The sequence below is a fragment of the Phyllostomus discolor genome, chromosome 4 (assembly GCF_004126475.2).
Source record: "Phyllostomus discolor isolate MPI-MPIP mPhyDis1 chromosome 4, mPhyDis1.pri.v3, whole genome shotgun sequence".
Lineage (NCBI taxonomy): Eukaryota > Metazoa > Chordata > Mammalia > Chiroptera > Phyllostomidae > Phyllostomus > Phyllostomus discolor.
The window spans coordinates 39,610,234-39,754,412 of NC_040906.2; the positions used below are offsets into that span (position 1 = coordinate 39,610,234).

The 144,179-nt window shown below is 38.1% G+C and overlaps 1 protein-coding gene across 2 annotated transcripts; it reads right to left on the reverse strand.

The window, feature by feature from the left end:
- Positions 1-1,426: 1,426 nt before the first annotated feature.
- Positions 1,427-86,129, reverse strand: ITGAV (integrin subunit alpha V). 2 transcript variants are annotated; one of them, XM_028508824.2, is made up of 30 exons: positions 85,725-86,129; positions 76,227-76,354; positions 57,363-57,454; positions 56,207-56,321; positions 51,218-51,279; positions 49,105-49,150; positions 46,290-46,415; positions 45,382-45,426; positions 44,265-44,308; positions 44,120-44,176; positions 42,151-42,203; positions 41,552-41,754; positions 37,486-37,677; positions 34,762-34,807; positions 33,157-33,264; positions 31,427-31,485; positions 29,792-29,946; positions 22,727-22,864; positions 18,039-18,106; positions 17,230-17,377; positions 16,607-16,699; positions 14,370-14,449; positions 13,939-14,019; positions 13,285-13,390; positions 12,508-12,666; positions 11,766-11,879; positions 6,306-6,419; positions 6,101-6,208; positions 5,351-5,473; positions 1,427-5,092 (listed from the first exon to the last, which is right to left on the reverse strand). In XM_028508824.2, the coding sequence occupies exons 1-30, from the start codon at positions 85,907-85,909 to the stop codon at positions 4,997-4,999; spliced, it is 3,144 nt and encodes a 1,047-aa protein (XP_028364625.1). In that variant the 5' UTR covers positions 85,910-86,129; the 3' UTR covers positions 1,427-4,996. The 2 variants fall into 2 exon arrangements, with proteins under 2 accessions (XP_028364625.1, XP_028364624.1); XM_028508823.2 differs by having other exon boundaries at positions 76,227-76,357.
- Between the last annotated feature and the right edge of the window lie 58,050 nt (positions 86,130-144,179).

The window sequence follows — 144,179 nt, forward strand, 5'->3', positions numbered from 1 at the left end:
CCACACATTTATGGTCAATTAATCTTTAGTAGCCACTGGAGATCAGAGATCCACAAGTTTCATGTGAATAGTGTAAAAGCAGAAATACTGCCAGTTTGGTACATAAACAGAGTACAAAAGAAAAAGCATGTTGGACCCACAAAATTTTACCAATACTCAGCTGCAAATGTGCTCTGTCAGGGGGAAAAAGATGCCTCAGTGTGGACCCATGAACCGCAGAGAATTATTCACAGAACTGTTTGACACCGAATGGAGTTTGCACAGCTAGATTTTAACACTGCTTGGGATCAGTGGCTTCTTCTTTTTTCCTTCTTTAAATCAGAACGTCTATGGTTATCATATGCCTTTCCCAGCATGTTATGTTGGGAGCAGGTAACTTGTTTCTTTAGTTTCACAGCTCCACATATGGGGAGGACCTGCACCACCCAGGACAGACCATAACCCAAGCCTTACCCATACCGAATGTAGATGATGAGACTGGGGACATTCCAATCAAGGAGGCAAGCCCCTTCTAACTTGGAGTTTCCAGCAGTGTGGCCATGGTGTGCATAGACAATGTTTTCTCTCATCATCCTGTTTGGAGCTCACTGAGCTGCCAAAATTGTAGGTTGCTATTTTTTATCAAATTTGGAAGCTTTTTGGCTTTCAATATTTTGACCCATTTCCTCTCTCCTCCCTAAGACTCCTTTTGTACCTAGTTAAATTGTCCTCTGGGTCATTAAGACTCTTTTTAAAAATTTATTGAAACTTCATTTTTATTACCAAGTGTATCATATATAACAAAGAGTGTATAGAACATATAGATTTAAAGAATCACTAAAAAAAATCTACATGCCCACAAGCTTGAGAATTTTATTGTATTCTGCCGTTACCATTTATCCCCCTTATACCCTCTTCCACCTCCACCCCCTCTAACCCATGACCCCTGCAATCACCACCCTATTGTCTGTGTCCATGAGACCTTTTCTTTTTTGCTCAATCCCTCCACCTCCACCCCAACCCCCAAACCAGAGCTGTCAGCCTGCCACTTTACCCTTTGTTAACAGCATGGATGCACCTGGAGAGTATTATGCTAAGTGAAATAAGCCAGTCAGTGAAAGACAAATACCTTATGATCTCACTCATATGTAGAATCTAACGAACGAACTTAACTAACAAGCAAGATAGAGACAGACTCATAGATTATTTTTTAATTCCTTCCTTCCTTCCCTCCCTCTCCTCTGTTCTTCAGTTTGGATGAATCCTATTGATCTGCTAAACACAGTTCTTTTGTGTGATGTTTTTTCAAATAACTAACACTTTTAAGAATTCAGACATTTAGAGAGGCGTTCATCTCACTGAGGTCATCCTTTTGGTGCATCATTGTTTGCTCATGTGAATTAAAAACAAAACAGTATCATAAGCAAGTATAGTCTCTACACAAAAGTGGCACCATATGCTCAAGTTTATTGTACAGTCACAAGTTACACTTTGGGTACTAAGAGAACATCGTACCAGTTTTCACAAATTCAAATTAAGTTAGCAAATGACATGTTTTAGAACACATTCATTTTATGTCTCACCCAATGTGGGTGATCAGAAGAGAAGCTAAATCAAGAAAGTCTATGTTACTTAGGTAGCGAGCTAAATTGATATACACAGTTTCTAAGTTACTTCAAGAGATTTCAAAGTGTTTCAAAACTAGTAGGGAACAGTTCATGTTCAGCCTGAAATAAAATGTAGAATGTACCTTTTAGGAGTAAATAACTTCATTTGTATATCCATAGTACAATAGAATCACTTCTTCCTGCTAACAAAATATTAATAAATCTCAATTTAGATTAAGCTTACTAAATGAATAATGGCTTGGAAATTATCTGGGTTTGGTAACATTGTTATATTGCACTTGAGAACAATGACAACAAAAATGAAAGATTTGGTACCTCTCCAATGAAATTCATTATATTTCAGAAACTACAATGAAATACAATCATTTATGCATGCTGCTCGTCCCCAGGTTCGTCATTGCAACCAGCCTGCTGACCAGTTCAAGGGACAACTCTCCAAAACACTGAGTACAAAGTCATTTCATTCACTGTTTTTGATCCTATATTCAGTTTTCAAATTTTACATTTTTTCTTATATACTAAACAACAACATAAACAAGCTATCCAAGAGCGCAAACAAGGTGGCACTGAGCCGGGCCATGGCCACACACAGGTGTTCCAAGACGGACTCGGTCTCTACCGTGTTTGGCACTACACTCTGCAACACAGGGATGTCCACCAACTTACACATTCTGCCTGCTGGTCGCATACACTCTACTTCTGCAGCATAAATCTCTCTCCGGGTCATGACTCACTATTGAAAGTCTTCCACAGCCCTCTTAAAGAAGCCAGGGCAGTCTCTTTTCCTAATACTTCAATTTTCTCTTTATATAAATATAAGAGTTAATGAGAATTTACTATTACTAAGTAGTTTCACAACACAGGTATAGTTGTGGCACTAACATTTGGATTGTTTTACACTTCAGAATTAAGAACTCATCAGAATTATAATAATAATTACTCAATCAGAATTATAATAATAATTAATTACAAAAGAAGGGTAAAAGAAAGAGAATGTAAGAAAGAATGTCTCTCACACAAATGTTTTTCACAATATCAATTCTCAAATAAATGCCTATATAAGAAATCAACAGTATCAATATTACCAATGTCAAATGCATTAAGTATTCTCTACCTCACTTCTGTATTTTTAAACTGAATTACATTTTAAGTATTTTATACTCAAAACAGATATTAATTTGCAATAAATCACACACTAGTATCTAAAATATTTGAAAGTTAAAAGTTTTTATAGGCTTATTTGTTTTGACATTTCAACCAAATATATTCACATGCTACTTTAGGGTTAAAAGAATCCAAACATTTTCCTCAAAGAGTAGGCTTTTAAAAGTATATTTCTACCATGTGATATTTTTAGAGATATAAATTTTTCATTAAAAACATATTATTGCCTAAGGCTACAATTCATAAAGGCAATTTAAAACATCCTGTTAAATTCCAATGAAAACATCCTATCTCCTATATAAGACTTTACCTTGAAATAAAGGCCATAACGGAATAGATTGTGCAATAGCAAACTTTTTTTGTGAGAGAGTAAATTTCTGTCCAACAAGAATTTTCAGGAATGACTGCCAGTCCATGGGAAAACAGGTAAGGTGGAAGTCATCATGGAATGACTTAGCAACTGTCTGGTGGGAGGCTTTAGGATACTTTCTTCTTAACAACATTTTATATTTAATGGTTATTGCATGTGACTATGATCTCTTAAGCTACTGAAAAAATCTATATTATAAAATCTTTTAATTTTGAAATTCACTAAAGCTAAATACAGGGTCTTGTCAAGGTTCTAACTTGTATAACTCACCTAATGTGCCTCTATTTTACTACAGCCACTTGTGCAGGGAATTATAACACAAGACGTGGCAAGATAAATTTCAACTATTTAAGGGAAATATTTATCATTGACTAATGAAGACAGCAGTTAAAAAACTATTAAACTCTCAATTTCTAATGTATAACATGATGTAATTGCACAAAAATAGCTGTAATTAATAATCATCCCTAGGCTTTGAAGGACTGCGAATAAGTCACATATTCCTCTAAAAACTCATCACCCTACAGACATATAAAAATACAATTTGCCACCTGTGCAGCTTTTATTAAAAAAGTTCTAGAAAAGTAATTTATGGTAATAAACCTAAGAAAGTTCTAAAAGTTTCCAATAAATTGAATTGCTTATAAAAGTACCTTTTAAAAGTTATTTTGATAGCTGAGACTGGTTTTACACATTACACTTTGCTCAGAATGAGGTAATATGCATGTATGTGATATTATGCTATTGCTACCTTAAAAAGTTCAATTCCAAGGATTTCTCATGGGGTGTAGGGGTTGGATGCAGATTCCTGAAGTTATAAGGATTCCTCATTGATCTTGACCTGTTCTCAGTAACAGTTTTGGAACTATATTTTTAAAAAAAACATATATAGGAAGAAAATAAATTAACCTCCACTAAGAACTCTTGCTCTAATCTGAAAACATAGTATTAATAAGCAACTCTATCAAAGAACTACACATGTAGTTTTTTAAAATTCAAATGCTTATGTTTTTGTATTGTAAATGGCTGGACTAATACAATAGAACAAATCTACTTTGGAAACGGATTTTCAACTCCACATGGCTTTAAGCATCATGATGTTTAGCTGAAATTAAGATATTACACAAAAAAGGCATTTCTGATTTAAGAACTCATTTTTAGTATAGGTTCACTTAAAGGATTTGGAATAAGCTTAAACTTAAATAATTAAAATGTAATAAAGGGGTTATGGATTAAATAAATAAAAATTTAATATCATGTACCCAAACATCATATTAAAACAAAATAACTATACCTATCTATTACAGGAAAAAGTTTTGGTGGGGTCAGTTTTTTTTTTAAGTTTGCCATATAGGTAATATTAAAATGCAAGTTCATGGAGCTATAAAGTCTTTAGTAACTTGAAAACTCAACTGTAGTGTGTTGTGTAGTAACATTAAGTACCTGTACAAAAGATGTGGGTGCTAAGGTCCAAGCATGAATTGCTTTAGAACAATAACAATAAAAACAACAACAAACAAAATCCAACATACAAACCAGAAACAGGAATTATAGGAGGTACTATTTTACACAAAGTGCTAATTCAGGCACTATCTGTCTTATATACATTAAAGAACTATCACTTCAAATTTTATTATGTAAATACCTAAAAACACAAGTCAGTGGATGTGTATTAAATGTAAGTCTGAACTAATTTATAAAGAAGAAGTTGACAGATGCTCTCCGTTTGTGGTCAATACCAAAGGGCACCGTCGGCAGTAAAGTCTTATAATTTCAGTCCTCACGAAGGAAACTGACATCTATGACGCTGGTAATTCTCATGGGCCAGGTTGTCACATAATTTAAAAAATCACAGTTAAGTTTCTGAGTTTCCTTCACCATTCTCATGAGGTTGAAGCTGTTCCCTTTCTTGTTCTTCTTGAGGTGGTCGAACACGTTTAAAAAAGCCCATCTGTCAGTTAAAGAAAAACTAATATTACTGCCTTATCAGCGAAGAATATTAAAGATACTCTATGTGATTATATTATCACCAAGAAAATGTCTTCCTTCAGATAATATGTAATGCTCACCATGCATCATCATCATCATCATCAAAGACCCCTTTTCTCCTTCCCTTCCTTCTTTTCAATTCTTCCTTCTTTCTTGCCCTCCCTTTCCCCTTTTGTCCTGCTTCCTCCTCCCTCCCTGTCCTCCTAAGTCTATTACTTACCCTGTGCATCACAAACACCAAAACAGCCAGTAACAACAATCCTGCTAGAACTGCTAAGATTATTACCCACACAGGCACGGGCATGGGTGCTGGCTGAATGCCCCAGGTGACATTAGTGGTAACCTGTTGCGGGAAAAGAAGGTTTTGCATTTTAAAAATAGTTCACTGACTTACTCAACAACTATCTGAATGCCTACTACTTTTTATTTTAGTGACATTTACATTATTTCCTTTTCCTGCATTTATTATTACATATCTGGCATTGATAGCAGATGCATACGCACACAAAACTCCCAACAACAGGTGAACTTCCAGTCACCTGTAAAGTATTTTCATATAGTTTAATCCAGTTTATGGAAAGTTATGGAAAGATATGAAAGTTTACTGGACCAAGATATGTTGGTCCAATTTTTAATCCTCAAGTTAAAGATCTTTAAAATGCCTCCACTTTTTGCAGTTAACTTCCAACTTTCTAACTTACTGAGAACTTTCCAAAAATTTCCCTCTGTAAAATTCAGTAAATATGAAGAATCTCTTACATAGGACAGGATGGTCAAATAAAAGCTCTACCTTTAATAATTCTGGGATGAGGGAGTAAAATAATATTAAATTACATTATAATACTGTCAAATGACTCAATTATTTTAAGTTATTAAAATAGTTAAATTGCCATTATTTAAAATAAATTAAAAGTTATCTATGACATTCAACTGAGCACATTTATTACATTTCCCCAAATCAATGACTTACTAATGTGGAGTTGAAGATATCCTCAATGGGAAGGTTCTTATAAGGAAACTCAATGACATTAAATGAAGCAGATGACTTCAGAGAGTATGAATGATTCTGGTTTTCCTTCTGTATGGAAGTAACAGTGAAATGATTTCCTAAATGCAAGACTTTGTTTCTTTGAAAAAAAGGATAAGTTCGCTAAGTGCTGCATCTGACCACTTACATTCATAAAGGTCTCGGTCCACAGCAGAGACTTCACATAAAGGATTGCGCTCTTCCCTCTGTCCAGTCGCCCAACCTGGCAGGTGATCTTCAAGCATTCGGCAATCCCACAACCCTGCCCAAACACGATATTTACTGACAAGAAAAGGTCATTCTGTCATCTCTTCAACATTTGAAAATCGGACATTTTACTCATTTCATGTGAAGGCCAAAGCAATGACCCAGATTCCTTTGCCTTGTAGGAATAATGTTTAAAATGAACAGGCTTATATTAAAGTCGGTGAATGATTTTTGTTAAAAATGAGTTGGTTTTAATGTAATTTGCTATAGAAGGGTAAGATTGATAATATTAAATGATTTATTTTTATGGCTAGAGCTCAACATTCTTCTAAGAATCTATGGTTAGATTCTCAACATTTTGGGCAAACTCAGAACATGGTGACTTTAGTAAGACATAAAAATCAGACCATGATATCCCTGTTAAAAAAAACAGTGAATCTTTAATAGTTATTTCATGTAAAAATCAAGTGGCATGCTGATGGTCTTTGCTATGTTCAGTCTTTTTATCAGTAACTTGAAGGCGGGCAGCCAAGGTTAACTAATATTCACATCTATGTGCTGGCTAAACCACATTAGATGTGTCACATGCATGCAGCTCCCAACAATGGCATCTAGTAAGTGGCACCTCCAGTTCGTGACCAGGAATAGAGAAGCAAGCTTTCTTGAGTTGATAAAGGGCACCTATGAAAAGTCTACAGCTAACATTACACTTAATGGTGAAAGAATGGATACTTTCCCCTTAAGACGAGGAACAAGACAAAGATGCCCACTGACACTTTTATTCAGCATTGTTCAAAAGGCTCTACCAGTACTATGAGGCAAGAAAAAAATTAAGTAAAAGGCATCCAGATTGGAAAGGAAAAAATGAAGCTATCTCTCTCCATGGGTGACAGGATCTTATTTATGTAAAACACTATAGAATCCACAATCAAACTATTAGAGCTAATAAACAAATACAGAAAATGTACAGAATACAAGATTAATATACACATGAATTTCTATAGCACTACAAAATCTGAAAATGAAATTAAACAATTAATTTAATTAAACTGAAATTAAGAAACCTATTTAAAATAGCATAAAAATAATAAAATATGTAAAGTAATTTAACCAAGGAAGCACAAGACCTATACACTGAACATCACAAAATACTTTTGAAAGAAATTAAAGGAGACATAAATTAACACGAAGACATTGCATGTTCAAGATCTGAAAGAGCTAAAATGACAATATTCCTAAATTGGCAGATCTAATAAAATCTTTGTCAAAAATCCAACTACCTTTTTTGTAGAAATGGACAAGCTGATCCAAAAATTCAAATGAATGTATATATGAATGTAAATTTATAAGGGACTCCGAATAACCAAAGCATCCTTGACAAAGAAGAAAATGTGGAGGGCACACACTCCGCAATTTCAAAACTTACTGAAGAGCTACAATATTCAAATGATTTGGCACTGGCATAAGGATACATGTGTAGATCAATAAAACAGAGCTGAGAGCCCAGAAATAAATCCATACGTTTATGGCCAATTCATTTTCAACAGGCTGCCAAGACCATTTAAGGGAGAGAGAGATGTCAACATAGGAACTAAAAGTATAAGACTTAGAAAACGTAGGTGTAAATCTTCAGGACCTTGGGTTCAGCAATGGTTTCTTAAATATGATAGCAAACGTACCAGCAACAAAGAAAGAAATAAGCTTGAGAAAAGAAATATGGACTTCTTCAAACTAAAAAAAATCTGCATCAAAGGATACAAAAAATTCACATCAAGAAAGTGAAAAGACAACTTACAGAATGAGAGAAAATATGTGCAATCATAGCTCTGAGGGAGGAGTACCCAGACTCTATAAAGTGTTACAACTCAACAATAAAAGGCAAACAAGTCCATTTTAAAATGAACCAAAGATCTAAATAGACATCTCTCAAAAGAAGATATACAAATGGAAAGATGCTTAGTATCATTAGTCATTAGGGAATACAAAGAAAACAATGAGATACTAGTTCACACTGATGAGCCTGACTGTAAGATAATATGTTTTTAAAAGTCAACAGCAAGTCATAGCAAGGATGGGGAGATACTGGAACTGTTTTACATTGCCAATTGGGAATGAAATGTTTTATGACCCAGAGACTCTACTTCTGGGAATGTACCTGAAGAAACCTGATACACTAATTCAAAAGAATATCTGCACCCCTGTGTTCACTGCCATGTTATTTACAATGGCCATGACTTGGAAGTACTCAAGTGCCCATCAGTAGAAGAATGGATAAAAGAACTATGGTACATTTATACAATGGAATACTATGCAGCAGAAGAAAGAAGGAGTTCCTACCCTTCAAAACAGCATGGATGGACCTGGAGAACATTATGCTCAGTGAAATAAGCCAGTCAGAGAAAGGCAGATAACAATATCTCACATGTGGAATCTAATGAACAAACTGATCTAACAAGCAAAATAGAGACAGACTCATAGAAAGCAAGGCTGACAGCTCTGGGTAAGGGTGGAATTTGGAGGGTTTCAGAAAAAAAAAGAAAAACAACTCACTGACACAGACAACAGTGTGGTGATTGTGGGGGGCAAAGGGGTGGGTGGAGATGATACAGGGTATGGGGGGATCAATGGTGATAGAAAAAATACAATAAAAATGAACTATTAAAAACAATTGAAGTAATAATACATTCTACAACACAGTGAACCTCAAAAACATCATGCTAAACCAAAGAAGCCAAACACAAAGGGACACATGCTACATGCTTTTATTTATACAGAATGTCCAGAATAGACCTATCCTTACAGACAGATAGCAGATTAGTAGTTGTCATGGGCTGGAGGAAGGGGGAAATGGGTAGTTTAATGGGTACAGCATTTCTTTTTGAAGTGATGAAATGTTTCAGAACTTGATAATGATGGTGGTTGCACAATGTGAATACACCAAAAATCACTAAATTGTACACTTTTGAAAAATGGTGACTTTTATGTTATGTAAGTTTTATCTCAATTTTTTCAAAGGTGTAATTCTGTAGGAGGATAAAGAGTACAGGGTCTAAAGGGAGGTGGGGGTAGAAAGTAATTTCTATTTCCCATGGGTTGGTCGGGTTAGCACAGGCCTGCTGTGCTCTGTCAGTTACAGACAGCAGAAGGAGATGGACAAGTGAGCCACAGAGGTACCTGGGCAAAGAGCAGTCCAGATAAATAGGAGAAAAATTTTTTAATCCTGGCAGTAGAAACATGCTTGGGGCTGTCTGTCCAAGGAAAGACAAGATATCAAAATGGGAGGAGCAGAGTAAGGAGAGGAAAGACAGGCCTAGGGCACAAGAGCCTCCATCACCTTGGGCTTAAAGGCTTTGCAGGTTCTGATGTTCTGAGATAGGCCCTGATGTGACCTACAGCTTCTGTGGATTGCTGTGGCTTCTGTGTGGCAAATAAACTGCAGTGGGGAAGAGGGCAAAATATGGACTCCAACTAGAGGTTGGGCAATAGTCTGAGTGAGAGAGGATGGTGACCTGTTAGGTTGTGGCTGTGGCAGAACTGGTGAAAGGGGTTCAATTCTGGATATTTTTAAAGTAGATATTGACAGAATTTGCTGATATACAGGATGTGAGGTTTAAGAGAAAGACAGGAGTCAAGCATGATGCCCAGGTTTTAAACAGAGAATGAACTTGATATTACTAAAATGTGGAACACTATAGAAAGAGCAGAGTTGGGAAAAGTCAAAGTTATGTTCTTAGAATTAAGTTTAAGATTCCTATTAAGAGGAATTCCAGTAGGAGGTTGAAAAATGGAGTCTGGCGTTCAATACAGAGGATCAGGCTGAAAATATAAATCAAAGTCATGCACACAGAGGCGGTATTTACAGCAAGAGTGCGTGAGATCATCGAGTACAGCACTCTGTGACAGAACCTTCAACAACGACAAGATCATCAGCACAGAGATACCTGCATTTCCAAAGTAGTGGCCACTGGCCACATGTGGCTACTGAACCCCTGAAATGTGGCTCGCGTCTATAATGCTGGACAGCACAGATCTAATGAATAAATGTAGGTAGTGCAGATAAGCAATGTAAGCCCTGGAATACTCTAAAGGCCTGGAAATGGAGATTAAGAAGTAACCTGTTGTGGTAGGCAGAGAACCAGAAGAGAATGGTGTTCTAGAAATGAATGAGGAGTGCTTCCTAAAGGAAGAGGTGATTTATTGTGCAGAATCACCAAGCAGTTGATCATCAGCAAAGAACTAAGAAGGACCATGGAATTTGCTAATGTGAAAGTAACTGGAGACTGCTAATGAAGATAAACACTCTACCAGATTCTCTGCTAGCAGAGGGTTTGCAGAACTATTAAGTTTCAAAAACTTAACTGATAAGCTACTTTATAACACTATTATCATTATATAGTCTAACTCAGTAAAAGTTAATCACATACATATGTGCACATATGTACCAGCAACAAATGATTGAAATAGACAAAATCCTAAGAATGCCAAAACGCCAATCAGAAAGAATATATGCACCTCTATGTTCATTGCAGCGTTATTTACAATAGCTGAGATCTGGAAACAGCTCAAGTCCATGAGTAGATGAGTGGATAGAAAAGCTGTGTTACATTTACATAATGGAATAGTACGTGGCTACTAAAAAGAAGGAACTCTTACCCTTTACAACAGCATGGATGGACCTAGAGAGCATTATGCTAAGTGAAAGAAGCCAGTCAGAGAAAGACAAATACCATATAGTCTCATTTAATGTGGAAACTAATGAACAAAATAAAGTGATGAACAAAATGGAACCAGAGGCATGGATACATGGAATAGACAGCAGACCTCAGAGGGGTGTGAGGTGGAAAGGACCAGATGAAAGAGGTCAGGAGATCAGCCAAAGAACAGAGAGGCACAGCACACACACACAGACAACAGTGTGATGGTAGCCAGAGGGACAGGGAGGCAGGGCCCGGTGCCAGTGAGCAAACGACAGGGAGGAACTGGGGGACATCTGTAACAGTGTCAACAATAAAAAAATAATAAAATGAAAAAAGTTAATCATAATGCAAATTATTCTTGTAATGTGTTTTTGTTGCGGTCTCCGGGATTTTCCTGCAGTATTGCACTGAAGTCTCAAAGATTAAGGTGAGACCAGGAGAGAGACTGACTGAAGGACTGCAGTCAGAACAAAAAGTTGGACCATAAAATATGTTTGTTACTGATTTACAAAGATAGATCATTTGAAGAAAATCTGGCATTAATTTGACTAGGAACAAGAAAAGTTAAGAGAACTGAATGGTATAAAAATATATATAGTTCTTTCAAGCACAGCTGTTGTTATTTTCGAAATGTACTTTGGCATCAGTTCTATCATCACATATTTTTAAATGTTTAAAGCGCTTGTTGTTGAAATGACACTTACCAAAGCGTGAACACCTCCTTCACCCTGGGTGAGATCCCGCTTAGTGACGAGATGGTTCCGGCCACCTTGCCCGGCAAGGGTGTCATTCTTCTCTGTTGTTTGTGAATTTGAAACCTAGGATTACATTAATAAACTAGTGGTAAATAATAACAGCAAACATTTTACATTGACATTTTCCCATAAACTGTTATAAGTAATTAAAACACAGTGACTGAAAATCTGATATAACAGAAAATCCACTACTTAATATGTATGGTAAAAAGCAGACAAAATAAATATGAGCCCTGAATATGGGAAAAAAGTTACCTACGCCTACCCATGATTTTTCTCCCCTTGCCCAGTCTAGGGGAGACACTGATAAAACATACTGAAAGAACCTGAAATTTCACAGGATACATCTGTGAGAAACGTCAATCATGAGTATGTATTTTTTGTTTTGTTTACTTAACTTTCTGTAGTCTAATCTGTGTAAGGTATGTGCTAGGATGGAGATGACTACATCCTCAAGTACACAGAATTCCACTGAACACCACAGAAACATACGGTTCACCAGGACTTCATAGGATCAACCCTTACTCATTACAGAAATAAACGATTTAATCCTCAGTGTACTGGTCACAAACTAAATGCAATATTTTTGCAGAATGGGTTTACGGATTAAAATACTTGTTTTATTTCATGCATTTCTTTTGTCAATATAGGGGGAAAATATCATAGTGAAGAGCTGCCATTACGCCATTACCTTAATTCTCAAAGGGTTGATCTCCACATCTGAAGTGCAGTTCATCGGCCCATCAATATCGTACTGCAGGATGTACAACAAGGTGCTATTGTTGTATTTGTAAGGCCACTCAAGATTTAGCATTGCCTTGCTGAATGAACTTGGACCGTTGTTTCTCAGCTAATGAGAAAAAGCAAATGTGAATCCTTTGGGCAAAAATCGATGTTATAATCCTTCCCCTAGATCAATTTCAGGGATCATTAGCAACAGTATTTGAAACAGCAGAGTTTCCATAGTCACTCTAACACGACAGCATGACTGTTACCAGGCAAAAGAGATCAAACTCAGTATGTGCCTCAAGCACAGGGCAGTCTGTGTTAGGGTGAAAATATAAATGAAAGAAGAAAATATGAAAAGTTATTGGTGAAAGATGGCATAGAAAGTTTTCTTCCCACGAAAACAAAACTTTGATGATCTGCTATAGGCATTTTCAGTTTTTAGTCAGAATGGCTAAATGTCCATGTGAAGATACACAATGACCTATTGCTTTTATTCAAGTAGAACTAGTTGATTTCAAACAACAATTTGTATGAACTGTTTTCTTTAACCTCTTGAAGTCACCTGTCTAATAAAAATGAACTTGCATATAGTAGGGGAAAAATTCAAAGATCTCTATGGTACACAAACTGTGCACAGTTTACATAAAAATTAAATAGATTTTTCTTTTAAAAGCAGCCTATCTGCTCCTCTCCTTGTTGGCTTCCCGCCAGGTAGCTGTTAAACCCAAGAACCGCAAACCTCATAGATGTGCTGAATAACTGGCCCAACGTCTTCTTCAGTCTCGGGGTTCTCCTTATGCTCCCAATTTGGAATCGGAAGAAAGATGTGATCAGGACTTGAGACTCTAAACAATGACCAAAGAAAACCTACCATGAATATCAAAACAGTACATACAGTCAGTTCATTTCCTAGAGTACCCTGTATCCAAATGAATAAAAGCTGAACTAATTAAAAAAAAAGCACCATATAGTTAAAAGAAAAAACCTACACATGTGTACACACAAACACTATTTATTAATAATCTATTGTAATAGGTGAAATGATGTCAATTTACATGAAAGTTCAACACACTTATTTTGCGCCTTCTGTTGCCATGTATGGTTTGTTTCCAGAAGATAACCAAATAAATGCTTGGGGCTTGGGACATACACCAAGCCCCATGTTCTGTAGAACATTCTTTCTACATGTAGCCCCATGCCCCATGGGACATGTTCTATAGAACATTCTTTCTACAGAATCTATTGCTCTACTAAAACCATCACATTAAACATGGAGTGCCCACTATGCAAAAGTAGCTAGGGGGCCCAGTAATTAATTTTAAAAAATAACTACTTTTTAAAGTCATTTATTTAAATCATGAGAAAGAGATAATCCCTGGATAATCATACTGACCCTCTTATCTCAACAGCAGCTAAAACAGCAAGGTCAACTCTGTAAGATACAACTGGGCTTACTTTGTCAAAAAGATTGGAGCTGAAAAAGAAAAAAAATATATTTAGGGATGAATTGAACATAATCATCAAAATTATACAGAGGCAAATGCAATAACACTAAAAAAAAGCAACAAAGAAATAAAAATAAATAAAATAACTATTTCCATTAGCATTTAACTCCAAGAAGATGGCCAAGTTTTATTTAACTTTAAGTTTTGTTTCATAAACTCAAAACTGACAAAATTATTCTTATGACATAAACAATGATTTAAAAATGGCATATCAAGTACTGAAATCTTAGCCAATTCTATTCCATTTTAAAATATATTGCATGACCTACTTACGGCAAATATTTCAAGTTATTATAAATGAAAAAGGCTGTGTTTATACCTCTGGATTTGTAAATCGAACTTCACAGAGGTGTCCATCTCCGACTGCTGGTGCACGCTGAAGCGGAGGCCCGCTAAGAGCTGAAGGAAGAGGAAAAGACGGTCGTGTTGGTTAAAACAGTGTCTAATTCGTGACATTTTGAATCCAATGTCCAAATAAAAAAGAATGTCCTAAACAGGGTTCTTCTGAGCTTACAATAAACTTAAAATATTCTAACAAAGATAACTGAATTGGATCTTTCTATCAAATCTCTCTTAAGATACCCATAATGGAGTCTATTTGACAGCAGATATTAATTATATCTCTATATAATATTCATTATCTTTCCAAAAAATGCAAAAGTAAGTGCCTGTAGATTCAGTAAACAACTGCACACAATGACTTGGTCACAGGAAGCCGACAACTGAACTTGTGTTACCGGAGCGGGGAGGAAGACGGCCGGTGTGTAAGAGTGGAAGAACATGACTAAAGAAGGCATACATAGGACCAGAACCAGGATTTCTCCCCATCGCTCACAACCCCATCAACACCAAGCATCCTAACTTCTGCAGGTGGAAAACTATTATTTTAAAGAGAACAACTGAGTTACAAGATAAGGGAAAGCAGGCTTTTGGGATCATATAAATAACACATGAAAAGGCATTTCTGGGGACTTCAAACTGCCTCCCACTTTACAGAGCCTGGAGCTGGCCGCTTGAAATAAACTGGAATCATCCATAATGAATGCGCTATGAGTGGAGAAGCTGGAGAGAATGAGAATATGAAAAATAAAAAGTATGTTCAACTCATTAATGAAACATCATGTTAAGTACATGTGGAAAAGTGCAATTCTAGGTCCTCTGCTCAAGTCCCATGACCTAAGAGCTCATACATCTAGAAGTAATGACTTTTAATGGAAAATATGCTTACAGAAAATATGGAGTATTTCATTTTGATTTGAAATGTATTTGATATGTAACACTGTAACTTTAAGGTGTAGAGCATGATTTGATACATTTACAAACTGTAATATGATGGCTTTTGCAGTGATAGCACCTCTATCATGGCACACAATTATCACTTCTTTTTTGTGTTGGCATAACTAAGATCTAGTCTCTCTGCGAGTGTGATGGTGGTAATACAGTATTACTATCTATATTCACAGTACCATGATGAGATCTCTAGGACTTACTACTAGTTGCAAGTTTGTATCCTTTCACTACATTTAGTAAGAGGAATGGAGTTTAAGAGTAAATATGGAATATTTAGCCCCATATTATCACAGATCTTCAAATTACCAATATCTAGGTTGACTGAAAAAAGTAACAAAATATACTGCCATTTTTCCTTGATACTGAGAATTCTGTGATGAATACAGAGTAGGGCAAAAGTAGGTTTACAGTTGTGAGTATGCAAAACACTGAGTTTATCCTTGTATTATTATTTATTATTGTATTTTCCATACAAATAAATGTAAACCTACTTTTGCCCCACCCTGTATTTTGTTGACTCTTTGGAGGATTGGGGAAGGGACCGTGGAGTGCTTCTCTCAAGCTCCTGGTACTAACTTCCCCCGGATCTGAAGGGAAGCCTGATTCACCGTGAGCTGCATGCATCTTGATCCTGTCCAGGACAACCATGAAGGTTTCAAGTTAATGAGAAATTCTATCTCACCTAAGAATGACAGTCTTGGCATTTGTCCAAGTAGCTCTGAATATTCATTAAGGCATTCGTTTAAAATAGCAAAGTTACCACTTTAGTCCTTAAACCACGTTTTCATCCATTTACCAAAATGAGGGGAGTGTGCAGACCAGTTTATTGAATACAGTGTAATAGCACAACCCATTATTTTAGCATTTTAGTCTCAACTAAACAAAACACTTCTAATCACTGCACTCTAAATTAAAACCAATTTAAAGTTACTATTTTAAAGTGTTTATTTAAAAAATTAGATGAACAAACCCACAGAAAAATATGCTGCTTTCTTTCCATCTAATTAAAATATCTTACTTCGCCCCCGCTGGTTTGGCTCAGTGGATTGAGCATCAGCCTGCAAACCAAAAGGTTGCTGGTTTGATTCCCAGTTGGGGCACACGCCTGGGTTGCAGACCAGGTCCCCAGTGGGGGTGTGTGAGAGGCAACTGGTCAGTATTTCTCTCACATCAATGTTTCTCTCCCTCTCTTTCTCCCTCCCTTCTCCCTCTCTAAAAATAGATAAATAAAATCTTAATAAAAATTAATAAAATAAAATGTCTTACTTGAGTTCCAGCCTTCATTGGGTTTCCAAGATCACATACCACCTGGCGGGTGTGGTTTTCTGTCTTAAATGCACAGGAAAGTCTTGCTAAGGCCTTTAACAGACAAAAATAGATTAAAAGAAAAATTAATTAATTACCAAAAAATTAAAAAAGCAGAAGCCATAAGACTAAAACGTTCCTAGACAATGTCATGCAGTTGGATATTTAAGTTTCTTGATTTACAAAGCAAATACATCTATTTGAGTAAATGGCAGGGTGAGGTAAGGTGGAAGCCAGAATTGTGTACAATTGCCACATATAAATGCAAAAGTATTTCTGAAAGATCCCTTAAGGATTCAGATACATAACCATATTATCTCTGACAAATAATTTGATGGACAGGCTTAGACACTTTATCTGTCTGACCTTTTTTCAGGCACTTAGCTAGCAATTTTAAAAACGTCATTATCAATGCATTATCCAAAGTATTAGGCTTGAAAGGACTTATGTAAGAGAGGCACTCTACTGTCTAGCAATTCAGCCTTAGGTAGAATGGCTAAGCTTGCTCTAAATAGGGGAGGAGTCTATTAATATTAATGAGACTTATGAGTGTGTTTCGATTTTTAAAGAGGCAGCTTGCTTACTTCACTATTGCGGACAACCCCGATGAAATCAGCCTGAGGTGGGATGGAGACAATGAGCTCAGCTTCATAGGCACCTTCTCCTTGGTTCTGAGCCTTAACAATCAATGTCAGAGGGTTGTCGTCCCCAACATAGATCTTCTTTTGATCTCTACAAGTGAATGCAAATCCAGTCAATGAGAAAAGGACTGCAGGGAGATAGCATGATTGTTCAAAGAAACGAGGTAAATACACAGACAACGCTGACATCAACAGCATCTCCAGATATTTCAAGACTGCTTCACAGCTCAACAGAAAACTGGGAACAGCACACTGAGTGCAAATGCAATGCTTCTCTAAGTGACAGAAAATGTGGGTGCCACTAGTACATCACTATCATTCATATCTATTACTAAAGCAATTTTATATTTCTTGGTATATAATTATTCTTTGACTTCTTCCAAAAAACTGAATTAATTATGTGTCATGATTCCCACAAAATTCATTATTATTTATACACTATATAAATGGTAATCAGATTCCTTTAGTTAGGAGTATATCAATAATGAAATGTACCTTTAAGAAGATATGTTACTTTGTTAACACTACTCAGTGAAGGATGGGCATAGGTCTGTCAACCTATGCAATTAATGAAAACATAGTATATATTTTTTAAAGCTCCGAGATTGATAGTTTTACTATTATAAAAAATCATGTATTATACTCTAACATAACTAATTCTCCTTAAGAAATACTATTACTTTGAGTACAAAAACAAGCTCTCCCATTTAAATTTCTTACTATACTGCTTATTATTTTGGAGCAAAACTTACCTGTCTACAGAAACTTCCAGTTTGGGTTTACAGATGTTGTCTTCACCACAATCAAGGAGAATATGAGCCTAGGAAAGAAAAGCAATTTATTTTTCCTACATGAAAAAAACACCAATACATGTCACACATGCTACATGTATCAAAATAGATGTGAAGCATGTGAATATACATATACACACAGGCATATATTTGTATAAATTCATCAACTTATTTGCATACCTAAGAGGAAAAGGAATCCTGCCCACTTAAACAGGTTAGTAAATAGTCATGGATGATAAGGAAGAAAACAATTCCTAGGACAGAACAGAATTAGCTGGAACCTTTCAGTTCTATCTCAAAGTAAGCTGTTATGACTCTGGAATGAAGTGTCATGTAGAAGAGAAAGTAACAGTCAAGAAATGAGGGTTTGGATGCTGCTAGCTAAGTTGTGTGATCCCAGGGAACACAAACTCCCTTAAGAGCTTCTCATCACAGACTACGCCTCTGCCAACATTGTGGAAATGTGGCTACAGAGTTTAACAGAAAAAGGAGTTGTGGATATTACAGCAATTCAGACACGCAAACGAAAGGGAACAGAAACCGGGCAAAATGAATCCAGCATATGCATGGCCACACAGAAAGAGATGAAGGAAAAAGATCTAGACTCACTCAAGTTAGCCTGTCCAGAAGAGGTACGGTAAGCAAAAACCAGAATTTCTCCTCTCAATCTGGTCATGAGAGTGTGCCAGCTGAGCAATGGGGAAAACCCAAAAGAGAGGAATAGTGGGAGGAAGCAGAAGAGGTTATGGGGAATTTGAAAGAATACAAAAATTAAGAGAAAAAAATGAAGTCATTTTTGGTTTGTCTACTGTTAACATCCACAGGGCTTCAGGTCCAAATGCTGACAGAAAGAGAGAAAAAGATTTAAAAAGGAAAGATAATGAAAGGCTTCCTTGAAAGAGAAAAAAAAATGACTATATGCTTCCAAGTTACTAACAAGGAATATACAGCTACCCAGAATAAAATTATATGATAGACAGTAAATGTTAACTTAATTGGGGATGTAACCCAGTAATACAAGGTCTGTCCAGAAGGTATCCAGCCCACGTAACATGCAAAAGAGAGACATTTATTGAAGAAGATACAAGGTACAAGAAACACTGTACATAGGAGAGTGATGCCTCAGTGCCCTTCAAAGTAGGCCCCTTGGGACTTCACACAGTTCTCCCAATCACCATCTGCTGCCCCGTCATATTTTCCATAATCTCATCAATGGTCTAAAATTTCTTCCTTCTCAAAAGTGATTTTAGTTTTGGGAAAAGCTAGAAGTCACAGGACACCAAATCTGCACTGTAGGGGGGCTGAGTCACCTCAGTGATTTGATGTTTCACCAAAAACTCAGTAAAAGATGTGATGCATAAGCTGCCAATCACCAGCTGCCCATAGCTGTGGTCTTCTGAATCATCTGAATCATTTCCACGGAGGAATGTTCAGGCTTAACACAAAATCTGATGCAGATGCACTCCTCAACTCGTTCAGTCATTTTGAATGTGATGGCCACACAGTACACTTGCTCACTCAATGGTGTCTACCACCCCCACTGACTAGAACAGTACAGTTGTGACTGTTCACTCATGCACACTCCAGTACACTCTCCTCAGCTGCCAGGTTACATCGATGTAGTGCAAACCGTTTTAGTTATATTAACAATGGCTGGACTTTTTCATACAGACCTCATATATGTAAGCTAATTCAGTAACCTAAATGTAAGCAGTTTCTGTGCACTTCAAGAAGAGGGGAAGGGGCAGAACCATTAGAAGAACTTTGTGGTGATTCTGTAAGTCATACCAAATATAATTACTGCTATATTTAGTTCAAAAATAAAGTGTGGATTTTGCAGATAATAAATTAACTATTAAGAACCTCAGAATTATGAGCATCTGAAGTTTGGAATAAGAAATACATATAAAATATTAATAAATTCTGATACAAGGATATTTGGCTATCAGTCTACACTGAAAAAAAAGGACTTGGCTGACATTGGTGCAGCTAAAGTATTAAAATATGCTATTAAGAAAGATAGTTTCAGAAATGGAAAAGTATAGGGCAATGTCTTCCATTTACAGAGAATTAAATCTCTACAGTCATATACTCAACATCTTGCAGAGAGTAAGAACTTAATACATTATTTGAATAAATACATGAAGGGCCCTGGCTGGTGTGGCTCAATGGGTTGGGTGCCAGCCTGCAAAACGAAGGGATGCTGGTTCGAGTCCCAGTCAGGGTACATGCCTGGGTTGTGGGCCAGGTCCCCAGTTAGGAACATGCAAGAGGCAACCACACATTGATGTTTCTCTCCCTCTCTTTCTCCCTCCCTTCCCCTCTCTTGAAATAAATAAATTAAATCTTTAAAAAAAATACATGCAGGATGAGAGAAAAAAGCTCATCTCTCTGCAGAAAGCACTAAACCTCTAACTCCAAAATATTAGGATGCAGAAAGCGAAACTCCAGAGCTGCCCTGTCCAGTACAGTAGCCACTAGTGAGTCACACGTGGCTTTTGACCACTTAAAATGTGCCCAGTGTGACTAAGAAATTAATTTTTAAACTTTACTTAATTTGCATTGATTTAAATTTAAATTAAAAACTGACACTTGATTCTGTTGCTAAAAATCTTTTAGTATCTTTAGAACAACTTGGGTATGTGAACCTACTTTTTCAACTGCAAATTATATGAATTCAAAATACAGAAAAAATGTTTGTGCTGAAGATTTAGCATCTGAATTTAGGTGTGCTATATGCATGTAATATATTCTGGACTTTGAAGATAGTAAAAAAGCTGTGTAAAGAATGTTAAATATTTCACTGATAATTGTTAATTCAATTACTTATTCAAATGATAATATTTTGGATAGTGTCATGGAATGTTTTGTGTTCCCTCAAACTTCATAGGTTGAAGTCCAGAATGTGACTTACATTTGGAGATATGGTCTTTAACAAGGTAATTAAGTTAAATCACATCACTGGGGTGGGACCTAATATGACTGGAGCTTTATGAGGAGATTGGGACACAGACAACCACATGGGGAAACCACCATATAAAGACACAGGGACAAGGTGACCATCTGCAAGCCATAGAGAGAGGCTTGGAAGGAACCAACCCTGCCAACACCTTGATCTTGGACTTCATGCCTCCAGAACTGTAAGAAAATTAATTTCTCTTGTTTAACCCACCCATTCTGTAGTCATTTTTTAGGACAGTCCTAGCAAACTAATACAGATACATCATTAATGTTAATTTTGCCAGTTTTCTACCTTATAAAAAATGTTGCTGCCCAGTCAATCTAAAATTACAAATGTGCTCATGTTATCCTTCTATTGGTCAGCAGGACTCTATAGAGAGCACAGTAAACAAGTTTGTAATGTGACCAGAGAAATAAAGGACCCGTTTTAAAAAGAAGTAAATATTAAGAATGGTGGGTGGGTAATTAACATAGAAATGAGAGTAAATAATAAAGATCCAAATGCAGAAGAAAAATGCTTAAAGATGAATAATGTTATTGTTAAAATAAATGAAGGACACAAAGAAAAAACATTCAAATAATAAAGAATCAGAGCAAGAGGAGGAAAAAAAGAAGCCAAATATTATTAAAGTTAGTATTTCTCTCAGAGGATTTCAAAAGTTAGCTTACTTACTCGATTACCTGGCTTCAAAACTATATTGATATTAAAGAGACTATTGATCTCAGTAGGCTGATCAAATGTAATGTTAACACTGATAAATAATTTTCAAAAATTCTAAAACTCTACGTAGAAAATAATTTGACCCAAAATCAAAACACATAATGTAAAAGTATGAGACAATTAACTTTTAAAAATGTATAAAACTGAATGCTAGACTCTAAAGGGCTCAGATATTCATTAAATTATTAATATTGTTGATCCACTAAAAATAAAAAATATAAAGAATATAATCTCAGACATGACTATGTTTAAAAGTTTTATATAAATGGGTAACAGAAAAGGCACATATATTCTGATTATTTGCAAAATAAAATATAAAATATATCGTTAAAATATACAAATCACAAAAGACTTGAAAATGTGTTTTAATTTGCCTTATACTTCTACCAAATGTAGTTTTCCCAGATTACACACAAAGAAGAGTGTTAGACAAAGAAATAACAATCAAAATTTGGCATAAAACATTCTATAAAAGAAAAAATGTTAATCTAAAAATATGAATGTGTAATAAGAGAAAGAAATAGGAAATACAATCGCAATATTTGAATACGTTTTTACATAAAATTTTCTAAAATATTATAATAGTTTTTATGAAATTTTTTATATTTGGTTTTATTAAAATAATTTATGTACTATACATATATATGTATTTTTGATTAAAATGTAAATTGAAAATAAGATATAAAACTTGTTTAGCAAAATAACAAACTACTAAAATACAATATAAATAAACTGGCATTTTGTTGTTTTCCTTGAATTATTTGACTGTTTTATGTGACTCCATCTTTCCACATCACTAACATCGAAGTGGCTTTAAATATCTCTAACCTGAAAGTCAAGATTTCTTCCCCACCAACTTCTTTGACTGAAATCCCAACATTATAAAAGCAATCTCTTGTGATATTTTAAAATATGAATTGCAACACCACAACAAAAATTAAAGTGTGAAAGTAATGATGAATTGTACCTGCCGGCTGACGTTGGCGGGAGTGAACTGGTTAAGGACGGGCTGCAAGCCTGTTGTGTCAGCAGCTGTTCTGTAATCCAACCGATACTCCATAAAAATAGTGATTGGAGTGAGTTTGTCTCTAAATTCAGATTCATCCTAGAAATGAAAAAGCTTCAAATTAATGACATCGACCTATGATATCAAACTCTCTGGAGAAACAGCTGTATTATTCATCTTGATCCAATACTACCAAAACTCTCTGTAAAACTACATACATAATAGAGTATCCAGAAAGATTATCATTATTCATTGAGAACATTTAATCAATTATTATTTTACAATGTAGTATTTGATTCACAGAAAAATATAGGGGGTATATAAATAAAAGGAACTGTCAAATGCACGCTCCGTATTGTAACTGGAACATTCCTGGTATCATTTAAGTTACCCATGTAGTCCTTTGTTTTCACCACTTGCCTTCCTTCTCTGACGTAACCACTAACCTGAATTTTAGGCTCACCATTCCCTTGCATGCTTTCAGCAGTTTTATTTCAGTGTTTATGTCTCTAAACAATGTGTTCATTAATTTGTTTTTCCTGTTTACTTTAAAATGAGATCATATATACTCTTGTGATTTGCTCCTGTCTGTTCAATACTCAAGATTCATCCATGCTGTTGCATGTAGCTGATGTTAAGTTTTACCATTGAGTAATACTTTATTACATAATAAATCTAAAATGTATTTGCCCATTCTCCTTCAAAGGTGTTTTGGATGGTTTGCTGCTCTTTGTTTTTGTTATTACAAAAAAAAATAAATGTAATGTTTTTTCTTCTACATAGCAACAAGTAGTTTGTCAGTCTATGCCACATTATTTTCCAAAGTCTTCAAAACAATAGCAGAAAACTGTACTTGAACAGCAAATAAAAAAATAAAAATGAATAAAAAAAAAAACAATTTACACTGCCATCAGCAATGTGTTAAGAATTCTCATTAATTCACATCTTCACCAATTGACAGGCATTGGCAGATTTTGTTTAAATATAAGATGGTGTTTCTTCATAATTATAACTTGAGGTACTTGTCCTGCTTAAATCATAAAGAGTTATTTAATCAAAAGCTTTTTCTACACTTAAGTAAGATGATCATGGTTTTTCTTATAAGTTACACTTCTGTATTGTTAAAGTTAACCCAACCTAGGATAAATCAAAGTTGGTTTTGTCTTTTTAATAAACTGTTAGAATGTAATCAGCTCAGTCATTTTGCATCTATGTCTTTGTGTAAGACTGGCATGAAATTTTGTTTCTTCTTTCATCTGTAGTTTTCAATAGCTAATTTTGTAGAATTTTTCCTTTAATTTTTTTCTTAATCTTTCAATTCAGATCAATAGCATTTAAGTCTATGTATTTGTCTTCACATTCTGGTAAACTTACATGACTGACATCCCACACTTTTTTTTCTTTTTTTAATATATATTGAGTTTATTGGGGTGATATTGGTTAATGAATCTATATAGCTTTCGGGTGTATAACTCGATAATATACCTGAATTCACTACCCCAAGTCAAGTCTCCTTCTGTCACCATTTATCCCCCCGTTACCCTCTTCTACCTCCACCCACTCCCTTTCTGTCTGGTAATCACCATACTGTTGTCTGTGTCTATCAGGTTTTTTCTTAATCTCTTCTTTCTCAACAAGCACCTCACTCCCTCCTCTCTGACAGCTGTCACTCTGTTCTCTGTATCTATGAGTCTGTTTCAGTAGTTTGTTATTTTATTCATTAAATTCCAAATTATGAGTGAAATCATATGGTACTTGTCTTTCTTTGACTGGCTTACTTCACTTAGTATAATACTCTCCAGGTGCATCCGCGCTGTTCCAAAAGATGAGATTTCTTTCTTTTTTATGGCTGTGTGGTATGCTAAGCTGTAAATTTACCACAGCTCTTCCATCCATCCATCTATGGATGGATACTTGGGCTATTCCAAATCTTAGCAATTATAAATAGTGCTGTAATAAACATAGGGGTGCATATATTCTTTTGAATTAGTGTTTCCAGTTCCTTTGAATATATTCCCAGAAGTAGAATCACTGGGTCATAAGGCAAGTCCATTTTTAATTTTTTGAGGTATCTCCATACTGCTTTTCACAGTAGCTGCACCAATTTACATTCCCATCAACAGTGCATGAGGGTTCCCCTTTCTCCACATCCTCGCCAGCACTTGCTGATTTATTAATGATAACCACTCTAACAGCTGTGAGGTGATACCTCATTGTGGTTTTAATTTGCATCTCTCTGATGATTAGTGATGTTGAGCATCGTTTCATGTATCTATTGGCCATCCATATATCCTATTTGGAGAAGTGTTTATTCATGTCCTTTGCTCATTTTTTAATTGGATTGTTTGTTTTTCAGGTGTTGAGTTGTATAAATTCTTTTTAAATTTCAGATATTAACCACTTACCAAATGTATCATTGACAAATATGTTCTCCTATTCATTGGGCTGTCTTTTCATTTTGTTCGTTTCCTTTGCTGTGCAAAACCTTCTTAGTTTGATGTAGTGCCATTTGTTTATTTTTCCCCTTGCTTGAGGAAATATGTCAAAATATATATATATGTATTATATATATACACACATACACACACACATAAATATACACATGCATACAATGTCCTAAATTGTACTGCCTATGTTTTCTTCTAGGATTTTTATGGTTTCAAGTCTAACATTTAAGCATTTAGTCCATTTTGAGTTTATTCTTGTGTATAGTGTAAGAAGGTGATCTAGTTTCATTTTTCTGTATGTATCTGCCCAATTTTCCCAACACCAATTATTGAATAGACTATTTTTATTCCATTACATTTGTAGCTTTTTTTGTCAAATATTAATAGATTATAAAGGTATAAATTCATTTCTGGGCTCTTTATTCTGTCCATTGATCTATGTTTGTTTTCATGATAGTAACATGCTGTTTTGATTCCTACGGCTTAGTTTTATATCAGGTAGTATGATTCCTCCAACTTTATTCTTCTTTCTCATCATTGCTGTTGCTCTTCAGGGTCTTTTGTCATTCCATGTAAATTTTTGGATTATTTTTTCTAGTTCTGTGAAATATTCCATTTTATCTTGATAGAAATTGCACTGAATCTATAGACTACTTTTGGTAGCATGGATTAACATTTTAATGATGTTAATTTGTCCTATCTATGAACATGATATACACTTCTCCTTATTTGTATCTTCTTCAATTACTTTCTTCAGTGTCATAAGTTTCTGAGTACAGGTCTTGTACATCTTCAGTTAAATTTATTACTAGTTTTTTTTGGGTGCAATTGTAAATGAGACTGTTTTCTTAGTTTTCATTCTGATAGTTTATTATTGGTATATAAAAATGCAACTAATTTCTGGACATGTATCCTTCTGCTATAAATTCATTGATCAGTTCTAGAAGTATGTGACAGAATCTTCAGGGTTCTCTAAATACAGTATCCTGCCTCCCTCAAATAATGAGAGTTATGATTCTTCCTTTCCAATTCAGATCCCTTTAGCCTCTTCTTGTCTGATCACTTTGGCCACATATCGCAGTATTATACTGAATAAAAGTGGTAAAAGCAGACATCCCAGTCTTGCCCTTGAAGATATTAAAGAAAACACTAGATACTTTTATGGTTTCTATGTCCTTTTCTGGGCTGTCATAGTTCTCACCGAATTCCTTGAACTCTATATCTGATAAATTGCTTGCCTCCATTTTTATTTAGCTTTTTTCTGGAGATTTCTCCTGTTCTTTATTTTGGGGAATGTTTCTTTGTCTCCCCACTTTGGCTGCCTCTTTGTGTTTGTTTCTATTTATTAGGTAGATCTGCTATGACTCCCAATCTTGGTAGGATCGCTTCACGTAGTAGGTGCCCTGTGGGACCCTATGGCAGGGACTCCTTGATCGCCTGTGCTGGGTGCTCCACAGATGTCCCTTGTAGGAGTTATGTGGGCCTTCCTGTTTTAATTGAGACTTGATTGCTACTGCCTCATTCGTGCCGGGGAACAACCCTCAAGCTAGCTAGCTCTGAGGATCAACCCTGACCACATGTACAAACTGCTGTGTGGGTGCTGACCACATGAAGCAGAATTTGCCTCAGCAGGTTCTGGTCCCTGCCTTTGGATATGCTGCTTGTGAAGCTGATTGAATACAGTTCTGATGTTGTGTAGCCACTACTGGTGTGTTGGTTCTGGAGTCTCTTGGGATGGACTCTAGTGCTGACCAATGTCAGACACTGCCTGTGACTGGCCCTGGGCAACCTGTTAGAAGCTACACATGGATCTGGTTTCTGGTTGCCTTTGCTGCACCTGGGTGTATGCACAAAGGACCAAGCTGCTTATCAAACCTGGGTTTAACAACACTGGGCCCAGGAGCAGGTCATCAAAAGTCCCAAGGCATCCTGAGATCCACCTCTGCCTCCCTTCATCTGCTGGCTGCCTATTAGGCTCAGTCACTGAAAGAGACCCTGGCAGCACTCGATTTGCATGAGGTAGGTTGTCAGTGAGTCAATAGGTAGAGGCAAGTGGTGTTCACCAAACTGATACAGGTTCGAACTTGCTAACATTGCTGAGTCTGACACCACTCAGCAAATGTCCTAGGATCTACCAAGTCCAACTGCCACCTGCTTGGTGTTTGCACACCTTTGTTGTGAGGTGGTGTGGCAGAAAGTCCTCAGAGTGAGTTCAGCAGAGTTTACCAGACCCAAACAGACCACGAGTTGCCTGTATGAAGGGAAGGCTCTGCACTAGGATGTTCGAGGGTAAAATGCCCCCTATCCTAGAGCCACACAACTCAGTCTGCCCAAGAGTCTTCCAGGAGACCCATCTCGGCAGAGTAGGGCCACTGGGAGTTGAGAGGCTGGGGCTAATCAATCTCCCATTGGGGAAGGTGCCGATCAGGCTTAGGAGAAGGCAGGGGGAGTGGCCCCCACCCCAGAGCCACAAAGCTGGTACAGCTTGTACCAGCTTCTGCCTAGAATTCAACAGGCTGGAGCCACCGGGAACTGGAAGGGTGGGGCCACCGGGAGTCAGGAGAGTGGGACTAGCAGATCTCCTGTGAGAGGAAGGCAGCAGTCTGTTCCATGGGAAAGGCGGGGGAAATGGTCCCCACCCCAAAGCCTCATCTCAGTCAATGAACCCCCCTGAGTCTGCCCAGACCTCTACACCCCTGTCCAGGTGGCTGACTCCTCAGCAGGGCACAAGCTCTGCAGGGCAGGACTACAGGAGTCCAGAGCATGGGGCTATTGCATTCCCCCAGGCTGATACCCTAAAGAAGGTATTGCTCCATGAAAGATAGATGATCTGTTGAGTGGGACAGTGACTCAGCTCAGGGATCCTGACCACTGTCCCTTCACCTCTCTCTGCAGAACCACAAACCCCAATCTCTACTCACACAACTCTATTCCATTCCACCTTCCCTCTGCCAGAGCCCAGGGCGAGTGGCTGAAACCAGTGTTTGTGTGTTCGTCCTTTAAGAGAGTGCATGAGGATTTTCACAGTCAGATGTAATGTGGGCTCCTTTCCCAGCTCTGGTGCTGTGGACTGGGAAGTCAGGCTTGGGGATGAGACTCCACACTTCTCAGGAGAAACCCCCGAGCTAAGATATCCCTCTAGAATCTCAGCTGCCTGTGAAAGCAGGACAACTCTTTTCACTCCTCCACCCTTCCTACCAGTGTTAATGTGGCTTCTTCTGTAAATCCTTGGTTTAAGATTTCTCGACTTGGGGTGGTGAACAAACACAACACAATATACAGGTGATGTATTACAGAAATGTACATCCTTATATATAATTTTATTAACCAATATCATCTCCAATAAACTCAATAAAAAAGAAAAAAGGGCTCTCTTTAGCTAATCTTCAGTTGGTTGTTCAGGTCGCTTGCTCTATACTTCAGTTGTAATCCCAGTTCAGTCCTGGGAAGAGGTGAGTGTAACATCCACCTACTCTGTGACCATTTTGGATCCCCAAACATTTTGATATCCAGTATTTTCATTATGGTTCACTCCCAAGTAAATTTCCATTATGATCTCTTCTTTGATCCATGTTATTTAAAATCACAGTTCCTACTTCCCAATGTATCTTTTTGTTATTGATTTCTAAAAATTGCACTGTGATCAAATAGCATATTTTCTATACCAACTTTTTGAAATTTGTTTAAACCTCATTATGACCTATAAATGATCAATTTTTATAGTCTCTAATTGCTAGATGCCAAGTTCCATGTAGGTCTGTTAAATCAAGCCTGTTAATGATGCATTCTTCTAAATCTTTCCTAATATTTTGGTCTTTTTTTTTAGAACTTTCATCATTTATTACTTTAAACATTTTACACAAATTTATATTCTATAACTGATAATTCTAACATCTCAAGCCTCTAATGTCTGTTCATTTTTCTAATAGCTTATATTTAGCTTTTTCTAAAAATAAATTTTACTTAACCTGCAGAAATCATTGGTGCCATACCAGAGTGTTACAGAGAGGCTCTGCATTTCATTTTGCCAAAGTCAAGTCACACCTTCACTCTTGAAACACTTTAGCCTCATGCAAGTGTGCAGACCTGAGGCAGAAGGCCTGGACCCCTGGCTGGCAGAAGGCCCCAGGCAAGTCCAAACCCCTGCACTGCTGTCCGCAGTTACTGCTCACCCTCTGCCCTGGCTCTACCCCACACCAGTAACCCTGGGGGACACATTTGCTTACAACTCACAAGTAAGGTTTAGCCAATGAAGTTTTTAAATTGGTTGGTCATTTGGGGGACCCTAGAAATTTCTTGTACTGTCTTGAGAGTACTGCAGTTTTTAAGAAATACATTTGTCATAATTTATTCAGTAGCATTATCATGGGAAGACTGTTTGAACTCTCTAGTCTACCAGGAATAGAAGTCCATCACTTAGGTTCGATATTTTAAAAAGCCACACTTCCTCAAGACTATTTTGATGTGCTTTCCTATTGATTTAATAACCCAAAATTTATAGAATGTGAAAATCATTTAGATACAAAGCAAAACCAGTAAGTAAAAAAACAATACAATGGAGCAGAGAAATAGCTCTTACCCGCAGATATGCTATCAGTTCCTCACACTGCATCCGGCCGCCCCGGGAAATGGTCATGTTCTTAGAGTGACCCGGGGACCTGTTATGGAGAAACAGTGCTCGTCGAATTGCTCCTTTTTGCTTGAGTTTATCCAAAAGAAGTTCCACCTGGAAATCTATACAAACCAAAGGATTTATAACCAACATAATCTGTATGGACACCTATCTGTCCTAGATATCATGAGTTTTCAGATAAACAGAGCTTTCTATTCCTGTATGTAATTGGCTCCTAATTCATTAAGCATATCTATACATCGTAGTGAGAACACAACCTATTAATTCTGAATAAATGTTTAATAATTAATTAATCCAACCGTCTCCAAAGTAATGTCAAATTAATTCAGACAACAGATAATGATGGTAGTAAAACATCTGCCAGATAAGAGGAGAAATTTCTCTTCTGTATTAAATTATTAAACTGAGAGTAGGAAGTTCAGAGCATGAAATATATGTAAATTGAGACGTTAGCCATTAATGCAAGTAGCACGACTCTTGATGATTGTGACTAAGAAATATTTACTAATATGCATGCATACCAATATATTAAACACAATGAATGAACAGCTACCATATCAAAGTGTGACATAACATGTCCCTGATGAAGCAAGTGGCCAAATACAGTTGTTTGGGTCTAGAATCACCTTAAAGTGAATGTGCTCCCAATAGTCTAAAGCGCAGTTGCTAGGCTTACTGCTTCTAAGATCCAGGTGTTTAAGTAGTTTCTTCCAAAGAGGTAAAGAGTGCAGATCCTTAAATTCACAAATCTTTCAAGTTTCTCTAAATGCTGAACTTCATGTCAAATTTGGGTGAAAACCCAATTATTTTGCTTCCAGTTCTGCTCCACCCACCCACACTGCCTTCCTTGCTGTTTCTCAAATACAGAAAGCATGCTCTTACCTCTGGCCTCTTGAAATTGCCATTTCCTCTACGTAAAATACTCCTCTAGACATCCCCTTAGCTCCTCCCTTTCCTTGCCACACTACGTGAACTTTCATGCAGCAACACACATACAAAAGATTCAGTCCTCTTCCCCTGCTACATTATTACACCTTAGTACTTGGCACTAACATACTGACAGTCTTGGCAACAATAACTTAACTCCCCACCTTGTTCTCAGGACCACATAAACCATACTTTGGAAATGAAGAGTCTGAACTTGCTATCTGGACTAAACTTAGTGCCAAAACTTTGTCTCCTCCTTCTCACTATTTCTAAACCATCTCTCGTCCATAGATTGCTGGGGACTTCTCCAAGACATAAAATATCAAGTTCTCAGTAGATCATCTACTTATAAACAATAATACTCATTTCCCTCAAGCTAATTTTTCTCACAACTTTGTAAACATATTTACAATTCAGTGGGCTGTTTTGTTCACAATGCCAACAAATAAATGTATTGTTTCTGAACTGGGTTAAGAGTTTCCAAGAAAGTAATTATGCTACAATATTAAATGGCTTTAAAAGTAAACAAGCAAATTAAATAAAAAAGCAATATTAACAACTATTTGAGTAACTACTCAAATATCCTAAAAACATTTTTAAGTGTTATGTATGCAGCATCTCCAAAATCACACAGTTCTTCCACAGAACACTTACTAAGTTTGGTGGGAAGTGCTCCTTTGCCATCTGCCTTTAAGCAGAACCTGACGTTAAAACTGTAGAAAATAAAAAATATGTATATACAAATTCTATAATTCAATTTAGATATTTTAAATACCACAAAAATCTCACATTTCTCATACAGTTTATTCTGTGAAACTTTATATCTTTCTCCATGTCTTAATGCTATATTTACAACATGAAACTATACAGAATAATCTAATTCATCTTTCAGTAACTTAAGCACACTTCCCTTCATAGGAAAGAACTTAAGCACACTTCCTTTGATGAGGGGAAAAACAAAAGAATTTCCAAACTTCCTCTTATAGAAGCTGTTCATTTCAATGAGGGAAATGACAGTCCAGATTTAAAATAATGTACCATTTAATAAAAAGCCCCACCAAAGGTTCCTTTAACCAGCAAACTCCTGTAGGACAGCATTTTTCCCAATTTACTAACAAGTGCCGGAATCAGTTTAATGGGTTGTGTCCAGCATAATAAAGAAAAGTAATTACATAAATAAAATTCACTTCAGGTATCAAGGCTGAGATTTCATGAAACTTTTCTTTCAATTATATACATGCATATACTGGATTATAATGCAAAATGTATTTTGTACTATGAGTCATCATAAAAAATATACAAAAGCTACTGCTTTAGTATATTGAAAGCCTTCAAATTATTAGCATAATTATAAGCCTATTATTAGCACCTTCACAGGGACTTGCTAGGGTGAGTGAAGGTAAGAAAGGCAGAAAATCTTAAAAGTCAAAAATCTTGAAAGCAACCTTAATACCAATGAGTAGAAATGAAAAGTAATATCACAGAATCTTTAATGCACTCAAATGAAATAAAATTTTGAAGACTGATTTTGATAACTATAATACTAATTCAAAACCAAAATCTGGAAAAATATTTTTTTCAATAGCTCTTTTGAAACAAAATTTTCTCAGCTTCCAGTCATTCTACTTTCATCTGTAAGTTCTCTATTTTTCTGCATGCCAGGAACTCGAATAATGTTTCCCAAAGTGGGTTATTCATGGTGATTAATAGTATACGAGTCAAGATTTTTCAGTTCTAAGGTTATATTTATTTTGACATGTAAGAGAAAGATACTTGTTTCTCCATTTTATTTTTAAATGTTTTAAAGCAAAACATAGGTCAATGTAAAGAAAAACATCTTAAGAAAATTATAAATACAGGTGGAATGAAAATATAGCAAAATCATACAATATAGCAAGCAGAGTAGCATAAAAATAATGGAGACCTGAAAAATACTGAACTATAGAAGAATTCACACATTAAATTTACAAAAAAAAAAACAACTTTTCCTTTAAAAACTAGTAAGGGAATAAGTAGATGACTGGTATATTAGAGCCAAATAATATTTTTCATACAGCTACTCACAGATACTAAATGTGAAAAGATCATACCTTTTAAAATGTAAAATATTCATGGGCTTTTTAGAGTTAAATATAAAATATAAATAAGTTCTGAGATCTTACTAGCTTTTCCTTCTTTCTGAATATATACAATGAGTATGTATCATTTCTAGAAATTTTACACTAGTTTTTAGCATATTTCTAAAGCTTTCTTCATATCTGCTTTGGAATGGTATTTCTGTAATTTAATCTACGACATAAAAACAGAGTACACCCATACTTCATTTTTAACTGTTTTTGTAATAACTGAATGAGTAATAACTATCATTAAACTAACACTCTTACCAGGAAACTTTCAGATCTGTTCCAGGCAGTGGGCAGGTTTTATTGTCTTGATTTAAAATGCTAGGGTACACTTCAAGGCCAGCATTTACAGTGATAACTGGTCTGGCTCTGTTAGAGAGAAAGAGAGAGAGTGTGTGTATGAAAGAGAGCGAGGGAGGAAAAGAAAGAGAGGGAGAAAAGGAGAAGGAAGGGGAAGGAGAGGGAAGAGGAAGGGGAAGGGAGGGAAGGGTAGAAGGAGGAAAGGAAAAGAAAGAGAGGAAATAAGGAAAGGAAAATTAAAAAGTTATTTTTAAAAAGTTACATTGATCTAGACATTTTAGGTTCACATTCACTGCACACGTAGTGCAATGTTTACTGAAGCATTGTTCAAAAAAAGCAAAAAAACAAAAAAAAACAACTTAAAATGACCAACTGTCCCAGTTTGCCCAGGACTGCCTGATTTTAGCACTGCAAGTCCTATGACCTGTTAAATTCCTCAGTTCCAAGCAAACTGGGACACTTAGTCAAATTATCTGTACTCTGTCCATCAAAGCAGAATGGTTAAATATGTCATGGGATGTGTATTCAATACAGTGCAATACAGCAGGGAAAGTAAGTGCCATAAATCCACGAATCCACCTGTGTCATTATGGACAATCTCGAAGATAGATACACGATATAATCGTGGTGTGACAGGGAAAAAACCCACAATGTACAAAGGACACACACACACACAATTTTTTAATGCACAGAACATTTCTACTAGGATATACTAATAAACTAGTAGCTAGTGTGACAAGAGATTTTTGTTGTGTGCCCTTTTACATTATTTGAATATTTACTATGTGTGTGTATTACTTTGTTAATGGCCATTTAAAAACTGAATTAAAAACTGAAACAATAAATTAATAGAATTTTCCAAAGTTCAATTGTACAAATTTAAAAATACACTAGGCTCAGGACAGTATGCCTGTCCAATCACAGTAAATCCTGGAATCTGTACGAAAACACGCCGTCCTGAGAGCCACAAGCTAGCTGACCCATCACCAACTCCGCTACACAGTTTCAACGTCAGTCTTCCTCCCAGGTGTGAACATGGCCCATAGGAGAGTAAACACTGAATCTACTTGGGATGCCAGATGATACTCTTGAGCATGAGCAATTGATGAACTAAAAAGAATAATTGGGTGTCTGTATAAAGCAGGGAAATATGGTTATGTGGATTTATACACTGCTTTAAAAATATTTATTTTGGAAGTCATTACATACTGCCTTTGCAGTCACAGAACGTGGTGGCACAAACACCAAGTTAATTTCTTATCTCTCAGAGGAAAACGTGAACTCCTGTAATTTTTTGAGAAATTTAATATGTAGAAGAATACCTCTAGACACAATTTCAAAAACAAAGAGGGCAATTCTAAATGCTTTTTAAATAAAAAATTACAACTTTCTCTACTTTGAGGTCTCCTTGTACAAATACTATTTTCCTGCAGTAAATCTTAAATCAAAAGAGCAAACTAATTTTACCATTACTTCCAGAAAATTAAACTAAAATTCAAATACTGGTACTTAACTATAAAACTTCCAAATAATTCACAATAGTACAGGATATGGAAACATGCTCACCTGTATAACACAGCTCTATCCACACCAAAAGCTCCTACAATTAAGTCTTAAAAGAGAGTAGAGAAAAATGTTAATAATGATGATTTTTTTTTAATTCACATACCAAGCCCTGGCTGGCATAGCTCAGTGGATTGAGCGCAGGCTGCGAACCAAAGCATCACAGGTTTGATTCCCAGTCAGGGCACATGCTTGGGTTGCAGGCCACGGCCCCCAGCAACCACACATTGATGTTTCTCTTCTCTCTCTCTCTCTCCCTTCCCTCTCTAAAAATAAATAAATAAGATCTTTAAAAAAATTCACATACCATCCTATAAAACTTTTAATAAATATAATTTCTAGACATAGTCTCAAAACTATCTTCATTAGGTTGTTTAAGATAACCTCTAAAAGGCTAAAAATTCTAAATAAGCTATCATCAATGGCAAACACTCACATAAAACTAGTATTTCATTTAGGTAGGCAAAAATCTTTTTCATGAATACTAAGTAAAAATCTGCAACAATGGGAAGTATAACCCCTAAACACATGTACACCAAAGGAAAAGTCCAGATTGATAGATACTTATGGATTTTACAATTTCATTGTAAAACTTTTTAAAATTTCTTCTCTACTTTATTTAAAAAAACAAAACAAAACCAAAAAGCATATTCCATATATTTAGAATGACAGGAGATAGCACTCAAATCAACAAAAACAGAATGCATTAGTTTTTATATATAACAGGTAAAAATGATTCACAATTAGAAATAAAGGAATCAGAGGTCCCTCTCATAGTATAATCATGCTCAATTTGATGAACCCTATCTAGGCAGAAAAGTACACGAAAAAACCATAAAGATAGGCAGACTGTATTACATCAAAATTAAGAACTTATGTAAGCCCCAAAAGCAAATGTGACAACCTAAGAAATACACAGCGGTGTGCAAAAGCAGGTTTACAGTTGTGAGAATATGAAACAGAGTTTATTCTTGTATTATTTTCCACACAAACAACTGTAAACTTACTTTTGCCCACCCATGTATATGAGTTAAGGAGTTAATATCCTCAATATTTAAGGTACTGCCACAAGTTTAAAAAAATGAACTAATGAAAGTAAAAAATCCCAATAGAAACAGAGGGAAAAAGATGTAAAAAAAGAAATTCACAAAAGTAAATATATGCAAATAAACCAAAATGCTTACCCCCTCACTAATGATTAAAAACTTCAAAATGAGATAATGTTTTCCACATATCACATAAAGTTACTTTAAAAGGAACAAAAGCCCTAGCTGGTGTGGCTCAGTGGATTGAGTGCTGGGCTGTGAACTGAAAAGTTGCCGGTTCGATTCCCAATCAGGGCATATGCCTGGGTAGAGAGCCAGGTCTCCAGTTGGGGGCACATGAGAGGCAACCAATCACTATATCTCTCACACACTGATGTTTCTCTCCCTCTCTTTCTCCCTCCCTCCCCCTCTCTCTAAAAGTAGATAAATAAAAATCTTAAAAAATAATAAAACAAAAATCAAAGAAACAAAAGATAACACCTAATATGGGCACAAATGTGCAAAAATGACCACTCATTTACTGCTGGTAAGTGCTTTAAAAAGTTGCAAAAACTTTTGGAGTGAGTGGGAATGTGATTTGACCATGTGTGTCAACTTAAAAAGAAAAACCAGTGCTTAGCTTTGATATAGCAATTCTAAAACTTTGTTCTAAGGAAATAATCAGATACATGCAGCAAACTTATATACAAGAATGTCCCACAATAAGGTTAAATAATATACGATACAGCCATGTGAGAAAATGGAAAATATAAAGTTCAAGCCTTGGAAGAAAAATAACTTAAGGAAACACTTCTGATATATTACATGAATTAAATATGCTAATAGTACATTAAGTATAATTTTGTTTTGTTAAAAATGTATATGAATGCACTGAAAAAAAATTGTAAAGTGTTTTGCAATATTTTTGAAAAGTTCTATAATTATATTGCACTTATTCAAAAAATTCTTGAATTAACACTGACGTAAGAATCAACTTCCTGTCTTATTTCTAAAAGCACTTCTACATACTTGCATGTTGAGCTAATATTAACTGCTTCGACAACAAAGGTAATCTAAATTTTCTGTACTAGATTTCATGTAAAGAATAGACCCATTATGATATATAGTCCATTATAATATTCCAAAGTATATATGAACCAGGGGAAAAAAAATCTCACTTTCTGTACTGGCTCAAACCAGTGGGGAAGGTGGGGCAAATTACCTTTCTGTCTCTTTTCTCATCCAGAAAATGGTATAATAATGAGCTGAGCTAGCTTATACTCTTCACACGCCTTATTGAGACAATTAAATAATATATTTTTAAGTCACAGTGATTAGTCAAGTCCATAAAAATGTTAGATTACTGAAAATAAAAAAGTGATAACATTCAACAATTTAGAATGAGCATTTAGCTTTGTTTATAACTTCTAGAATATTTTTCCCTGACATTCCATCACAAACCTCAAAACAATAAAAGAAACTCAGAGAATGTGTTTTTTTATAGGAAACTCCCAGGAAATTGAGCTGCACTTAGTTCATATCCCTTTCAATAATAAGAACAGTGCCTTAAACAACAGTAGGGGCTTAAACTGTACTTGAAATATTGAATTGAAATAATTTATAACATAAATCCAGAGCACAGTAACTATTTGCTATTAAGACCGAAAAATCTATGAAGCTCTATGTATTTCTAGGAAAGTACCTGGATATCCATTTTTGTCTATATCTGTGGCTCCCTTCATTGAATAGCCGAAGCTCGGTGGCATGCTCTGGGCAGCCCATTTCCCTTCCAGGATTTGAGATGGCACTGCATTCAAGCCCGTTGATCTTCCATTGAAAATATAAACAATTCCTTTTTTATCTTCACCCCCATAGGGAGCAGCAATCGCAATGTCTGCAGAGAAAAAGGAAAAAGGGGTGGGAGAAGAGATGGTGAGAAGAAAGAGGAGGAGGAGAAGGAGGAGAAAGGAAGGAGACAAGGAGGATGGAAAGAAGGAAGTCTTAGTACTTATCATTATTTATGTGAAGATCTTAATATTTATAGGACCCATTTATCAGATAAATATTGACTCAAAGTTCAGTAAAGTATTCTTTATACAAAAGCAACAATATACTTCAAGGAAATTCAAGTAGAACTGTATGGAAATTACATGAATTGGAGCCAGATATTCTGGGCCTGACTTTGGACAAATCAGTTAACCTTTCTGGACCTCAAATACCTCATCCTTTCATGCAGGGGAGGGTGATATGTCAAAACATTCCTCTAAAGTTCATTCTAGCTTTCAACATTCTAGTTAATTTAGTTGGGCATGGTGTGGGGTTGTTTTTTTTGAAACAGAAGCCAATCTGACTCAGATACTTGAAAGTTAGGAATTCAAAATCTTGTTCAACTTACATTAAAATAAACAAATAAAAAGTTTGAAATTCTTTTATAAAGAAAAAGAATAGTCACTATGACCTTTCTTAACTCTAAAATATTTTACCAATATGTCCACCTCCCTCTGCCCCTGCTGGTACCACTCTAAACCATCCTTGGTGTGGATCCCGAAAGCAGACCAAGTGGCTTCCCACTTCGACTCTTGCTCCTATAATCCATTCTCCTCAAGCTGCCAAACTTCAATGTTATGTACCCTTCCTTCTTAAAGTCCTTCAATTATTTCCCAAAGCTTTAAATGCTACCTGGTTTTTCAATTCAATCCTGCCTCCCTGCAACTCCCACCCAATTCTAACCCTCACTCGCTCCTCCTACCAACCCTAGCCTTTTTCTTAGACACGCCAACCTAGTTCCCATCTCAGGGTTTATACTTGCAGTTCCCTTCTGCCTTAACAGGTCTTGCTCCAGAGCCTTCCAAGCTCTGCTCCTTCTATTTGTCCAAATCATAGACTAAATGCCATCTTGCCAGGAATGTCCTCCCTGGCCACACTAAGAAGCACTACATTCTCACTTCTCAACCACACTATTGTATTACCTTGCCCTCTTATTGTTTTAAACCCTCAGCCTTTTCACTACCTGAATTTCTCCACTGGGTGTTTACTCGATGGCTCTTTCACAAAAAAGTTTCCTGAGAGCAAGACATGTCCATCTTGCCTGTGACAGTCCTTATGCACCACCCCTTCCAAACTGCCTCAGCTTACTTAACACCCCCAAACATTTCCGGCCTCCTCGATGCAGCATCCTGAGATAACAAAGACGACCTGATCACTAATCTTTTGTATGAGACCAGTAGGCCCAGGAATATCCCCAACACTGTGGTAATTACATTCTAGTATTTACTCATTTACATAAAAGTTGCCCATATTGATGCTAAATTCCGCAAGGATATGGATGGGGTCTAATTCATCCTCTTATCTTTGGCCCCTAGAACAGCTGCTGGCCTGCAGTGAGCACCAACAAAGAATTTTTTATCCTTAAAAAAGTTGTATTATATTATGTAAGTAATATTTACATTATCCTTGTTCAAGTTTCAAAAGATGAGCCTAACTCTAAAATTGACATAAGCCTTAAGAAAGTAGTCATTAAAACATAATTTTCCAACGGAAGATGGCTCTAGTGTTAAAATATTATTACAATAAAAACAATCTCTAACTTTTCTAAGACTCTCGCTATTTTACACATTCTAGTCATCTCTCTTGGCTGGCATCTGTCTAGACTGGCGAGTCCTGCTTTTTCATGCAACCAGTTTCTCTCTTTGATCATTTAAACTGCTCTTTTCTGGGTTTTTTCTTTTCTTTTTTCTTTCTTTCATTCTGCCTTTCTAGAGGGGTATTGAGAGAAACTGCTCATCACTGTGGAACCTAACTTTCTTGTTTTGTTTTCAGGATCCCTCCTGATGATACCTTGGGTTTCCCCGGTGGGGGCAGGTGGAAAGGGAGGAATACAGGAGTACAAAGGGTTAATGTCATCAGGTTGGAACAAAGAAAAGATCCAGGTTATAAGTGGTAGTTCACTTTATATGTATAAACTATAGCTACATACCAAATATAAATATATGTATCGACATAAACACAGCTCAGATAATCTTCCACTAAAGACGTTATCATTCACAATCTCCTATTTGGGACAGTAAGACCCCAGAAGAAACCCTGGGAGAACACGATCATCCTCTATGGCAGGATTTTCAACTGGCGTGCCGCATGAATCTCTCCGACATGCACGACCTGACTACTAAGTCAGGGCACTGGCCTCTTTTCCTTTGTCAAGTGAAAAAGAAAGGACTGAACAGCCAACACAACAATGCCCATCCTGTGTGAATGAATAAGAATTGTACCTATTTTTGGTCAGGTCAGCACAAAATATATATTTTTGGCGTGTCGCAGAATTTCAGTAGTTTATATGTGCCATGGAGATGACAAAGGCTGAAAATTGATGCTCTATGGTATCTAGCTCTAGAAAAAAAAAAACCTCTCTGTAAAAAGTTGTTAAACTTCTGTATTTTTTGCAATTTTTAACTGTTATGCTCACAGATGATACATTTTAATGAAAAAAAATAGAAAGCAGGATAAGGTTTTAGCCAGATCCTTACATTAAGGAAAGTCTCTTTAAAGTGGCTGGGATATACACTCAAGACGAGGTGATGGCAAACAGGCCCAGGCTCTCCCAGAACACCTGGAGACGGAGGCCCGGCGATAGCAAAGAACCCACTTTACTCGAGACACAACCTCACAGCCAGCCCTATGTTTTCTAGGTAGTTCTTGTTATCAAAAAGTACAGACTGGGTGTGTTCTATAGTATTCTTTTCAAGTTCTACTTTGACCTTTATACACCGGAGTTCCATTTGATTTATGTTATGTTCTCATGATAGTAAAAAATTAAGACGCTATTTTAGGAAGCAAAATGTCCCTTAGAGTAGTTTTTCCCTAACATTGAAAACTTCAGGGTTAACCTTACAGGTGACACTTGCAGGGCAAGACATAAACAGCCCAGAAGCAGCAGTAGAGTCTTGAGGCCAAACTAATGTTTTCCTTTTCCACTACTTCTTGGGAGATAATCCTCTGTATTTTTTGAAGTTTTCTTCTTAATCTATAACTTTCTTTACATTTTAGTGGGCATACCCCTGATATTGTTGATGACACAAACTAACAGTTCACCTCTCTATTCTGTGAATTTTAGAAATGTTTTTAATAGTATTCTTTAAAAAAAATCTTGGTAATGTGTAATCTGTATTTCATTCTATAGCAAAGCCAACTTAGGCTTTTAAAAGTATCTATAGCTATTAATGAAATTATTAAATGGCACTATTATAAAACCATGAGCTATTCCTTTTACTTGCCCTCACGAAGGGAGATATAACTTCCCTAAAAACATTACGGACAAAACTGTACTTGAACAACAATAAATTAAAAAAACATTATGGACAGCCACAACAAAGTTATAGCTTGAAGTATGTATTACAGGCAGCAGTGGCCAGACAGGACAATGTACCTGGGCATTTACTTTACACTTGTACCCAAATGGACAGCAGAGGGCACTGTCACCAAGCAGGAGACATAATCCAACTCAGCAGGGCTCCAAGCCAATGCAAGTTCCTTTCAGATCAACTATTCCAACATTCGATTTTGAGGTTGCTTGGATGATAACGCAAGAGATTCAACTTTTTAAATTTCTGTTCTTATTTTTAATGAAGAAGAGCAACTTGACATTTAACCTAGTGTGTCACTAACTATCACTCAAATTCTCTCCAAGAAGGAGGGCTGCACATGGGAGTACAGGACTTTTCCAAGTGGACACAGAAAATCGGGGACTCGGAGCTGCTGGACTTTGATCTCACCATTGAAGCCATCCTGGTCCAGGTCTCCCAAAGGTGCTATGGCACTGCCAAACCTTGCAAAGACTTCAAACCCATTCAGCTTGGTCGTCTGGAAGTCTCCCGAAGCTCTTTGCAGAGACACTGAGACCTGCCCCACCTCCTGGAGTTTGCCGTCTGAACCACGATCCATGAATAGAGGTGCACCAATGAACACATCTGCATAACTAACAGAACACAATTGTTTCCATGAAAGCAAGATCAAATTCCATCTGACTGTTACTAATCACTTCCTTATTAAAATCCCACTTCCTCTCTCCACACCTCCCATAGCCACTGAAAGCATAAAATGATCATTTCAAATTGGAACGTTCCTTCAACTCTTTCAAAACTATGCGTAATTCATCAAATTACTTCATTCCTTCATTATTATCAAAGCTATTGAAAGAAATTATGGAAAACATAGAGGTTTTCTAGATTTCATGGTAAGGTTGCTTCAAATTGGTTCCCTGAATTGAAAAATTAACAGGAAAGGGACAGAGAAACAGAAGAAATGTTTAGTTTTAGCAAAGTGTTCATAAACACAAGAGGAAAACTTTCTGGAAACATTTTTTAAAACTTACTCATCCCCATTAATGTCAGTGGCAGCAACAGAAAATCCAAAATATGCAGCCATCTGGATAAGAAGAAAAGAAGTGACTATGTTTCTTCCAACTAGTTTAACAATTGATATTTGTAGTATATTTATCAAGTAAAAAGGGTTTTCTTCTCTCTGCATATAGTACTTCAGTCTAAATTTCTTCTCTTTTGCTTATTCTACCAACACAGTGACAATCAGGTAATAAGGCTTATTTTCCTAGATTTATGAGCAAAACATATCCCATGCATGTTATTTCAGTGACCTAAACACACACCATTTAAGTCCAAGTAAGTCAATGCTCCTTCCCAGGTAATCTATTCTGTCCCTTCTCCACGGTCCAGAAAACACCAGAAGCAGACATACTATCAGAAAGACATTCAGTCACGGACAAATGTTTTACCTGAATCCAAGAGGCTATAAATGGATGTCTATGCAGTAGAGGTAATAGATAATAATGACCCATAGGTCATAATCAGCTCTCCCTACATGAAACTATTTCAACTTTAAAGAAATTACTGTTTGGAAAGGCAGGGAATAGAACTCAGATCTTTGTCTCACATTTGAACTGATCACATGCCAGTGGTTTTGCTTTTGAATCACACACAGTACAAATGCACGTGGGTTTATCATGGGTTTATTATGCAGAGGGGGCAGGAATGTCCTCTCTCCACCACAGCAGACCGCTGGTCATCACAGACAGAGCAGCCTGGCTGGAAATACACAGGAAAAAGGAAAGTTCTAAAGAGAACCCACCATGCAAAGCAAAACTAGGGAGATGACGAATTAAAGATGAACTAATCCAAAACAGTCAAGTCAGCAAAACTTCCAAAATTTGATTAGCAGAGAGACCAGGAAGGAATGATTGGGGGGATTCCTACATTACCTATTTTGGGTTGATACAGTGTAATTGAGAAAATGAAAGACACATTCTGCATTCCAGTACAAGATAAGAGCATGAATAACAAAGTGTATTGTATTTGGGGTACCATGTTGATGTGATGACTGAAATTTAACAGAATACTATGCTTGAGCCTTATTCTCTCAGGGTGTGTGGCCTGAAAGCATAAAGAAAGGATGCCATTTCCCGAGACAAGTTTTGTCCTGGGCACTATGATTGACATGCTTTCATTTGGTTCTCACCGCAGCCTCATGAGGAAGTTACCAGTATCCTTGTTTTTACACATGAGACACGGGATTTACAGTGGTAAACCCCTTGCCCAGGGCAATAATACTGAGTATGGAGAGTCCAGGTCTGTCCTAATGGTCCTAAAGCAAAGCCCAAGTTTTCCCCCACAAACAGCCAAGGAGGATCAGGGACTGCCTGCAGGAGACGCTTCTTAAGCTAAAGAAGTCACAACAGCACGAAGAGATACCCACACCTGCCTGTCATAACACAACCCTGCGCTTCCTCCTTGGCTGCCCTACAAACGGGAAGAGGTTGTGGGAGACCTCGGGTCTAGTTCCTCCTCCCGTCAATGCTCTGGCAAAGCCCCACCATCTCAGCCGGATAAGAAGTGGGCCTGAACCCCCCCATCTGGAAACTAGAAGTGTTTTTCCTCTGGCACTAATTAACTTCTCCTTTATCATTATTAACTTATTTAATAAAATTGCAGCTAATACAATGAAAAGTCTTAGATCATTCCTTAAAGGAGAAGTGAATGTCATCAGCAAAGAGAAAGGAAGTTTTTGGCTTTGTGTGTAAGTGATTTGATTTTGTATTTCCTTTTTTAAAAAAAAACCATAATATGCAATTATAAAAGTAATTTCTTAAACAAATCACTTTGGTTAAAACAAATATTAAATATTTCAAGTCTATTTTATATCCATAATATTGAACGAATATTTATTATACATTGAATATTAAACCATTAGGATATTGCCAAGAAAAATTCTAAGACATTAAGAAATGCTGGTATTGAGATGTTAAGTGAAAAACTTATTTTAAAGCATACCTGCTCACCAGTAAAATTGTGTAAGGATGACATGTTTTTCCCATCATAAATATAAACCTGTGCAGGAAAAACAAAAGTATATGAAATATAGGAAAATATAAGATAACCCAGAGATTTTTTTAAAAACACTTTTTAACTTTCCTACCATTCCTAAAGTCCTCGCTGCTCTTGGAACGCCTGAAACAAAGTCTGAAAAGAAAAAAAAAATTACTTACTTACTTGAAAAAAAAATTTTAATCCCTACCTGAGGACATTTTACCATAGCTTTTTAGAAAGAGAGGAAGGAGAGCGAAAAACATCAATGGGAGAGAGAAACATCAATGGTTGACCTATGTGTACGTGACCGGACAGGGGATGAGACTGTAACCAGGCATGTGCCCTGACCAGGAATCGACCCTGCAAGCTTCCAGTTGCAGATGACACTCCAACTGGATGGTGAGTCACACCATCCAGGGCACTCCATTTCTTCTTTAATTACTCATCTCTAAGACCAATATTGGAAATTGGAGGAGAAAGGGGGTAGGTCAGAAAGATTTAAGATTTATTTCAAAAGATAATAAGTAAAAGATTTTTTAAATTAGTATCCAATAATAAATAACCACAGGGCATTTTAACCATGAAATTAAATATCTACAAAATAGAAAGATTCATGAGGATCCTCAAATAGATGCAAGTGTGCCCTCAAGGCATTTCTAATCTGTTTAAAAAGAACAGATAAGATCAAGCGATCTAAGAAGGAAAAGCTATATTGACAGTAATGGAAACCAATACAGAGCAAATGAAATAGGGTAGAGGTGGCAGTTACACAGAAACGTGATCAAAATCAGGTCAAGTCTATGATTGCAGGATTGAGCTCTGAAGGATGATGGACAGAGAAAGGGTGGGGTAACAACCATATTGACAGAGCCCCAAGAGGTTATAAACTGCAGAAAGAAAAAAGAAACCAAGTCTCTCCAAGAGGACTGAGTCTCCAGAAAGACGTGAGGAAGGCACTAAAGATATGACTGAAAGTGCTGGGAAAATAGCAGATGGGGAAGAGACTGAGGCCCCCAGCACTGGCTCACTTGCAGCCACTACCGAGGAAGAAGTTTAATGCAGACCCAGCTCCTGCCAATGTAGGGATGACTTCCTCATTTCTCCCGCTACATTCCATAACTATGGTTTCACATCACTTTAACTCCTGAAACTTTCAATACCACTAGTTTCAAAAGCTTAGGCTAAATTTTTAGAAAAGAATGAAATATAGTTCAAGCACATCATACCGTCTATGCCATCACCATTGAAATCGCCAACAGCCACGGAGTAACCTAAACCGGAAAGCAAAGGCGAAAGAAACAGCATCAGGGCCAGACCAGGTAGCTGACTCCACTGTCTTTAAGGATACCTGCAAGAAATCCCTCTAATTTTGTCCTCTAGGGGCACTACATTCATATGAGTATGATAAATGTGTCTTAAATTAACTGAGCTAATCTGATAGAAAATAAAACGTTTATCAACTTTACAAAGGAGTTATTTAAAAATGGTAAATTTGCGATTCATCATAAAGTAGTAACAAAAGATTTTCTCAATCCGCAAAGTACTACTTCTGTCAAGTGTACTTGGTTTAACGAGTAAGGGAAATTTAAAAAGAGAACAAGAGTTACTAAATCATAAAGAACAAAACCACAGTTTAATATAGTCAACAATAAAAGTCCATGACTGTCTGGGTTTGAATCTCAAAATAGCAGGTTGTAGTGAGTAAAACAACCAACCGACAAAAGTTGTAAGCGAATGACTTTGGGCAAGTTATTTTGCCTCTCTGCCTGAGTGTCTTTGTATAAAATGGAAATAATAACTGTACACTCTCATACATTTCTTCTAAGGATTAAATAAGTTAACACTGAAAAGTACTGACTACAATACCCAGAATACAGCAAGTATATCTTAAAGGTTACCTATTATATCTATTACTATCACCATAGTATAAATAATCATGCTTAAATTAATTTAAATTTCAGTTACTGAAATATGATATAACCTAAGAACTCATTAACAATTTGAAGTTATATGTTCCTTATATTTAAGAAAAAAACTTTATCTACTTTACATAAAAGACTTTTCTACTGAAAGCAGCAAACAGGATAAATCCACCCCCACTCCAGAAAATGAATCCTATTTGGGTGTTACCTACCTAAATAACTGTCATCAAAAACAGCTTGTGCAGACCGAGTTGCTAGCTGGTTATTATAGGTGATGCTGTAAACTTTGGGGTCATATTTGGATACAATTTCTGCCACTTGATCTGATATGAGCTGACCTGGATAAAAAAAATATATATAATAACTTTCTTATGGGAACTCTGTGATGCAGATGATGGATGGCACTTGCATGAAAGAAAATAGCATTAAATATTAGCATTTCTAATTATTAGCCTCAAATACCTCTCTCCATAATTCTAAATCAGAAATTTGATGTTATTTTTAATTATTTCTATTCAGCCTAGTACCTAAAATTGGTCTCTGCTAATAAGCACAAATTTCTAAATATAGAATGTCTTAATTCACTAAAGAAATCAATGTTAAACAAATGAAATAATAAAATCAAGGGCTGTTTCTAAACCAAGTTCATGGAAACTTGAAAAATCAACTGCAGTAATTAAATATTTTTACCTTAATAATAAAAAATGATTAGTTCAACTGATTTTTTTCTATGCCAAATTATTTGGACACCTTTATAAAGGAAGCAGCCTGAATGGGGTGAGTTCCTTTCTCTTCACAATCTGAAGTAATTAGAGGGACAAGAAATCTAGCCAACGATACAAAAATCAGACCGAACTCTGCCCCAAGAAAGGTTGACTGGTTTATTAAATGCCATCTCCATAACATGAGAAAAATAATCTCTTCATTTCTGCGGTTTTAGAACAAAATTCAATAATATTAGCAACTTCAGTCCTGTTCCAATTCGTCCAGGCACGTGTATGGCATCTACAGGGCAGAAACACCTTCTGCCTGGCTCACTACTTGACCCTCTGTGCCTCAACAGCACCCAATACACAGGAAGGAATTCATTAAATACTTTTTTGAAGCAAAGAACACAGGAAAATCCATCCTCTGTTTGGAATAAAACATCATCGTCATTTTCTCTGTTCTTACAGAGACAACTCTGAGATCTCTGGGAAAACTCACTCTAACATAATTATTCAGGGTGAAGCCTGCTGATTTTAGTCTGATTAAAACAACATTTTCTCTGCCCAGTCACTGAATCTTTTAGTTACATACTATATATCCTTTATAATGAAACTCCAATGAACATAATATTAATGGTATCTATATCTGTCCAAATTTATAGTAACTAGGAATGCATAGATTGTGCAATACTCAAGGTATTAAAAGAACAAGTGATTTAAATATGTTCACAGCTGTGTCTCTTGAAAAGGCAGAGTTAACAAGCAGCCCTGACTGAGAATCACAAAATCTATCTTTGGTTCCCACACATGCTGAGGAGATACTTCCCTCCAATGAACGCCACGCCTAGCCGTGAAAAAGAAAGAACAAGTCTACGTTGTATACCTACTATCATAATTGTTCACATTTATTTTCTCATATGCGATTTGAGCTATTTTTGTTTTTGTCATAAAAGTCATGCATAATTTTCCTAAATCATTCCAATTTCCAGTAGATGTATAATTTACAGAAATTCAAATATTGTAGTTTTAGTTAATGTCTCTCATACTGATCCTGGTCTTTGCCTAATTTTTTTTTTTCATTCTCTCCTTTGCCATGCCTTCCAACTTTTCAGTGATTCTCATTTCTCATTCCTTCTCATTCTCCTTTCGTCCTATTTTCCTTCAGGAAATTTCTTACTTTACCTTCCCTTTCTATAAAGCAAAAGTATGGGTTTTCTTACAAAGAAGCAAGTAAGGAAAGCCTAGTGTAGAGTACGGAAGTAAAATTCAGTATTGGAAAGTACTTTCAAATCAATATTCCGAGGTTTTCCTGTTCTTCCACATATTGATATTGCTGGATTATCAGAATACTAAGAAACGAGAGTTCCAATCTTGTAACAGCACTTGTTAGCAAAAAATAAGCATGTGAATATATTAAATAAACATGTGTATCCAAGCAGATTCAGTTACTTATTTTCAAACTCTCAACAAAAAATGGCCTGTTACACTATATTCAAATGGTAACTTTATTAAGACTTCCCAGAATGACTGAAGAATGTAGTGTTTCACCATCGCATCAATCAGCAATGCCAGTGTAATTATATTCTTTTGAAACTTAGTAAGATTCTCATTTTTAAAACTCCTCAAACACAAATAAATCATTCTTGATGACAATGACTAATGAGAAAGTAACCATTTAAATATTCCAATGAGCATATTCAAAATACTCTTAGAACCATGAGTTTTCAGAACGCTATGATCACCTATTACAGGTAAATTCCACACACTCCCTAATGCTTATTACATTGTGGCTCCGGAGCACCAAGACAGAGCCATCTGCCCCACAAACAATGCAATGGATTATTTTAGATCACTCCATAATTTGCTTTGAAAGTAGTCAGGTTATTTTCTACTAGGAGTATATGTAATACGTTATATATTATGTTATATATTTTATATAAAAATACTATATATGTATTATAATAGTACAGTGATGTTACATCTAAATTGTATTTTTCTATTTCTTTAAAATAATTTGAAAAATCTCATAGGCGCATTATAAGACAGATGAGTCTTTTTTTAAAGATTTAATTTATTTATTTTTAGAGAGAAGGGACGGAAGGGAGAAAGAAAGGGAGAGAAATATCAATGTGTGGTTGCCTCTCGCATGACCCCCACTGGGGACCTGGCCCTCAACCCAGGCATGTGACTTAATTGGGAATAGAACCAGCAACCCCTGTTCAAAGGTAGGCGCTCAAACCACTGAGCTACAAAAGCCAGGGCAAGACAGATAAGTCTTAAACAGAGTCATCACTGGGTAATTTAAACAACATTAACCTACCTTGCCAATAAAAGCTGCCAGGACCACCAAGAAGTACTCTGTCAGCCTAGATTAGATCAAACAACAAAAAGATATGTATTTAAAAGCAGGTAGCTTTAAAAACTGAAAGCAATGTAATAGACAACAAAAGCTACATATATACACATACATATATGACTATAACATATACATATATGTTAAAGCAAACAAAATCATAAATCTCAAACTCATCTAACTCCATTTCAGTTATGTTCATTGTACCTTTTATAAAATACAATAAAATAAAATAAAAATGCAAAGTTATGATATATTCTTTTAATATGGATCTCGGCTGTTTCACAAATTTGGTACTGAGTACTTACTGCAAAGAATTATGATCTAACAATAAGGGGAAAAAAGTCCCTCCTTAATACTGTAGATTACATTTGTGACTACATATGCAAACTTCATCCCCAACAATCACTACAAATTTTTCATCTATAGGGAAATCTTTAGTGTCCTGCAGCTCAAAACAGGAGTGAAGTTAAAAAGTAAATTTTTCAGGGTATGTTACATATACAAGTTGCACTTGACTAACATTTCTTATATCTCTAACAAACTATGTACCTAATTCCAAGTATTTAGTGTTTAAGCATAATATTTTAGATTATGCTGGAGGTCAGAAAAATTATCTCCCTGTTCAAATGTTCATACGGCCCTTTCAGGCTATGGAATAGAGACTTCTAAGTTGTCTGCTTAAAAATGACTCCTTTTTTTTCCCAGAAATGAGTTAAAGAAAGTAAACAGTTAATTTAGCAATGACTATTCACCATATGAGAATATTTCTAAGATTACAGTTGTACAGGCATAGGTATAGAAAACATCAACACATTTTTTTAAAAAATACAACACCTATCTGAAAATACAGGGTCCAGCAGAAGTAATGCCACTGAGTGTGGTTGGTAGGATACATGAATATCTCACTTGAGGTGGACAGCAATTTGAACGTTTCAACTAAAATGTCATATGGTGTATGTGAGTGTGATACTGTTATGTTACAGAATTACGTGCTTATAATTTTGTAACAAAAGATTTTTATGTTCTAAAAAAGGGGCATTGTTTGTGCTGGACCCTGTATATCATGCGAGTTTAAACCTGATATTTAACATTATCTCTTTTTTGCTTCCTTAAATTTTGAATTATGAATTTCACGTTGACTAAATTAAAATCAATTACCTAGTAAGGAGAGCTAACTAGAACTATCAAGACCTATTTTTAAAAATTTTAATAAAATATAAATTTTTAAAAATGCTTTACTGGTTTTTCTGAATCGTATGATTATAGTTGCTATTATTTAAATAAATTTAAGACATTCTTTACTTGCATTTTTTGAGAAAGCCATTAAGCTTTCCAAAGAAGCTACTTTTAATCAACCTAGTTTTGAGAATTCTCTAAGAAGTAATTAATATTCTCAATTAGATACTCTCAATTTGACATTCTCAAAGTGTTCACACATCCCACCAAAAAAAAAAAATCCACACATACAAAATTACATAAAAAAAAGCAGTCAAGAAAATTTTCCTTTGAAAATGTAAATGCAATTTTTATTTTAGAAAACTAGATAAAAACTATCAACTCGGGAAAGCATATTAGCTTAGTTAAAAATACACAGAATCCTGAATATAAGGTCCATTATATTAGATTGCTTCCGTTTTACTGGGTGCCTGTAGGTACACGATAGATGGCAAATATGCGTGCCTCTCAGCTTTTACATAACTACACACTAATTTTGTAACAAAGCTGCCATTGATAACTTTTGTAAAAAATCAACTTTAACTAAAAACAAAAAACTTTAATATTCTAGATATTAATCTAACTGGCCATTTTGTTATTAAGTCATAACCATTTTCTACCATCCACTAAAGAGATCTGCTACTGGCCTCCATTCCCATTTTGATGTCAATTTCAACAAAGCAACATCTAGGGAAAAGAATTATGTAATGCAAAGAATGTCAAAATACATGGGTCATTTTTACTAGCTGTTTTCATAAAACAAGTAATAGTTATAAAGAAGCTGAAGTATTGACCAATTTTTAACCATGATTTAGACAATAAGGTAGATTGGAATCTCATTTAGTCTTAAATGAGAACTTACTTTAGTAAAATCAATGCTGAATCCTCCTTGACAAAATCCCTGTCCATCAGCATCAATATTTTCTAAAATAAAAAGATTGGAAATATACACAAACCCAAAAAACAAACAACACAAAACAAGAGAAAAATTTGATATCACTGCATCATAAGATAGTGTACTAGTTTCTGAGAGTGTTCATTCACCCAGGCACTTAATGAGTTACACATTCTAAAAAAGTAAGTATTCATGTTATCAGCTTCATTTTCTTAGATATGGCAACAGAGAGAGATTCAAGTCACCAGGGAACAGAAAGAACACCCAAGAGTGAATTTCAAACTTCTTATTTTTGACCACAAACCACAGCAAGATTATATTTTATATCACAGCCCTGAATAACAGCATATACATATATAAGTAAAATAATTTCACAAAATAATATACTGTAATATTTTGTATATTTCATTCCATTTTTAAAAAATTACTGATTATGACCCACTATTTTGATTTTATAAAACAATGATGAGTTGTGACCTGTAAGTTAAAAACTCCAATTTAAAATTCCTGTTTCTTACTATTATTATACTACAGTTTTAGGTCTTTACACTAGTAAAGACATACATACATCCCTAGTACATACGTTTCCTATGTACATTTTTATAGTCAATAACAATAACAAAAACATAATTATTTAAGAAACATAGTTCAGAGCTTCAAGAGATAGCCAGAACCTAAAAATGTCCTGAGAAAAGCAAACAAGAACCAATGCTTGCCACACATTTAGTACTGGGGTCTCATAAAAGTGAACATCTCTGAATATGAGACTTCCAAGTATTTCCAAATGATAACAGACTCAGTCATCCTACTCTTTTGTAGTTCCCCTTTTTTGTAGTTCTCACAGAAAGAGGTAATTTCTGGACAACTGGTCAATTAATTAAAATAAAATTTAACCACGAGTAATACTGTACCTAGAATAGAGGTAAGAATGAACCTGAAGATTCTCCCTTGTTTTAATTTTATAACAAGGAAGAATGAAAAACCCTACTCTTTAGTTATCAAGAATTTTTTTCTTTATTTTTGAATTATAATTTATATAAGTATTATATTAGTTTCAGGCGTACAACAATTAGACAATCACCTTATGACGGGACCATTCTGATAATATCCAGGAATTCTTGTAGCCAATGTTACAATATAGAAATAATTATGCTATAGTCTCATTGTTTTGCCACCTAAATACAGGAACCAAAAAACTCTATTTTAAGTCACTAGGACAACTTGTAAGAATTTCTGTCAAATACTCCCATCAAAAATTTTGAACCCATTTTATAAACCTGGGAACTGCCCCAAGATTACACAATTAATACCTAAATTTAGCATTGTTTTTTTTTTTAAAGAAAATACCCTCAGGAGTGTAATGCTACCCCAGTGTAAATTTTTCTAACCAAGAGGGACTGGGAAAATGCAGGGCTGGGGTTTCCAGTGTCTCGTGAACTCACGCTAAGGAATTCTGCTCTGACCTCAAGCCAGCCATTGATTTCCTTTATTCAAGTTGCATCTGGAGAACTATTTCAGGCTATTTATAAAGACATCCTTTTTTTATTATCACACTGTACAGTTACATGCTTTATATGGTTTCCCAGAACATCTAACACTACTCTCCTTTGCAATTTTCTTAACAGGTATACATTAAACTGAGTGTTTATGACAATGTTAAGAATTTTATGTTGATTATAGCCTACTTCACTGAAGGCTTTTCTTTTTATTTCTATGGACTGTTAATATTCCTCCTGCTTGTTAAACCTGATGCTAATAATAATATTATTGATTACATAGTGATATTATGATTGAATGACATAATATTACTATTGATTACGATAGTGAGAGCAACTAATGGTTATCAAGCCCTTCCTGTGAGTCAGGTACTTACTATTTATTCTACAGCATTTTCCTAGGCATTATCTTTTTAAATCTTTACAGCAATCCTATGAGAGATACTATTATTAGTCACAATTTTCAGAGAAGAAAACTAAGCCTTAAGGAAGTGAAGTACTTGACCATGGTCAAACTAGCAGTAAATAGAAAACAAGGAACTGAGCCCAGGTATGTCTATGCAGGAAGGCTGCAATACCTCAAATCAATAATGTGTTCATGATTCCCGGAAGGACAATCAAAGAAAAGGAAAAGCCAATTAGAAATCAAAATGAAGAAAAATCTGTGCACACATCAGAAAGGAACAAAAGACTCAGTCTGAGCAAGTAATTGAAAAGAGTGTTCAAGTTAGAACAGAAAGACATTTTCCCAGTGTGTAATGCCAAAAATGGTCATACAGTCATATAAAGAAAAAAGCAAATGTAATCAGTAATAGGGTAAGTGTTTTACAGACAGTGAAGTTAGATGCCCAGGGGGTCCACATGGCTTATGTTAAAAACAAAAGCAAACCTACAACAACCCCCCCCTCCACAAATGACCACCACCAAAACAAGCAAAGGTATCAAGATTAGCAGTGCAGCTCTACAAAGCTGGAGTTCCACATGTAAAATCAATCACTGGGTTGCATGATGTGTTGAAGGATGAAGAAAACACAAAATGCTAAATCCACACCTCTGAAGTCTTTTGTGCAAAACAACATTTTCCCAACAATGAAACAAAGGCCCACAGAGGTTAAGTGAATCACCCACAGCTACAGGCAGGCTCTCGGCAGATTACGAGACTATAACCCAAGTTCTCAGATTCCCACTTGTGAGCATTTTTACCCAGGCAGGTTGCCCCTATAACCGGGTCCTGTAGGTAGTAGCTCAAGGTCCAGAAGTTGAGTGGGAAATCATGCACAACGACCCAGGGATCCAGACAGCCACGTGCAACAGGAAGAGAGGCATTTACTTTGCTGTTTTGAGGTGGTTATTTGTATTTTTTCTAAGATTTGAGGTTTTACTATTTAGATCAGGGATCAGTAAACCTTTTCTGTAAAGGGCCAGACAGTAATTACTGTAGGCTTAGGGGCTGCATAGCCTCTGTGGCGATACTCAACTCCCCCTCTGCAGACAACACGTAAACAAATGCATACGGCTGTGCTCCAGTAAAACTTCCTCTGAAACCAGGGGCTCGCGAGCCACAGTTTGCTGCCCTGACTTGGATGCTAAATACATTAGAAAATAAGGTTTCAGAAGATTTTATAATTTTTGTGCCTAAATCAAATAAAAATGAGTGCATTTCATAACAGATGGATCACTCAAATGCTGCCTCATTCCTTCAACTACATGATGAGAAAAGAACTATTTATTACTGAAGAGATGAAATAACAAAACTACTAGATTAACGTGGCAGTATATCCACAGGGAAAATCCTCAGAATGCTTGTTATCAGAAGGGTTCATGCACTCTTATACATCAGGAATTATCTAACCCTGTATTCATGAAAGCAAGATGTATGCTTTGTAGAAAAACTGTGCTTAATACACAGGCAACTGAACTGGAAAACCCTTTCTATTGTTAATAATACAGGGGAAAAATTCCTTTGGAATAAAACAGACCTGGTTCAAATCCTCATGAGACCACTTGATACCACAAGACGCAGGAAAAAAAAAATTCCTTCAACTGTCTGAATCTCAATTACCACATCTGCCACAGAGGCATAAGGGTGACTGTGTGTGCGCACCGTGTAAACAAGTTACAGACCTGGCACACAAGAGCTAGCTCACTGTTCATAGCTATGATATTACCTTCTCACAATAGGAGCATTTTTGCCATAGAGGAATTTAAAACACAAATTTCGTCCTCACATTTCCCATGCACCACAAAGACGACAGTGCTAAGACCAAAACACCAACACAAAGGTGATCCAGACAGCATCTGGCACGGAGAATAAAACTGCCAACCCCTCGGTCCTGCGCAGGGAGTGCTTTCTAGCCTATCCTAATTAACAATGCCATTCTGGGAGAAATCATTCTTTTGATGCCTACCTCTTGGTTACGAGTAGGGTCATAGTGGTAGGCTAGAAATGACTGTTTCATGAAATCATGTGCCATTCCTTGGAGGTTCAACTGCTTAGAATTTTGATAACCGAGTAGTTTCATAGGTCATTTAACATGGAAAAAATAATCTAGCAGTAAAAGTCTTCATGTTGTACTTACTGGTGACCAATGGCACATAAAAAATAATGGCCTAAAAAAGTGCTCTAGGTATAAACACCACGCTGCATTTCAGTAAGCTACTCTTGTGTACCTAGTATAACGAGAATCCGGAGCGATGGCCAATTGAACCAAGGTGACAAGGCAAGAGGACATGTGGCTCTCTGAGGGAAAAGGATGTATGCAGAGTGTGCAAAAGCATAATCAAAATTAAAAGTGTTCAAAGCCATCTTTAATCCCAATATCAATTTCACTTGAAATTTCAAACAATACTCAAGAAAATTGTGACATCTTTTATTTTAGATTATCAAAAGAGGGGTAAACTTGATAATGGATTGATAAAGAAGTTCTAAGAAAAGCAAGGAAATTCAGACTCAGAATCCTGAACTCAATGGAAGGTAAATACCTTCCAATATAAATTCTGACATTTTAAGACAAAATTTTTATTTTTAACATCATTAACATAAAACTCTATTATAAAGTTCTGAAACTTCAGTATCCATCAAAATCACCTCATAGAATGAGTTTAAAATGCAGACACCCAGGCCTGGCCTAGATCTACTGACTCAGAATCTCTAACATCTCTGTTAAAAAAGCTCAATGGAGCATCTTTTGACTAAAAGTGACAAAAAATGCAGGTTTCCAAAAACGCATACCAATTATTACTAACCAAGAAAGATGAAAATTAGTTCTTAGTGAGACAAGCTTACTGATTTCACGTGTAATTACTTTCCACTAAAAGGAGTGTTTTCATTTCGCTGTCATTAAACACCACAGTATGTCAATAAATATTAATACCCACCCGTACACCCACACACGCTCATATTTTTAACAGACTAGGTTTCCCAACCCTCTTAAAAGCTGGAACAGACTCCTATACATACTGGATCTGCATGGAGCATACTCAACAGTCTTTGTTCCATCCTGAAGAAAGCATGTTCCGACAGGCTCTCTCTCCTGCTTCAATTCGGTCCTCCAGTGGTACAGTGGGGCACAGGCCTGAAACCAAAGGAGGCGGTCCGGGAATAAAAATCCTCTGAAAACACCAGTGTTTCAGACAATCCTGACGACCTCAGAGAAATAATCCTCAGGTTGGAGGATTATGACATACAGGTTGTACGGGGTGGGGCAAAAGTAGGTTTAGGGTTGTTCATACGGAAAATACTATAAAATTAATAAATAATAATATAAGAACAAACTCTGTGTTCTGCCTACTCACGACTGTAAACCTACGTTTGCCCCCCACCCCATCCTCTGTATTTATAGCCATGGCAAAACAAAAACCAGGTAAAAGGTCTAGTTAGAGAATGTGGGGCCCAGAGCAGAACCCAGGGACACCCTGACATTAGAAACTGAGCAGAAGAGGAGCCATTAAAGGAGATTGCAAAGGGGTAACCAGCAAGATGGAAAAAAGGCAGGAGAGTACAGTGTCCCAGAAGCCAAGGGAGGAAAATTACTTCAGAAAGGATGGGTCAACTGACCTTGCTGAACAGTGCTGAGGAGGCAATAAAAATAAGGACCAGGGGATTTCAGTGGCCTCAAAGTCAAGGGTGACCTTGCCTGTGCCTATGTGAGCCTGACGGGAGTGGCTGGAAAGAAAATGTGCAGTGAAGATGCAGGCATGGTTACTACTGGAAACATTTTCTAAAAGTTTCTGAAAAGAGGAGCAAGGGTTTGGGGCCATGACACAGGGGAAGATGAGGCAAAGAGAAGGTTGCATTTTTGAAGAAGCAGGCCACTAAAGGGTTTGATTAATCAAAGGCACACCATTCCTTAACCTGACTGAAGAGAAACAAACTGATGGGAACTGTCAAGTGAGGTGCAAGAAATGAAAATGTAGGAGTGAAGGTGGAAAGTAGCAGACACCCAGCCTGTGAAGAAGAGAGAGAGACGGTGGCCTTGGAGCAGAGCTACTTTATCTTGCTGTACCCGGTGCCCCTGAGCACACTGAGGTTTACTAGCAGCTTTTAAAAATAAAACTTCTTTGTTTTCACATAAATCGGCTAAACTCACCTATTAGTAAGTATCCAAAGGGCTTACCAAAATTTTATCCTGCTTTGATCTCACAGATGCTCCAAACCACTGGTGGGACTTAAATTCCAATGGATCGTCCTTGGCAAAATCTCTATTGCCTAAAAAAAAAATATTGTGAGGGATGAGAAACAAAATATATAATCGATGTATAACAGAGTCTATTTTCATTCAGCCAGGTTTAAGAATAGCGTGGCTTTGATAAATCAAATAACGCATTGGCTATTTATCTCATATACTTTTCAACTCATCAGAGAAATAAAATACAAGATGACACAGAAATGTCTTAGGGTTTTTATTAACTTTATCAGTTATCATAATAGAGAGCTGAAAAAGTAATAGCAATTGAAGTTTTTCCAGTTGCTAAACTGTAACATAATTAACTATTAACAAATACTTATGATTACCTACTGTACTCCCAGAAGTTCTTTCTGTGGCACAAAGGTGTTTACAAAAACAAAAGGCTATGAAACACCTGTGTAGAACACCAGCAGTAAAAGACCAAAGTCAAAGACTAAGATGGTGCTAATGACACTGTAATATGAGAATTAGAATCCAGGAGATGTGATGTGGCTGGCAGGAAAAAGAATTAGGTCTGGAATTAGAAATGCAAACATTTCTTTTTCAGTCTACATTATTGAGAAAATTATTCCCAAAGTACCAGGTACTCATGTAAAACAGAAAAGGAAGGAAGGGAGGGAGGGAGGAAGAAAGGAAGGAAAAAAGAAGGAAGGAAGGAAGGAAGGAAGGAAGAAAGGAAGGAGAGAGAGAGAAGAAGGAGGGAGGGAGGGAAGGAAGGAGGGAGGGAGGGAGGGAGGGAGGAAGGAAGGAAGGAAGGAAAAAGGAAGAAGGAAGGAATAAAAGGAAGGAAGGAATCAACAAAGGAAGGAAGGAAGGAAGGAAGGAAGGAAGGAAGGAAGGAAGGAAGGAAGGAAGGAAGGAAGGAAGGAATCCTTTCCACAGTAAAGCTCTTCATCTGGTCAAGGAAAAAAATTCAGAAATACCTGCATCCAGTGTTTTGGTAAGAAGAGACTAATGATTTTTAAACTCTGACTGGCTCCACTTAAAATCTCTTTATAATAATCATTCTTTATAAGTGTACTGGACAAATACAGCAGACACATGTCAATTCAAGAATGCAGGCCAATATGTAAATATCATCAAAAGGTTTGGTTAAATCTGTTCCCTGAAGCTCACCCATCTAGGGTAGTACTGTGGTTATTCAATTCCATTTGGAAGACTTAATACTAACTAAAGAGTTATAAATATAAAAGATTAATGAAAATTTCAATAATGCCAGTTGTCTTATATTCAAGATGAAGGGTGAAACCTTGTTCATCGTAATACCTTTAACTTTTTCATTGTTTCAAAAGTCTTTTTTAATGTGTCAATTTCCAAAGGCTACTCTCTATCTGTAGTCCAAACACCATTGTTCTTTGTCAGTGGTCACAAAGGCACCATTTTATAAGTAGAAGAAAGGAAGAGGAGAAATGGAACAGCTAACATAATATATGCCCTTCGCCATGAAAATCAAGGTTTCCCAACAATGGTTGGCTTGCCTCTAAAGTCTATGTTCACCACACTGTTCCCGCGCAAAACAGTATACATCAGTGACCTACAGATCAGCGAATAGTCCATGAAATCCCTTATTTTCCATCCTTCCATAGTTAGGTTAAAGCCACCTAACTAGTTCTTGCCAATAAGCTATGAACACAAGTTGCAGTTCAAGTTCAAATCTGCTCCCAGTTCAAGACAATTTAAGAGTGGATATGAGATGACTAATTCTCATGAAAATGCAAATGAAAGCCACAAAAAGATATCATCTCATTCCACTTAGAACAGCTATTATCAAAAAGAAAAAAGGTAAATGTTTGTAAAGATGTTGAGAAAAGGACACCCTTGTGTACTATCAGTGGGAATATAATTGGTACAGCCATTATGGAAAGATATATAGATTACTCAAGATAGATAATATGATCCAGCAATCTAAACACAGAACTAACATAAGATCCAGCAATCCCACATCTGGATATATATCTAAAGAAAATAAAATCACTCTATTGAAGGGATACCTGCACTTCCAACATTCACAATAGCCAAGACATGGAAGCAACCCAAATGTCTACTGATGGGTGAATAAAAGAAAATACGAGGATACACAATGGAAGTGGAGTAGGTGGAAGGTACATTCACTTCCTCCCAGGACCCAAATGGAATCAGAACTAAAATATATAACACCAACAACAATAACCAACTGAAAATTAGCTGAACAAAACTCTTACATCCAAGGACTTACAGAAGGAGCCATGTCAAAACTGGTAGGGAGGGTGGAGACTCGAAAAGGGGTGGCCTGCTCTCCCATGGGCAGTGGCTGAGATGCCAGAGGAATATCTCAGCTGCAAAGGTTCCCCCTGAAGAGTGTGGGGTCTCAAGCCCACACTAGGCTCCTTAGCCCAGGAGCATCAGAACCAGGAAGAGGCACCCACTTAACATCTGGCTGTGAAAATCAGTGGGGATTCTGTCTACCAGGGAGGGAAGAAAGTTTGCTAGAGACACAGTGCACACTTAAACAGCAACACACAAAAACTCATTTACACCTACTCATCCTGGGATCCCACAAAGGAAAGGCAGAGCAGACTAGAGTCACGTGAGGAAAGACTGGGGTTTGTACCTCTGGGGAGAGAGCTAAAGGGGCAGCCACCAGGATCCCTGTGCTGAGTCCCTCTCCCATACCACAGACACCATCCTTCTTGGGTGGAACTAAGATTCAAAAGCAGCATATCCAAAGGGAGACCTCAGCATGCACCAGAATCTGCTGAGGCAAGTTCCACTTAGTGTGGCCGGCACCTGCCTGCACGGCAGCTTGTACAATATAGCCGGGGTCAATCCTCACAGTCAGCCAGCTTGAGGGACAATCCCAGGCACAAACCAGCCAATAGCAATCAAGACTCATTACAACAGAGGCCTCTCATAACCCACCACACAAGAGACCTTCCTGGAGTACCCAGCACAGGAGATCAAGGAGACTGTATCACTGGGTCCCACAGGAGACCTACTACATAAGGCAACCCTATCGAGACTCAGAAACAGCATATTTACCTAATACATAGATACAAACCCACAAGTGGGGAGACAAAGAAACATGCCTCAAGTGAAAGAACAGGAGAAATCTCCAGAAAAAAAGGTAAACGAATCAGAGGCAATTTTGTATTTACCAAATACAGAATTCCAAAAAATGGTTATCAGGGTGCTCAAGGAACTAAGTGAGAACTTCAAAAGCATGAAAAACAATAAAGAAACATGAAAAAGAACCAGTCAGAAATGAAGAAAAACATCTGAAATTAAAAAATAAGCTAGAAGGAATAAACAGGAGGTAGGATGAAGCAAAGGCAAGAATCAGCAATTTGGAAGGCAAGGTAGCAGAAAACACCCAATCAGAAAAACAAAACGAAAAAAGAATTTTTAAAAATGAAAACAGTCTAAGGAGCCTCTGGAACAGCATGAAGTGTAACAACATCTGCATCACAGGGGCACCAGAAAGAGAATAGAGAGAGCAAGGGATCAAGAATCTAGTTGAAGAAATAATGGCCGAAAACATTTCTAACCTGGTGAGGGAACAAGATTCACGAGTCCAAGAAGTGCAGAGAGTTCCACACAAGATGGACCAACGTCACCCTAATAAATTCAATAAAAATTTTTTAAAACAATATGTGGTATTTAAACACACGGGAATATTATTCAGCCATTAGAAAGGAAATCCTGCCAGCTGAGACAACATGAATGGATCTGCAGGACATGATGGTAAGTGAAATAAGCCAGACACAGCACTGTCAAGTAGCATATGCTTCTCATTGCTACCATGTTCTATGTTCTATTTCAAAAAGGACTGAAAACGTCCCGTGCCATAATAATTGTGGCTATCTGCCTTTGTGGACATCAGGTTTAACTTAAGCTAGAAAATGTGACAAAAAATAAGTACAATTTTTACATATCTTTTTGCTGTTAATTTTATCATGAAGTATTGTGGAGCCCCAAAATCTATAGTTCGTTCCACATGGCAAGCAGTTTGCCAACAGTATTTAATGAAAATAAAGGAGTACCAGTCAAAGGTGAAAAAACATCAGACGATATGGCTCTTTCTGATAATAAAAAAGGTACATTTGAAAAACCTGGAGTTTTATTAAAACTTATGTATGTCCTGAAACAACAAGGATGTTAAAGCATCGTGCAATTAAATGTGTTTTCAATTACATTACCAAACAAAACAAGTCAAATATATTTGGATATAATGCACTGGCATACACTGGAATCCAAAACTTAAGTCAAAAGTCTTTTTTAAAACATATATATCACCCATTGCTTTGAATGCCTTCAGCTTCAACAAGGTCATAACCTCAAATCACTGTATTTTCAAGAAGGTTGCTCAGAAGGAAGCTCCTTTTTTTACCACTCAGAGTTCTTCCCCCAGAGATTAAGTCTTACTGTACTTGATTCAACATCAGGCAGAAGTTTTACTTAGGGGAAGTGTGAATAGAGGTGGGTGGGGGAAAAAGAAAAGGAAAGCCTGCTCTCCAAACAAACTGACAACTTCATTCATGACCTGGCTGAAACTGGCAGCTAATCAGGGTCACATCAATGAAGTAAATATTTTGAGTCACAGCCCTGAAGTCACCATTTCTAGTAATGCCGGAACTCCACAAGCTGCTTGGACCATGTCACCAAGCTCAAAAGGGAAACTGGATACACACAACTGCAGAAATTCCAGAGCTGGAGGAAATGCTGCCTCAGGCAACAGTCAAGAAAGAACAAAAATTTCTGTCCATAATTCTGTAAAACACCTTGGAATATTTGCTCTGGTCTTCCAAATAAATTAAAGCGTATTTCAAGCAATGGGAAGAATGAGAAGAAATGTCCCATAGTCTATAAATTAACATCATCATACTCTATACTTTCACTTTCAAAAATACAGAGAATGTTGATAGAGAAGTTTGAAGTTAATTAGCAAGTAAATCACTAGACCCTTGAAGATTTAATGTCTATTTCTGTTGTCTTTTAATTTTGTGAATTGCACTTTATCAGATTCCCTTGATTGTACCCTACAGGACAGAAGTCTACGGAGCAGAGCGAATTTTCATGGATTTAGACTCAATCAGCTCTTCTCATTTCCTTGGAGTGTTTCAAAACACACTCTGAAATATTCAACTTGCTGGAGAATTACGGGAATGTTTATTTTTAGGACAGAGTTACCTTATCACCCTAAAGCTAAATTTTTGTTTCTTCTTTTCCTGCCTAAAGAATATCCTTTGAATCAACAAGATTATGTCATCTTTTTTGAAAAGGCCAAAGTCAAGAAAAATGCCACAGCATTGGAAAATACTTATAAGTTACCTGTGCTTTTAGTCATTCAGTTCCCATTCATTACTATATGACTCTACGAAAAATGAAATAATTTAGGTCCTCAGAGAGCTTCTTTACTGTCCCCCAAAGTGACTATTAAAGCAGTGAAATGTACAGCATGGAGACTAGAGTTACTAACACTGTATAGCTAGAGAGTAAATCTTAATATTTTGCATCACAAGAAATTAATTCTAACTGTGTATGGTGATGGATATTCACTAGACTTACTACAGTGATCATTTTGCAATATATACAAATATCAAATCATTGTTATACACCTGAAACTAATATGTTACATGTCAATTATATGTAAATAAAAACACAATGACGCCACCCCGCATTCATCCCTTAATAAAACAGACAATTTGCAGAGATCCTTAAGCAGCTTCTTTGCGTCAAACATTACTTTTGCTCAGTCACTTTTTTTTTTTGCCTGAAAAAGAAACCTCCCAATACTGCTTATTTCTTTACCTGAAAATTAACAAGTCAGGGAAGGAAACATCTTTGATCATTCATTTAAATAAATAAATCATGGGTACCTCCTATGTCTACATGTAAGGAATACAGCAGTAGGTGAGACAAATAAGGGCCCTGCTATCAAGGCAGAGAAATGATAAGTAATTACATAAAGCTATTTCAGAGAGTCAAAAATGCTATAAAAGAAATTGGAGAGAAAACAATGAAAAGGTAGGGACACAGCTGCTGGTATCATGTATTTGTACCCTAGTGATAATGCGAGATTATGTACTTCATTGGTTCAAAGCTGCACGTATTCAGATATTAACATCTCTGAAATGAATGTACATTACAGTTGGGGGTGACACAATTTGCATACTTTAGTAGTATATAAATAGTACAACTTAACATCAATGGCACCCCTACATTTACAGTCAACTAATTTTTGACAAAGAGCCAAGAAAATAGTCTTTTGGACTTCTGGCCAAGATGGTGGTGTAAGGAGACACACTTCACCTCCCTGCACAGCTACAAGAAGGGTCATGGCTAACCTCAAAACAGGAAACACCCAGAACTTCTGGAAAATCGAACTGTATGGAAGTACCGATGACCAAGGGTTTAAAGAAGCCACATTAATCCAGACGGGCAGGAGGGTAGGAGGGGCGGAGAGGACACGGTGTGGTGGTGACAAGATGGCAGCCGCTGGCAGAATAGGCAGTCCCATGTTCACGTGCGGTGGATAAATATCGGGAGGGATACCACGGGAGCAGGCCCAGCCCAAGGAATAAGAAAACAGGAATAAACCTTCATGATCTTAGGTAGTTTTTTTCTTGAACAACTCAAGAAAAAAAATTAAATATAGATGAAGAACAAGAACAGATATTTCTCCAAAGGAGATACACGGACGTCTAATAAGTACATGAAGACATGCTCAACATCATCGTCCACAATGCAGTACTGCCACTTCATACTCACTAGGATGACCATATTCATAATTTTTAAAAAAGACATAAAATAACAGGTGTTCAGAAGGATGTAGAGGAAACTGAAACAATCATATATTGCTAGTAGGACTGTAGGATTGTACAGTCCCTTTTTGCAATAATTTGGCAGTTTCTTATACAGTTAAACACAGGGTCACCACATGACCCAGCAATCCCACTCCTCAGGATCTCTCTAGGAGAAATGAAAACAAGGCCTTGCAAAGACCTGCATATGAATGTGCACAGCAGCACTCTTCACAGTCACCAATAAGTGGAAACAACCCAAATGTGCACTTACTGGTGCGAGAACAAACAAGGGTTCACGGAACACTATTGAGCAATAAAAAAGGAACAGAGCACTGACAACCTGAATGGCCTGCCAGACACAAAAGAGTGCATATTGTGTTCTATTCATACGAATATCCAAAAAAGAGAGCTACATAGACACAGGAGAGTATATTTGTGATTGTTTAGGGTTTGGGATGCAAATGGGGAGTGGCTGACAATGACCATGAGGTTTTGTTTTAGTGTACGGAAAGGCTCTGGAATTAGATATACGGTAAATTATATCTCCATGAAGCTTGTGAAGAAACAAGTGACTAACCTATCAGGTGGACAGGGAGCTACAACATTGAACAGAAATGTGTATGTATAATAAAGACTTGTTCAAAATTAACAGAACATAACAGGAGGATAACAGACTAAGAATAGATAATAAAAAACAAAATAAACCAAAAAGAGCTAATGAAAAAGACTTAGCCTAGCCCTGGCTAGCATAGCTCAGTGGATTGAGCACAGGCTGCGAACCCAAGTGTCGCAGGTTCGATTCCCAGCCAGGGTACATGCCTAGGTTGCAGGCCATAACCCCCAGCAACCGCACATTGATGTTTCTCTCCCTCTCCCTCTCCCTCTCCCTCTCCCTCTCCCTCTCCCTCTCCCTCTCCCTCTCTCTCTCCCTCTCTCCCACCCTTCCCTCTCTAAAAATAAATAAATAAAATCTTAAAAAAAAAGAGAAAAAGACTTAGCCTTATTAGAAATCGGAAGTGCACCTTAAAACCAGATAAACATGTCCCCTTGCAGACTAAGAAGGACACTTTCACGTTTGATTTAGAAATAGGCTGTATCATTTTCCTACATGGCAAACACATATCAAAAGTATGTTAAAAACACATCCCTTCAACTTCTGAATTTCACTTTTAGAAGTGGATTCTAAATAAGTAAAATTCAAACAAAGACTTAAGAAGCTTGTTCAAAGCATTTTTAAGTAATTAAAAAAAACAGCAAAATACCCAACACAATAGGAGATGGAATGAGTACATTATAATTTTATGTATTTCTACACACAGAGACACACACGTATATGCACAGGCCAAAGGCACATACACAAACATGTCACACACACGAACGAAGATATCCTATAGCCACTGGTTTCCAGGGCGGTGGGACTGGGAGTTTTCTATTTCCCCTTTGCCTCTCAGTGTTTTCTCATTTTTTAAATTAATAATTCTGCTTTATTTGTACCACATTTTAAAAGGTGGGGGGAAAAGTAGTGTGGTATGTTTCCATTAATTTTCACATGCAAATTAGTTAGGAGCCTCCATCTCCCCTCTTAATTAACTTTATGTTTATATTTCATCTCCCACACATAGAGGAGTTGTAGTTCCTAAAATTCAAGAACATTGAAATTGAAAAAGCTCCACCTAGCAATTTTTATAAGCATTATCCTTCCTGTTTCTCAATTTCGTATCTTAGAGTCAAACTATTAAAAGTGTATATTGCAAAAAACAGTTCATTAAAAAAATCAAAATTCTATATTACTGAAAAAATGTAAGTAAATAATTTCTTTTGACTTAATTTAAAAAATAGTAGCCCTGGCTGGCGTAGCTCAGTGGATTGAGCACAGGCTGCGAACCAAAGTGTTGCAGGTTCGATTCCCAGTCAGGTCACATACCTGGGTTGCAGGCCACGGCCCCCAGCAACCACACATTCATGTTTCTCTCTCTCTCTCTTTCTCCCTCCCTTCCTTCTCTAAAAATAAATAAATAAAATCTTTTAAAAAAAGTTCCTTAATTAAGAAAGTCTAACAATCAGTGGTTAGATATTTGTGTTAATGAAAGGATGATTTGATTTGTAAACTTCAAAGTGTCTTTAAAATGTAGCTAGAAATATAAATGTTGATTGAAAATGACAATAAAGGTCCCTAACTCCAAAATATTTGCAGTCACAGATTACCGAAAAACGAATCATTTGTGAATATAAATGTAGATTCTAAAATCATAATCTATGAAAATGAGAAAGTGTTACTAATTTACCTACAGCTGCCCCAGAAACACCCTTTATATGAAATTAGATATAATCTTTTCCCAAAAGCAAACAAGAAGAGTCAGAAAAGTAGAGCCAAAAGAAATCATGATGAAGTTCATTTCACTGGGATCGGTATTTATTTATTTATTGAGCTATCACTACCAGAGGGGACAGAATCAAAACTGGCGGCTCCTTCCGTGAGGAAGTCCGGTGGTGCTGCTGGAGCCAGCAGAGAATACAGGCCCTTTGAAATCAGCCATGGCCTGATCAATGCTGGTTTGTTTCCTCCTGGTGATGAGAAGGAAATGATCCTGAAAGCATCTAACATTTTAAAACAAAAACTCTTTGCTGAAGATTTTTTTTAAGCCAAGTCCATGCTAAGTCTTTAAAAAACGGGTATGGGTCAGTCCCACTGGCCAGGGAAGAGACTTTAAAGGATATGAATTCAGTTTTGGGAAAACATTTAAAGTGTTAAAACTGTCACCTGACAATAAAGAATTTGGATTAATTGATTTCTAGGTTGCCTACCAGCTCTCCAATTGCATCATTCTGTAACAGAGGATGACAGATTATATCTGGAGAAACAGTTATTAAAAAGAAAAGTCCTTAGTTCTATAAAAACAAAAGAAGGGAGACTATGTTTCTGTATTTTTAAGCGTCTAACTTGCAGGATTGTTGCAAGTGTAGGAACGTCTCCACACAGCTCTGAAAGACAGACAATTCACCAAGAGGACCAAGTCATACTTCAGAAGCTGTTTTAGAGTCTGCCTAATTGTTTTAATGGCGATGAGTTGGGAATTATGTGGCACAGACGCTTGAGAGTAGCTAACTGTTTTCTATTTTCTATTAAATACAAAGTGTTGTAATATCCAGAAAATACTCCAAAACATTTTTCTCCACCAGAGAACTGGCCTAGCCAGGGTTTGCCCACAGGCTAGAGCCAAGCCCTTCTGGGAACTAGTGGTGAATATTCCAGCAAGCCGGTTTGGGTGGGTGGGGGAGTAACCTGACTTCCGACCTTCTCTAGGACAGACTTTATTGGTGAAAGGTGACACCCATTCACAAGATTTGGAAAACAGAAGCATCTCCTCTTTTTAGGGGACATACTTAACCATCACACCAGCAGGCCCAGGCTTTTGCCAAGCCAGTTGTTGCCTGTTCTGCCCACTCTGGGCAGATCACCAGTCTATTTTTTTTTTCCAGAAAGACTCAGTATTGAGAAAACAGGGCACAATCAGTGTGTTGGTGACATCCACTCCTAGAAAAAGAAAGCATGTTGCAAGGACAGAATTTTTCCCATACCTTCATGGATATTACCTCATTCCACCCACATGAGACCCTTGAGCAGTGGATATTATGCATATGCGGCAAATGGGAAAAATTAAGGCTGGCAAACTTTGTCACTTGCCCAAGGTCACATCTAGTGAGTGTCAGAGTGTGAATCTGAACCTACACCTTCTAAATCTAATTTGCATTCCTCATAATCACAAAGCCAAAGCAAAAAGAATGAGGGCAGGGACAAGGCCTGCTTACATAAAGCATGATTTTCACCCTAAGGGAATTTGCAGTATAACCAATACCAAACAGCAAAACACAGAAAAGGGCACCGTGGCAACAGAACAATGCCCCCCTCATGACCCACCTCCGCCCAAAGATGTCCAAATCCTAATCCCTAGAACCTTACATGTGACTTTACATGGCAAAAGAGACTTCGCAGATGTAATTAAACTAAGGACCTTGAAATGAAAAGTACTCTAGATTATCTTATCAGGCCCAATGCAATCACACAGGGAGGCAGTGGAGTCAGTGTCAGATGATGTAGCCTGAGAAAGACAGGGGTCGCAGCCACTGCTGTGCGTTAAGACAGAGGAAAGGGCCACAAGCCAAGGAATGAGAGTGGCCTCTAGAAACTGGAAAAGGCATGAAACCAGATCCTTCCCCAGAGCATCCAGAAGGAAGGCGGCACAGGAGACACCTTGATTTTAGCCCACTGAGACCCATTTTGGACACCTGACCTTCCGTGCTAAAGGTCATCATTGTGTGTTGTTTTTAAGCCAAGTTTATATTCACTTAGTACAACAGCTGTAAAGAAGTAATTCAGGCATGAAGACAAAATTGAAATAACAGACCACCACATGCCTGCTACATGAATATTCTCAACATTACTTTGCATTCCGATATAATACCGTTTGGAGTATATTTATGTCCTAAAATGCATAGATCATTCATCCTAAAACTAAATCACGTGTGAACCTCTGCTTAAGGTGTACTATTCCACACTCACATTCAGACAAACTAAGTGTGTTTTCTATATATCAATCATCTTGGTGTAAAACAAACAAATCTTATCCCAAAATGACCCCTTCATTTTCCTAATTCCACAATTCTTCAAAGGTCATCTGATTCTGTCAATTTAGAGAAACACTGGTTTTCAGCCATTATGCAAACCTTGGTTAAAACTACAAATTGCGTGAAATGATGAAATGAAAGGCTTTAAAAATCCAAGAGGGCAACTATTGTACCATTGCAAATTGTAATATTTCAATCACTACACAAACATGTAAAGTAAGACAGTAGGCCTTCCTTTCACACCCTAGGAGTGGTTCTGTACACATATTACGTCAAGAAAATTAGCAGAAAAAAAATTAAAAAGACACACTCAAATGAGAGTTAAGAGAGCATGTTTTGCAGCTAACTCTCACAAATCCAAGAGATGAATTCAGACTGAGGTTTCCTTTTGTTCCTGTAGGCTCACTAATGCATAAATACAATTCAAAAAATCAAAGCAGCAAGTAAATTTGCCATGTTGGATTAAACTTTCTAATAAATTAAACTTTTCATTACAGACATTTTCCCTTAATTGTTTAAAAGGCATGTCTACAATATTTTAAAGATACCCATATGATAATATTATAACATATAATTATGCCAAAATCAATGACTAGGAAAATTAGTAGACTATATATACTGTAATGTTCATGTCAAATCTACTTAGCATGGCCAGAAACCAAAGACCCAAGATCTATCCACTGAGCTCTAGATCCTTTTATTGTATTTTTTAAGATTTTATTTATTTATTTAGAGAGGGGGGGAAGGGAAGGAGAAAGAGAGGGAAAGAAACATCAATGTGTGATTGCTCCTCATCTGTCCCCAACTGGGGATGTGGCCTGCAACCCAGGCATGTGCCCTGACTGGGAATCAAACCAGCAACCCTTTGGTTCACAGGCTGGAGCTCAATCCACTGACCTATACCAGACAGGGCTAGATCCTTTTATTCTTAATATAGTGCTCTATGTGTGTTAGGCTTTATAGTAAATTTATTTAGTTAGCCTGTTAGTTTAGAGTATCTTTCTAAAATTCATTTAGAACTTTCCTTAGCTTACTTCCAGCTTCACTTCTTTTTTTCTGTCTTATGTATTAATTATTAGAACTATTGGGATAACACTGGTTATTAAAATTATATAGGTGTCAGGAATACAATTCTATTAATATAGCATTGGTATATTGTACTGTGTGTTCACCACCCCAAGTCCAGCTACATTTCCTATAATGCCCACACTACCCTTGCCATACACTTAGAGAACTTGTATGGGAAGTTCTCATTTAACGTTGTTGGTAAGTTCTAGGACTAAGCTAAGCAACACATAACAAAACCAATTTTACCGTAGGCTAACTGATATAAACAAGAGTTAAGTTTCTATGCGGGACACAAGGAATTACTTGCTTTTCATTCATAAACATCTTTTACTAATCTATGCAAAAATTGTTTCCTCTACCTAGACCCCTATTCCACATCTGGCGAATTCCATCTCATTTTTCATTGGCTAGTCAAATGTCACCAAGTGATCTGGGAAGCTTTCCTGAATGTCCCCAGACAGTTAGATAATGTCCAGTTATGCCTCCTTCATTTTGGTATAAATCTATTTGTCTCTAGTGCCCAGAATTAAAGTAAAATAAAATTAGATTGGTTTTCCAAACATATTTTTGAAACCTTCCCTTATCTCCCACTACCCAAAATCATGCCCTGGGGTAGAAAGAGAAGCACACTATAAGTATTCACCTTTCCTCTTTAAAGAGCTAAGAAATCAAGTGTTATGCTACCTTAAAATCAAAATCCAGACTTTCTTCCTTAGCTTCTACTACACATCTTAATGCATGTAACAAACCACAGTAAAAATGGCCTTCTAATAAATTATACATACTGCCTAATATCCAGGTGCATCTTTGGTAAAGTAAACTTAGTCTATGGATTACTACTCAATAATAGGTATGCATTGTATTCATAAAGGATTCTTTCTATTACCTGGTTTTGCAAATGAAGAGAAAAAAAGTACCCTATTTTTCTTCTGAAGGATCCTAGGCTTCCCTATACAAGCTCATAATCTGTCATTTCTTAGTTGTGTGAGATAAGAGGCTAGACTTTCAAAGGTATAAGACTTAGACCCAGCCAGTCAGATACTACGATAAAAGCTTTGAATCTCTAGCAAGTGATGCAGAGACGCAGAGATGAGAATTATTCTCATGATGTTGTTCCCCACTTAGCAGTACCAAGTCCAGCAGCAGTAAACCCAGCACTAAGCCCCAGCAGTAAACCCCTCTCTCTGTTAGTGTCTCTTCGCTCCTGCCCATTTTTCAGGCAACTGGCGAGTTATCGATACACTTCCAGTAAATTCCTGTTTGGCTAAATTTAGTCAGAGTCTATATATTTATTACTTTCATGAAGAACCCAACACCTGCATAGAATAATATACACATGTGCAATCTATATGTCACATGATAGTGAGCAGAAATAAATTTGTTCCCTGCCTTGCAGAGCTTACAATCTAGTTAGGAAAACAAACATGTCATAAACAGAAGGAAAAGAAAAATAAGAGAAAGAAAACCAACATGAACTGCAGCTTAATGAAGAAAAAGAGCTGTGCTTAGTGCACTAGGACTGCTTGTAGAGCAGAAGTTGATCTACAAGCAGGAGGAGCAGAAAGGACTCTTCATGATATTTAACAACCACCATTTAAAAGAACCTTACTAAAAGATGTTTATTATGGTTCTGGAGCTAGCCGACTTCTTTAGGGAAAAAAAAAAACAAGTGTTTTTTTTTTTTTTCTAAAGAGAAACAGCCCAAGAAACAAATGAGCTAAAAGTACTTCATACAGTTACAAACTTCAAATGTTGACCCCACCACCATCACAGGACTTCTCATGGCTCAACTACACTTTCAGACTCACCAACTACCAAGGGCCACACGTGTAGCACCAGTCTATTCAGAGGATGCAGGACAGAGACACACATACCTCCTCGACACGAGTCCTTATATGAACTTCCCTGGGCGGCGGGGCACACAGCTGTCCAGAGCTCTTCTCTTTGCCTCACCAGATGACAGCTCAGATATGAAGACACGAGATCACACAGGGACAGAAGCAACCCTGGCTCAAAGCCTCATATGCCCCCTGGAATGACATCACTTAGGATGATTCTATAGCTTAGCTTTAGGGTTCCTGCGGAGAACATGCCAGTGATCGGAGCAACTGTACTCAAAGAACCCCAAAGCCACAGCATTCCCATCAGATACATATGTCCTATTTATAGTTTTTCCCAGTCTAAATGCAATTTACCAACCAGAAGCCATTTTTGGCATAAGCAATACTATCTAAATAGTTGCTTAGCCACTCATGACCCTATAAAATAGAACGAGAAACTTAACAGAAGATCAACTTGGCATGTGGAATTGGAAAGGCTTTTAATAACCATTTCCCAACAGCTGACTTGATAACATACAGTTGTAACATCCCTGTATGGATTATTCAGTTAGGTTGCATTGTGCTGGAGTAACAAGCTTCCCCAATCCCCAGGAGTCAAAAACAACAAAGATTACTTTGTACACATACATTGTGGGTCAGTGAGAGTCTATGCTTCATGTCTTCCTCGCTTTGGGACCCAGGCCAAAGAAGGATCTATCATTAAACTATCACTAATCAGAATAATACTCCAACTCTTATACCCTTCTGCTCATTTTTATCTGCTAGAAAAAGTCACATGGGCATACCTAAGTTCGAGAGTTTTCCCAGAAGTTTTAGAAACATGATATGGATGAATAGCTGTAATATCTACCACATCATATGAATCAGAGCTAATTTAAATATTAAGTTATTTTATAAATTTTCATTCTCAAATTAAAAAAAGAACGGAACCCCTTAAATCATCAATGTCTCTTCGGAACTCAGAAACACAATAAAGCAGACAAACCAATCAATGTTAACTCTTCTTTATCATCCCAAGAATATAAAAAAGGTAGGTAACTTTCCAAAATAACACTGGAGAAATGAAAGAGCCTGGATTTGAAGCCAAGTCTGTCTGACTCCAAGGCCCATTTCCTTTCCACGGTATCATGGTGTGGAGCAAACACGGAGTGAGTGAAGAACAAAGAGTCAGAGGGCAAACTCCACAAGAGTAAACCAGAAGCTTCCCCTCCCTACAGAGAGAAAGAAAGAAAGAAAAGAAAGATGGGTCTGAAAGACGCAAAGGTCCTCTCCGCTACTATGAGCACATAGGTAGAATCCGAGCTGGAGTGTTATGATGTGCATATTTTAAAAGGCTCACTCTGGTGCCATAGAGAACAAACAATCACAGTATCCAGGGCAGAACGGTGAGGAAAGAACCGGAAAGAACAGTGAGGTGTGTGGGCTCCCTGCCAACTGCCTCTCAGGGCTCCTGTCCACCGTTCTCCAGCCTGCTGTTTGCATAGGATGCTGACCAGTGTGAAATGTACTGCTGCCCAGGGGCTCCCAACTGGATTCAGCCAGAGGGGAACAGGTACAAAAGATCAAAAGGAGGAAGGAAAGTGAGGTCAGGGCTTTATCCACCCCCAGCCCCGCCCCCCCCGCCCCCCCCCCCCTCCCGCACTGCTCCCTTCTGGCCCCTTTGGGCTGGCTACTGCTCTCTAACAAAGTCACAACTCCTGTCAAGTGGCTCTCTCCACCTAATGTTCTGTCTAGGCAGCTGCTCCTTTCCTGAGCTCCGGAGCTCCCTTCAGGCCCAAAGGCCAAATTTTAGCTAGTGCCAGGGTAATACTGATCCACAGGACCCTGCACAATCCTTGGTCAACGGTCCTTTCACTAAAAGCTCCTCAAACGATCCCAGTTTCAGGGGTGCCACCTCTTTTCTGGCAGCACCCTCACTAATTCAGGAGTCTAGGGCAACAGTCCAGGTGTGAGAGAATGGTGGCTTGGGGCAAGATGCTAGTAGCAAAATGACGTGTAGCAGTTGATTTCTTACTTACTGACAAATTTCATGTCAAGCGTGAACCCAGATTTTGACCTAAGCAACCAAAAGGATGGAGTGTTGTCAACTGAGATTCATTTTTTAAATTCACAAATCAACAGAAAATATGTGCAAATATATTAAGAGTAGCTCATGGGAAAGGAAACATTATATCTTACAAATGCAAAAGTGCTTAGTCTTACTGTTAATTAAGGGAATGCAAATTAATACAACATAAAACAATAAAATGTCACATTATATATATTATATACATATACAAGACATAACCATATTATAACACTACAAAATTGACAAAGATAAAATATGCTGCCCTGGCTGGTGTGACTCAGTGGATTGAGCACCAGCCTTTGAACAAAAAGGTCACTGGTTTGATTCCCAGTCAGGGCACATGCCTGGATTGTGAGCCAGGTTCCCCCGTTGGGTGGGGCACGTGAGAGGCGACCAATCAATGTATCTCTCCACACAGATGCTTCTTTCCCTCCCTCCCTCCCCTTCTTCTCTCTCTAGAAAGTAAATAAATAAAATCTTTTTTTAAAAATGCTGATTAATTGCCATTGGTACCGGCCTCACAAAACACAGATGTGTAACCTTTGTTAAGAATAATTTGTAGTTATCTACCAAAACTTTAATATACATATGCGGGGTATTTTGATCTAAAAATGCCCTGCTAGGACTTTATCCTACATACACACTCACACCACTACCGCAATATGACCTTTTCACTGTAACAACAGACTGGAAACAATCCAAGTGTCTATCAGTAAGAAATATGAGCAAAATAAACTGGGCTACATATACCACACAATATTATCAGTAATTTGCAAACAATGAAGTAAATCAATATATTTCAGTATGGAAAGATCTATGGTATAGATATGGGGTAAAAGTGGGGGGAGTCAGGAGCCTAACAGAATATTCAGTATATTCCTATATTCCAGTGAGTTGCCCTTTTGCATGAATAAGAAAATTCTAGAAGGATCAAAAAACTGTTTAGAGTGATTGCCTTTGAGCAGGCTAGTGTGAGACAGTCCTATTTTTCACTGTATACCCTTTTGGACTGCTTGAAATTTTTTATGCCAAATTCATGCATATTTTTTTCAATAAAAATAGTATATAAAGCCAAATTTCAAAAGAGAGCAGAATAAATTATCTTGCACTGCACAAAAACCTATGGTGTTGACATCAGAAACATATCCGAGCAGTTCAAACTATCAAAACTGAACTACAGTTTCTTCTTCTTAGTAGTCATATTGTGTTAGAAGCTACAAATGCCCTGACCTAGGATATGCACAAGGTCTACAGCACAGGTCTTTCTCTATTTGTGGTAAACCTGAGCCTATTTACATACTTCTGGGGTTTTCCAAATGTCAGCCATGCATGGAAAAAAACACAGGGTTTAATATAGATGGTCTCAAGTGGAAAAAAACAAACATGTGACCTGATTCCTATAAGAGCTGGTTTAATGAGTGTCAGTGATCACAATGCCGAACGGAACAGTCCACATCATAATTCCTGTTTTGCTGACACTATAATTCCCAGAATGAATATATTTTAGAACTAGCAGGAAGTAGTAACAATATGGAAAAAAAGAATTAATTTTCCGTAGGCTTATCTTCAGATATTCTATCAAAGCCAGCAAACCAGAATCACTAAAAAAAAAAAAATGTAGAGCTATTGCACCTGGGGAATGCCACACTATTTCTTTGAGGCTTCTCTAAGCTTTCACAAATATAAATGTACCAATCCTATATAAAGGTATATAGGATTATGTAATTTTATTTCACCAATCTAAATGTAAACTTAAAGTTATTTCTTATTTCTCATCTTCCTTAGGCTATTTTTCCCCTTACTATCACAATCATGCCTAACACTAAAATTTGTCCCCATAGATATAATTCTAATGTTAGCAGAACCATAACACATTATTTTCCCAATAAATTTCAGATAAGAATATTTTTAAGCTAACTATATCTACTACAATGCAAAAGATTCCTCAACTGGTTTTGGTAGCACAACCCAGCCTTCGACATATTCATGGTTAGAGAGCTGATCTTCTACAGTTGTCAGTGAGTCATCCTTTAATTCTGCCCACAGAAGACGGACAAAAAAACCTTGCTGTGTCTATGACCTCCCTCTTCTCAGAAGAGGTACAAAAACAATTCAACAGATTTTCCCCGGATTTCTGCGGACTGATGTGATCAGCTTAAAGTTGAAGACATTCAAAGCAGTGGAAATGCAATGTATTTTTAATGCTTTTAACATGCGACAAAATCAGGGGAAAATCATATAATAAATCATTTGCTTTTATGTAACTTTCTCTAGGGATCTGAAGTGCTATACATCATTTTATTAAATTTTTACATTTAAACTGAAGCAAGTGCTTCCAAAAATTAAAAGACATTAAAAAAAAGTCAAATGACAAATTAAGAAAAGAGGCCATTGCATCAACATCTACCTGTTGCATCAAATTCAATTGGCTGGCACCTGCGGTGTGAAGACCAATCACACTTGAGGACTTGCCCTCCTTCCACAATCCCTGGCTGGGTAGTGTTTGCTTTGGGTGCGCCCACCAGAAGAAACATCCTGCTAAAATACAAAAGGGGAGATGAGATTTTTAAAATGGCACAAAGTATAAACAATATCCTATGACTTAGGAAGAGCAACAGTTCTCTTGATATTATCCACAAATACAGGCTGGGACAAAAGTAGGTTTACATTGGTCTGTATGATAATACAATCATTAATAAGTAATGATACAAGAATAAACTGTTTTTCATGTATTCACAACTCTAAACATACTTTCACCTTACAATGTATTTTTTAAACTCTTCACTGAGGGCATAATATTCATTATTCATCTGGAGGTCTCTAATTTACATACATTATTCAATATAGTTTATTCATCCTAAGAACATATTATAAGACAACTTCATTTCAGGGTTCCATACCATCTAAAAATGTATACAGGTCAAATTTAAATAGGTACAGCTTATTATATGTCAATTATATTGTATTAGAGCTGTTACAAATGTATACTGGCGGGGGTCATGGAGTTTTAATTTTTGTTTTGTGTGCGTGTCTATATGTGTTTACTATACACTTTCTATATCCTGAATATCAACAGGAAAAAATGATTCTAAATAAACAATTCTGAACTATGGTAGTTCTAAATATTATCATTTTTCGACATGTAAAACTTGTTTTGTAACTACTGTACTTCAATTTTTTCAAAAAATAGTGACTAACAAATTTCTCCTCAAAACATTAATCTAATTAATCCCTAGCCAAAAAATTGGATCATTATTCAAATTCCTTATCAGGGTAAAATTATAGGAAAACAAAGTAATTGGGAGTCAATTTTTAAGTAAAAGTGATCTTGTCTTTAGTTCTTTACTACTGCAGAGAAGAAAAGGAGCTTGACAATAATTTGACAAGTCCAGTGACCAAAAGAAAACCTCGCAGGGTGATCTGATCATAAATTCCTAACTGGGCAGGTCACAGTGGGTAGCCACACCTCAGTCATATAACTTCTTTAGTAAAAGGTTTATGTGTCCCTTAAGCAAGGGCTGTCCAGTGTTTTTGTGCATCTAGCATAACACACCTTTGAAATGCCTTTTCAGACCCCTCAAAATGGAAATCAGCCTCAAGAGAACAGTCTTGTTAACTACCCCATAATCCAATCTCTGCCCTGCTTTCTCCCACCTTCCTGTAACCTTCCTTATTTCCCTGCTTAATTCAAAATGCATAAAAAGGGCTGCAAACTGCCATTCAAGTAGCAGTTTACTCAGTCTGCTGAGATCTTGCTTCCATGTGGATCCTGTTTGGCTCAAGTAAATATAAAAATTCGCCACAGGTTTGGATGTTCTTACTTGGGCAATCTTAAATATGGAATGCATCCATTTTAACTTTTATTTTTCAATTTCATTTCTTGTGCGTGGTATCTGCCAAGTCATGTGTAGAGTGTTCGGGAGCTGGCTGCGTGAACTGCTGCATTACGAACATCCTGCTATCTGACGCTAATGTGCAAAACTCCATATTCGAAATAGACAAAACTCCCAACAAAACCACACCCTCTTTAATAAAGCTTTATGCAGTCATACTTGGCATCAGTAAAACACCAAGGCTCCACTCTCTCTTCACAGCTCAGTGACTCTGGGTAAGATATCAATTTAGTTCTCATTCAGCAAAAACTTCCAAAAGAAAAAATTTAGACTATGAATAAGACAGCCCTCACCCCCCACCCAGCTGCCATTAATAAGAAGGCAGCTTAATGTCTTCACACCCTTCTTTTCTACAGCAGAGCTGGGTAATAGCTTAATTTTGTGTATGTATGAAATTTTTCATTTCAACAGGTAAAAAATGTACCACAAAACTTACCCTCTTCACGTAAATTGAATTATTTTTGAGTGCATTATGGGGAAAAAGGGCATTTCAGACAAGTGTACTTTCAGGGGCTACAATGTAAAGAGGAGGAGAGACATTTCTGCAACAGTCCTAAATAAATGTGATACGAGCACAGCTTCGCATATGATTTCAGTGTTGTGGGTAACGGCCAGGTTCCAGGAGATCAGGACAGCAGAGCTGGTTCTCAGAATATGCCTAAAAACCTACACGCAGCCCTGGCCAAGGTGGCTCAGCTGGAGCATCGACCGGGTGCAGACTCGGTTCTGTTCCCGTCAGGGCGAAAGCCCAGGTTGCTGTTCAGTTCCAGTAACGGTGTGCCTGTGCCATAGGAGAGACAACCAATAACATCTCTCTCTCTCTCATTCATGTTTCTCTCCTTGTCTCACCCCCTCCTTTTCCTTCTCTCTAAAGTAAATAAGCATGTCCTCAGGTAAGGTTAAAAAAAAAACCTTACAAGCAAAATTCATTTCTGGACGCTCATCACATACCATGTTACATAATCTTCTAGAATTTTTTATCAAAGTTATTCTTCCCACTTGGGAAGTTACTACTTCCCAAGGAAGTAATAAATTATTCCTTGACTGTAGAGGAATCTAATTCATCTTTGTACCTGACACATAATAGCACTCAAGAAAAATACTTTAAGTTGACAGCTGAGTAGCAAGTAAATTTGATAGCTGTAGGTATTACACTTCAAATGGCCAGATATAAATTAGCCATTTCTACTACCCCTAACCTCTCTCTCTAGCATGTGAAGAAACCATCTTCTAATAAACATCGATTATTCAAATTATCTGCAAAATGACTTTATTTTGGATTTCACACACTTTCTCTACTTGTCTTATTAAGACAGAGAGGGTTGGGAAGTTACTAAGAGGCTGAGTTCTGAATGAAAACTGCAGCACCAGTTCCTTGCCTGGCAGCCTGAGTTCTCTGGATGAGACCAAGAACAACGCTGCTGCTTTTCATCAGGCCATCTGCACATCAGAGGCCTGAAATGATGGTGCTTAGATGTACTAATACGGGTGTTCATCCAGTTTTCCCAAGCATACCCCGTGTGCAGTCTTGCACATTGGGGAAACGCTACAGGAATGGAAGAACAATGTAAAAGGAATGTGTGAGCGCTGTCAGTTCCTAAATGCTGGGTTAATGGGAGGAAAGAAGCTGAGGAATAAAGTTCTTCGTCTAAAATGTCAACGTGTGAAGTTACTTTTCAGAATATTACAAAGTTTTTAAAACAGAAAAATGAAAAGATGGAGAAAGTAGAATTACCTTAGGCAAATGTTAAAATCTTAAGAGGGAGCTGTGCAGAGAAACATTAAATATTTGTATAGAATAAAGGCTATGGGGTGGTAAAAGGTGCTATCTGAAAAACTGAAGAAACATAAAAACAACACATTACAGAATGCAAACGCCTATTAATGTGTTGGGAGGGTGCATTTTATGTCATGTGTTGTTTTAACACAATAACAAACAAAAAGGGCCTCTTAATAAAACGCTTCACAGAAAATCAAACAATTGTTACTTGAAGTTCATCCAAGCATATCTAATGAATGTCTACAATAATTTAATTAGGGAAACAGAAGTGGCAGACCAGAAAAAAAATGTTTGCAATATGAGCAGTATTGTCTAAGGGACACCGTTTGGGAATAAAGGTTACAATTACTGTATAAATTGACTGAGGAAGTCATTTTAAATATCTGAGTCTCAGTCTCCGATACCTCAGTTCGATGGAGATAACAATGCCGACTATAATTACCTAAAAAAATAAATTTCAGAATGTGGATAGATTAAAAGCACACTTAGAAAATCTGAAACCACCATAAACACAAGAGATAATGGCATCGGAACTAAAAACAATTAATAAAATACTCCCTAATGGCACAGGAAATATAATAGTTAAAATCTATATTTACCGTATTTTTCCATTGCCATTTATTCCCTCAGGCCCTCTTCCACCCTGCCCAAATCACTACCCTGTTGTCTGTGTCCTTGAGTTCTCTATTTTTTTCTTTTTTGCTCTATCACTGCATCTTCCACTTCCCCACAAAGCTGTCAGCCTGCTCTCCACAAGTCTGTCTATATTTTAAAATCTATTTTCAAAAGAGCTTTTCTTTCCTTGGTTTTCTCAAAGGGCCATTAATGAACACAAATGCAAAATCTCAAGGAGAAAAGAAGAAGGGTAGGAAATAGTTGTCTTGCAACATTTCCTGACCATGAGAGAAGGCTTGGGGAAGATACCCAGGGTTAGTAGAGGCCGACAGAGATTTCACTAATTAGCATTGGCAATCTAAAGCTCAGCAATTTAGTTTCCTGTGCTGGCAACCTTCTCCTGACAGACTACCTTTCCCTCCAAAAAGCTTGCCCCAACAACAGTAGCAAGACCCCCATCTTCACCATTCTTTTTAAAAGACTTGAGACATTTCCATGAAATGAGTTCAAAATTTAGATGTACATACACAAGCATGCCAAGAAATTCTAAAAGATAAAGGGCAAGTGTGTGCTTGGGGTGTGGGTAGGTGCGTAGGAGCAGATGGAGGGAGGGAGGGAGGAAGGGAGTGGAGAGGAGAGGGAGATGGGAAAGAGGGAGAAAGGGGCAAGAGAGGAAAGGAACCAAGCCAGAGGATCAGAGAAACTAACCAGGAGGATGCCCTTAGGGTGGACTTCCTACCTAAAATATTACTTTAAGGGCAGCTGCTTCAGGGAATGTGACCTTGACTACCAAGGAGAGGCAGCCAGCCAAACAATGACAAGCACATTTTTTAAACCCTCCAAATGAACTCAGTTATTTGGCTGCTTTCAGCACTGACTCCTCTCTCCAAGATAAAGCATGTTTAATATATTTGGCTGACTCTGGGTTGACCAATGAGCTTTCACCAAAAGGGACTTCTGAAAAGTTATCTTATATTTTATAAAAAGAAAGTGTATAAAATTTTAGAACTGAATGTTACTTCAGAGCTATTTGCTTTTCATTTAAAAAAATGCTACGGAGTCCATCTATTTATGTAAAACAGATGCAGTAACTATAAATTGTATACATTTTCCCTTCTCTTTTATAATGTCCTATAAACCTCAAGCCTTGACTTGGAATAATCAACATAGGGATTAATTTCTAAACAATAAGGCTATATTCCATGCATGTGTATTGTTCATGGCAAGAAAAACAGAATATAGCCAGAACCACACTAAAGTTCATGAAAATGAGCTGGTGTCATTTTGTAGAGTTTTGAAGATGGTTACAATGGTGAGGGGAGAAATAGCACATGAGCTTTTATTTATGTATTTATTATTCTTTAATCCTCACCCCAGGAGGATATGTTTTATTGATTTCAGAGAGATAGGAAGGGAAGAGAGGAGGGGGGAGGGGAGAAGGAGGGGGAGAGAGAGAGAGAGAGAGAGAGAGAGAGAAAGAGAGACATCAGCCTGTTGCCTCTCAAATGCGCCCAACTGGGGATTGAACCCGAAACCTAAGCATGGTAACCTGACCAGGATCAAACCCTCAACCTTTCGGTGAATGAGAACAACGCTCTCACTAACTGAGCCACCCGGCCAGAGTGGGACATGAACTTTCTACTTTCTTCATCTCTCCGTTTTTCTGTTCTAAAAACTTTGTTAATACTCTGAAAAGTAATTTCACATGTTGACATTTTAGACAAAGAACTTTAAAAGTACATGCAGACTGGGACAAATTGAAAGGGGTCTTCACCCACATTAAGTAGTGTGGGCTGTCTCTCTGGCCATGGAAGAAGCACAGTTGAGGGAATTTTAGCAGCCAAATACCCAGATCAAAAAGATGCTTCAGAAAGATAAAACTGTCACAAACATGTAAGATGTGTTGCAGGTGTCAGAGCCAAATGGTGGGCAAAGAGATGAAGACCTGAATGCCACAGGCCACATCTGTGATGGCTGGGCTAAAATAAGGAGGTGGCAGCAGAAGTGGAAAGTGGAGATGGGAGCAAGAAACATTAACAAGCAAGAATTTCTAAGACCTTCTCCCTGATGACTAATCACAGATTAATATTAGGAGAGTGCAGTTATGGAAACAAAGAAAAATGGAAAATGAGAGGGAGGAATATGAAATTATTTCCAGGGCGACAGAGAAAATGATGGCACCATTAATAGAAACAGAGGTGTAACTGACATCTCTTGGTGAAAAAGAGTTTATTTTTAGTCAGATTGAGGTAAAACCGGCCAGTCAAGCAGAAATGATCCACAGGCTGTTGGAATATGACCTTTGTGCCCTACTTTTGGACCTAAGATGCCCCCAGGGCAGCAGTTTTATTTCGAATGCTCTTCAGGTATTACAAACAGGAAGTTAGGATTGAGAACCACTAACTATCCTGCAGGACCTTCTGGGACCAAGGCACACTCACCCACACTTTGCCCTTGGGGTCAGAGAAACTCAAAGTAACTGTAAATGGGCTCCAGTAGTGTTTCATAGGGGAAAGGGAAAGAATTCTAATCCAGTGTTCCTTATTATAGCATTATTTAAAAGTAAATATATAGGTACAATGAAAACTAATATAACGTGGTTGGAGAATAAATACGAAAACTATTCAACTTTCTTCCTAAAATTTTAAAATTTGAATATAAAAGTTAAATGGAATTAGAATTTCACACAATCTCTCTTTTAATCACACCTTGCCTCCTACCCCACACACTAACCCAAACAACTAAAGCCTGTAAACACTTCTGGCCTCAGCTTCCCCATCTGTAAGAATGAGTTTACCTGCTTCCCCTGGTGGTTTGTGCATAAAGTGAAGTAAGATATCCTAAGTAGAAGTGCTTTGTATATTACAAAATAGGTCAACCAATGTAATATATCATTATTATCATTAAACCTAGGGTGCAATTTTTAATTTCTCCAAATATTCTCGACAAGAAAAACATGACGTTACTTCATGGCCCATAAATGATCTTTAAACTAAATAAGTGTGGCAATATTAATTAAGACATACAGGAAAAGACAATAAAAAAATGCTTATTTTTATTTACATAATTTTTAAATCACTATTTTTGTGACTTTTTGCTTCATACTTAAAACTTCTGGAGTATTTTCTTGAGGAGTCATCTTAATATTTTTTATTAATGCCTTGTTTTTCCTTTTCTTTAATAAACATTGATTCATTAGTTTTCACAACAATATGGAAATAATTCAATAATGATTTTTTATGACAAGAAAAATTAAAAGACATAAAACAATTCTATAGCTTGCCATTGGCATTTAGACACCTATTGAAACTGGAACAGCAAAAAGAGACTTTATTACCATCGCTTCCTCATTAATCCAGGAATTCTTCCTTCAGAAGGAAGGAATCTTAAACACTTTTTTATTATGTGGATTATTTTTCCTTTAGAAGTTTATGATCACCCCGATTAACTACAACAATGCAGCTGGCAGTATTATAAATGGCATCCCATGTACTTTGGATTCCACTGCTTGCTACATTTTAAAGTGCCTTTTTAAAAAATTAAGCACAATTTTGCATTATTCTTTGCTAAAGCTGAAAAGCTTAGTAACAGAAACCTTTGTTTATATATACTGTTTTTTAAAAAACCTCAAAGTTGATTTCTATTTTTTAGATTAGGCTATACCTAGAGTTTACCAGTTTAGCAGTAACAAAGTCACTGATGACAATTTCAAGTTAGTACATGAAACCAAACCAAGTTTAATTCTACCTTACTTTTGAAGGCCCATGTGGGAGGTGCTGTAAACCTGTGAGGTCATAGTATATTCGACAACTACAATGACTAATCAAAGATTAGTCACCATCCTACTAACCAAAAACAGTAAATATCTCAGGCTCAGTTCAATATTACTGCATTTCCCATAGTAAAAACACTTCAAGATTATCCTCTCATCCTGTATCTTTACACTACTTAACTTATCTCAGGGGTTACCACCAATCAAGAGCAACATTTGCAAAACACTCCATCAATTATGAAGTCTATTAAGTGCTAACTCTTGCTAAGTACTAACTCTTGACACAAGACAATACATTCTCAAAATTACTAGAATTTCTGTACAAATTAAATCTAAAAGAGCAACACTGGGAGCAACTAAAATCCTCTGCGGCATAAAGACATAAACCTAAAAATATCTGGGAACAAAAAAAATAACAGATAAAGCTGACAAATGATTACATCAAAGAGAAGGTAGTAAAAAAAAAAAGAGAAAGTCGCCTAAAGTTAATGATTACTTCGATTATTTTAGAAAATCTGTGCTCAGGTCTCTCAGAAAGCACTGAAGCTGAAAACCACAGAGTTCATTCACTACATAAAGCAACGTCCGCTTCCACTGCCTGCTTCCAACCTATCCACGGCGGCAGTGGTGGTCACCAAAATGAGTGATATTCTGCAACTTCCAGAAAGACTATGAGAATGAATCCCGGATGCGTGTTCTAACAGTCATGGAAAAACATTTAGATCACCTTCAATTTAGACATGTGTCAATTGGAAAAATGCTCCTATCTAGCTACTAACCATCAAAATGATCGTCCCTCTCTCCCCAAAACAGCACTTTAAAACAATTAGAAACCTAAGTATGTCGTACAGTTTCTAAAAACTTAGAAATTCATCCTCTCCAAAACAAGATTTAAACATCAGAAGACATCCCATGAACGCTTATTAAATCGGTATTTCTAATGCTAATATGGAGGTGGGCTAGGGAGAACGATGCCAGCGTTCCGTCAAGTCAGAGACAACTTCTAGTCCAATAATGGCAGTAAGTCTGTTACAAATCCTGTCTTTGCAACATTAGTAATTTGAAAACATAACCGAATTCTTAAATACAGCAGTATTCAAATGACCTGTAGTGAGTGAAAACTCAGCAAACATCCTTCTTTCCGAACAATGACCTAAATAATGAATCACTATAAAAAGAACAGATGACACATTCAATTCATCTGCTCGCCCTCAAATGTGCAAAGGTCTGACATCCCAGAGATAGGGGACAATGAATTTACTATGACAGTATGGTCACTTTAGTCACCAGAATGTCTGGAAGAGGAGTAAATGAAGGGAAACGAATCAGCCAGAAAGGCGGAAAGAGGCGGGGGAGGGCTTGTTTAGGGAAAACCAAAAGAACCCGTGTTAAATCTATGAAGCAAAAAACGGCTACCGGGAAGGATGAGAAGTACCAGAGAAACAGAACTTCGTGGATGAAACTGACTACATCTAGAACACTGGGAGAGGCGGCGCGGAGTCCCGCCAGACCAGCCTTTGTTGATCCTCCACTTTCCCTGAGTTTTAAGCACACACAGGTCGGCTTCAAAGATCTCCCTCTCGGGAGAAGAAAGGAGGGAACTAGGTGGTTGGTGGGTGCCATGGGGTTGGAGGAGTTTCATCTGCCCAAATGTTTCATCCACCCAGAACCTAAACCAGCTTGTGGGGGTCGGCGCGGGGGGGTGGGCAGCGATGCGGACAGACAGAACCAGGCATCTCTGCTGGAAGCGTCTCTCCCAGAGATCTCTCTCACTCTGGGGGAATGCAGGGTGAGTGCGCGCAGTGGGGGAGGGGGTCGACTCCCCTTCCTAGAGGGGCCACTTACGAAGACGCGCTGGGCACGAAGAAATCGACAGCGAAACCAAAGTAACTTCCTTCTGGGCCAGAGTACTCGGCAGGACTGTCCACATCTAGGTTGAAGGCGCTGCAAACAGACAGCAGGAATCCGGAGAGAAGGAGCAGAAGGCGGCAGGGGCGAAGGCGAAGCCACCGCCGCGGTGGTGAAGCCATCGCTGAAGTGCGCGCGGGGCGCCGAGTCCAGAGCCGCGGCCACCCCAGCCGGAGCGCACTGAGCCCGCGGCCCGCCGCCAGCGCGCGCGCGCGGAGACCTGCGGGCCTCTAGCTTCCCAGCAGTCCCAGACAGCGCCCTGGCGGCGGGAGGGCTGAGCTTCGCTGCGGCCGCGGGGGAAGTGGGGCGCAGGGCGCGGGGCGGGGGCAGCAGCGCGGGACTGCGGGAGTGAGCGCCGCACCCCCCTGCTGCCAGAGTGCAGCGACAGCGCGGGGGAGGAGGCAGAGGAGGGGAGGAGGAGGAGCCGGGCGGGTAGGCTGAGCCGCCTTGCGGGAGGAAGTGCCGCTGGAGGAGAGTCTTCCTCCCTTGGGGCGAGACCGATTGCACTTCCTAGCGAGCTATCGCCTTCTGTCCCTGGAGCTGGGCGTCTGTACAGAGGCCCCAGACCCTCAGAGTCCGGGTCGGCGTCGGCAGCGCTCCTGGTGGTCCAAACCCGCCTGCGTCCGGAGTAGCACCAAGGACACCCCTCTTCCCCGGGTCCTGCCAGGAATTCCCTTGCGACTTTTATTTTAAAATGAGGAAAGCTTTATCGGCTTCTCCTGTTTCTGCTACTTAAAAGCCTTAGCAGGCTCTCACAAACGAAACTCCGTAATTAGTGGTCGTTTTCCTCCCCATTCAATCCCACACACAAACACTGAACTTAATTATAAACTTGCAGAATGCTAGCACAGCCTCTTTCCCGAGGAGCTGTGTTAAAGCCTAACTTCAGCGGTCCAGGAAAGGACTGACAAGGCAAAGAACTGGCAAAAAAAAAAAAAAATTAAGTCAAGCCAGACTAGTTAAAACCTTATTCCTACTTTATTAGCTGAAGTCGTATGATTTGTTATGCTCATCGATTTAGGGAATTTGTGTAGAAACACAATTTTAGAGTAGGAAGAAAGAATACGAACCCACCCCTTTCTTATGAAATAAGGCCCCTTGGGCTTGCTTGCCCTTGGTATGTTGCACCATGCCCAGAGACTGAGAGACTTCCTTGAGGTCAGGAACCTTGACCTTTTTCTTTGTATCCCCAAATCTTAGCACCTTGGCAGGCAGAGAGTAAGCTATCAATAAAATGTTGAATGAAAGAAAGAAGGAATGAATGAATGAATGAATGATGAAATAATGAGTAAACTTGTCCAGAGAAGTGACTTTCCCATATTGTGTATCACTAACTAAAGAACCTGGTGAACAAGAGACTTCAGGTCAGGATAGCAGAGTAGGTAAACCTGGTACTGGCATCACCCCACACCACATAAAAATTACAACTAAACTGCAGATCTACCATCTTTGAGAACCACATGAAATCTAGCTGGAGGGAAGTCCTACAACTAATACATAGAAGAAGCCACATGGACGCTGGTAGGAGGGAGGAAGATGCAAGGGGCTGGTCCCACACCCATGCATGTGAGTTAAATATTAGGAGGGATATCTCAGCTGTAGAGGTCCCCACTGAGGAGGGAGGGGTCTCAGAGTAAGGGGTCTCAACACCATGCTGGGCTCCCAAGCCCAGGGTTGCAATGCTGGGATGAGAAGTCCCCATAACTTCTGGCTGTTTAAACCAACAAAGAAGGTGGGTGAGTAAGACAGGGTGCTACTGGAATCTCAGGCCTTCCTCTTCAAGGGTCTGTGCCAGGCTTACACAGACTCATTCACTCTGAGCCCCAGCACTGGGACAGAAGCTCAGAAGGTACCAGGAACATATGCGGAGGAACTGAATTGTGTAGCTTTAGGGCGAGGGCTGAATGGGCCGCTTTCTTAAGACAGAAGTCCTGGCAGAACCCATTGTTCCTTTGCTCAGCCCTCCCAGTCCAGGCACAGGCAGGGACCATATCTGAGTCTCCATCAACCTGACCTACACTGTTCCTCCTGCCCTAATGACTCCCTGGATCCCCACCCCACTCAACCTGAGGGCCTACCCAAGCTGTTCCAATAGCTTTTCCTTGCAGATAGTATGTCTTGACTCATGCAATGGACTTTCCTAAATTCTCTTAAAGATTCACAAACCCCAAACAAGCAACATCTAGCCTCAGTGTGTCACATACCTCTTGCTAAATGACCCTAGGCCCAGTACTAATGGCAGGCAGTTGAACTCCATGCACAGCTTGCCTTCCCTGAGCACCTCCAGGCCCAGCACAAGTAGCAGCCATCTGCAGATTGCTTTGCAGCTCATGCCAGGTGACCCTGGGCAGTGGCAGTGGCTGACTTTGGCCTGCACCTCTCAGGAGGCCCTAGAGTCAGAATACCAGGTGGCCAGCTTCAAACTATGCCAGGGCACGGCCTAACCACTTCCATGAACAGCACACTCAAGGGGTGGACTCAGCAAGTACCAGAGCTCTACTGAAACAAATTCTGCTCTGTGGGGTTGGCCACTGCACAGCAGTTCCTCCACTGTAGTCATGCCTGGTCCTCATAGCTAATCAGCCTGCAGGTCAATCCCTCCCATTGATGTGCCAACAGCAATCAAAGCTCAGCTACAACAGAAGGGTGCACACAGCCTCTATGTAGGGAGCACCTAAAGCATCTGCTCAGGTGACTGGGGAGGCTGTGCCACTGAACCTTACAGGACACCTACTACATAAGATCACCCTACCAAGACTGGGAGATATAGCAGATCTACCTAATACATGGAAAAAAACACAGAGAAGCAGCCAAAATGGGGGGACAAATAAACATGTCCCAAATGAAAGAAAGGAGAAATCTCCTGGAAAAAAAAAACTAAATGAAATGGAGGCAAGCAAGCTACCAGATGCAGAGTTCTAAACAATGCTTATAAGAAGGCCCAATAAAGCTTAATGAAAACTTCAGTAGCATAAAAAAAAAAGACTTGAAAACCATAAAAAGAACCAGTCAAAAATGAAGAATACCTTACAGGGAATCAAGCCAGATTAGATGAAGAACGTGATCAAATCAGCAATTTGGAAGACAAGGTAGCAGAAAACACCCAATCAGCGCAGCAAAAAGAAAAAAGAATTTTTAAAAATGAGGGTAGTATAAGGGGCCTCTGGCACAACATCTAGCAAAACAACATCTGCATCATAAGTGTACCAGAAGAAGAACAGAGAGAGCAAGAAAGCGAGAACCTATTTGAAGAAATAATTACTGCAAACTTCCTAACCTGGTGAAGAAAATAGATATACAAATCCAGGAAGTGCAGAGAGTCCCAAAAAGTCTGAACCCAAAGAGGCCCACAGCAAGACACATCATAATTAAAATGCCAAAGGTTAAAGACAAAGAGAGAATCTTAACAGCAGTGAAAGAAAAGCAGTTAGTTACCTACAAAGGAGCTCCCATAAGATTGTCAGCTGATATCTCAAAAGAAACTTTGCAAAGCATAAGGAATTGGCATGAAATATTAAAATTGATAAAAAGCAAGGACCTATAACCAATATTACTCTACCAGCCAAGCTATCATTTACAATCAAGGACAACTAAGGGACTTCCCAGACAAGAAAAACCTAAAGGAGTTCATCACTACCAAACCATTATTACAAGAAGTGTTAAATGGTTTTCCTTAACCAGAATATGAAAAAAATTAAAAATATGAGTAATAATAATTTGCTCAGTAGATTGGGTGCCAGACTGAGAAGCAAAGCTTTGGCGGGTCAATTCCCAGTCAGGGCACATGCCTGGGTTTCAGGCCAGGTCCCCAGTAGAGGGCACATGAGAAGTTTCTCTCCCTTTCTTTCTCCCTCCTTTCCCCTCTCTCTAAAAATAAATAAATAAAATACTTTACAAATATGAATAATAAAATCACAATAAATACATATCTATCAACAGTTAATTTAAATGTTAATAGATTAAATACTCCATTAAAAAGACATAGGATGGCTCAATGGATAAAAAAACAAGATCCTTATATAGGCTGTTCACAAGAGGCTCAATTCAGATTGAAGGACACACACAGACTGAAAGTAAAGGGATGGAAAAAGATATTTCATGAAAATGAAAACAGACAAAAAAGATAGGGTAGCAATACTTATATCAGATAAAATAGACTTTAAAACAAAGGCCATAACAAGAGATGAAAAAGGACCCAGCAATTCCACTTCTGAGTATTTATTCGAAGAAACCCAAAACACTAAATCAAAAAGACATATGCATCCATACATTCACTATAGTATTATTTACAATGGCCAAGATATGAAAGTGAATTAAGTGCCCATCAGTAATGAATAAATAAAGAATTGGTGCATATATACAATAGAATATGACTCAGTCATCAAAAAGAATGAAATCTTGCCATTTGCAATAACATAGATGGACCTAGAAGGTATTGTGCTGAATGAAATAAATAAGACAACCCTGGCTGGTGTGGATCAGTGGGTTGAGCACCAGGCTGAGATCTGAAAGGTCACTAGTCCAATTTCTGGTCAGGGTACATGCCTGGGCTGCTGCCAGGTAGGGGACTTTTCTCCCTTTCTCTCTCCCTCCCTTACCCTCTCTCTAAAAAGTAAATAAAATATTTTAAAGAAAGTAATAAATCAGACAAAGACAAATTCCATATGATTTTACTTAAATGTGGAATCTAAAAAACAAATGGACAAGCAGAATAGAAACAGACTTATAGACACAGAAAACATTTTGACTGTTGCCAGATGGGAGAGGGTTGAAGAGTGAGTGAAAAGGGTGAAGAGAGCAAGACGTACAAATTGGTAGTTGCTGAAGAGTGATGGGATGTAGAGTACAGCATAGAGAGTATAGGCAGTAATATTGCAATAAGTACATATGGTGTCAGATGGGGTGGTCACTTCGTAAGTCATATAAATATCTAATCCCTGGGCTGTACACCTGAAATTGATGTAATACTGCACGTCAACTGTAACTGAAAAATTTTAAAAATTATTTAAATAAAGAAGTTAGTGAACAGACTGAAAGTATGAATACATTGTGTGGACCTTAAAAACTTGCAAGCACTAGAAGAATAAATTCAGATTGTTTTTCCAAAGTAACTATTAAAACTTAATCACAATGCATATTAACCTAAAAAGCTCTTTATTGATCCTGTGAAGCGAGATTATATATAAATGAAAGGGACATGGACAACAGTATGGTGATTGCTAGGGGGAGGAGGTAAAAGAAGACTAAATGGTAATGGGGAAAAAACACAATAAAGATTAAATTAAAAAGTGAAAGTTCTGATTTGAATATACAGTACTTAACTGCATTATAAATTTTGATTTTTAAATTTGACTAAGAGATATGCAGCAAAACCTTGGGCTTGTTTTACAAGCCATGGTCCAGAACTTGCCTAAAGGAAATTATCATGAGAGATGGGTCATCCTTCACAAATACTTACACAGAAATACAAAGGCACCTCTCCACCCCATCCCCGCTCCAATCTGTCCAGAGAGCAAAGTCAGAAGAGGTGTACACTCTGGCTGTACCCAGTAAGCCCTCCCACATAGCCCAACTCCTGATCCAGGACAGAAGTCCAACAGACCAGAGCAAGGGAGGGAAGAAGTGAGAAGGCCAGATAAAGGAAGAAAGAAAAGCAATGGCAACACCCATGTACCCACCAAAGTTAAGTGCACCAGAACCACATTTCTATTAGGAGACAGTGACTCAGACTAACCCAGTGCCTCAAGGCACCCAGGTTTAAATACATGCACCTTTGTAGCAGAGTAGTCATGTTTGAGCAGTCATTTATCTACTGAGCACCTTGCATATTGAGACAGTTTATTACAGTACATATGCATTTACAGTACATGTCAATTCAGCAAGTGCTTATTCAGAATCCACAATGTGCTGGGTACTACATGCAAGAGAAAGGAGAAAGTGTATTTTGTTCTGTGGAAGAAAAGCTATGTCCTCCCTTTCCCATCTCCATGGCTGGACTCTTTAAACTATGTTGTAATGATTTTCCCCCTCAAAAGAACTGCATATGTATTTACATTAAGTATCATCACTTTCTAACAGAGAAAATAAAATATCAGATAGTAAAAAGCATTTGACTTCCTATGTCACCCTCTATGCTTCTGTCCTTTAGTTAAAATACATTCCATTGGTTTCTCTAAATTGAAATAACTGAGTTCGATACCTGGCTTCATCAAGTAAAAGTTACTTGTGTGACCCTGGGTGATCACTCCAACCATTCTGTACCTCAGTTTTCTAATCTATAAAATAGGAATGACAATAGCACCTACCTCATAGAATTGAACAATACTTATTGCCAAGAATACTTCTACTACTATTAGTTTAGTACAGTAGTAATATCAAATTTGTATGGCTATTATTGAACTCTCTTAGTTCTCCTAGCATCTACCTAGCAGTTCCTTTAATAACCATAATCAAATCAGGGTTCCACTTGGAACCCTGCACAAAAAAAGGAGCTCAGTCCAGTTACCCCAAAATAATTTAAGAATGATTTCAAATTATTATCTCTCAAAGAACATCAAGGGGGATTCAGTTCATAATCCATAGAAATCTTTCTGAAATCCCCTTCTTCCACTTTTCGTTTCTGAGCTTCAATTCCACTAAACCCAGCTCTTCAGTGTTTGCTGCTGTGGCTTTTTGTCTAACTCTCCTGCCTCTCCTCTCCCCGCTATGTATTAGGGAGGTTGACTTGGCCTCTCTGGCTTCCCCCCCAGTGCTGCCTTTTCATATCTGATCTGTATCACAAACAATTCCCAACACCTGTGCTCTATGGGTGAAAAAAGTATAGAAGGCAAGAAACTTGTCTTCTTTCTGAGCTTTGCTATCTAATCAATCTAGTGCTTCATTTTTACAGTTGTCCAGGTCTCTTCCTTTGATTCGCTGCGTTTCTCCGTCTACACATCGCCTGCATGATCTCATTCACTATCATGCTCTCAGTTATCACCTCTTACCACAAACTACCTCACAAAGTAGTTTTAGCATTATTTAATTATTTGCAGCTTCCTCACAATCTTTGTTCATAGGGTTCTAACTTCCTAGGAAATGTTGCCCTTCTCCTTAACTACTTCCCTCATTCTTATCCTTCTGCCACAAACAAACCTGCATAACGTTCTCCACCTGGCTATTTCCTACTCTTCTTTCAGGATGTGCGTCAGGCATCACCATGTCCTCCAGGAAACCTTCGGTCAGGAACCGTGCCTTACTGTCTTTGTATCTTCTGTGCTCAACGCTGAGCTCAATGGTGGAGTTAATTCCATTGTCTTCATAATAATTAACATTTTATTATTAAGTTTACTGATTATGTGCTGGGTACTGTGCTAATAATTTTATGTGTGTATTAAGTCATTTATTAGTCATAAAGCCCTACCAGATAGGTTCTATCAGCATTCAAATTTACGGATGAAAATACTGATTTCCTTTGAGATTGAGCAATTTTTCCAAGGTCACAAAGGCAGTGTGGCAGAGGCGGACTTTGAATGCATGATGGTCTGACTCCAAGCTCACACTCCTTGGCACTACCTGGCCTGGTCTGGTGCCTTTCAAGCTGCTGCCCAGGTGCTGGAGTTCAGAGGGAGTGAGTCTGTGTCAGAGTATGTATGGGCCCTTTAAGAAGAACTGCCTGTGAATCCAGCAGTTTCCGTCTCCCACAATCTCAGTCCCTGCTGGTTTTTACAGAGAGAAGTTATGGAAACTTCTCTTCCTGGCACTGGAACCCTGGGCTGGGGGGCTTGGTGTGAGACCGGGACCCCTTGCTCTTTAGATATCCCTCTGATTTTTACCTGTCACACAGTGTGGGACCAGCTCATTCCAGGGCTCTGCCTCTCTGACCAGTCTCCATGTGGTTTCTCCTTTCATTCTGTAGTTGTAAAACTTCCATCCTGCTTGATTTCTGACCATCTGAATGATGGTTGTTCTATGACTTAGTTGTCATTTTGATGTGGTTGTGCAAGGAGGCAATCTGTGTTTACCTATACCACCATCTTGATTGTGATATTAATCATTGATATTTTCAAGCATCATAGTCTTTTTCCCCAGTGAAATAACGAGCTCCTTAAAAATAGGAGCTATGTTTTATTAAAGTATATATTCTTCGATAACATTGAACACAGTGCTGAATTTATATTTTAAAAGTCACAAAGAACTGTTGATGACTTGTCTATAAAGTCCACAAGAGAAGCGAACAGGTTGATTCCTGCTCCCCAGCTTTTTTGAGGTATAACTGACAAATAAAATTGTAAAGAACATGTTGATCTTGTCCATCAGCAAATGTGCAGTGCCCAACACAGTTCTTATTGAATAACAGGAAACCAAGAAATATTTGTTTAAGGGCAAACGAATGAATGTGTGAATAAAAAAAGCTATTGTCACCTTTATAAATTGAACACATGAAGGTAACAACTCAATAAGTATTCCTGCACAAATGAATGAATGAATATGTACTTTTCAAGAAGTAGAAAGGCTCAGGAACATAATTCACTTCATAACTGGCAAAGAAACAGGATTACTACTAATTTCATTTGAAATAGTGTTTCTAACAGAGCATAGCTGTTTTTCATTCCCTGTTGCAATTTGGGACTACTGTTCAGGGTTTATGGAGGAGACAAAAATGAATCATGAGTAGCAAGAACGTTCTGTGCATTCCTGAAGTTCTCATTGTGAAAAAGCACTGTGCTCTCCAAAAGGCTTTCTTTCCCTCAAGGACATGCCTGGTGGTTTACAGAACTTCCCATCAAATGATTAACATGTAAAATGTAAAAGGAATATTATGTATTTCATTTAAGTTAATTAAAGATTACAGCATTTTCTTCCACTGTAACTACTAAAAGGGTTTAATTTGTTTTAAAAGCTTCAAGTGTTGGTGTGTGCTCTGACGTGTGTTAAGAAATAAATCACATTTCTCTGAAAGGAGCTTATAGCACACGAAAATGTCTGTGTTTGGAAGAGGTCAACGTTGTCTGTGCTACTCTTCTATCACTGAAAAGTCAAATGAGAGGCTTAGATATAGAAAGCAAAATATATGTGGTATATTCAGAATTAGCAAACATTTAAAAATATGAAATCCATCAAGAAAACAGAGAACTTTTAAAAATCACTATGTTTTGTTTATGTCATAAGTCATAAGAGCAGTCATATGGTATGACCTAGACTGTTTCTGGCACTTGACAGATGATTGCTAATGTTCTCCTCCTGCTAATTATTGGGTGTAAACATAGCCTCGCTGTAACTGTAAACTGTAAACTAAAGTTTCTAACTTTTTTCTTTGGGTTTATGATAAATGGAAACCCCTATAAGTGAAAGATCATTAAAAATTACAATCTACAAAGTTACACATATGTTTATTTTTCCCTTGGAAAAAATGGCAAGAAAATGTATCATTAATGACAAAACACACTAGCAATATAATAATACATATGTACATATATTTCCTGAAATGTTTTCCTTAGATACATCTTTAATCATACTTTTAGTACTATGTCATTTAAATGATTATTGAAATTCTTTAGTAATAAAAAATCTCTGTGGCTCAAAAAGACATACTTAGATATATGTTTATAAAACATGATTTTGCTGGAGCAATTTTAATTTCAAGAACATAAGAAGGTGATCTTATAATAGCATTATATAATAGTGACTATTATTAGTTAAGTTACAAAACTTAGTACACATTACATTAGTAAGCATGATTCATGCCCTATTTTATAGTGAGTTACAAAAATCTAATTTTTAACACAAAGAAAACATGAACTTATCCAAATGTCTTTTGCAGTATGTTTCTCTCCACTTATGGGAATACTCCATGTAATTGGTCTTATTAAAGAATATTAATCAAGCCCTGGCTGGTGTGACTCAGTGGATTGAGCCTGCGAACCAAAGGGTCATTGATTCGATTCCCAGTCAGGGCACGTGGCTGGGTTGCAGACCAGATTCCCAGTAGCGGGTGCATGAGAAGCAACCACACATTGGTGTTTCTCTCCCTCTTTTTCTCTCTTCCTTCTCTTCTATCTAAAAATAAAATAAAGTCTTAAAAAATAATGTTAATCATTCATTTAGTCATCAAATATTTATTACATCCCCTCTACATGCTCAACACTTAAACAGGAGCTTGAATTACCAAAAGAAATCGACATGACCCCTGTCAAAAAACTATAGTTTAATTAGACAAATAAGTAAGTAATATTAGCTAACATTTTTAAGCAACATGTTTTACTATGTGCCGAGTACTCTATTAAAATGCTTTATATGAATCATGCATCTTCATAACAATGCAATTACTGTTGCATGTGGGTAATTTTAGCCCATTTTACAGATGAGAACAATTAAGTGTGGTGATATTAAAATATGCTCCCTTCAAGAGGTGGAGCCTAATTCCCCACCCCCTGAGTGTGTGAGCTGGATCTCATGAATTGCTTTCTTTTTTAAGGATTTTATTTATTTATTTTAGGGAGGGAGAAAGAGAGAGAGAGAGAGAAACTTCAATGTGCAGTTGCTGGGGGCTGTGGCCTGCAACCCAGGCATGTGCCCTGACTGGGAATTGAACCTGCGACGCTTTGGTTCAAAGCCCGTGCTGAATCCACTGACCTACGCCAGCCAGGGGAATTGCTTTTAATGAATAGAATAAAGAGAAAGTATCTGTACAACTTTATTGATAGGTCATAAAAGGCATTGTGGCTTCCTTTTGCTCTCTCTTGATAGGAAGCCAGCTGCCGTGTGATGAGAATATACAAGCTCCCCTATGGAGAGGCCCACGTGGTGAGGGCGCGAGGCCTCCTTCCAACCCCATGGAGTGCTCTTCACAGTGGATCTTCCGCCCAGTCAGACCTTCATCTGACCTCAGAGACCCTGAGCCAGAAACTATCCATCTAAGCTTCTCTTCAATTACTGGCCACAGAAACTATGAGATTATCACTTTGAGCCTATACATTTAGGGGATAATTTGTTATTCAGCAATAAATAACTAATACAATAAGTTTTTCTCTAAAAACTTTTGGAATTTGCTGAGGTCACATGGCTAGGATGTTGTTAGTGATGTTCCAGCTAGCCTATGATGTCTAAAGTGATCATATAATTTATTGTCCAACTTGGTCACTTTAGAAAGTAATAAGGATATTGATAATAATTATATGGGCAATGCATTGGAATTTTCTAGGGCTAACTGAGACATAGGATCACTCTAATTATATAGCCCATGCTCTTTACTAGCATGCAATTCTGCTTCCAATATGAATAAGTATAGATAATGTGACCAGTCCAAAAAAGCAAGGATAGCACAGGGTAGAGATAACCCTCCTGCTCTGACAGAGACTGCTTGCTACCTACCCATCATTCATCGTCTTCTTCCTGTTCCATAATAAAAGCCCTATATTGTGTGGCAGCAATAATATGTTTAGATGGGGGGGCCAGGAACCCAAAAGCAAAAGAATTTGTACTTCCTAGTTCCCTTATAAATGACCAAAAGACAACAGTAGGAGTTATCAGGTGGAGCTACTAGGAAAGCTCTGAGAAGCGGGCTAGCTTAATGCTCAGGTCCCCTTTTCCTCTACAGTCTCTTTATAGCTGATGCCTGGGACACAAATGAGATGGTCGGAGCTGGAAGCCTCGCTCGGTAATAGAGGTCATGACCTAAGGATGACAAGGCTGAAAATCTGGGTTTCTGATAACCATGGACCCATTATTCCTGTCTTGGACTGTAAACTTGAAGACTATATTACATGACAGAAAAACATGACTTCATCTTTGTTCAAGCTAGGGTTATCGGTTATACCTTAACTCAACTAATCCTTAGTAGTACAACCACCTTAATTCCTCAAACATTAGGTTTAAATTTTGAGTACCAAACATTTGTATTCTTACCCTACTTTGATAGAAATTGTTCTGGCTGTATTGTCACTCTTCCTAGTTTTTAAGTAGCTAAAACAGAAGCATTGTCTGGCAATTTTCTTGATGATACAATGTTATTATTATTTACAGAAAGAAGGTAGGTTGACTTTTTAATGCCTATTAGGGTTTTACATGTCCTATGAAAGCTCATTCAGTTGTTGTTATTAATAAAGCAAGTATGAATTAAGTTCTTATGAGCAATACTCCTTTAGATGGGTTGGTGCCTTCACCACTTTTGTCCCTTCTAAATGATTCACTTAGGGGTTTTTTAAAACTCTCCAGTCTTACTTCCTCTAAATACTTGGAGACTAATTAAAGATTTCCACCTTTCAGTCATTATGGAAATATGACAGGGAATTTTCATGAAATGTTAGGTATTTTGACTTAATAGGAAATGATTACATTCACTGAGGGGTAACATGCAGAGCTCGTGACCACATAATTGTACCAGGTTTAGCTAATTGAAACATAAAAGAATTAAATAAAAGTTTTGGTGTATATCAGTATTTTTGTGAAGCCTAAAGATATCTCTACAGTTAGTTGTGTTTTTTTTAGTTTTGAACAAATAATTACTATTACTATGGAGATGGTTACATTAATTAATGCTCTTCTTTAGGCATAAGTGAGAATCTTTAAAAACCAAGTTAACTTTTGAATTCTAACTATTTCAGCTTAATTATTCTACTTTAGTTTACAATATCTTTATACTTAACAAAAATTTAAACCATTACTATAATAAAATGCTCCCTATAGAGAATAAATCTTTCCATATATCTAAACAGTCTAGGATAAATATATGGAAGAAAATTTTAAAGACACCTAACAGTTATGTCTGGCCCCAAACCAATAGGGAATGACACTCCTTGCAAGTAACTCAGGCTAAGATTGGAGTGCAATAGATCAGTGTTGTCTAACAGAACTTTCCACCACAATGGAAACATCCTGTCCCTGTGCTGCCTGAAATGCTGGCATTAGGTATGTGTGATGACCAAGGACTCGAAATGTGGCCAGTATGACTGAGAAATTAAAGTTTAAGTTTTATTTAATTTTAATAGTCCCGTGTAGCTAGTGCCTCCCAAATTGGACAGTATATTTATAAATGGTATTTATAGAACTGAAAGGATTGTATTTGATGAATTCTAAAGTCTCTTGCAACTTTGTATTGCCATAGATGCAAAAATGAGTGGTTAACTTTATTTCCTCTCCATTATCTGCTCCACTGTGCACCAAATATTCCCTGTTTTTAATATCTAGAATTCATTCATTCATTAGTTTAGTCATCATAGAACTACAATGTACCAAGTGCTGTGGGGGAAAAAAAAAACAGAATCTGCTCTGGCATCACCACTTCTGTCCTTCTTGATATTCCCTTTTACTGCCTTCAATAGCCCTTCCTTTCTGGGACATCTCTCTTATCTTTGATGTGATGGCTAGGTATTAGGCTGTGGAGATGCTACCTAAATGCTGAGACTTCCAGGTTCACTAGAGATCTCGCTGCTTAGAAGGAGCAAAGCCACTGGAATTGGGGTCATACAGGAGCGCTAAGGGTTCTGAATCAGATTCAAGTTGATCTTAAAGTAAATAACGTGATTTTAGTTGCACACGTAAGATATGTATCTGGTGGACATTAATTCCCACTATTGCCTTTCCCATGCTTCCCAGGATTCTCCAAGGGGCTTCAGCTGACATGGACTTTTTTACCTGACTTATACTTCACTTCTACATCTGGTCTATTCACCCAACCCTGCACAGTATCACTTTTTACACTGATTCCTCAAAGCAACCCAAGTGCAAGGTAGGTGCATGTAGCAGAATTCTGGAGAAAGGCTGAAGGTGATGGCTGGGGGGCTATGGTGCAGTGGAATATTAACCCTGCTCTTCAAAGCCCAGAGCATCCCTACTGTGGGAACTTCTCCTGCTTATGTCTCCTTTTCAGACTCTTGACCTCCCCTCTGTTGTTTCTGCCCACCTTCACCAGACCCTCTTTTCACTTCTTCTTCTCTTTACCAGGGTCCCCAACTTCTGCCTTCTGGGCAAACACTGTGTCTACATTTTCTCTCATTTTTTTTGTTCTGAGCAATTCAGTCTTCTCTTTGCTTTGTTCTGTTTTCTCTGAGCATCTTTAGGACTTATATTGCCAGACTCAAATTTTCAAATAAAAATCTAAGTAAAAAAATCTTTTTAACCTAAAAAAGATTCATGCTCAAGATTTTAAAATAAAACTTCCTCTTTTTGTATAACTATATGTGCCATATAATTATATTTCACTATAAGAAAAATGAGTTTCAGAGAAGACTTGGCCATGGTCGTAAAACTCATAAAAAGTATTAAGTATTATGGGAACTAGAAGGCAGGCTCTTGAAAAGAATTTATCTTTCCATTATGATATAGCCATAGATGATATGGGTTAAATATTATTTTATAAACATGTCTGAGGATCTGACAACCACTTAGAATATTGCCCCCAATGGAAAATATTTCATAAGCACTAGAAAAATGGCATGACAAATATTTGGAAAACAAATCATTTAAAAAGGAAAACTGTTTGAGTTTAAAAAGCAGTTGAAAAATAATATATAATATATGCTCGTTGTGGATTGATATTAACATGTCTTGTCCTCAAGGAGTTTTTCCCATAGAAATCTTAGTACCTACATCAGGGGGAAATATCCCCACATGTGGCCCAAAATTTTAGTTTCAGTCTTCATCAATTATCTCTATTATAAAACATTAAAACATCCACCCATTCTTTCTCATTGTTACGTAAATCTGTTTTTGTTGGTTTTAAACTGTGAAAATTGTTTGATCGTTGGTATATTTTCACAGTCAAAATGCAGTGTTGGCTTAAAACTTTTTCTGTGTACTATAAATTATAAATTATCTTTAGATATTGTGAAAACTGTTAATGTAACAAGCCATTTCCTCAGTTAACCCTAGTTTTGTCGCTGTGACAGTTTGAAAAAAGCTTCTTGGCTTTACCATACTTTGGTTGCTACTATATTTAGAAGACAATTTGTTTTAGTTTTGACAGAAAAACTTACCATTATTTTTATAGGGTTTTTTATTAGTTAGAAACCATAATTTATGTTATTTTATACCTGTGCTGTCTTGGTATATGGTAAGGAATATAAAAACTTTATGTTTGCCTCATGTTTTTACTAACTGGGTCTCACACGCAATACAGTGAAATCTAAGCTTTTGACAGGTTCAGCTACTGAGATTTGTGACTTAATTTGATAATGTAATACATCCTAGCCAATGCTGACAAGTACATAATTTATAAGCAAAAAAATTCTCACTGTAATTATGCAAATGTTATATATTTTCCCATATTACAAGATTTATTATTTATATTCTAGGCAAAATCACACATATATTTATGTGACTTCCCTGAAGTGACAGCTGAATTCCATCTTTTTCCCAAGAGAAAGGGAGGAAAAATCGTAGTTTGATGAGTGTCAGAGTCTTCAAACCCCTACAAGCCAGGAAGGATCCCCTGACAACTAGTCAACTATCTGCACATACCGATGATTTTTTCTTACTTTTTATTTCAGCAACTTAAGTTTTACAGTTTCTCAAAAGGGAGATATCTGAGTATGTTTTGTTTCTATGCTGGAAATTGGAATTTTTACAAGTGATTTCACTTTCACTGTAGCAAAGAAAATGCAGACTGACCTCACCAAAGATCCTGGGGAAGATATGGGCTGGTGAGGGTTTTCCCTGGCTCTCATCACCCGGAGGGCAAAAGAGATCCACAAGACCACCAGGTTTAACTGTCCATCTACCGCTGAGAAACAGCCATTTCTGAGACTGAAATAACACTTGTCTGATAATGAATCTTCTCTTCAATTAAATAACATTTCCTTCATGCTTTAACTCACTGGTTTTCAAATATATCTTGGCGGTAGAACCCTCCCTTCCGATGACGTATTAACAGCTTTTACCAGACAGATAAAAGCAGGAACCCGAAGTTCCAAAGGTCACCATCTAGCACAACCACAGCCTAGGCTATAAACACTGCTAACCAGCTTCTGTTGCACCTACCTCGGGGTTAGTGTGGGGCGGGGGGTGTACACACAGGTAAAAGACTCGTTGTTTTTCTCAAGCTGATTCACCTTCATCTTTCTACAGTGGCTTCAGAATATTCACCAGCACTTCCCGTTCTTCTCCACTCAGTAAACCTCCCTGAGCATCTGCCTTCCCTACTCTCCAGTCTCCTCCTTTCACAATGCTAAAAAGATCTGCACTGTTTTTGTATCTGCCTCAATTCTGCTGCATTTTTATATCTAATCTCTTACTTCAGTGCTTTAGCCCAAATCAATGTCATTCAAAATCTCCCAACAAATCTTGTTTCTCCAGGAGGTCTGTGCTATCACTGCTCCAGCAATTAATCTATAGTAGGCAAATGGAAAAGGATAAAAATAACTTTTCAACTTCTATTTTACAAGTTTAAAAGAATAAAAATTATATATATTTCCTCTCTCTAGCTTTTCACACAAATATTTTTTAAAAGCTTCTACTTGCGGCCTGGCTGGCGTAGCTCAGTGAATTGAGCGCAGGCTGCAAACCAAAGTGTCGCAGGTTCAATTCCCAGTCAGGGTACATGCCTGGGTTGCAGGCCATGACCCCCAGCAACCACACATTGATGTCTCTCTCTCTCTCTCTCTCTCTCTTTCTCCCTCTCTTCCTTCTAAAAGTGAAAATAAATAAAATCTTTAAAAAAAAAAAGCTTCTACTTGCACCTGGATGCTGTTTCCTGCAAAACTCCAGGAACACCTGGAGGCAGGTGTGAAGCACTATTATGAGGCCACTTGCCTCGGGCCTGCTCAGTACTGAAGGAACTCTCCCTAGGATGTGTTTCTCAAAGGGTGGTCTGAGGACCACCTCCATCTAGGGTTCTTGTGGGGAAAGTGTGACACCAGGACCCCAAGCCAGACCTATTGAAACTGAATCGCTGGGGTGGGGACCTGGGACCTGCCTTTTTAACATTTTCCTTTGGGGAGCATTAGTGTCCTTTTTTAAGTAACAATCCCTTCCTTTCCTGGTCCCCCCAAACATAAGGGCCAAAAGCCACCATTTATTATTTCTCACAATTCTCTGAGGATTGGCTGGTGGTTTCTCCTGGCTCACTTGATCTGGTGGAGGTGTGGCTAGACTGGAAGTTCCAAAATTGCCTCATCCACACATTGTTTGTCAGCTGGTGCTGGTTGTCAGTGGAGTCCCTCAGTTCTTTTCATGGTTTCTCACCCTCTACTTGCCCCTGAAACCAGGAGCAACTCCCTTAGTGGCATTCTCAAGATAGTGTTCCAAGAAGGCAAAGGTTAAGCTGCAAGCTCTCCTGAGGCCGAGGCTTTATTTGCACACCATCATGTCCATCACATTCTATTGGTCAAAGCAAGTCACAAGGTCAGACCAAGTTCAAAGTGCGGGGAAATAGATTCCATTTCTTGATGGAAAGCTGTAAAGCATTTGTGGCTCTATTCCCCCACACTGCAGTGTATTGCTAAGTATATATTAGGTACATAATACTTTTAGCCTTCATCTTCATGTCTGAATTGAAGTGGTTATGAAACTTCCGGAAAATGGTATCTGTGGGCTCTGCTTTTAAATGGAAGTTTCTTCCTATGTTTGCTAGAAACAAGCTGTTTTGCTTTCAGGTCCTGAAACTAGGCTTGTCAATATCATGACTCATTAAATATGTGTCCAACCTCAGCAGAAAAAGATTCAGACACTCACAAAAAGAGTGTGTATCTACACTTCCATTTTCAACCTACTCCAAAGCAACTATGAAATTATTTAAGAAAAATCATTAATATAACAAGATTGCATAGTTTCACAATTATTTTATTCAGATTTTTCTGCTCAAACTTTTGCCAAATTAAAAAAAAGTCAGAATTGGCTAATGTAAATTGAGTTTCTTCTTCTAACATAGCTGACCATTTGATAACAGCAAGAGGCCTTACTTTAAAATGGTAAAATGGTGGGACAGAATAAAGAGGGACTGAAGCCAATCTGGGGAGCAAGGCACAGACTATAAAACTAAACAATCATTCCAGGAGGAAGAACTGAAACACCAATTTACCTAGAGTTACAAAGCCTATTGTTCGTCAGCAACAACCTACCGACTTGGGCTATCCAGTGCACACCCACATCCCTGCCTCGAGAATTGCCCACTTTCGCAAACTACACCCAACATTGAGAAAAGGGATCTAAAGTGTCCTCTGGGAAAGTGGCCTCTGAAGGGGATTACATAGCAGTAATGCTGAAGAAAAATATCAGCTTCTGAGTGTAGTAGTGGCACAAACCATGCAAATGTCTTTTTAATCAACTAATAGAAAACATGTGAATACCAGCCCCTGAGTTTGCCTGCTACCTCAAGTTACTGTTTGCAATATATTGTACTCTATTTAACATTTGCTTTGGATATTTTTTTTCTTTTGGTTTAGAGTGAAGGAAAAGTTTGCCAAGGCTCATGTCTTCCTGAGTCAGCAAGTAAATTTCCCATTACTCTCTCACTGGGTGAGTCACCAGCCGTTCCAGGGGAGTCACAGAGTCCTGGCCGTCTGGGCAGGATGAGAAACAACATTGCAGTCAATCAGTCTAGACAGCTCAGGGGGCAGCGACTTGGCCATTTATGGTATCGTTTCCCCTTTTTACTGGGAAAGCCTAGAGAGCAAAGAGACACGCATAGGAATACATGCAAGGCTACCAGATTTGGCAAATAAAAACACAGGATGCCTGGCTAAATTTGAACTCCAGATAAACAATGAATACTTTTTTTAACTATGTGTAAGTTTCACACAGTTTGTGACATACTTTTACTAAAAAAAAGTCACATACCTGAAATTTACACTTAACTAGGCATCCTACATGATGTGACAACCTCCATCTATGGATCTCACTTCATATTGTCTACCTTTTTTGCTCTGCAGAATGTCAGAGATGAAAGTCTGTTTTCTGGTGTTTTAAAGAACAAAAGTTGCACTATTTTCCTTTCATCTCTTACTAATCATGTAATTACTGTCTAACATCACAGAAAGAAAAAAAAGTGATCAATGACAAGAATTCTTTAGAGCAGTGCTTCCTAGCTTTAAAGTGCATATAAGCCTTAATGGGGATTTTGGCAAGATTCAGCTTCTAAGCCGGCAGCCTGAGGTGGGGCCTGACAGTCTGCATTTCTAACAAGCTCCCACGTGATAGCATTGCTCTGGTCCATGGGCCACGCTTTTCGGTTACAAGGTTTTCCGTGTTTCTCAAACTTTGTGAGTATTCCTTAAAGCTTCTCAGGTGCTTCCAGGGTGCAGTCAAAATGAGAGCCGTTGTCTTTGATGAATCCAATCTGGCACTGCTTAATGTTTACCATCGCCCGGCGGAGAGGCAGAGCCTTTAAAAACACAAAATTGGCAGGGCGGTTATGACCGTGAGCTGTGGTCTTGGGAGGCGGCACTGGGAAGGGCTGCCACTGTAGTCGTTTCAATGTGCTCCCTTTCAGTCATGCTTTCTAAGCAACTGAAACAAGCAATAGGTTTTACTATTTTAACTGTTAGATCACTAAATATTTTCCAAATTTGGAAATTTTATATCTGCAACACACATTTTTTCCCCATGAGTCTAAAATAATTTATTTCTCTTAATGTTTCTAATGGAAACCAAACAGCCATCACCTCAGTGTTGGTCTGGCTTGGAAAAGATTGGAATTTATCATCTGTGACTCTTTGTGAGGCTTGGCTAGAGTCAAGGAATGTAACTTAAGGAGGAAAATTAAATCTTTAAGTTCTTGTTTTTCCCATAAAGACATGTCAACGAAGATAAAAGTGTGCCTTCAAAGAGACTGGTAAGAATAGAACATGTATATAGCACATAGTTATAGAAAATGAACAGATCATGACATACAATTAGCTGTGGGAAAACTACAAAAGCCGTGTTTCTTAATCAAACTCCTCATTCTTTTTTCTTTCAATTTTTTTACTTTAGTGTCATCCATTTTTTCTCAAATTTACTTTTAGACAGAGGGGATGGGAGGGAGAAAGAGAGGAAGAGAAACATCAATATGTGGTTGCCTCTCGCACGCCCCCTACTGGGGACCTGGCCTGCAACCCAGGCATGTGCCCTGACTGGGAATCTAACTGACGACTCTTTGGTTTCACAGGTCAGCACTCAGTCCTCTGAGCCATACCAGCCAGCTTAGTGCCATCCATTTTTATATCATCTTCCTTAAATTATATTTTTTTCTGCAGAATCGTTCAGCTTTTGGGGGTTTCTTATACTTTACACTGGAGTGTTACCCTATCGAATTTTTCTTTCCTTTTCATTTGTGTTTTTTTGGTCCACTTCATTCATCATGCGTTGTCTTCTCTTCTCTCATATGTGCCTAAGCCCACGCACTTCATTACTCTTCTGCTCAATTTTCCACCTTGTACCCAAACATTCTAGAACCTGTGGCCAGACCTTGCACCTGGCCAGCCTCCCTCACCAACTCCAGCAGGAGTTACCATGCCCTGGGAAACAACCTTAAGAAGCGCACCCATGCCCCTGACCCTGGGTGGCTCCATCAACGGGTTGAAAGGCTGCCAATGGGAACAGTTGGCTCAGAAGAGGCAGAGCAGGACCATTAGAGGGTGGGTGGCAAATTATTGTGCCAAGGTTGAATTCTGGGTTTTGAGTGTGCCCTTCCGGAGAACTTTTTCCTAAAGGAGGGTAAAGGAGAAAGTGACTCTTAGGCAACAGAAGTCTCCCGTGATGAGGGGGACGTTAACCTGATCTGTCCTACATACAAAATAGCCACCTAAAAATGTTTTGTTCTAGCCCTGGCTGGGTATCTCAGTTGGTTAGAGTGTTGTCCCAATGTGCTAAAGTTGCAGGTTTGATCTCCAGTCAGGGCACATACAAGAAGAGACCAGTGAATGCATAAATAAGTGGGAAAGAAACTGGTGTTTCTCTCTCTAAAATCAATAAATAAAAAATTAATGTTTTGTTCTAAACCATGGTAGTTTTACTCTTGCTGCCATGAGGGGCTTATACACATTGTCATGAGCTGGGCCCACCAATATAGCAGTACAGTGTACAACATGATAATAAAACAGTAGCTAAGCTAATAATATTAAGTACTCACTATGTGTTTTTATATGCATTAGACCATTAAATCTTTGTAATCACTACAGAAAGTACCATTGCTATTTGCCTTTTAAATATGAAGAAACTGAAGCTTAGAGAACAGTGACTTGCCCACGGTCACACAGACAATGGGTAGTAAGGCCAGGATATGTATCCCAACAAACCAAGTTAGAGGTGAAACCCTGAGTCTAGTGTAGCTAGCACACATTTAAATGTGTGCAGGGCCTCCACTCTGCTACACTACACTCCCCAGTATTTGCAGGGAATAGCAGGATCTTAAAAGACCTTAATTTTTTTTAAAGATTTTATTTATTTATTTTTAGAAAGGGAAGGGATGGAGACAGAGAGAGAGAGAGAAAGAGAGAGAAAGAGAGAAACATCAATGTGCGGTTGCTGGGGGTTATGGCCTGCAACCCAGGAATGTACCCTGGCTGGGAATCGAACCTGGGACACTTTGGTTCCCAGCCTGCGCTCAATCCACTGAGCTACGCCAGCCAGGGCTTAAAAGACCTTAATTTTATACACTAATGATAGTGAGTGCATTAACCATAGCAGTTTTCTACAAACTGCACAGTAAGAATTTTATTCATGTTTTTCATTGGCTCCCAGTCCTTCTGAGTATAACAAAAATCAGGTTCAGATTGGTGTTAAATTGTGTTAACATCCCCACTCACATTTGCTACTCTTCCTTTTCAATAAAGAAGGACAGACCTTGGACTGGGGATCTTTAGTAGAAAACAGTATCTACTGAGGACTTAGAGACATTGTTTTGTATTCATTTCTAAGGTTACCTTCTATTTGTGGCAAATGAGTATTTTGTTTTCCATTGATGGCGGGAATATATATCTTCTTCAAATTTAAAAAGTACATAGTCACCCTGGCTGGTGTAGCTCAGTAGATTGATCTTGGGCTATGAACTCAGAAGTCACAGGTTCAATTCCCAGTCAGGGCACATGCCTGGGTTGCAGGCCATGTCCCCAGTGGGGGCCACTTGAGAAGCAACCACACACTGATGTTTCTCTCGATTCTCCCTCCCTTCCCCTCTCTAAAAGTATAAATAAATAAATAAAACCTTTAAAAGAAGATAATGTAAATATATTTTTAAAAGTACATAGTAGACTTGATATGCAGATATGTCAAAAATCATGCAATTTACAACTTCAGTGGTAAAAGTCTGGAATACTTTCAACAAAGTAACAAGAGAAAAATACTGCAATCTTATTTCAACTAGCTGCATGAAAATGTTTGAATTAAGGAAGAAATAAAAAGTCTAATTACAAAGAAAACAATGTTAACTGCTTTTGAATTCCCCTGGGCCCTAGATCCTGGGCTTCTAGACCATGGGGGAAATTAATTATTCTTCCTTTCCTGCTCTGAAGCTGTCCCGCATCATCCAGAGAGCTCTTGACTCACTTCTAGAGGCTGCAGTTTGGCCTGCTACTGACTGGCCTGACACACACCCTAGTAGCTCCCTTGAATTTAGCTTCTCCATCAAGAAATAAAGGATTACATTGTTTCCTCTAGCCTTTAATCTGTGATTCTACACTCAATGCATCCTCGATGGTCTGCAAATTGATTAATTTGTCTTCCTCCCTAAGCGCATTTGTAAGTGTAACTCTGCATAGGTCTGTACAGTAATAACTTTTTTTTTTAGAGAATATAAGCAATGTTAATGCTTTATTTTGTAAAGCTTCTGTTTGTGTTATCGAAAGTGATCAAACTTAAAGGCTCACTGGGGCCGGTTCACAGGTCACCTGCCCCTTCATGACCTGATATTATTGTGGGAGAAAATGCAGGTTTCCCTTCTTTTGCACCTTTCAAAGAAACAAGCCTCAGTTCCCAGAATGCCGGTGCCGTTTACCAGACAGCGCACTCTCCCGTGTTTATTTGTTTTTACACAGGGCACAAAGCACACTTAATGAGCACTGGCCACTGGAAGAGAATGTAATTGTGGCCTGAAAGGATGACCAAACTACCTTCCCTTGGTGAATGGCTAATTCCAGGGAGACACTGCTCCAGAGCGGCTCCTCTGCATGATCAGCTTCGCTCTGTGGCCGAGCATGTCCTGGAGTGAACAGACGCCAGATATCAGTTACTGCCCTTATATCTTCCAGGTTCTGGTTGCCTGACAAAAACTGAAATCAAATTACACACTGAACACTCGAAATCAGAAAACACAAGCCCAGTCCTTGGTTGGCTGTATAAAATCATTTAAAACCCGTACTTGCATGATTCAGAGTTTAATAAACACCTTTTCGAGAGTTCTAGCATAGCCGGAGGAGACGAGACAGGATGTACCCTGTAATCAGGCATTAGGTAGAAAGAGGGGTGTGTATCAAGTTCATTTCATTACCGTTTACCGCCTGGCATCAACCCCATAACTCATAATTTTAGTAATATTTGCCAAGTAAAAAGAGCAGGGTTTCTCTTTGGAATTTATTAGCTTAGACTCTCCTTCATGTTTGCTAACATTTTGAACACTTCGTGCTCGAGGTGGCATGAAAAGTGTGGACAGAACAGTGTGAGAGATTAACTGCATTTGACATCCTGGGAGTGGAGAGAGACATGCCTACAGTGTAATGCTGACCTAGGAGAAGGGCAACATGAGTTTTTCATTAACAATAACCTTTATAGGTCCTTGCTCTGGAGACCATATTACTTGAAAACAATGATGTATTTGTTCAATGTCCAATACAACAAACCTCACATGAAAAGTCTGATATAAAAAATCTAGCTCCATGACCTAGATGTGGCACAGATTAACAGTGCTTCTATCCTTCGGTTATTGCCATCCTCTAGAGCAATAAACCTGAGCAAACTCTCAGTGCCATCATGTTCAGTTTGGGGTAATGATCTATAAACGGCCCGACTGTCAGGACTGGTAGAGTAGTTAGGGAGGAGAAGAGAGAGTGAACTGGAGAAGTATCGCCTATGATGCTCAGTGACCCATCTGCACCAGCAATCTCGCCTGGACTCCTACCCTACTCACCCAAATAACTGCACAGGACAAATGGCAAACAGTTCAGAAGCTTAGAGGAAAAGAGACGAGCTGTGTCATTCAAGTTAAAGCGGCTAATGGATCTGTTCATTTGGTGATTTACAACAATCTACCCATGGACCTACCAATTTCAAAGCCATTTTTTGTTGTAACTTGTTAATTCTCTACGGAAAGTCAAAGGTTTACTTTGGTTTTACCTCAGTCCCCTGCCTGTGATTTTTAGTGATATGCCCACTCTAAAGAGATCTTTGCCAAAGCAAATGAGTGAGGTTTCCCTGTGGATTCACTAGCTAAGATACCGATCCCCAGGGAGCTAGGGTGGCTTGGTGTTTGGAACACGGTGTGGGACAGTTAAAGCTGAGCTTTAAGCTCCAGTTCTATCACTTTTTAGCTGAGGGACTTCACGTCACTGACTATATTTTGACTATATTTTTCTTTTCTAGTTTTCCTGTGTGGTCCATTTTCAAATCTACCTGTTCTTTTTTTCTCCCCCCCCCCTTATGGTTCTCTTTCTTCCTTCATGTGCTTACTTATTTTCAAAACACTTATTATCTTTTATCCTATTTCACATTATTCTATTTTCTCAAGTCCATGGAGGTGCTTATCTCTCCAGTTACAGAATCTGCTGACTCTCACTCATGATCAGATATTTTCTCATGGATCTTAGAATTCATCAGAGATCACTTTTGCTGTGGAAACATGCTGTGGCTTTATTTATGGAAGTGCTCTTCGCAAGGCTCCTTTCACCCTACCAGGCACCAGGGACCCCCACTGGTCCAGAATCAAACTGCCCTGGCCGAGATAAATCTCCTGCCGCTCTTCTGGGGCTTCATGGGCAGACTCTGTCTAGTTCTCCTGTAGTGGAGGGTGGGGACCTTTGTGCTTCTGAGTTCACATAGAGGTCTCAGTTTCACATCTTCACTTGGTCTCCTACTTCTGCTGAATGCCAAGGTCCAAATGTTCTTAGCCTTTAAGGTCTATTTCAAACGTAGAAGCACCCGAGGGGCAGACGTAGCCTCAGCTCAACTTGCTTTCTCATTCTTTTTTTTTTTTTTGCTAGCTCAACTAGGCATTTAAAACATCATTTATTTTATTTTGCCCTACAGTTTTCAGTATTGTTAAGAAGGGCTCTCTATTAATTTAGGTCACTATGCCACCACAACCATTTCCTTACCTTTTGAAACTTGGTTATCTGCTTATGTGAAATAGGGATAATGAAGGCATGTATCCCACATGGTTTTGGTAAAGCTTAAATAATAGAAGGGCTACAGTGCTTAGGGACGTGCCAGGTATAGTTGTCGCTCTCGCCCCAGCCACCATGTGATGTTGTGATTTATAATAAGAAATATATATTTGGTCTTCATCTTAGTTTCTGGCATAGAACTCCTGAAACCCTTGGAATTTCTTAAGTGATGGGAGGATAAAGGTGTCTTTTATTATTCATGAAAACATCTTTCAACCTTACAGGAGTTTATGTTAATGAGGTGACTTTTGGAAAGCCCCAAAGACAGGGCTGGCTGGCTGCCGGGGAAACCGACCCTGATTAGACGCTGAGAGAGCGGCTCTCCTGGAGATGGCACGAGCCCTTCCCAAGTCCCTGGCCCCATGCATCTTTTCCATCTGGCTGCTCCCGAGTTATATCCCTTTATAATAAATGGGCAATCTAGTAAGTGCACAGTTTTCCAGATTTCTGTGAGCCACTCTAGCAAATTAATTGAATCCAAGGAAGGGGTTGTGGGAACCTCTGATTTACAGCCCAGGGGAAACCTGGACTTGCTTAACTGGTGTGCTGGAGGGACAGGGCAGATTTGAGGGGCTGAGTATTTAACCTGTGTGATCCCATGGTGGCCACAGGTAGACAGTGTCAGAATGAGGTTAAATTTTAGGACACCCAGCTGGTGTTGCAGAATTGGCTGGTGTGTGGAAAACCCACACATCTGATGTCAGAAGTGCTGTGGAGTATTCTGACTGTATGTAAAGTATGAGGACTGGACACCAAGAAAGTATGATAGGAGTGTGTTTTTTCCCTTTACATTCCATATCTATAAACTAGCAGAAAAGAGGAAGACCTGTGGAAGAAAGACAGGCAAACCGCCACACTCATTACCTTTTTAGGAAGTTATCTGGAAGCTCTCACACAACATTTCTACATATCATTTGTCAGGACTTAGTCATATGGCCACAACTAGCTTCCAGGTTGGCTGAAAAGTCTACTATTTTTAGCAAGGTGCATTAATAAATCAAATAATATCAAGGTTCTAATACCAAGGAGAAAGGGCCAGTGGATATTGGCTAGGCAGTTGGCAGTCTTTGCCACATCCATACAGTGTGATCACAACTGTAGAATTCTAAAACAGAACAAGGCATGGGGAATGAGTCAGACATAAAGACATACACATTTTGGTTGGGAACTAGGGGCTGGGGAAAGACTCAGAGCTTAGGAAGGGGAAAGGGAGGGCTGGCTCAGGCAGTGTGTGTAGAGGGTTGCAGTAGAGGGGCATTCAGTGCAGAGAGGTTGAAAATAAGAAAGAAAACAATGAAGGGGGCTGTCTCAATTGGAAGAAGTGTGACTAAGTACCTGAACAAATGTTTTATAAATATATATCCTTTTTGTTTCTTTCTCTTCTGCCACCCTCCCTCCCTGGGCCACTTCTCCCATTGTAGGCTCTCACGATGTGACCATTCATCTCTCTTGTGAAACACCAATTGTGAGCTAACACTTATTTGTGTAATGTGTACATTGACGGTATAAACTCCATTAAGGATGGCACACTGACTTTTCTGCAACAGTTGTACCCCCATGTCTGGCATAGTGCCTGGTACATAATAAACAAGCAATACATGTTTGCTTAGTTAATGGAATGAATACATAGAGGACACACTGGTAGGAAAAGAAGGCTGAGAGAATGCATAACGAGACAAGGTTTTTGGAATGAGGCCTGTCCAAGATGAAAAGGCACATGAGTGTGTAAAGTATCACATCTTTTCTGAATAGTGTTTGTTATGAGCAGTTGCAAATTGGAAGACATTAGTTTCCTTGTAGTTATACATATCATTCTGTCCTTTTTCACCCTCGGTAGCTCTTACACATATTCTTCTACTTTACCTCTACTTAACTGAATCATCTGGTTTCTGCCTGACCCTGGGATCCTTTTCCCCTTCCCTCCCCAGTCCCGCAGCAAATGTAAGTTATCAATCATAAAAATCATTGCCAAGGTTCACAGGAGAAGGTAACATTCCTTCCCACCTTGTGATACAGATACTTATTGGTCGTGTGACCTTGTGAAATTGATTCAACTGACTTATGCCTCAGTTTCCTGATCTATACAGTGGGAATAACATTAAACCACAGGCCAGGGTTGTTGAAAGGATTATGTGAGGTAATCTACATAAAGCCTTAGCAGTGACTGTCTCTTAATATGCATTCACTGTATGTTAACACTTATTACTTGCCCAGGAAACAGAACACTAGGAGCTCAGGCCCACGTTTTGCATGGGTAGACAAGACCCTTCCTCAAGGACGGCCATGAGAGAACTGCTGAGAGGAAGGCCTGAAGCAGTGGTGGTAGGGAGAGAGGAGGGCAGATGGAGGCTGGGAGAGGGTCTCCCAAGGTCCTGTGGCCAGTAAGTGGCTATGCCATGAGGTAGGAAGTGGGGAGAGATGATAGAGTCCCACCCACACTGGCTCTTGGGATACTCCCAGGATCAAGTGGGTGGTGAAGGAAATCTGACCTGAGAGGGAGCAACAAGGCTAGCTACAGCCCTATGAGTCACAGATTCTGGAGAAGAAACAGCACTGACTCAATGGATTTGAGAGGAAGGGAATTTTCCCAAGGACCCACTCCTGATGTAGCCACTGTTTGCCTAAGATAAAGTAAACCGCACTTGCAAGTTGTGTTAGGCAAAAACAAAACACAAAAAATACCCCTCAGACAAACTGTGTAAGATAGGAATTTACTGGCTCAAGTAACTGAAAAATCCAGGGGCGGGAAGCTCTTGGTTTCTGTCATCTTTTCATTTACTTCTAATCTCCACATCAGGAAACACGTTCAGGTTTCATTCTAAGGCTCTGCATGGTGCCAAGAGCGCTGCAGCAGCCCCGGCTGTAGGACCTTTCCGGCGAGGGTCCAGCAGGAGAGAAGGAGTCTGCCACATTGATGGCTCCAGCAACAGTCTGAGAGTCTCATTAGCAGGGTGGACTTACTTGTGAATTAGTAACAAACATCATATAAAGTGATGCTCTGGCCCATACTGGCTCACATAGCACCCACCAAATCTGAAAGTGAAGCCAGCTGCTTAGGAACTACACACACTGAAAGTGAGGAGGGGTCAATCCCTGAACAGACTGTGGGCTCTTACCAGAAGTAGGGTACATAGAGGTTGGGCAGCCAGACAAAAAATGTTTATTACATTTCCCGTTATTTTATCTTGCCATGTGTTGTAGGCACTGTTGAAATGCTACTGTAGTAGATACAGTAGGAATGCTGAGAAAACATACCCTTTCTTTGGCCACAGGTATGAAATTCCCTTAAGAATAAAAGGGTATCAGTAATTGTTCTATAGTCAAGTTTTGACAGTCTTAGCAGTACTGGGCTATCCTACTCATTGGCATATAATTCAGGGTGTTCAGCTTTACACATATATACATACACACACACACATATGTACATCTGTCCTGCCTCCTTATCATATCACAAGCTACCAGGAAACAGAGGTCTGCCAAGGTGCCCTACACAAAGTCAGTACCAATAAATAATCTTGTTCAATGATTCATTCACTTAAGGGCTCTGTTTCCAGTCAGATCTGACACAGTCAGAAGCATTTGAGCTGCTGCTTGCTACAAAACAGGAATTATAATTCTTTTGGCAAGTGTTAAATCCTCATAACTCATTATTTTTTAGAAACACATTTTGAACAATATCCTGCTGACTGGAAAGATGTATACCATCCCACAACAGAACAATTGCTCATTCAACACAGTGTTTTAAATGGAAACAAAATTTCCAGTAATTAATTTTAATCATGTACTAGTCTGTTTTTAGCAGATAGGCCCACACTAGCGTTCTTTTGAAAGCCAACAATTTTTCCAAAGCAGGACAGTTCATTTCTTCCCTTTCAATTATAACTAAGGTGTAAATTAATCAACTTAAAGGTTGAGAAGTATCCATTTAAATCTGAGGCTCTAGATCTGAGCTCTGATGGTGGGAGTTAGAGGGTGTGTGTGTGTGTGTGTGTGAGAGAGAGAGAGAGAGAGAGAGAGAGAGAGAGAAAGAGAGGGAGGGAGTGATGGAAATTGACCAATTGTCTGGGGAACATGGAGTTTAGGATACTGCGAGAAAGTGCCAAGAAACAAAATCAAAGTCCATCCAAGATACAAATCTAAGAGGAATTAAGTAGAGAGACTAATTCAGGCAAGAGGCAATAGGAAGTAATAATAGTAATAAGAAAAATATTTGTACAGCATTTGTACCGTGAGGTTAGGATTGCCTAGGTACTTCACACAGGAACGTGTATTCTCCTCTGTCCAGGCCACATGCGAGTATGGACTAGGTTTATTTTGGCCATCTAAGGCCTTGCTCAGTAAATATTGTTGAGTTCTAATGGCAATGGATTTGCCAAAACAGAGCAAATGGAATAAGGAATGGAGGCTTAGGGGCAGGTTCTGAGACACTTTCTGAGCACCTAAGTGAAGTTGCTGACTCTTCCTACAGTGTGTCCAAGGCCTTGGCTGTGGCTGAGGAGGGACTATTCAAGTGTGTTAAGGCATATCAGACTCTAACCAGGTTTTGTCCACATTCCAAAGATAATTTAAATCTTGTTTTCATTAAAGCAGCCAGTGATAGCTGAATGACTGTGACACTATAAAAATCAGTCCGTGTGTCTTGCTCTCTTCACCTTATCCTGCTTCCCCTCCTAACCTTCCCTGCTCAAGCATCCCAGGGGACTCTGGGATTTCTAAAGTGAAGGCAATCCCATCTTTGCTTGCAGTAATGCTGGGCAGAGTTTTTTATCTGGTGTTAGGCGTGTGTAGATGTGTCTTTTCTGGAGTTTTGCACTGGTAGCAGCATAGGAAGCAACTGTCCTCAGTAACTGAGTTCTGTGTGTACCTACTTCTTTTCTTAACACATTGCTCTTGATTAGTGCTAACTCAGTATGTCCCAAGGGACAATTATTTTGGTCTGCATTTAATTGGCGAGGAATTTTTTCACTCCCAGGCTAAGCCTTTGTGCTATACAGCCTCTGTTATGTTTTCTTAGCTAAGCAAAGTGTCTAAGTAATACACTGAACTTTTTACAGGGAAAACACCAACACATTCATGAGTTGGGACATGAGAGCAAGGGAGGAGAGAAAGCACCTCTAGGCAAGAGACTTCGCTGTTTAAATAAACATCGAATGATAGCAAAACAAGTCAGTGAGAAACTGAACTGGAGGATGCTCTTTGCTACTTCTAGAAGGCCACCTAGATTCTGGAAAGCAATCATGAGTTTCATTAGTGATGCAACCATGCAATAGTTTGATCACACAGTAACAGACATTCTTCATGTGTAAGCTATCAAACCAATAATAAAATTTTTTGTGACACAGAGAAACCCTAAGTTATTAAGTTGCTGGGACAGGGAAGTGGAGTGTGAGTTGGGGAGGTTTAGATAGCATAGCAATATGAAAAGGGTCATCAATATTTCTCACCCTATAAATAGTTAGTTTTAAAGGGAGAGTACTTGAATTCTAGTTCTACCAGTTACTGGATTTTTAAATCTCTCTGTATTCTTGTTTCTTTGCATATAAACTAGAGATAATATTAGTATTTAATACATGCTTCATGGAGATGATAAGTTATGTTCAATGAAAAAGCTTGGAACAGGGCCCATAACTTATTAAAAAGTTTAGTATATATTGCTACCAGTTCTATTATTATTATTACATTTATGTATGTCTCTAAATTCCTCTAAATTCAATCATGGTTCTTCTATTTTCCTTGTCCGTGATTCTGGGTGGGTGATAATTGAAGACAAAGTTTCCTTTTAGATTTTATCATCTTCATCAAGGCTAATCCACGTTTCTATGTGGAGGGACTTCAGGTGAACTATGACCTCACATCTCTGCCCTGTTACTCACTTCTCTCTGGAAGGTTTGAGAGAAGGGCCTGGGCTTGGTGGCCAGTGGGTCTGTCATTGTGCCAGCCAGGCACACTGTGGGCTGGTTCTCTGCCAGGCAGTCAGGCCCGGCTCCGCGGGCAGGGGGAAAGACTTGCGCTTGTCTGACTCTTCCACGACAGGGTAGGTGATAAGCCTGTTATATACTGTTTTAGAAGTATAGTATTGAGTCATTTGGTCATATTTTCCAATACAGTTTTCATCAGTGATAAAGTGATATTTCTCCACCAATATGACTTTGATATCTTTTTCTCAGTTTGACTCAAAGGGACAATAATGCTATTTGCTGAGTGTCCAAATTCTCCACATTGTTTATATGTAAGGTTCTGGGAGGTTACTGCAGGTGATGTACCAATGACTAAGATAAATTATCCTCCTCAGGCAGCTTGAAATCTAGTAAAAGAAATGACAACTTTTCAAAAGTAATGATAATGCAAGAGAAATAATTAAAATAGGAAAAGCAGATTTTATGGGAAATCCAGAGTAAGGAGATATCACTTCAATCTAGAGGCATCAAGAAAAAATAATGGGAAAGATAATATTTAAAGTGGTTATCACTTACAACATGGTACTGTTTTATATGCCAATAATTAACTAATAGAAAGGGAAAGTAAGAAAACAATCCCATTCACAATATCTGCAAAAAGAATAAAATACCTAGGAATAAACCTAAACAAGAATGTAGAAAACATGTACTAAGAAAACTATAAGGCACTGAAGAAAGAAATTGAGGAAGATACAAATAAGTGGAAACACATACCACATTCGTGGATAGGAAGAATTAACATCATTAAAATGTCCATACTACCCAAAGCAATTTATAGATTCAGCGCAGTTCCTATCAAGAAGCCAATGACATATTTTGCAGAACTAGACAAAATATTTGAAAAAATGTATATGGAACCACAAAAGGCCCCACATAGCAACAGCGATCCTGAGAAAGAAGAACAAAGTTGGAGGGATCACGCTACCTAATAACAAACTGCACTATAAGGCCATAGAATTCAAAACAGCATGGTAATGGCATAAAAACAGACACATAGAGCAATGGAAAAGAATGAAGAGCCCAGAAATAAACCCACACCTGTAGAGTCAATTAATAATCAACAGAGGAAGCAAGCACATGCAATGGCATTGGGAAAATCAGACAGGTATGTGCAAAAAAATGTAACTAGACCAATTTCTTATACCACAGATAAGAATAAATTCAAAATGGATGAAAGACTTAAATGTTAGACCCAAAAGCATAAAAATCATTGAAGAAAACATAGGCAACAAAATCTTGGACATTGCTCATAGCAATATTTTATTGGATATATCTCCTCTGGCAAGGGAAACAAAAGAAAAAAAATAAATGGGACTACGTCAAACTAAAAAGTTTTTGCACACCAAATTATCAACAAAATAAAAAGACAACCCACAGAATGGGAGAACATATTAGCCAATACATCTGATAAGGGGCTAATATCCAAAATTTATAAAGAACTTACAAAACTCAACACCAAAAAAAACCCCAGAATAGACCTATGAAAAGATGCTCAAAGTCACTAATCATCAGAGAAATGCAAATTACAGCCACAATGAGATACCACCTCACACCTGTCAGAATGGCTATCATCAATAAATCAACAAACAACAAGTGCTGGAGAGCATGTAGAGAAAGAGAAAACCTTTCCACTGTTGTGAGAATGCAGACTGGTGCAGCCACTGTGGAAAGCAGTATGGAGATATCTCAAAAAAATAAAAATGGATCTGCCTTTTGACTCAGCAACCTCACTTCTGGGAATATATTAGAAGGAACCCAAAACACTAATTCAAAGAACATAATCATCCCTATGTTCATTGCAGCATTGTTTACAATCACCAAGATATGGAAGCAGCCCCAGTGTCCATCAGCAGATGAATGGATAAAACAACTATGGGACATTTACACAATGGAATACTACTTGGACATAAAAAATCAACAACAAGAAGATTTTACCCTTTATGACAGTATGGATGGACCTAGAGAACATTATGTTAAGTGAAATAAGCCAGTCAGAGAAAGACATATGATTTCACTCATATGTGAAATACAATGAACAAACTGAACTAACAAGTAAAATTAAGACATACTCATAGATGGAGAACAGGATGACAGCTAGTGGGTGGGAGGTGAGGGGGTGGAAGGATTGAGCAAAAAAGGGAAAAGGACTCATGGATATTGAAAACAGTGTGTTGATTGCAGGGAGAGGAGGGTATAAGGGGACTAAATAGTAATAGAAAAAATATGAGAAAGGCTAAATAAAAAATAAAAATAAAGTAGTTATTACTTGGCAGATTGAATGCAGTCGGGGAAAGCATTTTAACAACAGGGAGGCAGAAAAACATGAGCATTCCAGGAGAAGGCAAGCTGCAAGGCAGTATCTGTGGAGATGCAAGTAATTCATTCTGGCTGAAATTTAGAAAGAAGCATAGGAAGATGCTGGACATGTTTGGGCCAGATGGTGGAAACCCATTACAAGTGTTTGAACTGGCACTAACTTTAGAGTTGCACTTAATGAAGACTAATCAGGCAATGTTACATAAGGCAGATTCAACTCAGAGGTTGGAGAATGGGAGTGATTGGGGTAGAGCCGAGATTTAGTTCCCTATTTGTTCGATACTAAGCATTCGTGTATCAGACTAAAACATATTCTTTAACATTTTTATTGTTGTTCAAGTATAGTTTTCTTTTCCCCCACCTCTCCCCACCACCCCGCCCTCCCTACCTCCCTCTAAAACATATTTTTTAAAAAGAGCTGTTTTAGGGGATAAGACAATGAACTCGGACTTGGATCCTGAGTTTGAGATGCCACTGGGACATTTAAGTAAATAACTCTAGTCACTTCTGGCTCCACTCTATCCTTCACCTGTAGGGAAACAAACCCTGCGTCTCTATGGCAGAAACTACAAAGAATTTGTTGCCACTTTTACTCTACTACAGCAATTCTTAAATTTATTAGCTCTGTAACCAAGGGCTTTTTATTTAATCTCTCTCAGCCTTACTTTCAAATATGTCGAAATAAGAACCTATGTCATTGACCCCTGAAAGTTAGATAGCATATGTACCTATCTTGCACAGGTCCTGGCATGCGGTAAGTACTAGGGAAGAGAGCTATCACTATCATCACCATCCTTACAGAGTCGTCTTCAAATACTGACTCTGTCTTTTACTAGCTGTGCAGTTATTTAACCTCTTTAACCTTGGTTTGCTCATGTTTAAAATGGGGATAAGAAGAATAACTACAACAACCTCACTGTTGTAAAGATCTTTGCACAGAACATTTTAGGAGGATAGTGCTAATAGCTCCCAAACAGAGTTGTGAAGATTTAAAAAGTTCTTGAGTGTATTTGACATACAGTCAAGACTCCAAATATTACTATTATTACTACAGCTAGTACTACTACTACTAGTGCTACAATTACATTAGGTAGATAACCGTCACCTCTCCATTAGCTGGATCTTTAAAAGAATCTCCTTGATACCTATTTCACTTAGAAAATCAAGTAGAATGAATAGACAGATATTTTAAAATATAAACTGAAAATATCTAGAGGGCAGTTTGCTCTGTGTATTAGTAACTTAGAAGCGTTTGGACTTCAGGTATGGATTTTGGAATCAGATGCACAGAGACTATCTTTGAGGACCCTGAGGGAGCACAGGGAGAGAGGAGGGCTGAAAAACCTTACTAGGTGTTCGCTCAGAGCAGATGGGAGGGAGAAGAGAGGCCAGGAAAGAACAAAGGAGGGAAGCTTAGTGATCCAGAAGTAAAGTGGCACTAGTCCCAGTCCAAGGAAGGAGAACCTTACAGAAAGGAGGAGGATGGTCAACATTGCTAAGGGCACATAAAAGCTTGAGAAATACTGTAGACTTTGCTAGTTATGGGGTAGTTGGTGACCTTCAGAGAACAGTTTTAGAAAGTGAATCAAGGGTGAAATCTAGATTCTGAGGAAGTGGGGAGTGGGCGTCAGAAAAATGGAAGCTATGATGGTAGCCTGCTTTTTAAAGATGTTTCCAAAGAAAAGCAAAAAAAAAAAAAGTACTAAGGTCAAGGGGAATATCTTTATAAGGAGAGAGAATCTTTGTAGGAAGTAAAAAAGAGGAAGAAATGAAAACACTATTAAGAGATGTCCTTGGCGGAATAAGAATATAGAGAAAACAGGGAAGAGTGGGAACAGAGGCTAGGCTGAGCTTTATTAAGGCAGAGATGCACATCTCTCTTGGAGGCAAGAGTAAAGCAAAGGCATGGGCAGATTAAGATGATTAAGAGATACTGAGATAGCACAAAGGGAATTGCATGAGGTCTCCATCAGATACCTTGAATCTTGTAGGCAAACAAAGTGACCACTATGTTCTCAGAGATTTCCAAAAAGAGGGTGGGAACTGAAGGACAAGGGGAACCTAGTGGAAGAGCTGCTGTTGAAAGTTGACTGTCCATGGGAATGTAAAATGCAGCAGAGAAAATATAGTCAATAATATTGTAATAATGATGTATGGTATCAGATGGATACTAGACTTATTGGGGTAATTAGTTCATAAGTTTATATAAATGTCCAATCACTATGTTGTACATCTAAAACTAATATATTGTATGTCAACTGTAATTGAAAAATTTTTTTAAAAAGAAAGTTGGCTGTAGCTGAAAACAATAATTTCTGTGAAGTAATGAGAATTTAGCTGAAATACACTGAAATAGATCTACTCTAGTGACTTTTTCTAGAAATGTTCAATGTCCAGGGAGTAGGAGCAGACAAAGCATATTTTATACTAAGCTTGATAATGCTGGGGCTGGAAGGAGAAAGAGAACAGTGACAAAGGGGGTAATACGGTACGGTGGTTAACAGTATATGACTGACATAACAAATGAACCTGGAAAAGGGAGGACACAGTAAAGGAAAAAGAGAATTCAAGACACAAATGGATACCATGAGGATTAAAAACAAGTTCACTGATGATGAAGAAATGGAAGAACTTGAAGTTAAAGTGTGGATTTTCAGGGGTCAAGATCTTGCAAATGGAATGTCAAGTGAAACAGAGCCAGGGAGGCTTTGCGGGGGGCAGCTTAGTGGCGGGGAGCTCTGCTGCAGGAAGCCAAGAAAGCAGGTGGACCATGAAAGGCCGTGCAGGAATATGACCCAGCAGCCTGGCTCCAAGCCCAGCTCTATCTTCAGTTAGGTGACCCTGTGCAAGTTTCGAAACCTTTCCACATGTTGCTCATCTGTAAAATCAGGGTCATATTAGTTCCTAACTTTTAGAGTTGTTATGAGGACTAAATGTGATGGTATATATGAAATGTCTCACATTTGATTCCCAATAAGGGCTCAAAGCATAGTACTTATTAAGATTTAATGTTAACTTTCAACCTTTTCATGAATCATAACTGTCTGACCTGGGGAGGATGACAGGGCTTAAGGTGCAGGGGACTGGATGGAGGACTGAAGTCAAGGGAGATGTTAGCAGGTTTGGGGGTGAGTGGATGACTGACTGAGGACTGTAGGAAGCCTAACAATGTCTTCAATAACAGACATCGACTACCTCAAAACCAGAAATCCCCAGGGAGATCTGCTCCAATGTTTAGTAGCATTGGCTTACTGATATTCCGAAGGACCTGATTCTTTGCTTGTTGCATTGTCCTCTTAGGCTGTTTCCCTCCATGTCCCCAATACCACGGCTGCAGTTTCAGGTATCCCGAGTTTGAGGGGTCCTTAGTGGATCTCTCTAGAATGTGAGGGGGCTAGCACCTATTGATTTCAGTTTGGGGAATAAGATAATTGAGAAATACAATTTCATATTTTGCTATGCAAATGATGCTGTAATCAGCATTCTTGTAGAAGCCTTATTATGCATATGCAAAGTATTTTCTGGGATACAGAGGGAGATACAGAATTGCTTCCACAGAAGGCACAGTTTAACTGTTGTACCCTCTTACAAAGGGCATCACCACTTTACAATCTCATGAGCATTAGCAGTAGTATATAAAAAAAGAAAGATTTCCCTACTTCCTATCCAAATTTTGATAAAATCAAACTTTTAAATATTTGCTAATCTGGCAGATGAAAATGCATCTCATTGCCCTTTTAGTGTGCATTTTCCTGTTTAGAGATGACATTGACCATGTTTTCAACTATTTGTGGATCATTTACATTAATTTTATGTGAATCTCCTATTCATAAACTTTACTTGAATTTCTGTTGGTTTGTTCATGTTTCCTTAATTTGTAGAAATTCTTCAGGTAGTCTAGAAACTAATTCTTTTATTGCTATCTAGGCCTACCCTTTGCCTTTCAGCATTGTTGGAGGTGACTACTGTAGGAAACAATGTTTCATTTGCACAGAACTTCTTGCACTCTTTGGTTCTTAGGCTGTTCTACTGATAGTAACTGTTTGATCTTCAGGGTCAACTCTGCCCACAGTCAACTACAGGAAGCCCTTTACACAGTTTTGTAAAGCAGAAGGAAAGAAAGGCTCAACTGCTCAAATATATTTCAACCCCGTAAGTCTGATGCCATGACTGAAATTTCCATGAGTCACTTCTAAGGGACTTTCTGGGAAGGTGGATTTTAACTGGGTGAGGGATGTTATTTCTTGTTGAGACTGGATATCAACCTATTAACACATCGACAATGATTGTGTTCTCTAAGTGTTTTTGCCATACATTTTTATTGGGGAAGATGAGAGGTAGAGACAAAGAAAAGCGTGTTTGAGACACAGCACCTGGCCCTTGTTCTTGAAGAACTTTTATGGAGGGCTTTGGGTAGCAAGGAAGTAGCTTCAGGGCAGATTTTGTCAGGAGGAAAGAAAGGAGGAGACAAAAAGGGAACACTCTCAAAACAAACTGGTTTTTTTCTCCTCTTAGCTGGAGTTCTTTCCAGTCCTGTCATATTCGGGCCACTTACCAAGTCAGTGTCAAAAGGTGACAGTTTTCCACTGGAATTAGATACTGCTTTGATTACCCCCCTGCTAAAGCAAACTTAAACAAACAGTTTTATTGCTCTGATTCCATAGACCCTTCCAAACGCTCCTCACCGGAGTCCTGTGATAAAGTCAAGGGAGATGGAATATGAGGGACTAAAGACCCAGTGGCATAAAAGCCTATCTTTTGTTGTGTGTTAAATTGTGAGAATTTGTTCTATCCTTTAGGTGGTTTTCAGTTTCTAGAAAACTATATTTAAGGAAAGCAGATGTTAATGAGTCACATTTGAAATCTTACAGTTTGAAATACATTTTTTGTATATGAAGCAGCGTCTGCCAAGTAGCTTACTAAAGCCCTTAGCTCAATCTCTATCTAAATGGTGGGTTTTCCTGTGTCGTCAATACCAAAAGTGTTGGACAAGATAATCTGTAAGAACACTGCCAATTGCTGAATTCTATGCTTTTTAAAGTGAACTTTATGCCCTTTTCGCATTTGCCTCAGGCTGGTATCCCGGAGATCGTGCAGGCCCAGCCCCTTTTGTCCTCGGGCTACTGCTTTACCTCACTGTCCAACCATTAACAAACAGTGAAAAACTTACGAAAAAGGAGAAAACTTTCAAAATGTCAGAATGGGAGCAATATGTATTAGACTAACCACAAACAGACTAACCCAATAATCCTAAGCGTGATCACAGCTGAAGATGAGTGCTACCAAGTCTCCCTGTAACCAAGGAACAAAGGATGAAAGACCTGACTGAGGAGTCAGAAAAAGCTTCTTGCAGGAAGAACCAACCCCTGAACTAAGATCTGACGTGGGGAGAGGGGTTACAAAGTGAAAGCGGGGGTGGGTTCGCTGTGGTAACAGCACTTCAGGCGGAACAACACGCCCCCACAAGGGTCGTGCAGCGTGAAGGAGCAGTGCGCTCAGGAACTCGGGGGGGGGGGGGTGGGGGGGGGGTGGGGGGGGTGGTGATTGGGTATGGGGTTGCATCCCAGGGCGGCGGCGGGAGAGAACAGACCAGACTTGGTGGTGGTTTGGGTAAGTGGAGATCGTTCTCCCTCTGATTCCTATTGCTACTCTCTTCGTTCCCCTTTTTCTCCTAGCAGACAACAAACACTTCAGCTAGGCACTTTATACATTCAAACTCAACTCCAATTCAAAAATAACTCAATGAGTCTATAATAGAATGTATGAACTCATAACTCTACCTGAAAATCTCTGCTTTGTCTTTTCTGCCCCTTATATACTTGAGCTATCCTAAAGACAGCGGACAGTTTTTGCAGGGGCAACCCCAGGGTTATTTGAAAAGGGAGGGAGAAAAAAAGGAGTGGGGTATTTAAATGTGTTTTCGTCGTGCTAAATCCCAAGGCACGGGACTTAGGAAAAAAGTACAATCCATTCATGTGTGATTTATTTGATTGTGGCATATAGTATTTGCACTGAGTGTGTATTGTGTGAAAAACTGTTCTGAATATTTTACATATTAGCGCCTTGAATCTTCATGCTTAACCCCATAATGATGCCCATTATACAAATAAGAAAACCGAGAGAAATCTCCAGGAGAGCTAACAGAAGTGAAGGAAGCCAAGAGCTGACCCCGGGGAGTCTGTTCTCAGAGGCCATACTCGTCAACTCTGGACATCGCTTGTTTGTTTGTATGAATCACTTGATTATTTGTCAAATGCATTGTTACCTCCTAAAACCATTCCCTTCTTCTAGCAGATGCCTCATGGCACCTTAGGAAAGAAAAGCCCTCCTGGCGAACGTGATCTAGTCACTGAATGAACAGGAAAATAAGCTCTGGTGGAACTCTGTAAGGACAGTTACTGAAACTGCCTTTTCTCCAACAAATAAGAATATGGAAGTAATTTTGTGGCCAGTGAGCACGGAATACTTAAGATACGCAAGCTGCCTGCCACTCTAGATTCCTGAAACGGGTCATATGAAAACAGCTCCAAGGCTGCTTTTGAGCAGGGATTATCATCAAGTCTACACCACTCGGGTAATTATAACAGAAAAGGGACCATTTTCGACAAAGCTGCAGAACTTCTGTGATTTGCACTGTTTGTCACTTTCTTGGCACATATTCCTTCTTTCACCACTGAACTGTACGAGAGATCGTGGGTTCAAGGTTGCCTCATTCTTGTTTGGGTTCAGATCAAATTCCACAGTGTTCTTTTGGATGAAGGGGTTTCTCTGAAGTAAGTGGAATTTCCTCTACTTTTTTTGGTTTTGAAATCTAAAGAAGCAGGCAGTTCCTCACTCCTCACTTTTCCCTTATGTCACTCCATTGCATGTTCCCTCAGCTTTCTTGCTACTTTCTCCCTCCATCTCACTTTCTTAGCAGGTAATGTGTCAACCACTGTTGTAAGCACTATACACTTGGTCACTGGACAATGCTCTGAGAGTACATGGCAGAGTGCATGGACTGAATGCAGGTAGGCTGGGAGAGAGCGAGGAGGAGAATGTCACAGATCTCTTCGGAATTTCTAGTCCCTCTCTAAGTGGGAAACAGTTGAGGAACCCGAAGCCCAGCGAGAGTACAGGTGCTCCAGACTGCACAGCGGCAAAGTGGCGGAACCGCGATTTCAGTCCAAGCAGTCTGACTCCAGAATCTGCACTCTCAGCCTTCACATACAACAGCACAGCCCCTCCCTGATTAAATTAAACTCCGCACTCCCCCTGCCTGAACGTGGAAAGCTGAGCATGGCTAAAGAAGAACAACCTTGCTGATTGTTCTCCCTTCAAACTCACGGCTTGACATAGCGCTGAAAGCCTGCTCTACTTTCCATGTCAGTTCATTTGTTGATAATTTCATATCTTTCCTCTTTTCAAATCTTTGCTACCACTTCTCTAATCTTCACTCTGCTGATGACTTATTTCCTATTTCATTGAGAAGACAGAAACAACCACAAGGGAACATCCATCTGCTTCCACCACCGCAGCTACCAGCCTACTCGCAGCAGGTCCCAGGTGCTCCACCCGGCCTGGGACCACGTGTCTCTGCTCCTGTCTGAGTCCAGTAGCCTCTCCCTGCACTCTGGAGCCCACCCTTGGCCTCCCCGGGAATTACGTCTTTGAAATTTTCCCCCTCCTTTGTCATCAACTCTCCTATCCTACTACATCATTCCCATCTGATACGCTATAGTATCTCCTATCTTAAAAACAAAAGCCAACTTCTGGTTTTAGGTCTAGCATGTAAGGAGCTTGGCAGCTGTCCTTCTGTCCTAACAACAAGTAAATAGCTAGAAAAATTGAAAAATCAACAACTTTTCTAGATCCATCAGAGAAGTGAGGTCACAGGCAAGCCACTTTCCCCCAAATTGGAAAGACAGACTGGTAACTATAGAGAAATCACAATTAGATAGAGAATCACAATTTCCTGGAGCAGAAGCTTGCATGAGAACCAGTGCTGGGCTAGCAAAACTTGAACTGTCATTGCCAAATTGCTGGAGGCTCAGTATGAACACGTCTGAGTGTTTAAAACTCCAGGGGGACCCAGTCAGAGGGGAACCCTTCCACCCAGTTTTGTGAGTTTTCCCTCCAGGAGCCCTACGTGGTTATCATACTGAATATCACAGAAAAATCCACCTGTGCTTTTAGCAGCAGGAGAGGCAAGGGAACTGCTTTGAAATATGCAAGAGCACACTCTTGTGTTAAGACCTGCCCATAAGGGAAACTATTTTACCAGGGCTTACACTATTGGGATTTTATCAGAGCCTAACCAACCTGGAGAAAGGAAAGTAGACAACTCCACTCCCCACCATCCATCCTGCCCCACCTAAGGGGGTGAGAGGCAAAAACTGAGAAGCACTTCAGAAGTTCCCAGTCCAGAGGCACAGGCTCTCTAAAACACTTGAAATCTACTCACAGGACTACAGAATGCTTTCCCTTCCCCCACACCTCACCAGCGTATTACTATTCCCAGCAGTTCTTTACTCAGTATATCATGTTCAGCTCTCAAGAAAGAATTTAGATGCACACTAAAAGGCGAAAACAAAAACAAAAATAAGCAGTTCAAAGAGACAGAAAGCAACAGAATTGGACTCAGATTTAGCAGGGATGTTGGAATGATCAGACCAGGAATTTAAAACCACTATGATTTATATGCTAACAGCTCTAATAAATCAAGGAGACAACATGCAAGAATTGCTGCACAATGTCAGCAGAGGGGGGAATTCTAAGAAAGAATAAAATAGAAGGACTGGAGTTCAAAAACACTGTAGTGTAACAGAAATGAAGAGTGCTTTTGACAGGCTCATTGTTAGACTGGACACAGCTGAGAAAAGAATCTCCGAGCCTGAGGATAGTTTAATAGAAACCTCCAAAACTGAAAAACAAAGGAACAAAAAAAGACTGGATAAAAACCCCAGAACAGAATGTTCAAGAACTGTGGGACAACTATGAAAGATGTAACGTACATGTAATAGGAATACCTGAAGGGGAGAAAGAAAAATGAAAGGATATCATTGCATATCCCACAGACATTTAAAGAATAATTACACTTTTCACAGGAATTAACTCAAAATGGATTATAGACCAAAATGTAAAATGAAAAATTATAAAACTCCTTGAAGATAACAGTGGAGATAACTTAGATGACCTTGAGTACAGCAATAACTTTTTAGATATGACACCAAAATCAGGAAAGAAGGAATTGATGAGTTGGACTTCATTACAATTAAGGACTTTATTCTGCAAAAGACATGTTAAAAGAATGAGAAGACAGGCTTCAGAGTGGGAGGACATATTTGCAAAAGACATATTTGACAAAGGACTGTTACCTAATGTGAGAGTTCTTTAGGACTGTACCTAAAGAACTCTCACAACTCAACATAAGAAAACCAACAACTGCATCAAAAAATGAGCTGAAGACCTGAACGGACAGCCTGCAAAGAAAACATACAGAAGGCAAATAAGCATATGAAAATATGTCATTAGGGAATTGCAAATTAAAATAACAAGATATCACTATACACACCTATTGCAATGGCCAAAATCCAAAACACTTAACAACAATAAATGCTGGTGAAAATGGAGCAACTGGAACCATCATTGCTGGTGAAAATGCAAAATACTTACAGCCATTTTGGAAAACAGTTTAGCAATTTCTTACAAAACTAAACATTTCTTAGTATAAGATCCAGTAATTGCACTCCTTGATATTTACCCAAGAGAGCTGAAAAGTGATGTCTACACAAAAACTTGCACATAAAGATGTTTATAGAAGCTTTATTTATCATTGCCAAAGCATGCAAACACTCAAGAAGCCTTTCATCAGGCGAGTGGAAAACTAAACTATGGTACGTTAAGAAAATGGAACATTATTATTCAGTGTCGAAGAGCAGTGAGTTATCAAGCCATGAAAAGACAAGGAAAGAACCTAAATGTATACTACTAAGTGAAAGAAGCCTGAAGAGGTTATACACTGTGTTTCCGACTACATGGCATTCTAGAAAAGGCAAAACTAGGGGACAATAAAAAGATCAATTGTTGTGCAGGGGAAGTGGGGGTGGGGACACAGTAGGCCAAGCACAGAGCATGTTTAGGGCAGTGAAACTACTTTGTGTGATGCTGTCCTGTGGATACCTGTCGTTTTACATTTGTCAAAACCCATGGAATGTACACCACCAAGAGTGAATCTCAATATAGACTATGGACTTTGGGTGATAACGATGTATTAAGACAGTTTTATTGATTGGAACCAGTGTACCATGCTGATGTGGGATTTTGATAATTGGGGAGATATATACCCTTGCGTATGTCTTTGTGGTGGGGTGTATATATATATATATATATATATATACCTATACATACATATATATGTATATATACACACATACACACACACACTCAGGGAATATGGGAAATCTCTGTACCTTCTGCTTAATCTTGCTGTGAACTAAAACCATTCTAAAAAATAAAACTCAAGAAAGCAAAGAACCTCCCTGGACCTCACATTCCCTTCTAGCCCCCACCTCATTTCTCTCCCCTTTAGAGAAAAAATCTCCTCAAAAGACTTGCCCATGCTCACTGGCTGTCTCTAGTTCCCCTCTCCCTACCTCTCTTGAATCCAGGATTTTGCCCTCACCCTTCCACTGAAATGCAGTCAATTCTCAATCCTCATCTTACTTAAAATATGAGTTCTGACGCAGTAATCACTTCGTCTTTGTTGATACGCTTACTTCACTTGGTTCTGGGATGCCCACGTTTCGTGCTCTTCCCCTCCCCGAAGGCCCACTCTTTCCTGCTCTTCTTTGCTGGTTTCCCCTCATGCCTCTAAGTGCTAACCATTGTGGTGTACTGAGCTCAGCCTTCGGTCTTCTTTTCTGTTCTATACACACTTGCTTGGTTTTAAATCCTGTTGGTAACTGGGGATGTGAATTCAAAACACCTAGTATATGGAGTTCCGCTGAGGACTAAATGAGTTCATACACAGGGTCTGGCAGAAGTAACGCCATTGAGTGTGGTTGGTAGGATACATGAATGTTTCGCAGGAGATGGACAGCAATTTGAACATCTCACCTTAAAGTGTCAGATGGTATGCTTGAGTGTGATGTTGTTATATTACAGAATCACATGCTTATGATTTTGTAATAAAATATTTTTATGTAATAAAATGGGGGCATTATTTGTTCTGGACACCTTATATAAGGCACTTAAAAATTGGGTCTGGAACAGAAAGTACTCAGCTGCAAACTTGTTAGCTAATGGGCATTACACACATCACATGTTCAAAACCGAGTTCTAATTTTTCTCCCTTAGATTCCCCCTCTGGTCACCTTCCCTAATATCCTTAATTCTTTGCTTCCTATCATACTCCCCATCTTGTCTCTGAGAAAATCCTGGTGGTTCTACCTTCAAAACATTCATATTCCAGCACAGGACAGGTAGCTCAGTTGATTAGAGCATTGTCCTGATATGACTAGGTTGAGGGTTTGATTCCGGGTCAGGGCACATATAAGAATCAACCAATGTATGTATAAATAAGTGGAACAACAAACTGATGTTTCTCTTTCTCTAAAGTCAGTAAGTTTTAAAAAATATATATATATATATACTCAGATTCCAAATCTTCCCTGTAAGTCATCCCTATATCCTTGTCCAAAGTGTGATCATCTTCCATCTGCTCTGTTGCAAATTTCTCTGCTTTCTCTTATTTCGCCTTGGCTCAACACTGCAACCAGAGCGATCCTTTTAAAATGTAAGGCGGATCACGTTATTCCTTTGCTCTAAATACCTCAATGGCTATACTTCTTACTCAGGACAAAAGCCAATATCCCTGCATTGGCCTAGACGGCCCTAAATTAATTGGCTTTTTGCTCCTTCTCTGATTTCATCTCTTGCCACGCTCTGAGTGGGTCACTCTGCTCTGGCACACCAGCCTCCCTACCGTTTCTCCAATATTCCGAATACACCCCTTCGTTACTATTGCAGGTGATATCTGCTTGGGATGCCATCTCTCAGATAATATCCTCAACGTCTCTGCTCGCCCCCTCTCGCCCTCTTTAGTACGTCTCTCACAGAATTCTCCTCTCTCCTGCATCACCAGGGCCACTGGGGAGGACGCAGCCTGAAGATTATGAAGTCAAAACTTCAAAACCAGGTTCTTGATGACATCCTTTGAGCATTTAAATCAACCTAACGACAGGCCTGTCCTTGGCCTGTGATATGAGGTGATCATGATCTTTAGAGTTTCTTTCAGTATTTAGCCAACAATTTGGAAGGCATGAAAAATATCATTATCACTAGTATATTTTAACTGTAATTTATTACTGTTCATATTATAATGTGATGGAATTGCATAATGATGAATCCCAGCAGGAAAAAATTGTAATTAGTGTACATAAAGAACAGAGAAATGTATTGCTTTCCAGAGATGTTACGATGTCATACAACCTGAAGAAAGGGGAAGTGGTCGAAGGAGAGGGAGCTGACAGTTACAAACCGAGGCTTTGTGCTGTGTGTCCTATTCATTTTCTTCATTAAAATCCAGCCTCCCAGGGCAAATCTTTTTCTCACTTTTTACAAATGAGGAAGGAACCAAAGGTTAAGGGCATCTAGCCATTAAGAGGAACAGTCAGGATTTGTGACTGGGGCTGTCACCCTGAAGCTGGTCCTCTTGCCATTTTCACCATGCCGGGTTTGGTCTCTAAATCTTTCTACAATAAATGAGTGCTGTTTACTGAGTCAGTGAGTGAAGCCAGAAACCAAGTGGAAAAAAGAATTCTTTTCAGTCTGAAAATGTCAAGGGTGATAATATGTAGCAGTGTTCTTACCACTGAGCTTAAAATCTTGCAATTCAGGCTTTTGTAGAAATAGGAGGAAGAAATTTTCCCTCAGCACTTCTATCAAATTAAAGAATGCTCAAATGCTACTGCGCATAGAGACAATACTCCACCAATTTCCTGGGACCCATTCAATGACAGGGGATATGATGAAACTGTAAATAGGATATATTAGCTCATCTGTCCTTACCAGATGCAGTGAAGTTTAGTACCCAGGGTAAAGGTTGGTTTCAGGGTCCCCCTGAACTGGCTTTTTAGTGAGCCAAAATTTTTGCATAGTATGTGTCTAAGAAATTATGATTATTCACTTTTAAGTTGTGAATAAATTGTGAATTGTGGTTTAAAGCATATCACATTGGAAACACTTAAAGAAAGATAACTTGATATTTGTCCCAAAGAGATTAACTTTAAACTACAGTAAAAATAATCTAGTGAAGTCACTCAAGTGAACATTATTTATGAAGCACTTATTTGTGCTTTGAACTCTGCTGGAGACTATGCATGAAGAGAGCGTGGTGGACTCAAACTAGCCCACGGCCTCCAGAAGTCCATGAGAGACCCTTCTTCTTTTGTGCGTTCCCAGGCAATGTGAAAGCTATTTGCAATGAGCTCCATCCCCGGCACAAATCAGTCATGGAAGCTGGCCTGCTCGCCTCCTTCACACAACAGGAAGAACTGAAATCAGGGCAGGCGGGGGGGGGATCTTCTTCAAGCCCTTGCATAACCAACTCGCATTTAATCCTTTAAATGTCTTCTAAATTAATGTCTTGCACATTCTTTTTGTTGCTCTTCTTTGAGCCTATACCAAAATACTTTCCATATTCCCAGTATTGAATTGAAATACTGAGAAGTAGACAATTTGTCTTTGGAGTTTTCATTGGGACAGCTGCACTACCAAAGCTTATTGGTATTCTAATTGTACTAGATATCCACTTTTCTTTTTAGATTCAATGTTGAGTTCATTTGTTGCTGCAGATGTCCTCACCCCCATTCATGTTTTGTGCTGTGCCAATTAAAACAATGTTTTAATCTATGTAACACTGTTTGTTTCTGCTCTCTAAAGAATTTGCAATAGCAGCTGATCTCCATTTGGGGCCACCAGTGTGTTACCACGCTTTCCTTTCCTGTAACAAGCCCTTGTTCGTGGTGTTATATCATAGTTAAAAGATTCCAAGAAAAAGTTTACTCAAGCCCAAATCAGCCACACCTTTCCACACACATACACAGCCGTGTCTGTGCACGGGTGGGAAAAACACTTGGCAAAGAAGACGGTTATACAGCTGAGCAGGAGGAGGGATGACACACTGGCTATGAATTTTTACTTCTGAGGCCAAGAGGGCCCGTATGTGTGCACTTGGGTGCTCTCCACTCCAATCAGGGCTTCTGAGGGTCCGGAGTCAGGAAACCCTCAGAGAGCTGGCAGCCAGGCTTTGTTTGCATGGTTTCTGGAGACTGGGTGAGGTGTCTGATTGTTGAGGATGTGTTCAGACATTAGGTAATCTTCAGGAACGCTGAGAAGTGAGAAGTCATGACGACTAAGTAATTTTATTCTGTCTTTTTTATCCAGTCATGGAATATACAACTTGTGTCCGTTTGTGGTCTCTACATAGTAAGTATGAGGCCCAGGATGAAGGAGTATAAGAAGAAACAAACATTTTTCCTTTCTGTGTTCAAATGTGGAGCTCCAAAACATATTTATAGAACACCTTCCAAGCTAATGGGAAACATCAAGGTCCAAAATATCATTTTTGCTATTTTTTTCAGAAATAAAAAACCTAAATTGATAGAAATTAACTGGAAATTGGGGTAAATGCTGGAAATAGATTTTTTAAATTGAATGTTGAATATTTAAGACAATTCAAGGGTAAATTTTGTATGTAAATACTGAACACATATAACTTAATCACCTGTTCCCAAATTTTAATTCACTAAGTTAATTAGACTCTCTTTTCTGGGTTATCTAATTCAATAAATGCAATTTAGTCAATATAGTTAAATCTAATTTATGCTCCACAAATCAGCTAAAGTCTATCAAATTATATGCATATTAGACTGAGACATTAATAACAACCATGTTTGACAGTTACTGCTGAGTAAATCATTAAGAATCAGAAGACGTTGGGATGGGTGGGATATGCAAAAAAAGGGGGAAAACCCACCTTTTGGAGATCAAAACCTGGCCCTTTCTGATGGCATAACATAGTCAATATAATTCCCTGGGCATCCCTTTGGGTCTGACAAAACTGACTGCTAAGGAATGCCACCATCTCTGGGACCCCTCAGGCTCCGCAGGCAGCGGGGCTTTTCAACCACTTTAAGAAGCAAAAGCTGGTCAGCTCTTAGCTCTGTGGGCTCTCTGGCGAGTCCACTCAGGAATGAGGCTCCCTGAGGCTTTCATTCCCTGCACAAGCCACCTCCACACCTCAGGACTTCAAGTCTCAATTTCTAGCCAGAAGCTCTAATTTACTTAAGTCATTAAAAGTCTTAAAAGAATTCAAGAATTTGATTTTTTTTTGGGGGGGGAAGAATACCAAACCTATAATATCCCTTTATTTTTAGTAATGTTATTTGACTGTGAAAGCGTGCTTTTGGATTTTTAGGCTCCTCCCTGAATCTTAATTATGATTTCCTTATGCTCAGAATGTTTTCAACCATAAATCAGAAATCTCTCATGACACCTTCTCTCTTCAAGTTCCAATTATTCTAAACTCTGAGCCATACTCGCTCACACTTCAAGATTTAAAGTATTATTACCAGAAGCATGATCCTCTCTGCCTGAGTTATGTGATCCTCTGATACGCTCTCATGGCACACACTCATCTTTATCACACTGTACTGACATCATCCATTTAGTTTTCCATTTTCCCATGAGGCTGGGGCCTTGTGGAGAAAGGCGCTTTTTGTTTTTTAATTTAACTTCTATTATCCCCAATACCTACTATAATGCTTGCATATAGTAGTTGCAAAAGTGTTTGTTAAGTTCATGAAAAAGCTGAGATGCTTAACAAACAAATCAATGGAGATTTATTAGTTTTCCCCTCCACATCTGAATGAACCAAAAGTCTTTGCTCAGCAGACATAGCACCGAAATGGTCAGTTTCTGCACTCCCTCTTTCTCCTATAATGATGTCAGTAAATTATTCTGTAGCAACAAGTTGTCCATGTTAGCCTTACACAGTTAATGCTATGTGTAATGATGGCATGTTATTAATGAGGGTTGTTTTGGTCATTCTAATTAAAAAGCTCCAGTTATAAGGACTATTGTGAGGACAACATCACACTGAGAAATGAGTAGATCCAAGAATGGAATGAATGGGTTCATTAAATGGCTAAGCTTCGTTTTACGAGCTCACTGGTATCATTGCACAATCCTTTGGGTTCCAGGGTTCAGTATTGATGCTGAATGAATCTGCTGTACCTTGGCCCAATTATTTCATCTTGTAGATCCATTGTCTAAAAGTGAATAGATGAATAGACTCAGATATTCTTCTAATTAAATCATAGTAATGTTGATTTTTCTATTGGTAATAACAAAAGCTCCATAGTATATTAGTTAATAAAGAACTATTCATAAAATAATGCCCCTAAGACTGGCTGATATTTAATTTGCTTTTCACACTGGTATTTGACCTTGGGACATTTTCTTAATCTCTGTGAAACTCATTTACCTTTTATGCAACATGAGGGTAACAGTACTTAGCTCATGGGTTGTTGTGAGGAATGCATGGGATGAGCAAGTAAAGAACTCAGCACGAGAGCTGGGTCACAGTAAGTGCTCAATAAAGAGAAAGCACTATCATCATCATCACTACTACTGCTTCTACATAGGAATGTCATTCCTCCTAATTCTATAGGGTTTGAACCCCCACTAAATTAAAATCCAATCTAAATATAATAATTAACAAAATTCAAGTTAGTTTAAAAATTCCTTCAAAAATACTTTCATTTGAAGTATTCAGTAATTCATTCTATTATCTTCAGTTTAAATACTTATAATGTATTTATAATAAAGTATAAATCTAAATAAACACATTTGACTTTTAAGACATTTATTTTTAGATGGTAAAGCTATTCATCTTGTCATATATATATATATATATATATATATATATATACCCAAACACACACACATGCAAATACAGTTGGGTATTTTTTGGATTTTAGAATACTCAACCATTGTCAACATGATAAAAACAAAACAGACATGTACAAAACAGAAGGAGAACTCAACATAAGAAAATTGGTCAGTGTAACACAGCACATTTACAGAATGAAGAACGAAAACTAAGTGATAATCTCAACTAATGCAGAAAAAGCATTTAACAAAATTCTTTAACAAAGTCCAATAACCTGTCATAATAAAACCACTCAACGAATGAGAAATGAAGCAAAGTATCTCAACATAATAAAAGCCATATATGAAAAATCCACAGTAACATCATATTCAAAGGTGAAAGACTGAAAAATATTCCACTAAGCTCCAGAACAAGGCAACAATGCCCATTCTTGCTACTATTATTCAACAGAGTAATGAAAGTCTAGCCAAAACTAGAAAAAGAAATAAAAGGCATCTGAATTGAAAAGGAAGAAGTAAAATGATCTCTGTTCACACATGACATAGTCTTATACATAGAAAACCCTAAATATTCTACAACCCTCCCAAACCCTGTTAAAATCAATAAACAATTTCAGCAAAGGCGCAGGACCCAAAACCAAAATGCAAAACTCAGTGGCCTTTCTATAGATGAATAGTGACCAATTTGAAGAGAAAATTTTTAAAAATCCCATTCATTAGAGAATGAAAATGGATAAAATCTTAGGAATAAACTTACTGAGGAGGTACACTGAAAACTAGAAAACATTGCTAAAATGAATAGAAGAAGATACAAATAATAATAATTTGAACATTTTATATTGTTAAAAAGTTCATACTACCCCTAAAAAACCTGGAGATTCAGGAAATTCTAATGACAGTGTCAGTAACATTCTTTACAAAGATGGAAAAAGAATTGCTAAAATTCATATGGAATCTTTAGAGCTAACACAATCTAGAAAAACAAAGCTGGAGGCCTCAGATCTGCTAACTTCATACCACATTACAAAGGAAATGGGGACAACTGTAATTGAACAATAAAAACTAAATACAAAAATTAAAAAGGGAGAAAAGTTGAGGACTGCTTCAGAAAGGTCACTATGCTCAAACATTAGAAATAATTATACATAATTTATGGAAAAAATATACTGGCTTTTTTTTGGCAGTATATGACATTAGCAAAGTCTCTGGAGAGAAATAAATACGTGAATCAAATAAAAAGCTTTGTAAGGCTAGAAACTGTAAATAAACTCCTATTTTATAAAAAAATTACAAAGAAACAGTAACCAGGACTGTGTCATATATAGACTGATATACAGACCAATGAAACAGAATAGAAAGCCCAGAAATAAACCCTTGTGCATATGGCCAATTTTTGGCAAAGATGCTAAGACGACACAACAGGGAAAGGTCAGTCTGTTCAACAATGGTGTCAGGAAACATGCCAAACATAAAGTTGGACACTTACCTTACATCACATAAAGAAATTAACTCAAAATGCATGAAAGACTAAACATAGGGCCTAAACCTGTAACTGCTAAAAGAAACATGAGACAAATTTCAGGACAATAGATTTGACAATAATTTCTTGGAATAACACCAGAAGTACAGACAGCAAAAGCAAAAGTAGACTAGCGGAACTATAGAAAACTTAAAAAAAATTTTATAACAAAGAAAACAACAAGAGTGAAAAGGCAACCTGTGGAATGGCAGAAATCATATTTGCAAATCATATATCTGATAAGGGGCTAATATCCAGAATTTATAAGAAACTTCTATCACTCAACAACAAAAAATTCAATTAAAAAGTGGGCAAAGGACTTGAATAGACAATTCTCCAGAGATAGATATGGGCTGGCCAAAAAAAATTTTTTTTTTCCATTGATGGCTCTAGTAGTGCTTAGTTGTCTTTAACTTCATTCAAAACAATTTTGTTAGACTGTATTGTGAGAGCTGTCTTTTCAGCATGCATTTGAAAAAACTTACCAAAATTGGTGAATTTTTGTGTAGTCATTTTAATATTGAAGGTGGAGGAAAATATGCAACATTTTGGCATACTATGCTTTATTACTTCAAGAAAGGTACAAACACAATTGAAATGCAAAAATAAAGATTTGTACAGTGTATGGAGAAGGTGCTGTGACTGATGAATGTGTCAAAATTGGTTTGTGAAGTTTGTGAAGGTGCTGGAGATTTCTCACTGGACAATGCTCCACAATTGGGTGGACCAGTTGAAGTTGACAGCAATCAAATCAAGACACTAATTGAGAACAATCAATGTGATACCACACGGGAGATAGCCGACATACTCAAAATATCCAAATCAATAGTTATTGGTGAAAATGAAAAATGTGTCTTTTTGTTTTATGGAAAAAATGAAATGGACTTTTCGGCCAACCCAATAAGTCATGGACAGCATATGAAAAGATGTTCAACATCACTATTCATAATTGAAATGCAAATCACAACCACAATGAAACATCAACTCACACCCAACAGGTTGGCCACAATAAAAAAAAAATACAAGTGTTGCCAAGAATGCAGAGAAATGGGTGCACTCTTGGTGAGAATGTAAAACAGTGTGGCCATTATGGAAAATACTATGTAGTTTCCTTAAAAATTAAAAATAGAATTACTATACAATCAAGCAATCCCACTTCTGGGTATATGTCCAAAAGATATTTGCACACCCATGTTCATTGGACCATTATTCACAACAGCCAAAGGTGGAAGCATCCCAAATACCCACTGACAGATGAACAGATAAAGAAAATGTGATATATACATGTAAGAAATATCATGCAGCCTTTAAAAAGAAGGAAATTTTGTCACATACTACAATATCAATGAACCAGAACATAAGTGAAATTAAGTCAGTCACAAAAAGTCAAATACTGTATTATTACACTTATATGAAGAATCAAAAGTAGTCAAAATCATACAAAGACAGGGAATTGCCCAGAGCTAAGGGCAGGGGTAAGAAGGAAGGGGGAATTAGTGTTTAATGGGTATAGAGATTCAGTTTTACAAAATAAAAAAAGTTCTACAGATCTGTTGCACAACAATGTGAATATACTTAACACTATTGAACTGTTACACTTATAAATGGTTGAAATGATGAATTTAATTAAGGTTTTTTTGGGACACAAAAATATGAAAGAGTAGGCTCTCTAAAATTACACTCCCTCCCTACTATAAACTACCACAAACATACTACATAAATACCATGTTACCAAGACAACTACTGTTAACAGGTATATAGCATCAGGATCTTTTTAAAAAGATAGACACGTACACACTATACACTCATACATACTTTTTAACTGAGTTCTCTTACTTGCCTTTTTTCTTTTTTTGATACTCAACAGGATATCGTGGTCACCTTTCATGTCAGTACATGGAAAACTCTACTTCATTCTTTTAAACAGTTGCATAGTATTTCATTGTACAAATGTACCAAATGCAATACTCATAGGCCTCATTTTTCCAAAGAAATTCATTAAAATGTTAATGATAAACATTTTAATAATTAACAAATATTCATTGCCTAAAAGCACAGTGCTGGGGTTGGGGGTGAGAAGGGCACTATACTGAATGACTAAGTTCCTGTCCTCAACCAAACAAAACTCTATCACAGAAGCAAAGACATACATATAAATAAAGTAGAAAGGCATACATACATATTAATTGCCATGTGAATTTTGGACCCCCAGTTTGGGGGGATTCAATGTTGGTTTCAAGTAATACATCTTTGGAATACTCAAGGATAACAACGGTTTAAGAATGGGGGTATTGGGAGACTAGGGAAGAGGAAGAAATATTTCACAAAGTAAGAATAGGTAGAAACTACAGTATGGACATATAATACCCACCAGTTCCTCAGTGCCTATGTACCAAGTACTTGGTACAAGTATGAAGTACCTATGTACCATGCTACACTCTTTACATACAGTACCCCATTTCAGCCTCACAACTAAGGAATAAACAGTTTAATTTTTATAATGAGATAACCTAGGATCAGAAAAGTTAAGTGTTAACACTGAGTTACTTAAGAAATTGTAATGTTGCAACAATATGGATGGACCTTCAGCGCATTATGCTAAGTGCAATAAGACAGAGAAAGACAAGCTGTATGACCTCATTTATATGTGGAATCTAAAAAACCCCAAACTGATGGAAAAAGATCAGATTTGTGGTTACTGGAAGTGGGAGGTGGGGGCTGGGGAAACTGGGGGAAGGTGCTCAAAAAGTACAAACTCCCAGTTGTAAGATAAGGAATCAGTACTGGAGAATGTAACATGTGATAACTATAGTTAATGCTGCTGAATGGTGTATTTGAAAGTTATTAAGAGAATCAATCCTAAGAGTTCTCATTACAAAGAAAAAACATTTTTTCTTTTGGTATTGATATGAGATAATAAATGGTTAACTAAGCTCACTGTGGTAATCATTTCACAATACATGGAAGCCAAGCCATTATGCTGTATGCTTTAAACTTACACAGTGCTGTTGGTCAATTCCACCTCAATAACACTAGAAAAAATGATAATGTAGGAAGGGAAGCTGCCACCACATCAAAGATTTTGAAGACCATGTCTGAATGTTTAGATTCTATTTGGAAAGTAACTTGGAGCCATTTTAGAATTATGACTATGGAAACCTCATGATTAAAACAATGCTTTAAGAAGACAGGTCTAGTATTGCTTTGGATGAATTACTTACAGGAAGAAAGGAAATAAGTGAAAATTAGAGTACAATGACCACATGCCCAGGTCTGCAAGGGGCAGTCTCCACGTATACTAGTTGTCCTAGTAGTAGAAATATTAAAGAACCAGCTTCACTCTTCATATGCTCCTTTCACACTCAAAGACTTCCTGGCTTGGGAGAGAAGTAATGTGACTAAGTAGGAAGGTAGATGAGGACCTGAGTAATATGGGATAGTGACAATGTGACTAGAAAGGACAGATACGAGAGAAAACATGGTGTGGTAGAAAAATCAATCGGTACTTTTTAGTTCAAGTGGCTGGACAAAATCTCAGTAACTGGGAAAAAAGCAAGACAAGACTTAGGAGAGAGAATGATGACTTTAGTTTGGAATCCGATGTACTGGCAGGACTTCACATTGAGCTGTGCAGTAGCTTATTGGAAATGTGAGGCTGGAGATACAGTTGCCCACATGGAAGTGATTACTGACATCATGCAAGTCGACGGGATCGCCAAGGAACAGAGAATGATCCAAGATGGCACAGAGGTCTGGAGGACCTCAGAAAGACCCATTTAGAAAAACTCTCAAATTGTAAATAGTAAATGAGGTTAATAGCTAGTTAATAGATATTCCTATAATTACTTGGCCATCTTGAGCCCGGCCAAAACTACCAACCACGCATGTGAATGCTGAGCCTGAAAGTAGCTAGCTGGTCAGGACACCAATGGGCAACTTCACAAACTGTGTCCCGCTTGTCATCTCAAGACATTTTCATCAACATGTTGCTTGTGAATGTGAACTCCTGAGTGTTACAAACATATTTTTAGACCAGGACTAGAGTGACTGACTCAAGTAAACACAGAAGCAAGTGATGTAGGTTACTGAAGTGTCTACATTCTTTGTCATTCACATTCTTGTTATTAAAATACGTATAAAATTGTTATTGTTTCCAACATAACCTGCCATAAACTGCCAAGCTGAGCTCTATTCCACAATTGTCAGTGATGACATGAAAACTAAAGAATACAAGGAAGGTCTATATTATCAGTGTACTCAAACTGCATAGCATACTGATGAACTGCGTGCTCAGTGTTCACATGTGAAAGCATGTGGCACCATTTCACTTACTTAGAGATGTAAATCTCACTCAGGAAAAACCAGATACACCTTAAAATTACTATGTGGCATGGACAAACATACAAAAAGGCATTTGAGTTTAATTTCAAGGTTGATTTGATGAAGGAAAAAATTTGTGTTTAAAATTTTTATATCTTGTAAGGCAAATTCATATTCTTTTGCCTTAAAACAAAGCCATATGAAAGCACTTCAAATAACTTCATTTAACTGTTCATGAAGTTGAAATTAAACAATAGGAGTACCAGCAAGCTTTCTAAGCTTATCTCTTAAACACGCACAACTTTAATGTTTCAGTAAATACCAATAACATACATAATTTATGCAAGTCTGACTGAAAAAAGTTACTTTGCAATTATTTAACTATGTTTTCCTTCATTTAACAAAATACACTTTTTAAAAAAAGCTTTTAGAAAGCTTTCTTTCTTTCTAGAGAGAGAGGATAGGAGGAAGAGAAACATCAATGTGTAAGGGAAACATCAATTGGTTGCCTCCCCAACTGGGGACCTGGCCACAACCCAGCCCTGACTGGGAATGGAACCTTAGGCCGTTCAGTTCACTGGATGATGCCCAACCCACTAAGCCACACCAGTCAGGGCTAACAAAATTAACTTTTTAAAGTAGACCACATATTTCTCCATATATCTGAAAACAAATGATACAGCCTACTGGAGTTATATTAAATTTATGAAGAGGAAAATAGCGCAGGATAATTAATCTTTTCAAGCAACTTCAATACATCCCTAACCTTAAACTACTGTCGAAAAGACACAGTGCAGCAACTCTGCAGCGACTCTCTGAAAAGTAGACAATGTGCTTTTAATACCTGCTTGGAAGAGAAACATATATGTATCCAGTTAAGAATGCAGATTCTTTGCCAATATTGTGAAATAAATCCAGGCAGTATGAGAATCTGCAATATGCAGCATTTATTACTCGTTGATGCAACCAATTTTTCCAGGCTGGCACTGGGCCTTTCACATGTAAAACTGCTAATTTTTAATATGGTCACTGATGAAACAAAACACAGTAAAATTAGAGACAGAAGTCAGTAAAACCAAAAACTGGTTCTCTGAGATGATCAGAAGTTGATAAGCCCCTAGCAAGGCTGATCAGGAAAGAGAAGATACAAACTCTAATATTAGGAATGAGAGAATTAGCATTACTACCTATTATATAGTAGTATACTAAAAAAACAGTATAATTAATAAATTTATGGTAATGCACTGGAAACATGTATGAACAGATTCCTTGAAAGACACAAACTAACAAAGCTCACACAAGAAATACGTTAAACAGCCCTATATCTATTAAAAGATACTGAATTTATTCAAAACCTGCCCACAAAAGGAGCTATAGGTCTAGACAGTTTCACTGTTGAATTCCACCAAATACTTAAGAAATACACACTACTGTATACATCTCCCAGAAAATCAAAGAGAAGGAAATATTTTTCTTAGTTAACACATTAAATATTAACTCATTAAATGATATACTAGTAAATATTTACATAATTTTTTAAAAGCTGTATGATCGCTTAGACAAACATTTGACAAAATCCAATATCTGTTCCTGATTAAAAGAAAACAAAAAATCCCAACCCTCAGTAAACTAGAAATAGAAAGGAAGTTAATCTTACCTAAAGAATCTATGAAAAATCTACTGCTAAAACTATCACTTAATGGTAAAAGACTGAATACTTTTCACATAAGATTGTGAACAAGGCAACACCATCTATTTTTACCACTACCCAGCCAGTGGGGTGAGGCACAGTGCGACCAATTTCTTTGTTGTTCAGGGATAGATACTAAGTCAGACTTTGGGGAGCCACTCAGCCTTTGTGTCAATTACTCAGCTCTGCCAGTGTACCATGAAAGCAGGCAAGATAATACATAAATATATTTGAATAAAGCTCTTCTTATAGAAACAGGTTTGTTGACTCATGCAATAATGCAAGAAAAAGAAATAAAACGTATTCAGATTGTAACACTGCAATTTATTCACAGAAGTCCATCAGATGATTGTGCAAGACCGTGAAATCTACAAAAAAAGCTACTAG

Coding starts and splice junctions, on each gene's coding strand:
- ITGAV (XM_028508823.2), bottom strand. CDS start 85,909: ATGGCTTCACCACCGCGGCGGTGGCTTCGCCTTCGCCCCTGCCGCCTT. Junction 31,486..33,156: donor ACAGATCTGAAAGTTTCCTG/GTAAGAGTGTTA, acceptor TATTTTCTACAG/TTTTAACGTCAGGTTCTGCT. Junction 6,420..11,765: donor AAGGAGGTGTTCACGCTTTG/GTAAGTGTCATT, acceptor GTGTTTGGGCAG/GGTTGTGGGATTGCCGAATG.